Source organism: Chiloscyllium plagiosum, unplaced genomic scaffold (assembly GCF_037043375.1).
Source record: "Chiloscyllium plagiosum isolate Xiang-an unplaced genomic scaffold, Cpla_swu_hap1 HiC_scaffold_21, whole genome shotgun sequence".
Taxonomy (NCBI): domain Eukaryota; kingdom Metazoa; phylum Chordata; class Chondrichthyes; order Orectolobiformes; family Hemiscylliidae; genus Chiloscyllium; species Chiloscyllium plagiosum.
In genome coordinates, this window is record NW_028270159.1 from 25,450,669 (window position 1) to 25,594,847 (window position 144,179).

Consider the following 144,179-nt stretch of genomic DNA (forward strand, 5'->3'; position numbering starts at 1 on the left):
CGGGTCTCTGCTGCTGTGAGGCAGCAGTGCTAACCACTGTGCCACCGTGCCACCCATTCTCAGGAAAGATCCTGAAGGTAAGCACTGTGAAATAATTTTACAACAATAAAACCTTGCATGGTGTGGACCTTCTGCGTAACTAGCTTGGATTTCTACTTGTAAAATGCTTTTCATTGGCTGTAGAATTATTTCCTTAATGAGTGAAAGTCATAATATAATTGGATGTTCTTTATATTCATTTAGATACAGAAAGTGCTTACTTTTACTACTCTTGTGCACTTAAGTGACTGAAAGTGCTGTTGAAAAGAAACTACCAAATGATTAGTTTTGCAAGTCGAAAGAAAGAACAAATAGAGTCAATAAAAAAGAATACAATTCTAAAGGGATTCCAGGAACATTGGGACCTGAGGCTATAGTGCACAAATCATTGAAGTGGGAGGGTAGGGTTGAGAGTGCAGTTAAAACAAAAGTATAAATGTCCTGGAACTTATAAATAATGGCAATAGCATACAAAACAGGAATTTACGATGAGCCTGGTTTAACTCATCAGCAGTATTGTGTCAACGTATGGACATATACACATTAGGCATGTGAAAGGGTGCAGAAAAATTTCACAAGAGCAAGAAGTACCAGGGATGAGCAATATGGATAGATAGGAGAAGCTGGAGGTTGACTTCCTTGGGGGAAAAAAAGGTCAAGAGGAAATTTGATAGAGTTGCTCAAGATCAGCTTACGTAGGGAGAAAGTGCTCCCATTGGTGGAAAATTCAAGAAGCAGACAATACTGATTTATGATTTGGAGATGCCGGTGTTGGACTGGGGTGTACAAAGTTAAAAATCACACAACACCAGATTATAGTCCAACAGGTTTAATTGGAAGCACACTAGCTTTCGGAGCCCCTAGGTCACTATCATCTGATGAAGGAGCAGCGCTCCGAAAGCTAGTGTGCTTCCGATTAAACCTGTTGGACTATAACCTGGTATTGTGTGATTTATAACTTAATACTGATTTAAGTTAATTGTCAACAGAAGCAACAATGGCTTGAGGAAAATTTTTTTTTGCAATGGATGGTTAGGATCTGGAATGCTCTGCTTGAATGTGAGGTGGAGTGAGTCTTAATTGTAGCATTCAAAAGGGAATTACATTATAATCTGACAAGAAAATGTTTGTAAGGCTGTTGGGAAAAGAAAGGACCATTGCACTGTGCGTCCGCTCTTGTAGAGATCCACCATGGGCATGACAGGATAAATAATCTTCCTCTGTGCTGTAACCATCCTATCATTCTATTCAATGATTCCAAAACAGACATGTCTATAAGTTGGCCTCAAGGCTAGTAAGCAGCCCATTGAGGCAATGTAGAGAGAGAGTGTGGGAAGCAGAGAGAATGCACGTGGGAGGCAGCGAGAATGTATGTGGGAGGCAGAGAGAAAGTATGAGAAGCAGATGAAGAGAGAGAGAGACAAAGAGTGTGATATGTGGCAGGCTGAGACAGTGTGTCTGGGAAGGCAGAGAAAGAGATTTTGTCTGGCAGGCATATAGAATGTTCATGTGGGAAGCAGTAAATGAGTAAGGGTGCACATGTGGATGTCCGGGAAGAAGTGAGCCATGCATACACCCACCCTTTCTCTCCTCCACCTCATCCCAAGATCCTATCTACAAAACAGACTGGGAGAGGAGCTCTGGTGAAAGGCACTCTGTTTCTAACACACTTTCATATGAATTCCACCAAGACCAGCTTACAGTGTGGGCCACCTGCGATAAAAACAAGGTCAATGGTAGTTAAACTCAAATCTTGAGCTAGACAATGCTCCCCAACCCCTTTCCTTTAATGTGCACTTAGGACCTATTCTGTCTATCTCTTTCTAGAACTACTTCTTACCTGAATTTATTAGTTAGCTCTGCTGTTTGGAACATTTGAATGTCCCTTTTCCACATGCATTTAGTGTTATAGAGTCATAGAGACGTAGAGTCATATAGCGTGAAAATAGACCCTTCAGTCCATCCAGTCCATATCGAACATAATCCCAAACTAAACTAGCCCCATTTGCCTGTGCTTGGCCATATCCCTCCAAACATTTTTATTCATGTACTTACCTAAATTTCTTTTAAATGTTGTAACTGTACCTGAATCCACCACTTTCTCTGGAAGCTTATTTCACAACAAACCCTTCTCTGTGTAAAAAACAAAATCCCCCTTGTTTTTTTTAAAAATATTTTTCCTTTCACCTTAAAAATATGCTCTCTGCATGAACGTTTATCATGCTCTGCCACCATTTTCCATTGCCATTAAAAACATTTGCTGCATGTTCTGACCAGCTGGTGACTCTGATGGATTTTCGCAGATAATCAGCTTTGTTCAACTGGTATATAGAAGAAACTTATCAGCTCCTTGTTGATATCACCACAGGCAATATGCAGGAAGATTGCTTTAATTTGCAATGCAACCAATATGAATATTTTAGAAAGTAGTGTTTATGCCCATGTAAAAGTCAAGTTTTTTGGGACCAATATTTTGACAAAGAGTGAAGGAGCCAAATTTTACATGGGTAATGTATTCAAAATACTTACTTTAAACTTATCCATACCTAATGTAGCTCTGAATTCACAACTGTGGATAACAGGACACTGCTTACTTTCTCTCTATCTCTTTGCCTGGTTTTATTAAGCTGCATACCCCAACATCCCAGCTGGCTTCTATAAGCTGTGAAATCAGGGAGGACCTAGGGTATGTAGAACTAAGTCCAGCTATATTCATGAGATTTTAGCTTTAGTTTTGGAATAATGGCCTGTGATAGAGTAGAATGGGAACAGACTTCCTGGGCTTGCATAAAACAGCTTTGTCCCACTGCAGTTGGTGAAGTTCAGGTTAGTCATTCTGGGCAGTGACTTTAGCTATATCATCGGTGCAGCCGGACAATCCAACAGGGATGACAGCAGACTGGACTCCTGATGAATATGGTAGAAGATGACAAATTGCACAACGTTTTCAGTAACTTTACGAATGGACAAAACGGCTTTTTTATCATTCCTGTCCTTTATCATGAAGACCTTCGACAATAGTATGTGCGAGAGTTTGGACAAACCACAAACACTGGATGAGCTGACTAAGGTTCTCTAAACTTTTGAGAAGAATAAAATTTCCAGAAGTGACAGCTTACCAGAATGACAGAATTGTTACTGTGCAAAAGGGGGCTATTTGGATCAGCATGCCTGCACTAGCTCTTCAAACAAGCATCATTACCTAGTGCCATCCCATTTCATATTATGTTGGGAAATTTATGTAGAAAAACAACTTTGATCACAAGTCCTTCAAGCAGTGATCGATACCTGATGTCCTATAGGCCCTGTAGGAAAAGGAGAGAGTAAATCCTGTCAGATGGCTCCATGAACAAACTTTAAAGTCATTTGGCAGAATGTCTCATCATCAGAATTTATAAACAAGCACCAAGATGTAACATGGATGGTGATGAGAAAGGCCCTTCTCATCAGATTTTCCTACATGCCTTCACCCCCTTACTTATTGTCCTCAAAGTGGCTGTGGTGAGAAAGAGATCTTGTAAAATGTGCCCTTGCAGAGACGTGCCCTCAACTAGGTGTTGGAGACTAGCAAATTCCAGCACTGCATGCTGATGGAATCACAAAATGCATTGAAGCACGTCAGAGTGGAGCATGGTGTAAAGAGGAGAACTTTATCAACTTTGTACTTTGTGTAATTTCCAATTTGAATTATTTTTGCCCTTAAATTGTATTCCTAATATGGAATGTCTTTTATAAACATTATCACAATCATATTAAATGGAACACCCTATATGGGGACTTATTAAATATTATCGCAAATGATATAAACTTCAAGTTGACATGTTTTTATAAGTTTTAAGACAAATTTTATGATTAAGGTATTTTCAGCAAAGGTTGGGCAAGTGCTCTGATGTCACTACCCTTACTGATAACATTCCAGCTGATGTAGGTAGGCAATGGGCATTACTTTATGGACTCCTGATAAATATGGTAGAAGATGACAAATTTTATGTCTCATTTTATGTTATGTACTCCATCTGCCAGGTCATTTCAGTGGTTGAGGACCGGAAACTTGTGGTAAGTGTACATAAATTATTGTAACTGAATTTGTCAACATTATAATTTTCATTAATGCTTGGAATCTCATCTTTAGCTTCTAAAATAATATCCTATTTAATACACTAGTTCTTTGTTTCCTTATGTAAAATCAATTGGACAGTTGAATTCTTCAAAAGATTTTATTTACTTAATTATTATTTAATACCAGGATTATAATCAATATAATCATTTTATGGATAGAAGAATCAAAACTTAAGATTTTAAAAATGATTTCCAGCCTCCCCCTCTTGTCTCTCTGCAATGTGTCCAATTTATTCACATAGTGAATGTGACTTCCAACTACAGTAAATCTCTATGTTGTATTTTGTTTTGGGAATGGTTTGGATAGGTTACTCACACTGACTGTGTCTGAACAAGAAGAGGCTCTTATCTTAAAATATGATCTAGTTTATTATATGATAGCAGTTGGGTACAAGTTAAAGGCAGAAGATAAATATTTTTACCAAAACTGTGAGGGGACCTTAAGATATTGGTCTTCACTTAATGAAAATAAAAGATGTGCAATATCTGTTATGGACCAGTCCAGAACCCCTCCAAATATATTAAAAAGGTAGACTAGATCGTAACCTTTTCTCATTTTAGAGTTAAATGTGAGGTGCTGTGTTCTAGATGCAATTCGATTGATCAAACTGCTCAATGTTAAAACCACAATTTATTCAAACACAATTGTTAAGATACAACAAAAGACAGAAGGAATTGGAATAACTTAACTCTATTGGAAAACTTAACAGAATAATAGATAAGAGTAACTATTACTAATTAACTATTTGAATATAGTAAGATCCCATTAACACACCTTTGGCAAAAGGCAATTTACAGCACAGGTTGTCTCACGTGCAATCCTATTAGCAGGAAAGCGATATATGCAGCAGCTCCACAAAGAGAGAGAGAGAGAGAGAGAGAGAGAGAGGTCATTTCCTCCTACAATCTCAGTTTACACCTATTAACTAAATAAGGCATAACCTGCAAAATCCTAAGTCTTTGTGTGTCTCCACCCATTCATGCTTCTATCGTTCCAACATTTAAAAACACACTCAAGGCTTCAAAAGGTGTTTATCTTCTCATAGACTGCTTTTCACCTGTCCCCCAGTGTCTCTCTAAATGAAACCAGGACAAACACACCTCTTAAAGTCACAGTATTGTCACACATCACCAGATTGGGTGAGTCTTAATACAGTCTCCAATATAATCCTTTTAGAACCATTGTTTTATACAACTGTATCACCAGGCCTTTATCCTACAGTTAAGTTATACATTTATGTATATAATTACATTCAATATTACCCAATCCACTATCAAGTATCTGACTTCACAAATGTAGTCTGGAGGTTTCACCATTTTTCCAGATTGCTCTCTCTTTGGACTTGAAATATTCTAAGGTCTTTGGCTTTGGCTAGACCGTGGTTCTGTTCTTGACCCTATGTTGTCCATAATGTTTCTCTCTATTGGAGGTCTTTTTATCTTTGGTTGTCCTTTGCTGAGGATATTATTCTAGCTAACCCAAATGGTTCGTCAAATATCTTTACATTCTGAATTTCTGTCTCAGTGGAACTCTTCCCTGATAAATGAGATAGTTATTCAAAATATCATTTTAGCAACCTTTAATCTCTTAACTTTTCTTCATAGAAGAATGGATGCTGTGTTGAAACAGTTTTTTTTCAATATCCTGGATTCCTGAGCCAGTCAATTTCTTCAAGGTATTCAGGATCTCCATTGTTAAGTTCTCCAGGCAGATTCTTCCTGATTATCTCCTAAATATGTGGACAATGATCATCCCACTTCCATCTAGTCATATACAACCTATCTTCAATATGTTTAAGCAAATCTTTTTGCTCAATATACTTCAACATCCATATTGAAATATGTAAGCTCTTTCCTTCAACTTGTAGATTGGGTTGAACTTTGTTTTTCACTGTCTGTGGTTGTCTTACCGGTGAACACAAAATATTCACATCCTCAGTCATGCTATTTGAGGTTTGCTTCTCACTTAGCTTCATCATGGTAAGACAAAGAAATGAAATATTCTTCTGGAGCGATGTTGTTATTTTTATTTATATCCAGAAAGGGCTCTTACAAATGACTGAATGTCTTTCCCTCCCCCTCCAAATCATTTATGGGTACTTTGTTATCTACTAATTAAGCACCTGTTTTTTTGAAATGATTAATTTACACACAAAGCCCATTAAAAGCATTTTTTTTATCATCTGTCATCAAACTTGAATCTGCTGTTACAATTTGTTTGCCAAGCTGGGTTGGTACCCGAGCAATCTCAGTTAAAGATTTGTCCATCAGCTCAAGGACGTTACACTGCTCATTCTTTTTCTCCTTGTTTTGCATATTCTTCTGAATTTAGATTCTCTTTGCTGTCCATTGTAACTAATGGATTCAGGAGATTTACCTCAAACCTATCCCGGCCCTTCTCTCTGTTCCATTTACTCCTCACTTCTTTATAACTAGCACAAAACCTATAACATTTCCACCTCTCTCTTCAGTTCTAAACAAATAATATTAATTCTGTGTTTTTCTCTGCACAGATACTGCCAGACCTGAGTTTCTCCAACATTTTCTGATTTTGTATTGTAATTTTGCCTGGGCTGACACTGAGAGGGGAAACAGAGCCAGGTGGGCTGCAACGGTTCAAGAAGGCAACTCACCACCACCTTCTCAAGAGCAATTAAGGACGGGCAATAAATACTGGTCAGCCAGCAATGCCCATATCCAACAAATGATAAAAAAAAGTCTGTTTCTGTGTCAAAACTCAACAGAAGTTCAAATTGTTGCAGGTGTTGAGCATTGGATTTATCAGTGTTGAAAATGCAAACTCTTATCCAGATTTATTTATTTAATGAAGTATGCTAGAATATAATTGATGCTGTTTAGACGTTTGATAAAGATATCCTGGAACTGGTCAGAAACATATGGATCATGTTGATAGGACTGGCAATAAGTGGATGCAAGCTGAGGGGATTTTGCTGGCTTCCTTTTGATAATGCAACAGTTGCACATTTTCAAGGTTATCTGTTAGTCTGTTTCAGTTACTTGAGGTTGGGACTATGACAAAAAGTTCTTTTTATAGCCATATAACATTGTCTAAATGCAGCAAATTGTTCATCAGAAGCTTGTTTTCCTAGTACTCCAGAATTCAGCTCTTAGAACTTAAAATAATATCTAATTTCATAATTATTTGTTCTAAAGTCTCACCCATACAATTCTATTCCCTTATTGCTATTGAAGTTGTTGTGTTTGATTCAATAACAGTACAGGATAAACTGAGTAAATGCCACCTAGTCATGCTGCATATAGGTCATTACATACTGTGGGTTCTGTTCTGTGGTGGAAGTCTGTAAATTCTAGATCTCTTTGCAAACAACAGCAAGCGGAAGGTGGGACACTTGCCAAAGGAAGGGAGGAAGAATCAAGGGCCAAGTCAAGCTGCATTGTTCTTGTATCCTAGTATTCAACCTAACAGTGCTATTGGCAGAGATTGAATCTGCCCTCTCATTCAGGCAACAGAGTCTGTAAGTAAAGACTTTGAAAATTAGTCAATAGAAAATACTCACACACTTGATTTTGTAAATTCCAACAATCTAGCTGATTGAGATACTGTTATACTTAAAGAAAAGAATAAAAAGACTTTCATTTATAAAAGATAGTATTTTCATCTGAAATGAGTTAGCAAGGCTGGCAATGTTGAAATTTTTAAAAAAGATGTAATTACCCTCAGTTACACAAAATAATTATACATTAGTCGCAACATGAAGGAGGAGGGTGTGCAAAGGAAGCACTTTTCTACATGAGAACCAAATGTAATCCTGAACCTTATGAAGGAGCAGTGTTTCAGATACCACTTCTTGAGAAGAGAATCACCTGTCATAGCAGTAGCTGGAACCCAACACTGGTATATGAATAGATCAGACTTTCGGTGTCAAAATCACAGTGACCCTGAATTTCAAAACCAATTGGTTGTTCTAAACTTCAGTATAGAATACTAATGATTTAACCCAGTGCACTATTTTAGGGATATCAAAAGAATCTACATTGAATGGACTTGATTGCTTCACCATGGAACAAGCAAAGCAGGATAAAAATATGAGAGATACGTGAGGAATACAGGCAGACCAAAACTACAAGGAATAATTGTTTTTGATATCTTGCATCAAAACCTGAGCATGTACAAGAATAGGAAAGTATTCCATTCTCTCAATATGCAAATATTATTGTGACAGTTGATGCATTATGCAAGGTTGTTTCTGACTTCCCGGTAGTAGTCATCTGAATCCTGCACCAATCCTCAATACTATGCCTATTCCACACAGACTATTGGATGTTAGTTACTTATTTGGGAAGGTGTGGGGGGTAGGGGGTGCCCACTGACTACATGGCTTTTGATAATTATGAAGAGCCGGAGCACATAAACAGCCCAAACTGATCATTGACTTTCTGTAGCAGCTCCACTGTGTGTACCACTTTGTGCAGAAGTCCTCTAATACAGCTTTGAATTCTGACTTTGTCATCTTCTACTACACATACTAAAACTTTCCTCATTAAGCCAACCTTTGGAATGAACAGGAGATGGGAATGTACATGAGCCTGAAAATGATCAACAAAATAAGATTGATAAAAAAAAGTAGGCATAATCAATGATGTGTTGATGTGCTTTCAGAGCTGTGAGACTGTAAATAATTATGGAGAATTCAAGGTTCAGTGAAAGAAGCTCTTCCCTCCCAATTTTGCAGCTTCTCATTTCACCAAGCTTCTTACACCAATCGTATTCATGGTCTCAGAGTGCACACCTTGTTGGGTTTCAAAGTATCACTACCATACAATTTAAACCAATAACACAATTAAGAAAAGGCACCTAGGTGAGTCATTTTGAATTTCATTATTCTGCAAAATTAACTATGAAGAAGTTAAAATCATCCTAGTGCAAAGCCTTGCTGACTCGGCACATATTTACTTCAAAGACTCCTGCTAACGTCTCCTTTTTGCTCTCAGGGGCTAATTTTCCTTTTCTGTTAGGTAATATATAGATGCAGAATTACAAAGATTACAAGTATCCTCAACCTCACTAAACTTAATTCCACACCACCCAAGGAAAGTGGTAGTTTCATAGATACTACAATATTGAAATTGGCATCAGACAAGAAGCATATGTTAGCAAAAGTGGTTTTCAAAATAACTGTCACCATCGCCCGATATACACTTCCTCCATAGACTTTTTCAAAATTCATTCATGGGATTTGTGCAACAGTAGCTAGGCCAGCATTTATTACCCAACCCTAATTGTTCAGAGGGCAGTTAAGAATCAACCACAGTGATGTAGGTCTTGAATCACATGTCAGCCAAACCAGGTAAGAATGGCAATTTCCTTTTCTCGACGACATTAGTGAACTAAATGGGCTTTTTCTGACAATTGAAAACAGTTTCACATTCATCCTTTGAGTTTTAATTCCATAGTCTGGAACGAGAGGTTTAGGGTGAGAAGGGAAAAATATAAGAGGGACCTAAGGGGCAATTTTTTCATGCAAAGGGTGGTGTGTGTATGGAATGAGCTGTCAAAGGAAGTGGTGGAGGCTGATGCAATTACAACATTTAAAAAGGCATCTGGATGGGTCTATGAACAGGAAGGGTTTAGAGGGATATGGACCAAATGCTGGCAAATGGGACTCGATTAGGTTAGGATATCTGGTCAGCATGGACGAGTTGGACTGAAGGGTCTGTTTCTGTGCTGTACTTCTCTATGACTTCTATTGAATTCAAATTCCACCATCTGCCCTTGCAGCATTTGAACCTGGGTCTGCAGAACATAACCTTGGTTTCTAGATTAATAATCTAGTGATAATACCAATAGGCCATCACCTCGCCTGGATGAGGTCATTGTTAATGCAATTCCAACACATATTCACAAAGCTGGAATATTTTAAAACAGGTAGTTACATCATTTACTGCATCACAGATTTAAAATTTAACAGTTGATGCTGCAATCATTTGCAGGTAAATCACGACTTCAACGACTTCAATATTTCCTAGCCCGTAGTCAGCTAAGTGGTATTTTGTGAACAAATTTCAGTTGTTCTCTCTTCTTTGCAACCCCTTTCTCTTCTCCAATTGCAGCCTCCCTCTCTATCCCACTGACCCTTTTGGCTTCACTATTTCTCCCAGCCCCCTTGTGGCCTCCCTGTCTCCCCTAGCCTCCTTACAGCCTCCCATCTTTCCCCATCCTACAAGGAGAATTTTTCACTTATTAGTTGCCCCCATGAGTGAATTTTCCCATACAATTTTGGACTGAGAAGAAAGAATCTGCCTGCCACCTCTGCATATTTTGATCATCGTTGCTGTCTGGTGCCTTCATTTCTCAGCAATATTGCCTTTTAATGTAGTTCATTTGCAGTTGGAGCTTGGGAGATGATGACTGCTGAATTCCACTGAGATTACATTAATTGGTTATGGTAAGCAAACTCAAAATATTCTGGATGTGGAAGCCTCTGTTGCAAACTGGTTAATCCAGGTAGTAGTTGGAACAGTCTGGCCCAGCTGGTTGTCCAGCACCAACAAGGGTTCCAGATGATTTTTGAAAGAAACGCAGCAACTACTGGAGAAACTCAGCGGATCTGACAGTATCTGTAGACAAAGAAAGAGTTAATGTTTCAACAGATGTGACTCTTCTTCAGAACTGAAAGGGGTTGGAAAATTGTGGTTTTTATACTTTTGACAGAGGCAGAGGAGGAGCAAGGGGACAGATGGAATGGAGACCCATTGTGAAATTACTCCACAGATGCCGGTATCCCGTCACCAAATCACCCTTTATTGACATGTGGAGAGTCCTCGACACTGATCAAGCTATCTCAGTGCCAAGTCTCAGAGTGAAACAGAACCTCTGACACTCCTGTTTATTTTATAAATTTTTTTTTTCCTCCATTACCCTCACACTACCGCCTAACTGCACCCATGTTGTGTGTGTGCATGTGTAAGACACAGTGAAAGACACAAGGATACTTCTGTTTATTTTCTTTTTACTCCCCCTTACTGCAAAGAAACCACCACCAACAAAAAATCGGTCTCCTCTTCCCTTGAGAGGGCAGAGTCCTTCCCTTCACTCCACACTGATTCAGCTCCCTCAGAGCCAGCTCTCAGAGTGAACATAAACTCAGAAACTTCTGGTTTTTAAATTTTTTTTATTTTTTTTATTTTTTTCATTTTTTACTTTCTTTCATTATCTTACCCCCACACTACCGCCTCACTGCGGTAGTGCTTATTTTTTTCCCCAGCACCCATGTTGTGTGTGTGCAGGCATGAGACACAGTGAAAGACACAAGGACACTCCTGTTTATTTTTTTTTCCATTTTTTCTCAGAGGGTGAACAGAACCTCTGACCCTCTTGTTTATTTATTTTTTCTTTTTTTTCTTACCCACACGCTTACTTTTTCCCCAGCACCCATGTTGTGTGTGTGCAGATGTGAGACACAGTGAAAGACACAAGGACACTTCTGTTTATTTTTTTTTCCTTTTTTTCACAGAGGGTGAACAGAACCTCTGACCCTCTTGTTTTATTATTTTTTTCTTTTTTTTCTTACCCACGCGCTTACTTTTTCCCCAGCACCCATGTTGTGTGTGTGCACGTGTGAGATACAGTGAAAGACACAAGGACATTCCTCTTTATTTTTTTTATATGATATCTGACACTCCTGTTCTTTTTTTCTCTTTTGTTTCTTTTCTTTTTTTCTCTTATACCCCCACACTACCGCCTAACTGTGGTAGTGCATACTTTTCCCCAGCATCCATGTTGTGTGTGTGTAGGTGTGAGACACAGTGAAAGACCCAAGGACACTCCTGTTTATTTTTTTTTTGCCTTTTTTTCTTTGTTTTCATTTTTTACACTACCGCCTAACTGTGTGTTAATTTTTTTTTTTGCCTTTTTTCTTTGTTTTCATTTTTTACACTACTGCCTAACTGCGGTCGTGCTTATTTTTTACCCAGCCCCCATGTTGTGTGTGTGCAGGTGTGAGACACAGTGAAAGACACAAAGACACTCCTGTTCATTTTTTTTAACCCCCACACTACTGCCTAACTGCGGTCGTGCTTATTTTTTCCCCAGCACCCATGTTGTGTGTGTGCAGGTGTGAGACACAGTGAAAGACACAAAGACTCTCCTGTTTATTTTTTTTAACCCCCACACCACCACCTAACTGTGGTAGTGCTTAATATTTTCCCCAGCACCCATGTTGTGTGTGTGCAGGTGTGAGACACAGTGAAAGACACAAGGACACTCTGTTTATTTATTTTTTTAACACCCACACTACCGCCTAACTGCAGTAGCGCTTATTTTTTCCCCAGCACCCATGTTGTGTGTGTGCAGGTGTGAGACACAGTGAAAGACACAAGGACTCTCCTGTTTTTTTTTTTTAACCCCCACACCACCGCCTAACTGCGGTAATGCTTATTTTTTACCCAGCACCCATGTTGTGTGTGTCTGCAGGTGTGAGACACAGTGAAAGACACAAGGACAGTCCTGTTTTTTTTAACCCCCACACTACTGCCTAACTGTGGTAGTGCTTAATATTTTCCCCAGCACCCATGTTGTGTGTGTGCAGGTGTGAGACACAGTGAAAGACACAAGGACACTCTGTTTATTTATTTTTTTAACACCCACACTACCGCCTAACTGCAGTAGCGCTTATTTTTTCCCCAGCACCCATGTTGTGTGTGTGCAGGTGTGAGACACAGTGAAAGACACAAGGACTCTCCTGTTTATTTTTTTTAACCCCCACACCACCGCCTAACTGCGGTAGTGCTTATTTTTTCCCCAGCACCCATGTTGTGTGTGTCTGCAGGTGTGAGACACAGTGAAAGACACAAGGACACTCCTGTTTTTTTTACGATATCTGACTCTCCTGTTCTTTTTTTCTCTTTTGATTATTTTTCTTTCTTTACTTTCTCTTTTACCACCCACTACCGCCTAACTGCAGTAGTGCTTACTTTTCCCCAGCAGGAGAAAGTGAGGACTGCAGATGCTGGAGATCAGAGCTGAAAATGTGTTGCTGGAAAAGCGCAGCAGGTCAGGCAGCATCCAAGGAGCAGGAGAATCAACGTTTCAGGCATGAGCCCTTCTTCAGGAAGAAGGGCTCATGCCTGAAATGTCGATTCTCCTGCTCCTTGGATGCTGCCTCACCTGCTGCGCTTTTCCAGCAACACATTTTCAGCTTTTCCCCAGCATCCATGTTGTGTGTGTGCAGGTATGAGACACAGTGAAAGACACAAGGACACTCCTGTTTATTTATTTATTTTTTGCCTGTTTTTTCTTTGTTTTCATTTTTTACACTACCGCCTAACTGTGGTAGTGCTTAATATTTTCCCCAGCACCCATGTTGTGTGTACGCAGGTGTGAGACACAATGAAAGACACAAGGACACTCCTGTTTATATCTGCCAACCAGGCATCCCCGATTGCACTAAATTAACAGCTCCAATCAGGGAACTCATTCTATGAGGTTCACCTAGCAGACCTCATTACAATCACTATATCCATCTGCCTCTGAGGCCGAGAACATAAACCAGTTTGTTTTTTTTTGTAGCTCTGCCTGGTTCCTCCACTCTGCCTGTAGTATGGGCAATGTGTTACATACAGTGGCTCGCCTTTTGCACCCAGAGCATCTCAGAAGAAACTAATTCTCCTCTTCAGGTGGCAAAAGCACCGAGGCAGCAACATCCACCTTGTCCATCTCAGATTCTGAGATTTCTTCAACACTTGATAGGGAGGGACAACCCATGGGTTCCAAAACAGTCAGAAAGGCAGGCAAGGACCCGTACATGTTTTGCTCCTGCACCGTTTGTGATTTGCAGCTTTCATCTGGTCCAGGTACATGCTCAGGACTGTCACATCTACTTGAATTTATCAGTCACTGGACTTGATCTCACGTCGACCATATCTCTTACCCATGCAGGACCATTCCTACACAAAACGTCATCCCCTGAAGTAAATTGTCTCTCTCTTCTTAATGGAGTCTTGGGTCCAGCATTGGCATTCCTGCAGCCATTTCACCCTCCACCCTAGATCTGGAAAGATCAGATTTAATCTGGTACAGAGACAACTCCCCATTAGCAACTTTGCTGGAGCTATCCCTGTAGTTGCAAGACAGATGGTATTATAATCAAATAGGAACCGGGATAATTTCATATCGAGTGAAGCTGTAGGCTGTTTCTTTAAGCTTATCTTGAAAGTTTGGACTGCTCTTTCTGCCAGACTATTGGATGTTGGATAGTATGGAGCTGTCCTTATATGACAAATACCTTCAACTTTAGGAAGTACTCAAATTCCCTACTGGTAAACAAAGGTCTGTTATCTGTGACCAAACTTCAGTAGTCCATGTATTATAAACAATGTGCAGTTTTTCTGTCATCGTTCCGACGTATGACAAATGAACTCTGTGCATGTCTAGCGCTTTGAGTCCACTGAGCCCATGAAACCCTTGCATAGTCGATGTGTAATTCAGTCCAGGGTTTACACGCCATTCCTATGAATGTGGGGTCGCTGCTGGCAGTTGTTTTTATCCTTGTTGGCACTCTGGGCACTGCCCCACCAGTGCAGCTCAGTTTGCATCCAATCTCTACATTGCCAAAGCCAGGTGTCAACTCATGGACACCTCCTGCTACTATCCCACCGACCACGACCTCACCTCCATTCACCAAGCCATCATCTCCCAGACTATTCCCAATCTCATCACTTCAGGGGATCTCCCATCCACAGCCTCCAACCACATACTTCCTCAAGACGTAATTTCCAAGATTCCATGCAAAGATTGCACAAAACACAATATAAGACAAACAGGCAGACAACTAGCAATCTGCATCCACAAGCACCAATAGCTGCTAAATGCCATGACCATCTGTCCCTAGCAGCTATACACACAGATGGCTGGGGCCACGACTTCAACTGGGACAATACAATGATCAGATGACAAGCTAAACAGAGGACAGCCAGAGGATTTCTAGAAGCCTGGCACTCATCCACAGACTCCATCAACAGACACATGGGCTGAGACCCAATATAACGGCCTCTACAACCAGAAATGGCAACCGGAAGCAGTAGGAACAGAACAAAATAAATTCCAGTAGACACAGAACCGCAGTGCTTCACAGGAGGCTCCAAAGCACTGAAGATGTTACCTAGACAGGGGATGAAACATCTGCAAATTGACTTCCCAGTTTGGGGAACATACCTACAATCACGGCATTGTACAGGCTGATGATACCCCAAATGATAGTCTCATATGTTGGTACAAACCCTTATGGGTATTAATTTTCACCTATTTCTAGGAATCCTCACTTAACTGCAATTGCAGGTACACACAGCTCAAATCCTCTATGTGGGGGATTGGGTATTTATTCAACTGCAAAATGTGGTTTACTGTTTGTTTAAATTCCCCACAAAAGTGATCCAACCCATCAGGCTTCACAATCAGTACAACTGGTGCTGCCCATTTCGCAAAACTGGAGTAGTTTGATGATTTATTTCCTTTCCTGCCTTATGACTTCTGCCTCTACTTTTGCCTGTAAGGCAAATAACACTGAGTGGGACTTGCAGAATTGTGGAATTGCCACCTGGTCAACATGCAAGGTAGTCTTGGCTCATTTGATAGTCCCTTGATTTTCCAGAAAGACTTTCAGGTAAAGAGGAACTTCGATTATCCGAATGACATGGGCAGAGAGGATTTTGTTCGGATAATCGAATGTTCGGATAATAGAATACTGGATAACACAGTTTAGCCAAGCATTGGTATTTGCGATCTTGCCAGATAATCCGAAATTTGGATAATTGAATGCCGGATAATCAAGGTTCCTCTGTATTTAATTAGGATGTTCAATCTCATATTTTCCAATGAGAATCCAAGTTGTGTGGTAGATTCAGATATAGCTTTATTTTGGTACAATTTTGTTACAGTTAGATGTCTGTTAAGGGACCTCGAGACATATACCACTTGGAGAATTTTGAAATTACGTGGAGGATAGACCAAATTTAGACAAATGATTGAGAACTTTTAAAAGGAGGAGTTTTTACCCCCAGGGCTGGTGTAGGTCTGTTGTCCGAGATTTAGTCCTTTATTCCTCCAGCGACCCTGCTTACAGCGCCAAATTGTTATCTGTAATATTTTCCCATAAGAGTCCGAGTCCGGTGGTAGATTCAGAAACAACTTTATTTTGGTGCAACTTTGTTACAGCTTCAGATTTTCTTCACAGTAAGGCACACAAAAACTTCAAGTTGTATATAGTTAAAAACTTACAGCACACATGCCCTCTTTGATACTATTGGTCAGTGGCGCCAGGTTATCCCTCTGGGATTGGCTGTCTGGTACAATATTATAAGAGATGGATAGGCCAGTCATGACCTTTTCACAGACTTTTTATTTTCTCCTTGAAGCTTTTCACAATGGATAACATTTCTCAGCTGCCCATACTATCTCATTTAAGACAGACCTACTATTGTTCTACTTGTGGAGACTGTATTAAGCAAGAATTTTCCCGCATGCTCTAACTACTGTAACCATGGGCAGCAGAACTTGTCGAGGCCATTTTGTGCCACCCAGTCATGGGCAGCCCTAACATAGGACTTCACACAGGCAGCTATTTTCTAATGGAAAAATGTTGAGCAAATCTAAGTGAATCTTTCTCAACCAATTTCACCTCATCAAGCTTGGGCCTGAGCCTTTTACTATAATCAGTGGGAACCCTTAATCTGTACAGATTCCTTGGTACAGGTTCACAGTCTAGCTGAGGTCTTGCACAAATTTAAGGATTGGAGTCCAGAATGAATTTTGGCAAAGATTGGTTCTGTGATCACTGAAACAGCTGCACTGGTATTGCCCTCCATTATAACTAAGCAATCATTTAACCAGACTTTTATTTTGATTGGTTCTGATTTGCATGTTGCTAAGCTACTTAATTGTTCCAAACCAGATGTAGGTGGACTTTCCAGAGTATGCACTCTCCTGGATACCAGACTATGAGTTCTCTTACTCCAAATTGGTCGAGTGGTACTCATTTGCTGTCTTGAGTCTGCATACTGGCAGCAACAACTATAATTTGCTGCCTTGATCCTGAAGAAAATTTTAACCATTTGGCTGAGACTTGGCTTTATTTTGGAATTTTGCTGTCGCTGACCTAGAGTCCCTCTGTTCAGGATATGTCCTGAATCAGGCTATGCAATTTCCTTCACTCAGTTGGTATTCCTCTAAAGCTCGGTCAAACTGGCGAGAGTGTCCATTTCTATCGGAATACCTTGCAACTCATATGGTCCACTTGGCACATTTTCCAATGATAAAGCCAGATTAGTGCCTGTTTGAAGACCAGTTGGACTTCAGCTAGTAACCACTTTTGCATGGTTATATCATTAATCCCACACACCAAACAGTCTCTCAATATCTCAGTAAGGGTTAAACCAAAGTCACATACCCTTGTCAGTCATCTTAACTTCAAAAGTCCCGATACGGATTCCCCGGTTCTCGAATTGCTGAGTAAACCTGATACTGTCTCAGAATTAGGGGAGGCTTAGCTTTGTAGTATCTGGAGCCTCAGGGAAAGTTTGGCTCTTAATCACCAAAAAGGTTGCGGGTCCAAGGCACAGTCCGAAGAATTAGTCTGCTTTTCATCTTTTCCAATGTTATTTGCCTGAAAAAATAATACATTCTTTCCACATACTTGGTCCAGTCTTCGTCAGCATGATCAAGCAAGTTAAGCTTCCCAAATAACGACTACAGCAAGAAAATTTCTTTAGGAGCATGCTTTTCTCTCGTTGCCACTGAAGTAACTGCGCAGAGGTTATGGCATCCTGTAACCAAGTCACCCTTGACATTGGTGCATCTTCCTCAGAGCAAGCTGTCAGAGGGAACAGTTATCAGCCCAGGGATCCCTAATTGGATCAGATTAACAGGTCCCATCGGGGAACTCATATTCTAAAGGGTCCCCCTGGCTGACCTCGTTACAAGCACCACACAATACAAAAGACAATGAGATTGTTAATAGGGATGAATGACAAATAGAGATGTAAATTGGATGTAATTTAAGGTGTGGAAAAGTGAAAATGGATGAGAGCAAAGTAAATAAGACACAACCAAGGCAATCCTGTAGTCGGGAGAAGGTGGGGGCTGTAGATGCTGGAGATCAGAGCTGAAAATGTGTTGCTGGAAAAGCGCAGCAGGTCATGCAGCATCCAAGGAACAGGAGAATCGACGTTTTGGGCATAAGCCATTCCTGAAGAAGGGCTTATGCCCGAAACATTGATTCTCCTGTTCCTTGGATGCTGCCTGACCTGCTGCGCTTTTCCAGCAACACATTTTCAATCCTGTAGTGGGGAAAGGGTGAAGAATGTAAGCCTCTAGGATTCAATAATGAGTTGTACAGCGTCAGCACCTAACCTCATGATATCAGTTCTCCATTTTCATTACATTCTCCTCCCACCCCCATCTCCCCACATCCTTGTTTTGTTTGTGACTTGTTTATATTGCTCTCAGCTGAGGATACACAATTTCACCCTTCCACATCTTAATTTACACCCATTTGAGATCTCTATTTCTCTTTCACCCTTTTCTTTTGCACTGGGCCTCCACTCTGTCTGTCCCCCCTACCCCCGCTTCTCTTTTGCCTCTGTCAAATATATAAACATCATCATTTTCCAACTCCATTCAGTTCTGAGGAAGAGTATATCGGTGTTGAAATGTTAACTGTTTCTCTCTCTTTCTCTCTACAAATGCTGCCAGACTTGTTGAACTGATGCAGCATTTCCAGTTTTTCAGCATCTGCAATAATTTGTTTTTATCAATACTTGACTTCTATCATCCCAGTTAATATCTGGGATCTTTCATAGACTAAAATGGATTCAGAAAAACACCGACTTGAGCCACATTCATGAAAACACCAGTAAACAAAAATCAGTTTAATTTTAAATTGATTTATTATTGTCACATGTACCGAGATACAGTGAAAAGTATTTGTGTTGTGTGCTATCCAGACAAATCATACCTTACTTAATAACATCAGGGTAATAGAACAGAGTGCAGAATACAGTGTTACAGTGATAGAGAAGGTGCAGAGAAAGATCAACACTAATATGAGAGATCCATTCATAAGTTTGATAACAGCGGGGAAGAACTGTTCTTGAAGCTGTTGGCACACGTTTTTAAACTTACCATATATATGCGAGTAATAGTCAAATTTTTTTGACTACTTTTTATGGTTAAATTTATGGGGTTGACTATTACATGGACACTATTTTTGATGGGCTTTTGAATTCATGCCATTCAAAATTCCTACTGTATCATTAGCAGAAGTCCAATTGATCTCTAAATGAATAAAGAATAAAAAAAGAATTATGGTAATTCTGAAAGCTTGGAGCAGAACACAACAACGAGTAGACTGGAAGACTGGGAGCAGATTGGAACAACCAGCAGACTGGAATGGTGGAGTGGAATGTGATGGCTGGCACACTGACTTATAAACATTGATCTGTTATCTGTGAAGAACTAGAATTGACTTTTACATGAGATATATAGAAAATCCCAGATTATTTGGCCAAAAATAGGGTCTTGACTTTTACATGAAAGCAACTATTACTCGAATATGTACGGTAAGTATCTTCTGCCCAATGGAAGAGAGTATAACCTGGGTTGGAGGTGCCTTTGATTATGTTGGCTGCTTTCTCGAGACAGTGGGAAGTATGAATGGAATCACTGAAAGGAAGGCTGTTTTTCATGATAAACTGGGCTACATTCACAACTCTCGGTAATTTCTTGCAGTCTTGGGTTGAACAGTTTCCTTATCAAGATGTGACGCATCTGGATAGGAAGCTTTCTATTATGTATTAATAAAACTTGGAAACAGTTAACATGGATATATTGAATTTCCTTAGCCTTCTGAAGAACTGAGGTGTTGGTATGCATGTAGCATCAACGTGGATGGATCAGGACAGATTGTTGATGATATTTATTCCTAGCAACTTGAAGCTTTTGACCATCTTCACCTCAGCACCATTGATACAGACAGGGGCATGTCCTCCACTCTGTTTCCTGAAGTCGATGACCAATTCCTTCATTTTGCTGACACCAAAAGAGAGATTGTTGCCTTCACATGATGCCACTAAGCTCCCTATCTCTTTCCTATACACTGTCTTGTTGTTGTTTGAAATCCAACTCACCACAGTGGTGTCATCAACAAGTTTATAAATGAGTTAGAGCTGAATTTGGCCACACAGTTGTAGGTGCATAAGGAATACAGTAATGGACTGAGTACCAGCCTTGTAGGGCATCGTTATTGAGAATTATCATGGATGAGATGCTGTCACCTGTTTGATTGTGGTCTGCAAGTCAGGAAGTCAAGGATCCAGTTGCAGAGGTGGGAGTAGAGTCCTAGGTCTTTGAAAATTATTATAAGAAGGCATTGAATATCAGATTTGTTTCTCTTGGTTGATTTACATCTTTATGGAAATTTCACATGTCTGATTGAAAGTTAAACTCATGTTGCCCTGCTTGGAAAAACAATGAAGCCAAGCATGGACATACACAGGTGAATTGTATTTCAAGCAAACAGGTTTGGGCAAAGAGAAGTGGATTGGTGATTATGGAAGACACACAGTCTCCATTTCTTTCCGTCTTCCCAAAAGCAGTGCTTGGTGATAAAGAAAATTGGAGAAACAGCCATTTACCAAGCTATCTATAGGCTTCACTACTGCTGAGGACATAAGTCACCGAATAAACAACTGTAATCTTGGATTAAACCTAACATCTTAAGAGTTGTAAGGACTTTTTGTATTGACTATTCTTTATCTTACTTTTTGGACTAAACACTTACTGTTTTTCATTTTATAGTCATGTGTGTGTGTGGGTATGTGTATGTGCGATCTTGCAACTTATTATTTTCCAAGGATTAGCAAGTAATAAATTTCCTCATTCTTCTTCTCAAAAAAACCTTGTAATTGTCACTCATTTTGATTTAGTGAACTTTGCTTTAACTGAGTTAAAAATCACACAACACTAGCTTTTAGAGTGCTGCGACTGGGACATAGACAGACCTCACACCTATTGTTGAAAAAAGCTGAGCTATTTGGAATGTAATTTAAAAGAAGTTCTGGGATTTACATATCAAAGAACAGAGACCAGCATATTCTATTCAAAAGATGAAAGTTTTAATTGAAAATTGTTTACTGTATCACATCTCCACGACCCCACTGGACTAATTTGGCTACAAATTCTGTGAGCATGATCTTAACCTCCACAATTACCTGATGAAGAAGCGGCGCTCCAAAAGCTAGTGCTACCAAATAAACCTGTTGGACTATAACCTGGTGTCGTGTGATTTTTAACTTTAGAGTGGTGCTGGAAAAGCACAGCAAGTCAGGTAGCATCTGAGGAGCAGGAAAATCGATGTTTCGGGCAAAAGCCCTACATCAGGAATAAGGCTGGGAGCCTCCGGGGTGGAGAGATAAATGGGAAGGGAGTGGGGCTGGGAAGAAGATGGATGAGAGTGCAATAGGTGGATGGTGGTGGGGGTGAAGGTGATAGGTCAGAGAGGAGGGTGGAGCGGATTGGTGGGAAGAATGTTTGACAGGTGGGACGGTGTCAGCAACAAGGTCATGAGGACGGTGCTGAGCTGAAAGGTTGGAACTGGGGTAAGGTGGAGGGAGGGAAAATGAGGAAACTGGTGAAGTCCACATTGATGCCATGGGGTTGAAGGATCCTGAGGCAGAAGATGAGGAGTTCTTCTTCCAGGCATCGGGTGATGAGGGAGTGGTGGTGGAGGAAAGCCCAGGATCTGACTGTCCTCAGCAGAGTGTGAGGGGGAGTTGGAATGTTCAGCCACGGGGCGGTGGGATTGGTTGGTGTGGGTGTCCCGGAGATGTTCTCTGAAGCACTCTGCGAGCATGTGTCCGGTCTCCCCAATGTAGAGGAGACCACATCAGCAGCAACGGATACAATAAATTACTGTGTGGAGGTGCAGGGGAAACTTTGATGGATGTGGAAGGCTCCTTAGGGGCCTTGGACGGAGGTGAGGGGGAGGTGCTGGTTTTGCAATTCCTGCGGTGGCAGGGGAAGGTGCCAGGAGGGGAGGGTGGGGCTGTTGGGGGACGTGGACTTGACCAGGTAGTTGCAGAGGGAATGGTCTTTGTGGATAGGGGTGGGGAGGGAAATATATCTCTGGTGGTGGGGTCCATTTGGAGGTAGCAGAAATGTCGGCGGATGATGCGTTTCATGCGAAGGTTAGTGTGATGGAAGGTGAGAACCAGGGGGCTCTGTCCTTGTTGCGATTGGCAGGGTGAGGTTCGAGGGCAGAGGTACGGGTCATGGATGAGATGCGTTGGAGGGCATCTTCAACCATATGGGAGGGGAAATTGCGATCTTTAAAGAAGGATGCCATCTGGTGTGTTCTGTGGTGGAACTGGTCCTCCTGACAGCAGATGCAGCGGTGGTGGAGGAATTAGGAATACAGGATAGCAGTTTTGCAGGAGGTAGGGTGGGAGGAGGTGTAATCCAAGTAGCTGGGGGAGTTGGTGGGTTTATAAAAAATGTCAGTGTTGAGTCGGTCCTCGTGGATGGAGAAGGGAAGGGAGGTGTCAGAGGTGGTCCAGGTGAATTTAAGGTCAGGGTGGAATGTGTTGGTGAAGTTGATGAATTGCTAAACCTCCTCGTGGGAGCACCCTGCCTCCCCCACTCCAACCTCTCACCTTCACAATGCGCAGTCCTCCAGTCCCTCTGCTCCAAACCCAACCTCACCATCAAACCAGCGGACAAGGGGTGTGCAGTGGTAGTTTGACGCACTGACTTCTACACTGCCGAAGCCAGATGCCAACTTGAAGACACCTACCGCCCCCTCGACCATGATCTCACCCCCCCCATTCACCAAATCATCATCTCCCAGACCATACACATCCTCATCACCTGAGGGGACTTCCCACCCACAGCTTCCAGCCTCATAGTTAGGGAACCTCACACCGCCTGATTCTACCTCCTACCCAAGATCCACAAGCCTGACTGCCCTGGCCGACCCATCGTCTCAGCCTGCTCCTGCCCCACCGAATTCATCTCCACCTACCTCTACACTGTCCTATCCCCTCTGGTTCAGGAACACCCCACATACGTTCGGGACACCACCCACGCCCTCCACCACCTCCAAAACTTCAGTTTCCCTGGCCCCCAATGCCTTATCTTCACCATGGACAACAAGTCCCTCTACACCTCCATCCGCCATGACCAGGGCCTTCAAGCCCTCTGTTTCTTCCTCTACCGAAGTCCCCACCAGTATCCTTCCATTGATACTCTTATTCATTTGGCTGAACTGGTCCTCACCCTCAACATCTTCTCCTTCGAATCCTCCCACTTCCTTCAGACGAAAGGCGTAGCCATGGGCACCCGCATGGGCCCCAGCTATGTCTGTCTCTTCGTTGGCTACATAGAACAATCCATTTTCAGGGGCTATACTGGCACCACTCCCCACCTTATCTCTGCTACATTGATGACAGCATCGGTGCCACTTCGTGCTCCCACAAGGAAGTTGAACAGTTCATCAACTTCACCAACACATTCCACCCCGACCTTAAATTCACCTGGACCATCTTTGACACCTCCCTCCCCTTCCTGGACGTATCCATCTCCATCAACGATGATCGACTCAACACTGATATTTTTTACAAACCCACCGACTCCCACAACTACCTGGATTACACCTCCTCCCACCCAACCTCCTGCAAAAATACGTTCCCGATTCCCAATTTCTCCACTTCCACTGCATCTGCTGTCCAGAGGACCCGTCCCACCACAGAACACACCAGATGGCCTCCTTCTTTAAAGATCGCAATTTCCCCTCCCACGTGGTTGAAGATGCCCCCCAACGCATCTCATCCACATCTCGCAATTCTGCCTTTGAACCCCACCCCTCCAATCGCAACAAGGACAGAACCTCCCGGTCCTCATCTTCCACCTCAACCTCCGTATAAATTGCATCTTCTGCCATCATTTCTGCCACCTCCAAATGGACCCCACCACCAGAGATATATTTCCCTCCCCAACCCTATCCGCTTTCTGAAAAGACCATTCCCTCCGCGACTACCTGGTCAAGTTCACGCCCCTCAACAACCTCCCCTCCCGGCACCTTCCCCTGCCACCGCAGGAATTACAAAACCTGTGCCCACACTTCCCTCTCACATTCGTCCAAGGACCCAAAGGACCCTTCTACATCTATCAAAGTTTTACCTGCATTTCCACACATGTAATTTATTATATCCGTTACTCATGATGCTGTCTCCTCTATATTGGGGAAATGGGATGCATTCTCGCAGAGCATTTCAGAGAACATCTCTGGGTCATCCTCACCAACCAACCCCACCACCCCGTGGCCGTACATTTCAACTCCCCCTCCCACTCTGCCGAGGTCATGCAGGTCCTGGGCCTCCAATACTACCACTCCCTCACCACCTGACACCTGGAAGAAGAACGCCTCATTTTCCGCCTTGGGACCCTTCAACCTCATGGCATCAATGTGGACTTCACCAGTTTCCTCATTTCCCCTCCCCTACCACCTTATCCTAGTTCCAACCTTCCAGTTCGGCTCTGTCCTCATGACCTATCCCACCTGTCAATCTTCCTTCCCACCAATCCACTCCACTCTCCTCCTTGACCTATCACCTTCACCCCCACCTCCATCTACCTATTGCACTCTCATCTGCCTTCTCCCCAGCCTCACCCCCTCCTATTTATCTCTTCACTCCCAAGGCTCCCAGCCTCATTCCTGATGAGTGGCTTTTGCCCGAAATATCAACTTTCCTACTCTTCAGATGCTGCCTGACCTGCTGTGCCTTTCCAGCACCACTCTAATCTTGATTCTAATCTCCAGCATCTGCAGTACCCATTTCTGCCAAGTTGATTTTTAACTTTATCCAACCCAGTCCAACACCGGCACCTCCAAGTCAAAGCTGCCAATGAATAGCATGAGCAACATTCCCTGAATATTTAATATTAATTAAAATTTGAACCAATTTTGAAGCTTAAAAGTAGATTATTTTGCCCTCAAAAAATTCTGAACCTATAGAAGTTATAAATTCATGACAATATTACATTATTTTGTTTCAAACAGTTGTAAGCTTCCAAAATCCCCAATTATTGGCAATGATTGGATAAATCTTCAAATGAGCAATAACAGCATTAGTAATATTCGATACTTTTCCGGTGTTTTCAGTTTAATATTTAATTTTTTATAACCAAGAAAACAGTTAATTCATAAGTTCCACTCCAGATTCAATAGATAAATTAGACAGAAATTATCATTGTGGGAGAAAATCCGCTTCCCTGCCCATCCACAGCATGGCCACAAAGAACATAAGGAACCATGTCTGCCTAAACCACAACAGAAACTATCCAGAGTGCCTCAGTCTTGACCATCAGGCTAACTAAGACACTAGGCAGCAAACAGGGGATGACTCAAGCCACTTCCAGACTAGGGAATACATTTCCCGAGATAGCCTGACTATAGACCTACTAGCCCTCAGTAAGCACAATTGCTCCCAAAGCCTTAAGGGCAGCCTCACTCCTCACACATACTGGAACTCCACAAAGGATGCTCAGACTGAAAGGCACCATGGTACCTTACTTGTGGACTAGCCACAATGGAAACCCATTGATGCCAGGATGAGAAACATTAGCACCTACTCTCACCGAGGATTGGGATCTCCAAACTCAATCACGGACTGATTGCTGCTACCGGATGTCTGATTGTCCTCCTATTGATTAGGTTTTACTCTTGATTGTAATGTAATTCACACCACATTACTGTACCCTGAAAAAACTGCCTGAGCCCACTGAGTTTGTTGCAGAGGCTTCTGTGATGTGGTCCACTTTGAAAAAAGCAATTACCAAATTATCTTGCAAATCATGAACAGACCATTATTCTACTGTTTAAGAAAGGTGGTAAGGACAAGCCAGGGAACTTTAGACCAGTGAGCCTGACTTTGGTGGTGGGCAAGTTGTTGGAGGGAATCCTGAGGGACAGGATGTACATGTATTTGGAAAGGCAAGGACTGATCAGGGATAGTCAACATGCCTTCTTGCATGGGAAATTATGTCTCACAAACTTAATTACGTTTTTTGAAGAAGTAACAAAGAGGATTGATGAGGGCTGAGTGGTAGATGTGATCTATATGGACTTCAGTAAGGCATTCGACAAGATTACCCATGGGAGACTGGTTAGCAAGGTTAGATCTCATGGAATACAGGGAGAACTAGCCATTTGGATACAGAACTGGATCAAAGGTAGAAGACAGAGGGTTGTTTTTCAGAATGGAGGCCTGTGACCAGGGGAGTGCCACACAGATCGGTGGTGGGTCTACTACTTTTTGTCATTTACATAAATGATTTGGATGTGAGGATAAGAGGTTTGGTTAGTAAGTTTGCAGATGTCACCAAAATTGGAGGTGTGGTGGACAGCGAAGAAGGTACCTCAGATTACAAGGGGATCTTGATTAGATGGGGCAATGGGTTGAGAAGTGGCAGTTGGAGTTTAATTCAGATAAATGTGAGGTGCTGCATTTTGGGAAAGCAAATCTTAGCAGGACTTGTACACTTAATGGTAAGGTCCCAGTGAGTGTTGCTGAACTAAGAGATCTTGGAGTGCAGGTTCATAGCACCTTGAAAGTAGAGTCGCAGGTAGATAAGATAACAAAGAAGGCATTTGGTATGCTTTTCTTTATCAGTCAGAGTATTGAGTTCAGGAGTTGGGAGGTCATGTTGCAGCTGTACAGGACACTGTTGGAATATTGCGTGCAATTCTGATCTCCTTCCTATCAGAAGGATATTGCAAAACTTAAAAGGGTTCAGAAAGGATTTACAAGGATGTTGCCTGGGTTGGAGGATTTGAGCTATAGGGAGAGGTTGAATAGGCTGGGACTGTTTTCCCTGGATCTGAGGGGTGACCTTACAGAGGTTTATAAAATCATGAGGGGCATTGATGGGGTAAATAGACAATGTCTCTTTCCTGGGGTGGGCGAGTCCAGAACTAGAGGGCATGGGTTTAGGGTGAGGGGAGAAAGATATAAAAGAGACCTAAGGGACAATGTTTTCACACAGAGGGTGGTACGTGTGTGGAATGAGCAGCCAAAGGAAGTGGTGGAGGCTGGTACAATTGCAACATTTAAAAGGAATCTGGATGGGTATATGAACAGGAAGGGTTTGGAGGGATATGGGCCAGCTGCTGACAAGTGGGACTAGATCGGTTGGGATATCTGGTTGGCATGGACAGGTTTGACTGAAGGGTCTGCTTCCATGCTTTACATCTCTATGACTTTAGGACTATAAGACTATTTTACTGTCATTGACCACTCATTTGATTTGGTGAGACCTATTCACAAGTATTTATGAAATCTACATATTAAAAACAATTTGATCATTCAATACTCATTTAAGGAAATGTATATGAGAATTAAAAGACATACAAAGGATAGAGGATAACTTTGAGATGAGATTTGTATAATAAAGATGACCTGTACATCAGAAGCAAAGTTATAAATATGGTCATCATCACAAGTGGAATAAAATTATATTTCATAATTCATCATGAATTGTATTTATGCCGTGTATGAAGATAAAAAAATGCTGGAAATCTAACAGAAACGTTTCTTTTGTGGGAAGCTAGGGAAGAAGTTGTGGGGCCCCTAGCAGATATTTTTGTGTCATTGTCGGCCAGGGGTGAGGTACCAGAAGGCTTGAGGCTGATTAATGTTGTGCCATTATTTAAGAAAGACTGCAAGGAAAAGTCAAGAACCTACAGATTGGTGAACCTAACATCAGTGGTGGGTAAGGTGTTGGAGGGGATTCTGAGAGATAGGATCCACAAGCATTTCAAAAGGTAAGGACTGATTAGAGATAGTCAGCATGGCATTGTGTGTGGGAAATTGTAACTCACAGATTTGATTCAAATTTTTGAGAAGTCACCAAGAAGATAGATGAAGGCAGAGTGGTAGACTTTGTCTACTTGGACTTTAGCAAGGCCTTCAACAAGGTTCCACACAGTATACTCATTAGTAAGGTTAGATCACATGGGATGCAGGGAGAGCTAGCCAATTGGATACAAAATTTGCTGGACAGTAGGAGACAGTGGGTGTTGGAAGAGGGTTGTTGTTCAGATTGGAGGCCTGTGACCAGCGGTGTGCTCCAAGGATCAGTGCTGGGTCCACTGTTTATATAAGTGATTTGGATAAGAATATAGGAGACATGGTTAGGATGTTTGCAGATAACACCACAATTGGTGATACAACCAACAGCGCAGAACGTTATCTAAGAATACAACAGGGTCTTGATCGACTGAGCCAATGGATCAAGGAATGGCAGGTGGAGTTTAATTCAGATAAATGTGAGGTGTTGCATTTTGTTTTGACAAATCAGGGCAAGATTCACACAGTTAATGGTCGGGCTCTGGGGAGTGTTGTTGAACACAGAGACCAAGGGGTGCAAGTACATAATTCCTAGAAAGTGGTAGATAGAGTGGTGAAGAAGACATTTGGCACACTTGCTTTCATTGGTCAGAGCATTGAGTATAGGAGTTGTGACATTGTGTTACAGCTATACAAGATATCGGTGAGGCCACATTTTGAGTAGTGTGTATAATTCTGGTCATCCTGATATAGAAGGAATGTTATTAATCTGGAAAGGGTGCAAAATAGATTTACAAGGATGTTACCGAGATTGGAAGGTTTGAGTTATAAGGAGAAGCTGGATAGACTGGAACTTTTTTCCCTGGAGCATAGGAGGGTGAGAAATGACCTTATAGAGGTTTATAAAATCAGAGGGGCACAGACAAGGTCTTTTCTGCAGGTTGGGGAGTCCAAAACTGGAGGACATAGGTTTAAGATGAGATGGGAAAGATTTAAAAGGAACTTGAGGGATAACTTATTCAAACAGAGGGATGCAAATATGGAATGAGCTGCCAGAGGAAGTGGTAGAGTATGTACTGTTAAAATATTTAGAAGACATTTAGGCATGTACATGGTTAGCAACAGTTTCAAGGGATATGGGCCAAACGCAGGCAAATGGGACTCATTCAGTTTAGGAAATATGGTTGGCTTGGGTAGTTAGGCTGAAGGGCCTGTTTCTGCGCTGTATGACTCTATGACTCCAGGTATGACAGCATCTGTGGAGAGATAGACGAGTTAACATTTCGGTTACAGTGACCCTTCTTCAGAACTGATGGTAGTTGTGAGTGATATATAAATATATATATGCTGAAAACAGGAGTTTGGTTGGGGGGTGAGAGATGTGTGGGGTGTGAGAGGGGAGTAAACAATAGATGGAGATGGAGCCCAGACAGAAAGAACAGCAGAGACAAGGACAAAGGGATGGTAATAGTGAACTGGGGAGAAAGGAAAGGTGAAAATTGGTTGGCTATGATGAAAGAACCCATGTCATGACAGAGTCAGGCGTGTGCAATGGTTAACAGACATGGAAGAAGGTGTTCAGATCCTAGAATTATTGAATTAGGTATTGAGCCTGAAGGCTGCAAAGTCCCCAAATAGAAAATTAGATTCTTATGTTAAGCCTCATTGGAGAACTGCAGCATACCCAAGACTTAAAGTTGATAGACATTATGGCCACGAACACTGTGGTTTGTTGAAATGGCAGGCACTGGAGGCTTGGAGCCAATTTCTTCAGACAGAACGTGTGCGTCCTGCAAAGCAGTTACTCAGTCCATATTTTATCTCCCCAGTGGAGAGGAGCCCACTCTGTAAGCACGTAAGTGGAGGTTGAACTCTGGTTCCAGAGGCATTATTGATGAAATACTTTGGGTTGTCAGTACCATCTGTTTTCAAATGTATATGATCTCCATACAATAAAAAGATAAGCTCTGGGTTAAACAAAAAGCAAATTACTAGATCAGTATACAAAATTTCAAACTACAACATAAGATCTTCAACTAAATTGATTAGATTAGATTACTTACAGTGTGGAAACAGGCCCTTCGGCCCAACAAGTCCACACCGACCCGCCGAAGCGCAACCCACCCATACACCTACATCTACCCCTTACCTAACACTACGGGCAATTTAGCATGGCCAATTCACCTGACCTGCACATCTTTGGACTGTGGGAGGAAACCGGAGCACCCGGAGGAAACCCACGCAGACACGGGGAGAATGTGCAAACTCCACACAGTCAGTCACCTGAGGCGGGAATTGAACCCGGGTCTCTGGCGCTGTGAGGCAGCAGTGCTAACCACTGTGCCACCATGCCGCCCAAATTGCAGTTCTGAATCAAAGTAGCTGGTATAAATTAATGAATTGGGAGTAAAATGGTGTAAGTGGTGGTTAAGGCAAAACAACAGATTTTGGTTATTCATATCAATTTATTACCACAAAGTCTGGACTAAGCAATACTGCTTTGATCTACAAAATGTCCTGCTTGTACTTAATTTCTTTCCAGATTAGTTGGTGCAATGCTCAGGCTCAACGGTGTTGTAAAAATCATATTCTAAAGGTATTCTGACATAGCTTTTATAAAGTTATATTGATATATTTATTGCACTACCTGAAAATCTATTCTTTGTACTGAAACAGATTATTACCTGTATGAATCCTTTACTTAATGTCCACTTGCACAATTTACTCAGGCAGTTTACATTGATACAAGATTTTTGCATGTTTTTGAATCAAAGGAACTGGCCTCTAGATTTATACTTTATCCAGAAAATTGCTTAACAGGATTATACAACAATGCACGTTATCACACAATATAATATTAGTGTAGTCTCATTTGGGGGGGGAGGTGTAATTACAACTAATTCCTAAACTATTGTAAACATTTTTAGTGTTTTCAGGGAAGATACAACACCATGGTGTTGTATCTTCATATACCACATCTACAAATATAATCAAGCTGTTGATACTTAACATGAATGTTACTGAGAGAATTTTATGAAGTGAACCCCATGTTGGTGAGGTTTCAAGGATGCATTAATCCACTGTGCTAGTTCTGAAGAAATTTACATGAGAATTTGAAATGCAGTTCCTCCTTATTGACATCTGAGATCGTCATGTGGAGAAAGAAGCTTTGCTGTTTTATCGTTTGTCAGTAAATATTAGATGATGTTGGAATGACATAAAATGAAGGGAAAATGCTTATATCTTACATAGCACTTGTCTACAATGATCAGCAATATTTTTAATACATTTTACACAAGTATTCTTATTCATAAAGCTATAAGACAAGAGTTGCCATAGATATTTCTCTACTAGCCGAAGTGCAAATTCCCATTCTTTGTAAATAATCAAAATTAGGCAAAGTGCTTTGTGATAGGTTGAGCTTCTGTATCAACTCAAAATGCAAAAATAATCTTATAAGTGACTTGATTACCATTATCCCAAGCATACAGAACTTTCTCTTTAGGATTATAGTCAATCTGTGTCGTGTAGGTGTAATCATTGATGAAAGGCAACTTTGGATTTATTTCAGTGTTTGTGTGAGTATCATATGCATAGGACACTTGGCCTTCCTTTTCATTATAAGTGTCTACTGCATACAAAACACCACAAATAATGAAACAGTTGCCATAAGAATTACGTTTGAGGTCTGTTTTCCAAGTTGTTTCCTTTTTCATTGAAAGATCAATAGGATCTAATTTACTGATGACTATGATTTCGTTCTGGGTGTATTCATAATAGAAGGCAGGGTAAATAACCCACAGGCCACTTTCATCAACAGCAAAGTCAATGTCCGAATGTCCTCGCCATTTCCATGGTGTTGTATCTTCATATACCACATCATGAAGAAGAGTCCAGGCTGCTACATACCGCTGCTTAATGTCATATTTAATGATATTTCTGGTAAAAGCCCTATTGTAATAGAATGACCCATTATAAACAACATGTCCTGTTCCAATCCAGTTATAAGGAAGCTTGTACAGATTACTCCAACGGCCTAGAGGAAAAGAAGATGCAAATGTTAAACCTACTGATTAGTGAAGTCATTTAAAATCAAATTACATCTAGATTTAAAAAGCAAATCCTTTCCATTATATGGAGTTGGATAAAGCCAAATTGGGATGTTCATTGTTACATCAATATTTAAGATTGGATCCCCTAGAGTGTGGAAACAGGCCATTTGGCCCAACAAGTCCACACCAACCTTTCAAGGAGTAATCCACCCAGACCCATTCCCCTTTCCTATATTTACAGCCGACTAATGCACCTAACACCATGGGCAATTTAGCATGACCAATTCACCTGGCCTCCACATCTTTGGATTGTGGGAGGAAACCAGAGCATCTGGAGGAAATCCATGCAGACATGGGGAGAATGTGCAAATGCTACACAGACAGTTGCTCAAGGCAGGAACTGAACCCAGGTCCCTGCTGCTGTGAGGCAGCTGTGCTAACCACTGAGCCACCGTACCACCCCTAAAAGTAATTCAGACTCCTTCTAACCAGAATTGAATCAGCCCTTTGATATATAGGGGATGCTGCTCCTTGAAGAATGCATGTCTAATAATTTGAATTTAGAAACATTAGCATATATAAATAAGCTGAATTCAAATGTGGGAAAATGTTGAAAAGAGTTAGGTGCAATATTGAATATAATTTGATTGGTGATCTATTGGGTAAAGTATCAATTTTTAACAAATGTAATATATCTTAAAGTAACATGCAGAAAATTTGAGGATCATCACTATATATAATGTTCCAATTTCACTTCTCTGCTGATTTGTAAAGCATGTTATATCTCACCTTGTTTAAAATTGTCAAGGTTCCTGAATTCTACCAGGTTGTTTCCATAGTAATAGTTTGTCACGTAGATCCTGTCATCTTTTGCTATAGGATCTTTCATCCAGGCACCCTCATTGCGGCCATAACTGTGATGTTTCTCAGGAGGTTCAATCATTGATAAAGTTCCATAACACTCACCTTTGACTTTAAATAAAAACAAGAGCACTATGTGTGAGTACCATATACTGCTTGAACTAAAGAAAGTGTGACGTTCTGCAGTGGCTTGGTGCACTCTATACATTTATATGATACTGCTTACAAATTTTTTTAATTTGATAAATGTGAAAGAGCATAAATCCTTAAATCTGAAAATTTTGACAACATATTTGTTTATACTTCAGCAGTACACTTCAACAAAATTCAGCAGTATAGAGCAATGCAACACTAATTTTGCCCTTATTATTCTCCATATTGAATTCTCAACAATCCGTGGGGTGGGATAGAAAGAAGTGGGGTGGGATAGAAAGAAGTGCACACCATGTTTGTTGTTTTAAATGGATGGAGGGAAAGCTGAGGCAAGGCCATCAATATTAACCTCATCATCTCTTACTGTTGAGTTCAGAGGAACATTTACTTTGTCTTCTTGACATCTCAACTTGGCATGTTGTATTGTACAGGATGACCAAGAAAGAAAGAAAACCGATGAATGAAACCTAACTACAGATAATTATTTTGTTAATTAAAAAGCTAGCAGTTTCTGCTAATAAATAAATACAAAAACAGTAAACAATATCTAATGGTTAAATTTTGATGTGTGATTAAAAATATGGTTAATATTTGAATAAGTGTTATTATTGTCTGATTATACTTCTGTGAAGCTCCTTGGGGCATTTTACTATGTTAAAGGAGCTGCATGAATTCAAATTATTGAATTATACTATTTTCTTGAGAGGGTGGTTTGGCTGGTGCCTTGGAAATCTTGCATAAGATTGCATTCAAATCAATAAAAGGTAAAAGGCAAAAATTCCTTTGCACAACATAAATATACCTTTATTTGGACCAGGAGATCGAGTGCTTGCCTCCTTGTTGGTGAGCATGATAGCATCTATGGAGCCAGAGCTTGTGGTTGCAGTAGCAGTAGCCGTGGCACGACTGGTGACAGAGAATGGAGTAGCTGTTATATTGCTTGTGCTCTTGTCAACTACTTCAAAATCATGAGAAATCTGAGTTTTTTCTGCTGTTCTTGATTTCTGATCCTCAGAACGTGAAGTTCCTTTCAATGAATTATCTGGACGTTGTTTAAAATATAAGAATGTGACTTAATTTCAAAATGTAATAAACAAAGTATCACTTTGAATTATACAAACTTAAGAGCACTTATTTCTTTCTATTGTTACTATTCAGAGATGCTTTGTTTAACATAGTAAATTATTTTCATTTTAATTCTAAAGATACTTGAGGTTTTCTATTTTAATATTTAACACTGATTTTCTGTCTCTTAGAGTAAATGTGTGAAAACACAGTAAACTTTTGGTATAGCTGGTGTCACTGATTTACATTGGCTTCAACCAAATTCCATTTATATTATCTGTAATACTGAATTTTTAAATTTTGTTTTATAGAGGACTGCCTTTCATAATTCGGTCTATTTTCCCCTGAAAAGCAAAGCCTTGATTTTTTTTCTGTACTATAAATTTGAATTATTCTCTTTGCATATTTCTGATCTATACTTAGATCTTGAGAAAGAAAAACAAGTTTTGAAAATATGAAGGATTATGCACACTGTCCCTCTGCCTTAATGAATTTGATACTACCTTATAGCAATGGTTGAACACATCTCTTTGGAGAGGAGTTTTATGTACCTGAGATGGCAGGCTTCAGTAAAATTATTAATTGGATCCCACTGCGAGCAATCTTATTTTGTCCCAACTTTGGGGTTCAAAAGTCTACAGTAGAATCCTGTCCTTTCTCTCAGTTAAAATTCCTATCTGAAAGTTGCTTCAGCAGTTTCAGTGTAATCTGTCCTGGGCATATTCCAGCATACGATGTCTGAGCTATAGAAATCCATGAACAAAAATTGTCGATCATGGTCTAGAATTCGCTGTGATTTTATTCTCTGAACCTTTAAAAGTAAGATGCAAGTCTGTCCTCTTCCAAAGTTACTGACATGGCCTTCTGAGCAAGTGGCAAAGCCACTCACCTGAAACCAGCAGAGTATATACCATATGGATGCTGATAGCATCATTATCAATTTTAAATGAAAAACACTGTGAAAAATTATAAATTGAGGAGTTAGATTAAAAAAAATGATAATGTGCAATATAGTGATTGTAATGAGTTCAGTCAGGTGGACTTCATAGAGTATCAGTTCCCCGATTGAGGCTGTTTATCTGATCCAATCAGGGAGCCCTGGCTGACAGATAGAAACATGAGTGTTGGCCAAACTGGCCATCAACAGGTCGAGGCAGCGGTCCGTGGAGGGGGTCATTAGGGCTGACTGCCTGCCCCTCTTCCGTGGTTACGTTAGGGCCCGGGTGTCCTTGGAGAAGGAGCACGCGATGTCCACCAACACCCTGGAGTTGTTCAGGGAGAGGTGGGCACCGCAGGGAGTGGAGTGCATTATTTCTCCCTCCAACTCTATTTTGATTTAGTTCCCTACCCTCCCCTTCACTGTTTTGATCACACAGCACTGCCCTTTGATGTGAAGGGCAGTGTTTGTCACTGGCCACCCGGGTGTTTTCCTATCTTCCTGGTGGTGGAAATTGAATAAAGATTCGTGCACTTTGTCTTCCACTGTGTCTCACACCTGCACACACACACCATGGGTGCTGGGGATAAAATAAGCACTACCGCACTTAGGTGGTAGTGTGGGGGTTAATAAAAATAAATAAATAAATAAACAGGAGAAAGAAAAAAGAAAGAAGAAAAAAAGATAAACAGGGGTTTTCACTGTAAGAAGTAAAAAAAAAATAAACATGAGTGTTGGCCAAACTGGCCATCAACAGGTCGAGGCAGCGGGCCGTGGAGGGGGTCATTAGGGCTGACTGCCTGCCCCTCTTCCGTGGTTATGTTAGGGCCCGGGTGTCCTTGGAGAAGGAGCACGCGATGTCCACCAACACCCTGGGGTTGTTCAGGGAGAGGTGGGCACCGCAGGGAGTGGAGTGCATTATTTCTCCCTCCAACTCTATTTGGATTTAGTCCTTACCCTCCCCTTCACTGTTTTGATCACACAGCACTGCCCTTTGATGTGAAGGGCAGTGTTTGTCACTGGCCACCCGGGTGTTTTCCTATCTTCCTGGTGGTGGAAATTGAATAATGATTCGTGCACATTGTGTCTTTCACTGTGTCTCACACCTACACACACAGACCATGGGTGCTGGGGAAAAAATAAGCACTACCGCACTTATGTGGTAGTGTGGGGGTTAATATAAAAAAAAAGAAAAAAAGTATAACCAGGAGAGTGAAGGGCACTGCTTGTCACTGGCCACTTTGCCTATCAAAAAAAAAGGAAAAAAAAAGAAAAAAAGAAAGAAAAAAAAATAAACATGAGTGTCAGACATCCTGTTCATTTTGAGAGCTGACTCTGAGGAAGCCAGACTTGAGTCAAGTACTATGCATGTGTAAATAAAGGATGACTTTGTGATGGGATACTGGCCTTTGTGAATTATTTCAGTAGCAACAAGAGAAACAAATATGCTCCTGCAGAAATTCACTTGCCACAGTTGTCTTTGAGTTAGGATAAGCATTTCTGGCATCATGTTGTTATTTGAGAAGCTAGACTCTGTCCATCCTGCTGTCGCAGATTGTGTCCAGTATATGGAAAGAATGCATTATTTTTTCCAGGCACATGACATTGAAGCAGATGAAAAGCAACAAGTAATTCACCTGACAACTTGTGGACCCACAGGTTTTTGGTTATTAGGAGTCTAATAATCTGAGGCACCAGATACTAAAAACTTTCAAGCGTTGACAGATTTAGTAAAGGAATATTACAACCCAAGCCTCCTCTAATTCTGAGAAACTATCAGTTTTACAGAACCAGGGGAATCCATATTGGGATTTTTGAGAGGGTTAAGATGACAGGCAGACGCATGTGACTTTGATTTAACCATTTTGAGATGCTAAGAGACTGTTTGGTATGTGGGATTAATGTTGTGACCATGCAAGAGTGCTTACTACCTGAAGCCCAACTGGACTTCAAACAGGTACTACAACAGGCTTGTCATTAGAAAATGAGACAAGTGGAGCATATGAGTAACAAAGTATGCCAATGGAAATAGATAACCTCAACAGGCCAAATGAGTTTGGGGAATAATACTTGAGTGAAAGAAATTGCATAGCCTCATTCAAATCAAATCATAACCAGAAGACCTCTAGTTAAGCCCACAGCAAAACCCCAAAACAAAGCCAAATACAGCTCCATACTATCCATCATCCAATGGTCTGGCAGAAAGAACTGTCTAAGCTTTAAAGGCAGGCTTAAAGAAATAGCCTAGGAGAAAGTGAGGACTGCAAATGCTGGAGATCAGAACTGAAAAATGTGTTGCTGGAAAAACGCAGCAGGTCAGGCAGCATCCAAGGAGCAGGAGAATCAACGTTTCGGGCATAAGCCCTTCTTCAGGAATGAGGAAAGTGTGTCCAACAGGCTAAGATAAAAGGTAGGGAGGAGGGACTTGGGGGAGGGACGTTTGGAATGCGATAGGTGGAAGGAGGTTAAGGTGAGGGTGATAGGCCGGAGAGGGGGTGGGGGCGGAGAGGTCAGGAAGAAGATTGCAGGTCAAGAAGGCGGTGCTGAGTCCGAGGGCTGGGACTGAGATAAGGTGGGGGGAGGGGAAATGAGGAAGCTGGAGAAATCTGCATTCATTCCTTGTCGTTGGAGGGTTCCTAGGTGGAAGATGAGGCGCTCTTCCTCCAGGTGTCGTGTTGCCATGGTCTGGCGATGGAGGAGGCCAAGGACCTGCATGTCCTTGGCGGAGTGGGAGGGGGAGTTAAAATGTTCAGCCACAGGGCGGTTGGGTTGGTTGGTGCGGGTGTCCCAGAGGTGTTCTCTAAAACGTTCCGCAAGTAGGCGGCCTGTATCTCCAATGCAGAGGAGGCTACATTGGGTGCAGTGGATGCAGTAAATGATGTGTGTGGAGGTGCAGGTGAATTTGTGATGGATATGGAAGGATCCCTTGGGGCCTTGGAGGGAAATGAGGGGGAGGTGTGGGCGCAAGTTTTGCATTTCTTGCGGCTGCAGGGACTGGAAGTTGGGTTTGTGGGGGGTGTGGACCTGACGAGGGAGTCGCAGAGGGAGTGGTCTTTCCGGAACGTTGATAGGGGAGGGGAGGGAAATATATCCTTGGTGGTTGGGTCTGTTTTGGAGGTGGCGGAAATGATGAAGGAGGTTGGTGGGGTGGTAGGTGAGGACCAGTGGGGTTCTGTCCTGGTGGCGATTGGAGGGGCAGGGTTCAAGGGCAGAGGAGTGGGATGTGGAAGAGATGTGATGTTCAGCATCATCAACCACGTCAGAGGGGAAATTGCGGTCTTTGAAGAAGGAGGCCATCTGGGTTGTTCAGTATTGGAATTGGTCCTCCTGGGAGCAGATGCGGCGGAGGCGAAGGAATTGGGAATATGGGATGGCATTTTTACAGGGGGCAGGGTGGGAGGAGTTGTAATTTAGGTAGCTGTGGGAGTTGGTCGGTTTATAGTAAATGTCTGTGTTGAGTCGGTCGCCCGAGATAGAAATGGAGAGGTCTAGGAAGGGGAGGGAGGAGTCTGAGACGGTCCAGGTGAATTTGAGGTCGGGGTGGAAGGTGTTAGTAAAGTGGATGAATTGTTCAACCTCCTCGTGGGAGCACAAGGTAGCGCCGATACAGTCATCGATGTAGCGGAGGAAAAGGTTGGGGGTGGTGCCAGTGTAGCTGCAGAAGATGGACTGTTCCATATATCTGACGAAGCCTACAGTCTGACGAAGAAATAGCCTACAGCTTCACTTAAAACAAACTGTCCTGGATCTTATTTGATTATCGGACCACCCAGCATGTAACTACAGGGACAGCTCCAGTAGAGTTGCTAATGGGGAGAAGATACCGCATCAGGTTAAATCTAATCTTCCCAGATCTGGTGGGGCGAGGGTGAAATGGCATCAGGAATGCCAATGCTGTATACAAACTCCCCTATGTGAGAGAGTGTTTAGGGGGTGAGGTTTGGTGCCGAAACCAGGGAAATGGCCCTGCATGGGTAAGAGGCGTGGTTGAAGCAAGGTCAGGTCCTGTGATATACAAAGTTTGGGTAGGTGAAGTTAGCTTGAACAAGCAAGTGGACCATTTGAAAGCTGCAAACTTGCAAATAGCATGATAGCAAAATATACCCAGCTCCTCTGCACAGCCAGAAAGGCTGTTGGAATCTGTGCTCTTCCCTTCCATCTAGTGAAGAAACCTCAGAGTCTGAGATGGACATGGCAGATGTCACAGTCTTAATGCCTTTAGAACTTGAAGAAAAGCATGACTTTCTCCCAACACACCCTGGGCGCACGAGGTGCGGACATTGTGCCTGTATCTGAGGCTAAGTCATAGGAACCAGATCATGTGTGAAACAGTCCAGGAGAGGCTACAAGAGAAAGAAAAGGCCTACATTCCCGAGTTTAGAGGATGTGGTGACTCTAAAATTGTCAGCTAGGCAGACCTCACAGAATATGAGTTCCCCAATTGGGGCTGTTAATCTGATCCAATCAGGGAGCCCTGGCTGACAGATATAAACAAGAGTGCCAGAGGTTCTGTTCATTCTGAGTAACATAGATCACAGTCAAGGAGTTTTCACATGTAAATAAAAGTGCCTTGATGATGAGATATGGGTCTCAGTGGAGTTACTTCATGTAAGGCCAGTGAAAGCAAGAATATTCTCTAGGTGCCACAGGGAATAGTTGGAGCTCATCCACATAAGAATATTAATATACAGGTGCACAATCCTTTATCTGAAATGCTCGGGACCAGCTAGTTTTCGGAATTCTGAATTTTTTGAATTTCAGAATAAGTGAAAGTTTGATGCTGAAATTTTTAAAAAAATCTTACCAAACAGCAGACTCACTGTGAGTAAAATGGGCCCTCAGACAGAATTGAGGCCTGCCAGTGCTGGGCCACACCACCCCTCCACGTTGCATCTGAGTAACACACATCGATTGGGTGTGGAGTTGGGTTAACTGTTTGCACGCCAAAGAATCTTGTTAATGAGAAAAAAACTTCATGAGAAATCCTTCGGATTTCAGAGCTTTTCGGATTTCGGGATTTCAGATAAAGGGTTATCTACCTGTATAACAAATAAGACTAGACGAAAGCTACTTGTCTTGTCAGATCCATTTTACCATTCAATAAGATTATAGATGATTTTCCACCTCAACTCCATTCCACATTATCTCTTCGGATGATCTCCACTTCATTCTATCAATACCCACTCCCTGATCTATTTAATTTCAACTGACTAGTTTCTACAAGCAAGCAAGAGGTAGACCATCAGCACAGTAATGAGGGCTGTGGTTATAACTGTTGTGGCCTTGTGATGCTCCTGGGCAGATCGGAAATTAACTCAGCATTGCAATTTCCTGCTGGAAACTCACTAGGAGTTAAATCAACCTCTGATGTATTTGGGGGATTATAAACATTGTCCCTGTCACTCCCAATTAATTGTAACTTTATTAAAAAATAACATTAAAACTTTGAGCTGCGTCACTGCTTGATCTATCAATGATTTCTTGTTAATGTATTCTCATTTTACTGTTGTTTGCTTTGTATTTGGTTATATTAGTACATAAATCATTTAATATTTCATAAACATTAAATGCCAATAGAAAAAAACATGTTTATCAAATGTCAGTGCAGACTTGTTGGGCCAAGCCAAAGGGCCTCTCCTGCACTATATGATTCTATGATTCCATGAACAAATTATCATGAAAGTATGCTGAAAATATTAAAAGTAGCAACAAAAAAAAGCATGAATATTAAAAATTTGAATGTCATAATGAAAATTTACAAGGGCTAAAAATCCTTTAAAGTCTCACTCATTTAACGTCTCACTGGCATAAGTACGATTCCACACAAAATGGACAGCAGAATATGTTTCATTTATCATTGGTCTTTCTTTAATATATTTTAATATTTGAATAAATACAGCACTCAGCTTTGGTAACATTATTGTAGCTCACTGGTGGTTCAAAGTAACAATAAACTGCTGTATGATGATCTCTGAATCTGAGACAGAGGAGCTGATCTATTCTGCTGCCGTGCCCCTTGCCACTGATTCTACTTCTTCCTGTTCTTCTAAATTTGCTGATTTTTTTTAATGGATCAAGAAAATTAAATTTAAAGTGATGATGGTACAGAAATATTTCTGCTTTCCTCAATGGATTAACTTTAAGTAAGCAAACATTGAATTAATATTTGTGATCTAATGCTTTTGTAATGAGATTTGTCTCTTGGACAGAAGTAGCAGCAGGGACCTGACCTGGATTTAATCTTAAATCAGTTTTTGCAAAGAACTAAGGAAAATTGACATTCTTTAAAAGACTGTGGTTGCAATTCTTCCTCAATAGAAGTGGTAGCAACAGTGGCAAGAGGAGCAAATAATTGGGCAGGTTGTCACTGAGGAGATACACATGTCCTTCCTGCTACCCCAGAAATTATGTTCTGGTAAGGTAGGCCCATGGTTTCATGCCTGATCTTCCTGAACAGATACCAGTTAAGGCCTTTCACAACAAAAACAGAGATTTCTGGAGCAAATCAATTAATGATCACTTAAGGGTCTCATCCCACCTGGGCTACAATTATGTCAGTTCCAGATAGGATGAGAAAGTGCCACCCAATATTTAGCAGGATAAGCAACCAATGGCTTTGTTCTCGTAGACAATAAACCAGGAAGTACACATTACTGAATCACGAAACTCTTAATTTTAAGTTTTACAGTTAGTAAAATAAATGATTGGAATATACATATGGGATTCAGGGAGAATCTATGACATCATAAATCAAACATTAAAAATAATTATTTTAAAGTGATATAAAAACAGAGATTTCTGGAGAAACTCAGCAGTTCAGGCAGTGCTTGTGGACAGAGTTAATGTTTTGGGTCCAATGACCCTTTTTTAGAAATCTGTTTTATTTTCAAAGCTGTTGAAAGTCCAATGATAATAGTGAAACTGGATTTTCAATAATTACTATTATTCACTATTAAAAACCCAGTTGCACCTCATTCAACAAGAAATAACTTCCTCGGGCTTTTGTTATTAGGACTAACAAGAGCTTAAGTTCTGGATAGCTCAATGTTTGTATTCTGGAGTCATGATTTGGAGGTGCCAGTGTTGGTCTGGGGGGGAGGGGTGTACAAAGTTAAAAATCACACAACACCAGGTTATAGTCCAACAAGTTTAACTAGAAGCACTAGCTTTTGGAGCGCTGCTCCTTCATCAGGTGGTGTTGTGTGATTTTTAACTTTGTATTCTGGAGGAACTTCAACTGGGCATCTTCTGGGGAAGTGTAGAATTACTGACATCAATTTCTTAATTACCTCATATACCTCTGATGTGCAAAAAGTTCCAAAGGTTGCTGACAGTTTCAAAGTAGTAATAAAGCTAGCAGGTTTGCTGTCATTACTGCCTTATAACATGGGCTATTTAGTTTTAGTCTGTTTTTCTCCTTGTGGATTTTGATGGAAAGATATAAAGTTTATATCACACCCAGTATATTCCAAGTTCTTGAAATGCAATGGAGATTGTATTATTATAACCTATAATTGAGTAACATTAGAATTAGAATGAGGTTTTATTGTGACACGTTTTCAAGTACAGGGATATAAGAGTATAGTGGAAATGTACAAAGTTGACATTTCCTATGCCATCTTAGGTACAAAGGTGCTTAGGTATATAATCTTAGGTATAAATTAGAAAAATAAAGAAATAAAATTAGAAGCTTAGCATTACAGGCCTCTTAAAGCAGAGAAAGAGAGAAAAAAATAAACAGACCGAGTAGATGAGTCCAGGCTGGGCTTCAACTTAGGTCTAAGCTCGGCTTTATCTCCCGGCTGTTGTTGAAGATGGTGATTGTCTAGCATTTATGTCTGCAAATATTCCTTGCCACTTTTCATCCTAAGCCTGGATATTGTCCAGGTCTTGCTGTATTTGGACTTAGGTTTATTGTCAGTAGGCCTCTGAGTGATTTATACAGGTTATATGTTAAGCTCATTCATGAGTAGGAACATAGCTAGTGAAAGAAAACCTTAGTGATCATAGCAACAAAATTAATGTGGTTATGCTTGGAAAATTAACCTTACTACAAAATCATTCAGGTTGTTCAATTTGGAGAAATTTAAGCCCCAGATTCATTTAGTGAAAACATGTGGTGCAAGTCATTCTGAATTTACATTCCTTATTTTGGTACTCAGAATTATTCTCACTTCAGAAGTAGTTCAACCTCAATGCTGCAATGCATGACATTATTTTGTAGACTGCATACCCTTTCCTGTAGAATAACTTCAAACATTATTATTTACTGAGTTCAGCAATGGCATATATCAAAATTCTCAATAAGCAATTTTTTTAAACTTTATGACATCTTTTCTAATATCAAAGGTATTATTTTCTATTCCCTGTTCTTGCACTATCTGTATTTTGTTCACACTGGAATGAAGATTCAAACAAGAAATATATATATATATATATTTGTAAATAAAGGGTGAGTTAGTGACAGGATACCGGTCTCTATAGACATGACTTGGAGGTGTCAGTGTTGGACTGGGGTTGACAAAGTTAAAAATCACACAACACCAGGTTATAATCCAGCTCTCTGGAGAGTTATTTCAAGAGGATAAATAGCATGTTTGAGTGAAACAAATATACGGAGTCAAAATCACAAAAGTATATTTACAATTCTGATGAATGGTCAACATTCTGAAAGTTAATTTTGTTTCTCACTCCACATAGGCTGTTTTCAGCATTTTCTGTTTTCATTTTTTATGATATGTAATAAATGGGTAGCATGGTGACTCGGTGATTAAAATGGCTGCCTCACAGCACTAGGGACCCAGGTTTGATCTGAAACTCGGGTGACTGTTTGTGTAGAGTATGCACATTCTCCCCATGTCTGTGTGCATTTCATTTGGGTGCTCTGGTTTCCTCCCACAGTCCAAAAATGTGCCAGTTATGTTGATTGGCCATGTTGAATTACCAATTGGGTCCAGACTTGTGCAGGCTAAGTAGATTAGCCATGCAAAATTAAAGGTTACAGGGATAAGGTAAGTGGGTGGGTCTAGCTGTGATGCTCTTCAGAGGATCAGTGTGGACTCCACACTGCTTCTACACTGTAGAGATTCCATGATTCTATGAATTTCCCTGAAATTAGTAAAGTCACTGTCTTATTAAGTCAGAAAGCGATGTTTATCAGTTTTTTTGGAACAAAACGTTTAATCAAATACTTGAATTGTATTTGTAAAAAAAATTTTTTTTGGTTGTCTTTTAGTCCCATTCTGATGTCATTTCAAATAATCAGTCAGGTTTACTATGGAGTTTTGTAACAATGCAAAACCATGCAATTTCAAAATAGATTGATTGGCATCAATGCAAAGATGGTTATCAAAACAGTCACCTGCTTATCCACAAGTGATGTCAGTTACTAGTGACAGATGTTCCTAAGCCTGAACGAATCTGCGCGTGGGCACCTGACACCATTATGTTCCCTGCATGCTCCTTGTTCCACCTACAAATCACAACTTTTTCGAAATAGTCATTGACATTTTTGCACATGTGCTAACCACTTTGTTTTGAAAACCCTTAACTGAATTTTACTGCATTTTGTTTTACATTTTAAGTCTAAATAATCAGTCCTCTCTCCTGAATAGCACACCTTTTTACTTAAGGTACAAGTTTGCATAATTTAAATAATTTTATGCTTTGAAAAAATCTCACACTTTAAACAAGTTAACTCCAGTGGACATTGTCATTTATGCCAAATTAAAACCAAACAAAAAATCGGTATGATCGGAATTCTATTTGTTTGCATATGTTGCCAAATCTACATATACTAGACTATTGCTAAATCCAAGGATATACCATTATAATTTCTTGAAAGGACTTCTCTGTTACCATCAATAGTAAATTTTTTGTTCCCTGTCATCTGGACATTTAATGTTGAATAATGCATATAAGCAAAATCTAAGGAATAAACTGCTTCAAGGATTTACTAACAAATATTTTACACATTAGAAAAATAGTTTGTCAATTTTCTTTGGGTTCTTTGCAAGGGTATGGCTTCAAGTGTGGAGTACATGAGTTTAAATGGAATATGCAGAAACCTAGTTCATTTGTTGCTTTGTACCTTCTCACCAGATCCTCAAACTATTATTAATGCAATTCTGCGAAGTTGATTGTTACCCTCCTAATTTGCTAATTTTAAAGTGACTAGCCCACATTACCCTTCACTATTGGGTAGCCTTGTTTGTCTCTCCTCAGTGCATAAAGGACTTGTTCTGAAGCCACCTGAGAGATGTTGGCTATGCAGGGACCCAGGCCTGACCTGAATCTATTTAGCAAGGACCACTCTTTTAATGATACTTAAAAGTTTGCCATTTGATGTGATTTGCCTTGTTAGTGACTTCCTATGTTTCTCATTCCTTGATCCAAAGCATGCATGCAGGTAGATCTTGCTCAGGGAGTTTGCTCCAAATGGAAGATGGAAGGCAGGAGGTGAGGTGCAGCTTGGATGATTTATATCAATTAGTGGATGTGTGGAAATGTGGTATTTGCAAGAACAGAAGATGAGGGGTGTTGATTAAGGAGTTCCAGTTATGATGTGCTTCAATTACATTCAATTGAGCAACTATAATTTTCAAAAATATCTTTAATCACTCTCTCAAAACAAAATTAGGAATGGTCACTGAATATGGTGGTCACTAAATATCACTTACAACTTGATGGTGGAAGTTTATTCTATATATCTAATTCCAAATAGTCTTTCTCTGCACACTTTCACAATGATTATTCCAGAGTTGATGCTTACCTTTTTGAGCTGCTTTATTGTGGTCCTGACACCATACTAACAACCCCATGCTGTTCTGTCCTTATGGATTCTGTGTATTGGGGTTCATTCCGGCATTCTAGAGGTTGCTGTCTGAGACTAGGCTGTTTCTACTCTGATCCTATTGCATCCCTGTCATTGCCTTGGGGAAGAGTGACGATTGTCTGCCTCGCAGGAATTCTAATGAGTTCCTTCATTTACATGCTATTACACAGAATATTTAACTTTGTATTATAGTGTAACTGTTATATGGCAGAGGTGATGGCACAATGGACATGTCAGTAGACTGGTAAGCCAGAAACCCAGACTAATGGTCTGAAGAACATGGGTTTGAATCTCATTATAGCAGAGGTGAATTTCAAATTGAACCTGGATGTTGGTTTGCTCGCTGAGCTGGAAGGTTCATTTTCAGATGTTTCATCACCATACTAGGTAACATCTTCAGTGAGCCTCTGAATGAAGCACTGGTGGTGTAGTCTGCTTTCTATTTATATGTTTGAGTTTCCTAGGGTTGGTGATGCCATTTCCTGTTGTGACGTCATTTCCTATGGTGACGTCATTTCCTGTTCTTTTTCTCAGGGGTTGGTAAATGGGATCTAAGTCAGTGTTTGTTGATAGAGTTCTGGTTGGAATGCCATGCTTATGAATTCTCGTATATGAATTCTCGTACGTGTCTCTGTTGGCTTGTCCTAGGATGGATGTGTTGTCCCAGTCGAATAGTGTTCTTCCTCATCCGTATGTAAAAATACTAGTGAGAGTGGGTCATGTTGTTTTGTGGCTAGTTGATGTTAATGTATCCTGATGACTAGTTTTCTGCCTGTTTGTCCAATGTGCGTGGAGGACTGGGCTCCGTGTCAGCATCACGTGATCAGTCGGCTCATGTGCTTTCTCATGAAGAATTTTGGGTTAAAGGTATTGTGAAATATTTTTGCTAATGGAGTTGGAAAAGCATCGTGAAAATGCCTCTACAGCCTGAGGACAAGAAGCTGGGAGAAATGTGTTAACTTAAAAATGTAAACAGTTGAGATAAGAATGAAATTTCACTGGAATTGACTAACAGTAAAGGACAATGTTGAACAGCAGTTTGAAATTTGCCTTTGCTGTTTGTATTTTTTTCTCCTTTTTTGTTTAGAAAAAATGTTAAATGTTAAAGAATATCTGCAGACTCCTATTAATCTGTTTCAGTGAGTAATCACTATGGTAACCAACTGCAAAAAAAACTAGTACATGGGTTTGGACTTGGTCAGTCAGCTGCTCAGGGTGGTCAAAGAGAAGAAACTCTGCACATAGTGGGTGAGGGAGAGAAAGATCGGTGGTACATTGTTACTTTTGCTGCATGTGTGGAGATGTCCAGAGGGGGTTAGTAAGCTGTGCAGAGGAGACTCAGAGCTAGTCAGGATCAGAGGTTAGTGAGATTGAGAATGAATGAGGCAGATGTTGCAGGAAATGGTGGGTACAGTAGCAGAGATAGTGAGTGTGAGGTATCAACGAGAAGATAGTGGCACTTACATTTGCAGAGTGGAGAAGGTCATTGATCTTCTTTCTACATTCTGTGCATTCCTTCAGATGGTTGATACTACACTGGCCAGGTTGGTAACCTTGGTCCAGGTTGGTGTGGTTGCAGTAGAATGCGACCTCTGTTGGCCTGAGAGAAAAGGAATCCTGCCTCTGTATCACCTCCTCCCCATCATCATGTCCGTGCCCAGAAAGAGAGGCACCAACTTTCCATTGTCTGCCACGTTCAGGGCCAATGTCAGGAACCTTGCAGGGCAGCTTCAGACTGACAGCTCTTGTCTGGATGCACAACATTTTTTAAAAGATGATGCTGCACCATGAATGTTGGTCAAATCTGGGATATCCAGGAAATGGTGAGTTGTTTTGCAAATGGCACATGATATAATGATGCTAGAATTTGTGAGAGGGGCATCAAAGAGTTGGGTAGGTAATAAATCAGATGAGTTTAGGTGATAAACGTCTCCAAACATCATGACGTGAAGCCCTCCAAAACACTTGACAAAACTGACGCATAGCAAAAGAAATTAAGATTCAGCCCTTGATCTATCAAGCGTGTTTCATTCTAGGATCTGACGTGCAGTGTTACCATTGGACGGGATCAGAAGACTGGGTAGAATGTAGATGCCAATCGAGAGTAATCTGTTGAAGATTGTGTTAGAGTCATAGAGATGTAAAGCATGAAAACAGACCCTTCGGTCCAACCTGTCCATGCCGACCAGATATCCCAACCCAACCTAGTCCCACCTGCCAGCACCCGGCCCATATCCCTCCAAACCCTTCCTATTCATATACCCATCCAAATGCCTCTTAAATGTTGCAATTGTACCAGCCTCCACCACATCCTCTGGCAGCTCATTCCATACATGTACCACCCTCTGCGTGGAAAAGTTGTCCCTTAGGTCTCCTTTATATCTTTCCCCTCTCACCCTAAACCTATGCCCGCTAGTTCTGGACTCCCCAACCCCAGGGAAGAGACTTTGTCTATTTATCCTATCCATGCCCCTCATAATTTTGTAAACCTCTATAAGGTCACCCCTCAGCCTCTGACGCTCCAGGGAAAACAGCCCCAGCCAGTTCAGCCTCTCCCTACAGCTCAAATTCTCCAACCCTGGCAACATCCTTGTAAGTCTTTTCTGAACCCTTTCAAGTTTCACAACATCTTTCCGACAGGAAGGAGACCAAAATTGCATGCAATATTCCAACAGTGGCCTAACCAATGTCCTGTACAGCCACAACATGACCTCTCAATTCCTGTACTCAATACTCTGACCAATAAAGGAAAGCATACCAAAACGCCTTCTTCACTATCCTATCTACCTGCGACTCCTCTTTCAAGGAGCTATGAACCTGCACTCCAAGATCTCTTTGTTCAGCAACACTCCCTAGGACCTTACCATTAAGGTGTATAAGTCCTGCTAAGATTTGCTTTCCCAAAATGCAGCACCTCGCATTTATCTGAATTAAACTCCATCTGCCACTTCTCAGCCCATTGGCCCATCTGGTCCAGATCCTGTTGTAATCTGAGGTAACCCTCTTCGTTGTCCACTACACCTCCAATTTTGGTGTCATCTGCAAACTTACTAACTGTACCTCTTATGCTCGCATCCAAATCATTTATGTAAATGACAAAAAGTAGAGGACCCAGCACCGATCCTTGTGGCACTCTACTGGTCACAGGCCTCCAGTCTGAAAAACAACCCTCCACCACCACCCTCTGTCTTCTACCTTTGAGTCAGTTCTGTATCCAAATGGCTAGTTCTCCCTGTATTCCATGAGATCTAACCTTGCTAATCAGTCTCCCATGGGGAACCTTGTCGAATGCCTTACTAAAGTCCATATAGATCACATCTACTGCTCTGCTCTCATCAATCTTCTTTGTTACTTCTTCAAAAAACTCAATCAAGTTTGTGAGACATGATTTCCCACACACAAAGCCTTGTTGACTATCCCTAATCAGTCCTTGCCTTTCCAAATACATGTACATCCTGTCCCTCAGGATTCCCTCCAACAACTTGCCCACCACTGTGGTCAGACTCACCAGTCTATAGTTCCCTGGCTTGTCCTTACCACCCTTCCTAAACAGTGGCCCCACGTTTGCCAACCTCCAGTCTTCCGGCACCTCACCTGTGACTATTGATGATACAAATATCTCAGCAAGAGGCCCAACAATCACTTCTCTAGCTTCCCACAGAGTTCTCGGGTACACCTGATCAGGTCCTGGGGATTTATCCACCTTTAACTGTTTCAAGACATCCAGCACTTCGTCCTCTGTAATGTGGACATTTTGCAAGATGTCACCATCTATTTCCCTACATTCTATATCTTCCATATCCTTTTCCACAGTAAATACTGATGCAAAATATTCATTTAGTATCTTCCCCATTTTCTGTGGCTCCACACAATGGCCGCCTTGCTGATCTTTGAGGGGCCCTAATCTCTCCCAATTACCCTTTTGTCCTTAATATATTTGTAAAAACCCTTTGGATTCTCCTTAATTCTATTTGCCAAAGCTATCTCATGTCCCCGTTTTGCCCGCCTGATTTCCCTCTTAAGTATACTCCTACTTTCTTTCTACTCTTCTAATGATTCACTCGATCTATCCTGGCAGAGGTTCGCAGGTAAAGGGACGGCTGGAAAATGGGAAGCCTTCAGAAATGAGATAACAAGAATCCAGAGAAAGTATATTCCTGTCAGGGTGAAAGGGAAGGCTGGTAGGTATAGGGAATGCTGGATGACTAAAGAAATTGAGGGTTTGGTTAAGAAAAAGAAGGAAGCATATGTCAGGTTAGGCTAACTACTATTTTGTTTTGATTTTTAGTGGTATTTTTGGTAGTTCACCTCAACCCTGTTTTTCCTATAAGCCCCATTATTCCTATTGCACAATTTTCTGTGACACAGCATCGCATGGAACACAATTACGGCATAATAGGAGAACTATCTGTAAAACCATTGTTAATTACAACATTCATCATTATTAAATGTAGACAAAAGCAGCAACAACATAACAGAGATGCTTTACAGGTAGTATTTAAGTGATTTTTAAAAGTTGAATTTTAAATTGAGTGTAATATTCAGGAATGAAATTTCAAAAATTGACTGGTATTCTCTGAGTAATTATTTCTAATCAAATCTGCAATGAACTGTGTAACAGTTAAACCTTCCACAATAATTCTTTTTATGATATCAAAGTCCAAACTACTGTTGTAATATGGTTACACAATGCTATCTGGGTACGGTGCAATAATTTTATAGCAATTTTATTTGTGATGTTGGTGACTATTATTTGACAAATTCTACATTTGGAGGGTGCAAGATATGATTATGGAAATAAGATGCCAGTGCATTGCCACATGATAGTAGATGACAATAAGAGTATTTTGTGTATGAACCTGTATTTCTTTAAGCTGGCAACTTAAACTTGACAAAAATAAGTTACCATCCAACAATTCCACAGGAATATTGTATATTGTCATATCTGAAGAGAACAGTTTAATCCACAATTGCAAATCGAATTACAGTTATAGCTTCCTCCCTGCAATTTGGTATAATTCCATAGTTTATACACTGATGACCTGGTGGCTTCTAGTTTTACTTTAGATATTACAGTCCTGGACCAGATTGCCAAATTTGTTATAAGACCAGGGACCAGCAATCCTTTATTTAACTAGACAAATTGAGAAATCCACACTTATTAAGAGAATAAAGCTGCAATATTTTAACAACAATATATTTTCCTACACAAAGTTAATATAATCTGCAATAATTACACAACTTATATTCTAGCAACCAGAATTAACCTGTTGTAAATATGGGTAACAGACACACTGTGGTCAAGAATCCAACAGAGCACATCAAATAATAAAACATATGTAACCCAATCTCAACAGTTTCCTGATGGATAGGTTAAGTAAATATTCCCCAGTTAATTTGTTATCTGTCCAAAGTATGATTTACTTTTTATCCTCATAAAATGCAATTCTTTTGTCTCAGTTAGTAGAGGTGACAAATGTAATTTAATTAATATTTAGTAAATTCTGCATTACTTGGAATACAGATAACTTACCTGTAGATCTTACTAAATCAATTTAATGATTTAATTGAAGTTTTATTAATTTCATTTGGAAAATTACATAATTTCTAAAATAAAATGGAGTTTGAAAATATGAAGAACTTTGTTTAAACTTACTTTTGCCACTATTTCCCATTTCTTCAAGACTTCCTGCTTTGTAGTAGGTAACACTTTTCACAATACCTGGCTGATGGATACCAGGCTTGGTCTTGATAGTAGGTTGTGGTACTTTTGGTAATGCAACTAATTTTGCTTTTGTAACTGACTTCTTTATTTTAATTCCTTTGTCTTTTGGCACTTTGTGAGGAGGTTTTTGAGCTGGTACTTTTTTTTTGTTTTCTGCTTTATTTGAATATTTTTTTACAACTTTGACCATTGATCCAGGTGTGTTCTGAAAATAAATGTCATACATTTGGTTATCATGAAAAACTTTCCAATCTGGCAGAGCCTTTGATTTAAGCTTTTTCCAGCAGGTTTTTGTTTCTTTCAGTCCTTCCCTGTGTGACTAGCATATTCAGATATCAATATTCCTGACAATATTTCTCAACCCTACATCTTGCAAGATATTCTTTCCTGCTGTATCTTTGTCCCAGTTCTGAACAACTTCTTATTCGTCTCTAACATACTCACTCATCCTTGAACCCCAAGTTCCTAAACTCAGATTGTTGGTTCTCCTTTATTTAGAGAAAGGCCATTACAAGCCAGTAACACCTGGAAATGAATATATATGTCAAACTGGGCCTCCATTTTGAAGTGTACAAAGCAAATCATTTATTTTGGTTCCATGTTAAATGTTAATTGGGACTTGCCCTACTGTGCCTGGTGATTGTTACACCTTGGACAAATCAGACTGATGTACTGTATAGAGCTGGTTTCTCTGAGAATTCCAGAATTTAAAAGTAATCTGGTTATTGATCCAACACATGTTTGCCAGTGTTAATCCTTCAATTATCACTCACTTATGTCATCAAACATTTGCCTTTAGTTTGTTTGAGAGGCTTGGTGTGCATCAGCAGGTTCTATGTTCAGAGCTGCAAAGCAGCTTTTCAAATTTTCCACAATTCAGGGAAGTCTCAAACTATTTGTCGTGGTTCCCTGAAATTTGGGAACTTTGAATCTAAACTTTAACTGCAAGTGTATACAGGAGTATACAAATGTGCAAGTTCTGTTAGCAAGTCCACCCTGAAAGATATATAAGCAATCTGCTTGTACTGCAATATTACTAAGATTGACCCGTGACTACTCAATGCTGAAACTGGGACACATATTGGTAAGTAATCCATTATTTAGCATTGAGAACATATGTCATGCAATTGCATAGCACACCAACTTGTTATTGTTTCATATTCATGCTGGTTGTCTTAGAATGCAATATTAGATATTTTACTGTCACTTTTTCACAAATGATTTATATAATTCAAGTGATGGAATGATGGAATAAAAAAATGCATCATTGGTTACATAATATAGAAAGCTTTGTGCGTTAAACATAAATGGTAACAATGGTCTTTTAGAAGACTCCTTGTAAAATATTGACTCAATTGTTACCTTTTGCTTATCTTCCACAGCTGCATCCTTCTGTAGCAGCTGCAGGCCTAAGTTAGAAATTTCCTTCTTTACACTTAGCATGATATCAGAGTAGTTTTCATATTTCTTCATTTGATCTGAGAGGGTCTTTACACTTTCTTTCATGAAGTCGTTTTCTCTGGTCAGATTTGATTTGATCGTCTGAAATACATAGCAACATTTAAGTATTATTTCATCTGTCTGTCAAACCCAGTTTGCAAAATTAAGTTTATCCATCTTCAGAATTACAATATCATCAACTGCTGCAGTTTTCATTTCTTGTCCCATGTTTGCTGAGTAAGAATTATCTAAGATTAAACCATCGCAGATATAGGGAGGTGATTGTGCAATAATAATCTCATTAGATTAGTGATCCCGCAATATTGTTTCGATACTATGACAGATAGTGAAATTTGAATTCCACAAATTTTAATAGTACCATCACTACTGATTGTAAAACTCCATCTGGTTTATTCCTTTCCTTTCAGGAACAGAATTTGTCCTTCTTGCCTGATCTGGCTTACACATGAGTTCAAACCCACCAGCAAGGTGATTGAGTCTTAACTGTCTTAACTATGGGCAATAAGTATTGGCCTAGCCAAGAACACACTAATTTTACAAACAAAAAAAAAGGAATCACATTATTTGCATTTTTCATAAGTTCCCACTTTCTTGATTAGCAAATTGAGAATGTCAACATTAAACATTACAATATTTTGAATGTGCACTTAAATAATAATTTCTACATATAGAAATACGAGACAATATTTTTGCAGTATCCCACAAATGTGAAATTTAATGAAAATAATGTATTTCTCATTGACTATGTTAATTAATGCAAAAATGACGTACTTTGCTATCTTACTATCACGGTGTCTACATTAACAAAATTTTGAGATATTGTACAGATATTCTACAGACTAACAGTTCAAAGATTTTTGGATTGAGATGTCAAGTGCAATAGTGACAACTTTGAAAATATAATATCAAAACCTTATTAAAAATTCTTAAAAATGTACAATTGATTCAATTGTTCATTCATTTTACCTAGTCATCAATAAATAGCAGATAATCAAAATAGCAATTAGTAAAATTACTCATAGTTAGTCATGATAACCAAGCAAAATGGATTAAAATTGTGACTCGGAGAGATCCATATGAATCCATGAAAAAAACGGAAGCAAATATGGAAGTACTAAATGCTCAGATTCATTAAATACTTACTTTCTTACACACCTTGCAAATCTGAAAATGTTACTGAACAACTGATATGAATGTTTATGGTATTTATGTTTACTGTTTTCAAAGAAAAGGTGGCTTTTGGTGGTAGAGCTGGCAGACAAAGCACATTTAGTGCAATGTGTCCTAGATTGAAACTAATACTATTTAATTTCAACTTAGCTCAATATATTGGGAAACTGTCTTAGTCCAACTTTAGGGACTGTTGTTCAGTAATGGAATGTGAGCAAAACATATGGTCACAGTATCTCATCAGAAACCGCACTTTGAGTCACAGAGTCATACAGCTTGGAATCAGACGCTTCCACCCAACCAGTCCACACCAACCATGTTCCCAAACTAAACTAGTCCCACCTGCCTGCGCCTGGCTCAAATCCCTCCAAACCTTTTCTTGACATGGACTTATCCAAATGTCTTTTAAACATTGTAACTGTACCTGCATCACCACTTTCTCGAGCAGTTCATTCCACAAAGAAACGACTCTCTGTGTAAAAAATGAAATAGCCCTTCACGTGCTTTTTAAAATATTTCTCCTCTCACCTTAGAAATTTGCTCCTGTGTTTTGAATTCACTCACCTTATGGAAAAGACCCTTGCTATTTACCTTATCTATGCCCCCTCATAATTTTACAAAACTGAGTAAACATCACCCCTCCACTTCCTATGCTCCTGTGAAAAAAGTCCCAGCCTTTCTAGTCTATTTTTATAACTCAAGCGTTCCACTCCGGGCAACATCCTGATACATTTTTTTTCTGAACCCTCGTCAATTCAATAATATTCTCCCTATAGCAGGGTGACCAGAACTACACACAGTACTCCAGAAGAGGCCTTTCTGTAAAACCTCAACACGACGTCCCAACTCGTATATTCAATAGTCTGAGCAATGACAATAAGCGTGTTAAACGCTTTCTTAACCATGCTGTCTACCTGTGAAGCAAATTTCAAAGAATTATATACCTGAGCCTTTAGGTCTCTCTGTTATACAACACTTAATTTTATATGTCCGGTCCTTGTTTGTTTCACCAAAATACAATACCTCGCATTTATCCAAATTAAACTCCACCTGCCACTCCTCAGCCCATCAACCCAATTGATCAAGATCTCTTTGTAATCTGAGATAACCTTCTTCACTGTCCAATAAACCACCAAATTTGGTGTCACCTACAAACTTATTAACCACGCTGCCTATATTCTCATCCAAATCATTTATATAAATGACAAACAGAAATGGACCCAGTATAGACCATTTTAGAGTAGCAGTGATGTTGCAGCTACTCCTGAGTTGCTGTTGCAGGTACTTGATTCTAATCCCCCCATTACTGTAGTAAGGAATAATCTACTTTTGTTTAATACCATCATAATTACTCTTAGATGTTATCTCAACATCCCACACTCATTGAAAAAAGGGATTACTGCCATAATACAATAAAAAGAGATGTTCACTTTCTGGTCCAGACCTTAAGTAATCATGTGGAGGTAGCCCCTGTTGGACTGCGGTGGACAAAGTCAGAAGGTACACGACACCAGGTTATAGTCCAATAGGTTCTATAGCGCTGCTCCTTCAACAAGTGAAGTGGAGAGAAGCACACAGGCACAGAATTCATAGGCAGAAAGATAATGTCAAGATAATTCTGGGTCACTGACACTTTACTCACACTGTTTGACACTTTAGATCGCCTGCAAAGTCTTGTTTTTTGACTTGCCAACGCTCCACTCACACACTAGTTTTACTTATCCTTTGACACTCTTAATTACTTGGAATTATCATGCCATTGGAGAGGATTCTGAGAGACAGGATTTATGATTACTTGGAAAACCATGAGTTGATTAGAAATAGTCAGCTTGGCTGTGAATTTTTTGAGGATGTAACAAAACGCATTGATGAAGTAGAGCAGTGGATGTGGTATGCATGGATTTTAGCAAGGTGTTTGATAAGGTTTCCCGTGGTTGGCTCATTCAGAAAGTGAGGAGGCATGGGATACAGGGTAATCTGGCTGTCTGGATACAGAATTGGTTGGCCCGTAGAAGACAGAGGGTGGTGGTAGATGGAAAGTATTCAGCTTAGAGCTCAGTGACCAGTGATGTTCTGCACGATTAGTTCTGGGACCTCTGCTCTTCGCGATTTTTATAAATGGCTTGCATGAGGAAGTAGAAGGATGGGTTAGTAAGTAAGTTTTCTGATGACATGAAAGTTGGTGGAGTCATGGATAGTGTGGAGGGCTGTTGTAGGTTGCAACGGGACATTGACAGGATGCAGAGCTGGACTGATAAGTGGCAGATGGAATTCAACCTGGAAAAGTGTGAAGGTTGAATTTGAACATAGAGTACAGGGTTAAAGGCAGGATTCTTAGCAGTGTGGAGGAATAGAGGGATCTTGGGGTCCATGTCCATAGATCCATCAAAGTTGCCAGCCAAGTTGATAGGGTTGTTAAGAAGGTGTATGGTGTGTTAGTTTTCATTAACAGGAGCATTGAGTTTAAGAGCCGCGAGGTTATGCTGCAGCTCTGTCGAACTCTGGTTAGATCACACTTGGAGTATTGTGTTCAGTTCTGGTCACCTCATTATAGGAAGGATGTGGAAGCTTTAGCCAGGGTGCATAGAAGATTTACCAGGATGCTGCCTGGACTGGAGGGCAGGTCTTATGAAGAAAGGTTGAGGGAGCTAGAGCTTTTCTCATCGGAGTGAAGAAGGATGAGAGCTGACTTGATAGAGGTGTACAAGATGATGAGAGGCACAGATAGAGTGCATGGCTAGAGATTTTTTCCCAGGGCAGAAATGGCTATCACAAGGGGGTATAATTTTAAGCTGATTGGTGAAAGGTTTAGGGGAGATAGGTTCTTTACACAACCTTGTAGGTGCATGGAATGCACTGCCAATAGTGGTCGTAGAGTCAGATACATTAGGGACATTTAAGTGACTCTTGGATAAGCACATGGAAGTCAGTCCAATGAAAGGTATGTAGATTAGTCTGATCTTTGAGTAGGATAAAAGGTCAGCACAACATCGAGGGCCAAAAGACCTGTACTGTGCTGTACTGTTCTATGTTCATTATACCTCTGCTTATAAATTCTGTGCCTGTATGCTTTTCGCCACTTCAGCTGATGAAGGAGCAGTACTCTGAAAGCTTGTGAGTTCAAATAAACCTGTTGGACTATAGCTCGGTGTTATGTGACTTCTGATGAAGTGATAACTAGATTAATTGAAGGCACATCCAAATTTGAGACACAAATAACAAATATGTACTATCCACATTACCCTCTTACATTCTCAAACTGTGTCAAACTCCACGATTAGACTGGTGACCATTTCTTAATCATTTATGATGATGTACTACTTTTGATTAATTTTAGTTTGGAAACTGCTTGCAACCGATTGACTTTACCTTGATCGTGAATGTGCAATAATATAAACTCAAAATTTGCAATGCTAATATATAAGTAACTCATAAACATTGAAAATTGGACAATTTAATTCTTAATCTGTACTAGAGATTTTTACATATTTGAAACAATTTTGATTCTCCCAATATGTTATCATATGTTCCGTAGTACATTGAAATTTCAAACAATGGCAAACATGATAGTGAACTTATGTTACATTACCTCTTCAAGGTTATTCATCCGTGTTGTTACTTTTCGTATATATGTGTGAACTTTCATCATATCCATGCTATACAGGGTACCTTCCAGGAGATCAACCAGTGACTGCAACTAGATCAAGACCAGAAAAAAATTACTTAGATAATGCAGAGCATTTAGTTTCATTTTAGACAATTAACTTTCATAATGTTTCAGAACATGCAGAATTTAAAATCCATAGTAATCTTGAGAGGATTTCCACTCAAGCTTTTTTAATCATCACTCTTTTTTTTGAAAGCAGTATTCTGTAAGGGAATGTGGTCAACAGGGAAAATCAGTTGCCCTATTCTGTGATTTAAATGTCTAGCATCACAGACAGCCACTTTGACAGCTCATCTAAAAGGGTAAGTATGAAAAGTAAATAGGAGGTTGAAGTGCCAGTTGAGTAGGGTGCCAGACAGATTGAGTACCAGGTAAGTAGAGGGCCAGGATTCCAGGACAGATATTAATGGGGAGGGGAAAGGTCATGTTAATCATTACTTTGGAGTTAAACTAGGTTTCTAATTGTCTAACTTTTCCTGAGTAACTATTTAATTCACTGCAGTAGAACGTTCCAAGTTCTCTGATTTAAATGGATACTCTCAGAAAGTTTCAGGCATAGCAGAAATGCTCAGTGGAATCTTCAATTTCCCAAGCAATTTTCTTGGAGTCTGCATGCTGAGGTTTCCGGTTTTGATGCACAACTGCCATTAGGCTGCCAGTGAAATCCAAGTCAGGGCATCAGTGAATCAGAAAGATTTTTACAATATCTGATGATAGCCGTTATTACTGAGAGCAGATGGATATTGCAAACTAATTAGTTGAAATAAAATTTCACTAGGTGGCCTGCTGGGATTTAAACCCATGTCCTCAAAACATTATCTTGGGTCTCGAGATTACTAGTCCAGTGACATTAACACTATGTCACCATCTCCCCAAATCATTAACTCTTTGCAGAGATACAGGTTAACTGGACTGAGTACCTTCTAGTATGTTACCAAACTGCTTATTCTTAAGACTATGACTTGATAGCAGGCTGTTCTATCATTGTTTCTTATCCCAGCCAAATCCCATCTTCACCTAACGTTCAAATGTATATACCTTCAAACATAACTAGGTAATGATCAAAGATGGAAACGAGATCTAATTTACCTTCCTGAAATCAGGCAACTAATTAAGCCTGTTCCCTGATGGTACTGAGTGGCTCAATAGAGTTAAGTCAAGACCTTCATTTAAACAATGTATCTCTCCTGCTTTTGCTCATGTCACATCAGATTTTATTCTACATTTTTTTTCACTGAAATGTGTGATATGTTACTCTGATGTTAAAACAGAACTGACACTTCGGCTGAAATTTTATTTACTTCAGGCATTTGGAATGGATAACTCTGAAAGTCACAGAGTATCAGAATGCTAGATTCCACAGCGTGCCGTGGAGCTTCAAGAGTTTACACCTGACATCACCAATTAGATCTCCTGATTGACTTACTCAGTTTCCAGTTAAACAGGGAAGCTAGTTGATGTACATGCAGGAGTAGGTAAACCCATGGTGCAGATTGGCGCTGACAAAAAACAGTTGGATGGTTGTTGATCTCAAGCTCTCATTTGAAGGGTGGGTGGAGTGAGAATATTTTCTATTTATTTATGGAATGTGGATATCGCTGGTTGGGAGACCATTTAATGTCCATCCCTAGTTGCCCTTGAGAAGATGATAAGTTGCTTGAATTGCTGCAGTCCATTTGTTGTAGGCACACCCACAATCTTATTAGGAAGGGAGTTCCAGGATTTTGGAGGTCTTGTGAAGGAATCAACCAGAGGCCTAGTTGGACAGTTTGGAGGGAAGTTTAGGAAAGATTGGGGATGGGGTGATTGGAGGCTGGAATTGAAGGAAAATTAAGAAAAAGTATCTGATTGCAGGGGTCTTTTTGAGTAAACATGCTGGATGTAGGAGGTGAGTGTAAAGGCACCCTCTTCTTAAATCTGCCAAGCTTTCCCTGGATATATTTGTTGGATTCCCCATGGCTCAAAAAACATGGCTGACTGGAATTTATTGTTGAAAAGCTGAATGATGATGATGCTCCCAGTCTCATTATTATGTTTAGAACTAATGTCTGTCTCTATAGAGCTGGGTTTTTACAGGCAGAGTGAGAGGAGATGTATTCCAGGTAGCTGTGGGACTGGGGGGGGGGGGGGGGGGGTTGGAAGTAGATATCCGTGTTGAGTCAGTGTCCAGAGATGGAGAGGTCCAGGAAGGGGAGGGCAATGTCCAAGAAGGTCCAGATGGACTTGAGGTCAGGGTGGAAGGTGTTCCTGAAGTTGATGTACTGTTCAACCACCTCGTGGGAGCATGAGGTGGTGCTGATATAGTATGTGGAACCGATGGGTATGTGGAACAGTCCATCTTCTGCAGCTACACTGGCACCATTCCCCACCTTTTCCTCTGTTACATCGACGACTGTATCAACGCCACCTCATGCTCCCACGGGGAGGTTGAACAGTTAGTCGACTTCAGGAACACCTTCCATCCTGACCTCAGGTTCACCTCTACCATTTCAGACACCTCCTTCCCCTTTCTGGACCTCTCCATGGGGGGTTGATGTGGATTGGTTGGGCCGAAGGGCCTGTTTCCACACTGTAGGTATTCTAATCTAATCTCCACTTCTGGCAACTGACTCAACATGGACATCTACTTCAAATCCACCAACTCCCACCCTACCTCCTGTTAAAACATTATCCCTTACTCCCAATTCCTTCGCCTCCACTGCATCTGCTCCCAAGAGGACCAATTCCACCACAGAAGATCCCAGATGGCCTCCTCCTTCAAGGACTGCAATTTTCCCTCCCATGTGGTCAATTATGCTCTCCAGCATATCTCCTCCACTTCCCGCACCTCCACCCTTGAACCACACCCCTCTAATCGCAACAAGGACAGAATATCTGGTCGGCATGGACGGGTTGGACCGAAGGGTCTGTTTCCATGCTGTACATCTCTATGACTCTATGACTCTATAACTCCCTCTGATCCTCACCTTCCACCCCATCAACCTCCATATGCAATGCATCATTCCCTGCCATTTCTGCCACCTACAAACAGATCCCACAACCAGAGATATATCCCCCCCACCCCTATCTGTGTTCCACAGAGACCATTCTCTCCATGACTCCCTTGTTAATTCCATGCCCCCCAACAACCTATCCTTCACTGCCAGCACCTCCCTTGCCACTGCAGGAATTGTAAAACCTGTGCCCACACCTCCCCCCTCACCTCTATCCAAAGCCCCAACGGATCCTTCCACATCCAGCAGAGATTTTCCTGCACCTCCACTCATGTTATCCACTGTGCCCGTTGCTCTCGATGTGATCTCCTCCACACTGGGGTGACAGGACCCAACTTGCGGAATGTTTCAGGGAACATCTCTGGGACACATGCACTAAAAACTAAAAAGTGGCCAAACACTTCAACTCCCCCTCCCACTCCGCCAAGGACATGCAAGTCCTGAGCGTCCTCCACTGCCAGATTCTAGCCATCCAACGCCTGGAGGAAGAGTGCCTCATCTTCTGTCTTGGGACCCTCCTTTCACATGGGATCAATATTGATGTCACCAGTTTCCTCATCTCCCCTCCCCCTATCTATCCCAGATCCAACCCTCCAACACAGCACTACTGTCTTGATCTGTCCTACCTGTCCATCTTCCTTCCCACAATCATTCCCACCCCCATCTACCTATCGCATTCCCAGCTACCTTCCCCCCAGCCCCACCCCTCCTCCCATTTATCTCTAAGCCCCTTTGGGCCTACCCTACATTCCTGATGAACAGCTTATTCCCAAAATGTCGATTCTCCTGCTCTCAGATGCTGCCTGACCTTTCCAGCACCACATTTTTTGACTCTGATCTCCAGCATCTACAGTCCTCACCATCTTCTAGTTTGTAGGAAAATTGCAGTGTTTCTTTTATACAAATTCTAAGATAATATAATTGCATCACCATCTTTCTTGACTGCTCTCCAAGTGATCTTTACTGCTTATCTGACATCCAGCACTGTATGAGCAAATATTTCTCCAATTAAATATTAGGAAGAATGAAACCATGATTTTTGATCCATACACTAAATTCTGTTCTCTGGTGATCAATTTCATCCCTCTTACAGGCACCGGTTTAAGTCTAATTCTTGCCTTTTGAACATCCTGAATTAGTTGCTGGGACTGCAACTATTTACAATATATATAAATGACTTGGAGGAAGGATGTGAATGTACTGCAGCTAAATTTGCAAATGACACAAAAATATGTGGAAAGGCAAATTATGAAGGGGATACAAACAGTTTACAGAGAGATATCAATAGATTAAGTAAGTGGGCAAAAATGTACATGGAATATAACGTGGGAAAATATGAAGTTATTCATTTTGCAAGAAAAACAAAAGAAACAATATTATTAACATGGTGAAAAGCTGCAGAAGTCAGCATCCCAATGACTTGGAGGTATGTGTGCACAAAACACAGAACGCTAGTATATAGGTGCAGCAGGTAGTCAGGAAGGCTACTGGAACGTTCACTCTTATTTCAAAGAGGTTAAAGAATAGGAGTAGGGAAGTCTTACTGCAATTGTATAAGGTGTTGGTGAGACGACATCTGGAGTACTGTGAGCAGTTTTGGTCATCTTTTTTCAAAGAAAGATTTCATTTCATTTCATTGGAGAAAGTTCAGAGAAGGTTCAGGGAAGGATGATCTGTGCTATGAGGGGATTGCCTTATGAACAAAAGTTAAACAGTTTGGGAATCCTCTCCCTGGAATCTAATAGAATGAGAGGTGATCTCATTAACAGGTATAGGTTTCTTAAGGAGCTTCACAGGGTAAATGCTGAGAGATGAAGCTGAGGGTGACCTTATCGAGGTTTATAAAATTATAAGGGGCATGGAAAGGTCTTTCTCTCAGGATAGAAGAGTCCAAATGTAGAGGTCATGGGATTAAGATGAGAGGGGTAAGATTTAACAGGGACCTGAGGGGCAACATTTTTCATGCAGAGGGTGGTGTAAGTATGGAATGAGCTGCCAGAGAAAGCGTTGGGAGCAGGTACGTTTACAACATTTAAAAGCAACAGCATGGGTACATCAATAGGAAAGATTTAGAGGAATGAGCCACATGGGACTACATCAGTTTAGGATATCTGGTCAGCATGCACAAGTTGGACTGTTTTTGTGCTGTATGACTCTATGGCTCCATGTTTGCCCACACATGCAAGAATCTAGGACCAGAGGGCATTGTCTCAGAATAAAGGAGCACAAATGTAAGACTGAAATAAGGAGGAATTTCTACTCTTGGAGAGTTGTGAGTCTTTTGAACTCCTTGCCATAGACAGCTGTGGAAGCAGAGTCTTGTGTATACTTAAGGCTGAGATGAATAGATTTGTGATCAGTAGGGGAATCATGGTTAAAGGAAAAAAGCAGGAAAGTGGACATGAGTAATCTCATATTAGCCAAGCCCTTCAGGGTGGCAGATCAGTTTGAGGGCCTGAACAGCCTACTCCTGTTCTTATTTCTTGTAGTCTTATGATCACCTGTAACATCTTGTCTCTGAAGGTTACAATCTCATAGAATGTTGGAAATGGATTTCATTATAGCTTTCATTTAACAGACATAATAAAAATTAACATCTAACATAAAATAATAGGCATCAACTGAACCTGGTTTTAGCAGTTTCATTGATTTCAGATGTTAAACTGTTGTTTTGTGTACCTTAAAGAATTCTGGAGCTTGTTTCCTGAGTTTTTCCATTCGCCACTCATTTTCACAAGGGTTGAGAGATGATGGGGGAGCTGTACAGGAACACTTACAGTCTGTCCCAGAACTGACAGTTTCAACTGTGTAGAAGTCTTCAAAACGTAAACTCCCGGTTCTGATGCGACTGCATGCATCCTTTGTCAGTGGTCTCATGATGCACTTGCAACGACAGTCTGAGCCCTCAGAAATCATTTTAACTTGGTCATTTTCCCCAAATAACTGTTAAAATAAAAATTATTAAGTTAGCAAGAATAGACAGTCCTGAATCAAGGTTCACTGCTTTCTTAAAAGCCTGTCTTCATGGCATTGTCAGGACAGTTTTGTGTACAAAAGAAAGCATTTATTTAGCATCTTTCACATGCTTAGTATGTGCTAAACAATTTTGCAGCCAATTAAATGCTTTGTGAAATATTGCTTTTATAATGCACAAATGTAACATCTAATTTGCATATAGACAGATCCCACAAGCTACAATGAAATAAATAATAAGATAATCCTTTTTGAAGGCATTGGCTGAAGGCTTATAAAAGTGAATAGAACACCTGTTGAACACCCCTGCTCTTCTTTAAAACAGTGAGATATAATCTTTGATATCTGAGAGGACTCCAATTTGAGAGGACTCAAAGACTTCAGTTTAATTTCCCATCTGAGAAACAGGACCGCCAATAATGCAGCTCTTGTCATTATTGTAGGATCTCCAGCATTTTTTGTTCTTGTCATTATGGCCTGGATTATATGCTTTAATTTTTGAAATGAGGTTTACACACACAATCTGAGTTAGAAACAAGTGCGCCACCACTGGGCCGTGACAGCCACAGTAAAATAATCCCTCAATATAACAAAAAAAAAGCAAATATAAAGAATACACATAGGTTTTCATGAACAGCCTTATTATATTAGTCAACATTTCAAGAAGCTAATTGGAAGATCTGTAATTAAGTGATAAAATTGGCATGATTTTCACTCCTGGTGAGCAGGCAGACCAGCAAGACCAGCAAGCTTCATTTAAGAGATAATTAGACTGGCAGTTTTACAATGGAGAAGGTGAGGACTGTAGATGCTGGGGATTAGAGTCAAAAAGTGTGGTGCTAGAAAAGCACAGCAGTTTTACAATGGCTCAAATAGTTTGGGATTCACATAACACAAAAACAACTGAGAAAGTACTGCTAAAATGTGAGTATCTTTCAGCAGCCTGTCTTACACTAATTTAAGTTCAGAAAGAGTGCAATATGTTGAGTGAAATAAGTACCATATTGAAGTTAACTCAGAGCAGAAGTCATGCAGAAGAGAGCCAAAACATGGAATCATAGAATTTAACAATGTAGAATGAAGCCATTTGACCCATTGTATCTGTACTGGTTCTCAAAAGAGCTACTCAGCTAGTTCCCTCTAATTTCATCACTTCCAAATATATATGCAGCTCTCTTTTGAAACCTCCTACGGAATCTGCCTCCACCACTCTCCCAGGCAACGGATTCAAAATCCTAGCATCTCCCTGATTAAATAAGTTTTGTCCTCGTCTTAATGGTAAGGTCCTGGGGAGTGTTGCCAAACAGTCTGGAAATCAGAAACAAAAACAAATACAGAAATTGCTGGAAAAATTCAAATCTGACAGCATCTGTGTAAAGAAATCAGATTTAATGTTTCAGAATTGATAGTAGCTTGGAAAAGCTTGGTAACTTTTGCAGAAGATGGGGCAAGGCAGAGGGGTTGGGGAATAGACAGTAGGTGGAGATTGACTGTCAAGAGAGAGAAAACTGGTTGAACAGATAAAGGAGTGGTTAAAGGTAAGCCCAATCTCTCTAATGTCTCCTTGCATCTAAAATCCTTCATTCCTGGTATCATTCGAGTAAAATCCTCTTTACACTTTCTCCAGGACTTTAACATCCTTCCCTAAATAAGGTGGTCAGGACTGAGCACAATGCTCTAAATGTGGTATAACTTATAATTTGTAGAGATACAGCATCACTTCCTTGCTTTCATAATATATGCCTCTATTTATAAATTCAAGGATTCTACAAGCCTTCTTAACAATTGTTTCAACTTGCCTGGCCACGTTCAGAGAATCATGCACATGAACCCCTAGGTCTCTCTGCTCCCGTACTCCCCTCAAAATTGTACTACTGAGCCAGCTTTGTCTCTCCATGTTTCTTCTACCAAAATGCATTACCCCCCATTTCTCTGCATTGAAATTCATTTGACAGGCATCTGCCCATTCGACCAACTTGTCAACGTCCCTCTGAAGTCACTAAGTATCATCCTCACGATTTGCTATTCTCCCTAGCTTAGGTCTTCGCTCTGCAAATTCAGAGATTTTACCCTCAACACCCATCTCCAAATTTATTTATATAAATCATAAAAAGCAAGGATCCCAACACCAATCCCTGGGGATCATGTCTTTCAACTTGTCTCCAATCTGAGAAATGCCCATCTATACCTATCATCTCTTTCCTATCGTTTAGCCAATTTCAAAACCATGCTGTCAAGGACCCATCAATCCCAAATATTTCTGACTTGCTAATGAACCTGTCATGTGGCACTGTATCAAGTGTTTTCTCAAAGTCCAAACATACAACATCCACAGCATTAGGGTGGCACGGTGGCTCAGTGGTTAGCACTGCTGCCTCACAGCACTAGGGTCCCAGGTTCAATTCCAGCCTCGGGCAACTGTCTGTGTGGAGTTTGCACATTCTCCCTGTGTCTGTGTGGATTTTCTCCAAGTGCTCCGGTTTCCTCCCACAGTCCAAAGATGTGCAGTTCAGGTGAACTGGCTATGCTAAATTGCCCATAGTGTTAGGTGCATTAGTCAGAGGGAAATGTGCCTGGGTGGGTTACTCTTTGGAGGGTCAGTGTGGACTTGTTGGGCTGAAGGGCCTGTTTCCACACTGTAGGGAATCTAGAAAAAAATTACCCTCATTCATTGTCTGTGTCAAATTTATCAGATGTGACCTGCCCTTGACGAAGCCATGTCTAGTATTAACTTATTTTTTTTAACAATATATTTATCTTTTCCCATATTATGATCTCCATCAGATTTCCCAAAAGGCATTTGAAAAGGTGCCGCACAAAAGGTTAATACACAAGGTAAGATCACATGGGGTTGGGGCTAATTTATTCGTTTGGATAGAGGATTGGCTAAGCAACAGAAAGCAGAGAGTTAGGATAAATTGGTCTTTTTCTGGTTAACAAGATATAACTAGTGGAGTGCCACAGGGTTCAGTCCATAAAACCATAAGATATAGGAGCAGAAATTAGGCCATTCAGCCCATTGAGTCTTCTCTGCTATTCACTCATGGCTGATAGGTTTTTCAACCACATTTTCCCGCTTTCTCCATGTAGCTTCTGATTCCCTTGGCAATCAAGAACTTGTCTATTTCTGTTTTAAATATACTCAATCACCTGGCCTCCACAGCCTTCTGTGGCAATGAATTCCACTGATTCACCACTCTCTGGCTAAAGAAGTTTTTCCTTATCTCCGTCCTAAAGGTCTTCCCTTTACTCTATATGTGGTATGACCAGAGCTTTATAAAGCCTCAAAAGTACATCCCTGCTTTTATATTCTTGTCCTTTTGAGATGAATGACAACATTGTATTTGCCTTTCTACCTGCAAGATTATCTTAAGAGAAACCTGGACTAGGACTCCCAAGTCCCTTTGCACTTCAAATTTCTGCTGTTTGGTCTATTCTTTGTGCTGAATAATCACATGTATGTTTAAGGTTTTTAAAGCTTATGAACTGAATAGGTTCTGTTGCTCTTCTCTCAGGAGATTTTTCTGTGATTCTTCATGCTTTCAGCTTCCAGCACAATCTGAACAGATTGCCCCACAGTTACATTTTCTTTAAACTTGAATAATCTGACAAAAAATCATCAGTAATTGCAACAATTCTGGTTAACAATTCTGACTTCAACTTCCATATTCACAGTTTTCTACTCATCCATGGAAATGATTTGTGATGTTATCTATAAATTCGTTTGGATGCTAAGCCCTACTGTTAATTCTTGTTCAATAATTGTATCTGTTCTCAGATTAAATTAATTGTCAAAAGCCCTTTGTTATAAATCCTATTGAATATAATTATAAATTGTATATTTACTTATTCAGCTTGTGTCTATTGTGTCATTTGGAAGCTTTCTATACTTTAATAACTGTTTTGTCCAAGATATCCAATATTGTGTTCCATTTGGCCATCTGTGAAATAATACTGTCAGACAGTATTATTTTTCATGCTTTTTTGTTCTGTGATTATTTATTTGTATTACTTTAAAGCTATTATTCTCAGCACCTCAAAGCTGCTTTTTTACAAAATATTTTCTCATTATAGCAATGCTGTTTCACTTTCCTGATCTTAAAGGCTTTTAAACTGTATATCAATGCTAGTTCATTTTCCATTTCTTGAGGCCTTTAAATTCTGCGTGACAGCATCTCAACACCATTTATTAAGTGTTTTCCAATTTATTTTAGGTCAAAATGACTTGACCACCTTCTGTGGTCAAAATCATGATTTCCAGCCTCTGTTAACAAAATGGAAGTTGTCTAGGATTTTTACACAAGCAAAATTTCTATTTATGTACAAGAATTTTAAAGTTTATCTTGAATTGTGATAGAAATATTAAATTCAACCTTATTTTTGATGCTGTGTTTAATCGTATAATTTTCAAAGCAAATCCAGAACTCCTGTTGTTATGTTGGCTCAGGTGCTTAGGAAAAAATGGAAGCAGGAAAGGCCTGTTAAATCTTTAAGTAAATCTGTTATGGTAAATAAGAACACAGCCCTATAAGGCTAAGGCCCTGTCCTATGAATTAATCAAAAATTCTGCTACTTTTGGTAGTATGTCTTACTGCTAAAGGAGCGCATGTAAATAATAAAAATAGTTTAAAATGTGAAGGGTATTTAACTGATTGCCTGATCTTAACGTTTCCATTAACCTCTTAAAATTGTGAAGTTAATGGGGTTTCATGTTGAAAAATCACCTGGGTTTGATTGGCGATTTAGAAGAGGTAGCTATAGAAAGAGTGGATGTATTCATTTTCAGAATTCCCTAAATTCTAAAATAGTCCATAGATTGTAAGGTAGCAAACATTATCCCATTATTCAGGAAAAAGGGAGAAAGAAACATTCAGCCCTTCAAGCCAGCTCTGCCATTCATTGAGATCATAGCTGATCTTCTATTTCAAAACCACTTTCCTCACTATTCTTACATCTAAAAACAGTGAAACCAGGCAATTAAGTCAGTATCAAGAAGTTCTTATCACTTGTTCAATTGCATAAAAAGTTCACATATTGGGAGACACAAAGCTGCCGATGGAATATGCAACTTGGAAAGTCAATGGAACTAGACCTAGACTATACAAATGAACCCTATTTCAATAACGTGCATGGCAGAGTTGAGAGAGATTAGAATATGAATCCATTGCAACAGAATCTGGAAGATCTGCATTGTTTCTTTAACTCCATGTTTCTCTCAACCTCTGAAATCAGTGACTGGTGAAAAAGCAACATTCTCCAAGAGCTCCTGAACTCTACAAATTTCACTATGGCTGAAGAAACATGACAACAGTTAACAGTTGTGGACCCATTTTTCACTCTCACAATTCAAGAGTTCCAAGAACTTTAAAATGCAACAGCTTTTAACTTCCTGTTTGTATGAAATTCCACTCACCCCAGCAAAACCTGTTAACTGTGTGCGTATATTTGTTTGATGTTCTGTTGTATTAATTTGTCTTGGAGTTAGTAGGCAATAAAATTCTCTCTCCTTCACTCCAGAAAATCTTGGTAATTTGCTGCTTCATTTTCTAGTGAACTATGTTTTATTTGATGTGTGGTAGCTGCGTGCTAATTAAAAATTATTTGCTGCCACAGAAGTGTTTTTTTATTTGTTCATGAGATATAGGCATTCCTGGCTAGGCCAAAATTTATTCTTCATCCAAAACCCCCACAGAGAAGGTGCAAATGGGCTGCTTTCTAAATTGAAGCAACCTTACCTATAGGGACATCTACAGTGCTGTTAGGAAGGAATTTCCGGAAAGTTGACCCAGTGACATTGAAATACAGTGACATGATCACAGGTCAGGAAAGTATGTAGCTTGGAGGAATACATGGAGGTTACTGTACATCTGCTGCACTTGTTGTTTTACTTGGGAGAAGTTACGGGTTGGGAATCGAAGCTTGGTGAGTTACTATTAAAAACTGGGGAGTCAAGTCACCTTCCTCACCTGGATATAACCAGTTACATATCAGACTCTAATACAATCCCACACAAATTTGTGTATTTGGGATTTATTCATGACAAGCCTTATTTGGACCATTGGATATATGCTTATCCCCTTCTTTAAAAAGAGTAATTCTACAGTGACTCCCCAGTGGGTAGAGAAACTAATCATGTTACAATGTCTGGATGTCTACATTAATTTTCCAGAATCAAAGTAGAGAATGTTCAGCAATGCCGACTGTAGCTCCAAAGATAAATAGCTAGTAATTTACTTTTGTTATACTTTTGCTAAACTGTTGGTGTGTCAATTTCTAATATTTTGATGGGTTAATGTGTCTAACTCCTAAAGATCTTGTTGGAGAGAATTTCTCAATATTTCCTCAGTCTGGTAACAAATTCTTCACCTTCAATCGTTATAAATTTCAATTGTGTGTCTTTGCTAAATAAAGAGCAACTGATGTTAAAAGAGCAACCATTATATGTTTATTTTTGCATAACCTCAAGTCTTCTTACATCTTAGGAAGCTACACTTTGAAGTCTAATTTATCAAACATATTTGAGTCAAACATTTTTAAATCACTGTTAATATGAAGCACTATAAACACTATATTAGTTGCAGCACTTGCACATAAACAGTTTTATTTACACTTTTTGCAACGAAATTTACCAGTTTGAGATGGCACAATGAATGTTAGTATTTGGAAACTCCATTAATTTAAGGCACCAGCTGGGCTATAGATGCTCCTCACAACAGTAAGAAGAAATACAGCAGAATGAATCTATTAATGCGCACCTCATAAAGTTAGATTTATCACCCTTATCTAAAATGATAAGCAGCATTGAGACATCTGAGAAAACAATATGGATATCAAAAAGGAAAAGGTAGATGTCTAAACAAATGGGAATCTTGTAACGCCATGGATGGCATCCATACTTCTGAGCCAGAAGCTCCAAGTTTGAGTCCCAATTCAGAGCTTGATAGTCAAGCAAGATGCATTCATATCATGACCAAACATGTTGTATATGTTATGTTCACAATAATTTACTAGTGGCTCAGCTTGTTGAAAGTAAGTGCAAGAAAATCAGCCAAGATTTCTTACTTCCTAATTCCTTCTTCAAAATCATGTGTTGCATTTTAATTTAAGTACAGCAAATTGTATTTTATTTTATATTTACAAGTTCTAGTTGCTCTTCTGAATAAGGACAAGTAATTTTTGAACAAATGCTTTGTTGAATAGTTTTCCTTTTAAACTCCATGTTAAAATCAGGACTTCTGAACCAGATCCAAAAGGCAGGACCAGAAGCAGTTTTATTTGCTTCAATAATGAAAGAAGAACAGCAGCATGGATTTTGTTTATGTAATTTAAATTCGGAAAGAAATGAATTTTGAAATTAATGTACGAGGTGGATGGGATGCACAACCGTTCAGTTGAGTTGAAACTTCATTGAGGACAACTGAACAAGCTGCAGCACTTTCCAAGTGAAATGTCATAAATAGAGATAGGTACCTTTAAATTCTGGAAGTTATCTCAGACATTGCACCAGAGCTTTTAATTAATTACATTTTATTACAACAATATTATTACAGAAATGTCAACTCAATTAATTTGGACATCTGCCACACGTAAAACTCTTATGAATTTCATATTACTTAAATTTTATTTTGTCAGTTAGTGAAATATGATAGTGTTTAACTTTAATTTCAGAATAAACTTCCCTAATTTTCCAGTCCTATATTTCCCTACAATATCAGTGGACCTCTCAATGAAATTATAGTGTGAAAACACTATGGCTTTAAGAGGTGTATTTTGTCCTTTTTTAAAAAGAGGTTTGAGCCATAGATGCTGAGCTATCTAATCAAAGCCAATAAAGTAAACAGCTTATGAGGCCTTGGGGGTTTTATAAAGTTGAAACAATAGAAGCAGCATAAATGGGTGAAGTCAGGCTCCCACAGAATCAGGGTTTCTGTTTAGCTTTCAGTAGCTGCAGGGGGTTTGGTCTGATCTATAACAAATTGAGGGCTCTTGCCTGGATCAAAATCTTTCATTTCAGGTTGGATTGAGGATTGTTGGACTCAACGATAATGAGTGGTGAGTGTTGGCTTTTCTTCAGGTGTTGTATTGGTTGATTTAAACAGGGTGCGCCTTGAGTAATTATAGTTCTTTCAGTCACTATGAGTTTCCTGAGAATGGAAAAAGTCACTTTGGGTGTTCTACAGAAAGGGAGAAAGGTCAAACTTGCAGAACTGGTGAGCAAGCCAAAGCTGGAGTTGCCTGTGTCTTTGAGGAAAGGGGAAGTAATTACAGCAATCGGTCTGTATTTACAATTGCCAGGCATGCAATCAGAATAATTAGAGATGGCTAAAATTCAATTGCAAATGAAGCAGCTTGAATTAGAGGCATTGACAAGGTGGAATGAAATTAAAAATTGCTCTGGCAGAACAAAAAGAAAAAGAGGCAAAAGCAAATGAGAGAGAGATAATTGCAGCAGAACAAAGAATCATAGAGTCATAGAGTTATGTAGCATGGAAGAACTGAAACAGCTTGAATATGAAAAGAAAATGAAACAGTTTGAGTTATGATTAAAAGCAGAACAAAGGGAGAGAGATTTTGATCTTCAGAATTTGGAAATGAAAGAGGAAAGTTGACTTAAAATGATGAAGGTGAAAAAGAGGAGTAGTGATGAGGATTGTGTGAACAGCAAGCCCATCATAGACAAAGGCCTGATGGGTATCTGTTTAAATACATCCAGGCACTGCTGAAGTTTAACAAGATAGACATGAAAGCCTTTTTCATTTCATTTGAGAAAGTGGCTAAACAAATGAAATAGCCAGTAACCATTTGGGTATTGTTGATAAACAAAATTGGTAGGTATATCTAGTGAGATATTTGCATCATTATCAGAAGTAGTATCTGGGGAGTATGATGAGATTTTAAAAAGCCATCTTAAATGCTAGAAGCCCACAGACAACATTATAGGAATCTAAGGAGGGAACCTGGTCAAACATGCATACAGTAACTTTGATAGGTTGACATGGGCATTGAATATAGATCAGACATATGATGCTCTTAAAGTGACTGTTATTTTGAAGGATTTCAAAATTCACTTCCCGAAGTAGTGAAAACTCATGTGGAAGAGCAGAGATTTAAAACTGCAAAACTATGAGTTAGTTTATAAATCAAAGTTTGGCTTATAGCTTCAATTGTAATCTGAAATGGATAGAAATTGGGGAAAAGTGAAATCCTTTGGTAGTAAAGGAAAACAGAACTAAATGAGGTTAATAAATATAGTTTACCATAGGTTTAAAAAAAAGAAATCTTTGAGGGGGAAGAGAAGTAAAATAACTCAGGTGTTTTCACTGCAATATGATAGGACACATGAAGTTGTGGTGTTGGTGGTTTCAGAAAAGCATGGAGAAGACAGATGTGGTAAAATGGGATAAGACTGTGTGGGTTATTAAAGTGGTAAAGGAGTTCCCAGTGAAAGCTAAAGACTTGCAAAAGAATGTACAGCCTGGTCAGGGGTTGGTTAAAAACAAATTACCAATTCTCTTTAAAGAATATACCTATGTGGTTAAGATTTATTTGTGTACCAGGAGGGGTATGTAAAGAAATTAAAATGTTAAGCGATACAGTAGCAAGTCAATCGTTTATGGTGAGAGATGAGGAGCTATGTACTTTGAAAGTAGCATTGCCAGAAAAGGTGGTAATGTGTGGAATTTGGGTGAGAAGAAGTGCTCCATTGCATAAGGTGAGGTTGGAGAGTCTGATGAAAAGTGATGAAGCGGTGGTGAGAGTAATAGAGAAATTCTCTATTCTGGAGATACAGTTTATCCTCAGGAATAACATAGCTGGATCGCAGTCAGGATTACTATAGTGGAAAAGCCAGGGGAAAATCAGGCAACTGAGATGTTACAGGAAGTATATCATTGGATTTTTCTTGATGGTATGGTAACAAAGTCACAAAGCCACAGGTTCAAACAGGAGGCAAAATCAAAGAATAAATATAAGAAAGTTGAAGTTCAATTATCTAAAAGTATGTTCGATCAAATGATTGGGAATGAAACAAACAAGTAGAGGACAAAGAGAATATTTTTAGTTCAAAGAGATTAGTTGAATTACAACAAAAAGATAGAGTCATAAGAGTCATAGATTTATAGCACAAAAACAGACCCCTAAGTTCAATTCATCCAAGGCAATCAGATATCCCAAATTAGTCAAGTCCCATTTGCCAGCATTTGGCCCATTTTCCTCTAAACCTTCCTAGTTGTAGAAGAATTTGAATATATTCCAGGATGTTACTATCTTAAAAATCTTAAAAACAAAGTCTTGATAAGGAGATGGAGACCATTATATATTCAGGCAGATGAAAAACGTGCAGGTGTTCGTCAAGTTGTATTATCTGTGGGTTATACAGAAGAGGTCATTTGGGAGTAAGGGAAGCTCACACCAAAATACAAAAACAATTTTATTGCCCTGGACTGCATAGAGATGTGGTTGAATTTTTCTAGTCTTGTCATACATGTCAGATAATAGGAAAACCTCATGCCATGATAAAACCATCCCTGTTAATACTAATGCCAGCATTTGAGGAATCTTTTACAAGAGTCTTAATTGATTGCATAGTATCCCTCTCTAAAATAAAGTGGGAATCAATATTTGTTGACCACAATGGATGTGTCTGCAAGTTTCCTAAAGCCCATTCTATTATGCAACATCATGGCTAAACAAAGAGTTAGGAGAAAGTGAGGACTGCAGATGCTGGAGATCAGAGCTGAAAATGTGTTGCTGGAAAACACATGCCCGAAACGTCAATTCTCCTGCTCCTTGGATGCTGCCTGACCTGCTGCGCTTTTCCAGCAACACATTTTAAACGAAGAGTTACTCAATTATTTAACTAGAAGTGGACTACCCATAGAAATACAATCAGATCAAGGGCCAATTTTTACAGCAACATTATTCAAGGAACTTATAGATAGCTCATGAATAAAACATTTTAAATCAACCGCATACAATCCAGAATCACAAGGAGTATTAAAATGGTGGCATCAAACTTAAAGACTATGTTGAGGGCTTATATTCAAAACTATCCAGAGGTTTAGGATAAAGGAACTCCATTTGTACTTTTTTTTCAATTAGGGATTCACAGAGTCATAGAGATGTATAGCACGGAAATAGGCCCTTCAGTCCAACTTGTCCATGCCAACCAGATATCCCAACCCAATCTAGTCCCACCTGCCAGCACCAGCCCATATCCCTCCAAACCCTTCCTATTCATATACCCATCCAGATGCCTTTTAAATGTTGCAATTGTACTAGTCTTCACCACATCCTCTGGCAGCTATTCCATACACGTACCACCCTCTGTGTGAAAAGGTTGCCACTTGGGTCTCTTTTATATCTTTCCCCTCTCACCCTAAACCTATGCCCTCTAGTTCTAGATTCCCACACCCCAGGGAAAGAAAACATTGTCTATTTATCTTATCCATGCCCTTCATGATTTTATAAACGTCTTTAAGGTCACCCCTCAGCCTCCGAAGCTCCAGGGAAAACAGCCCTAGGCTATTCAACCTCTCCCTCTAGCTCAACTCCTCCAACCCTGGCAAAATCCTTGTAAATATTTTCTAAACCCTTTCAAGTTTCACAACATCTTTCCAATAGGAAGGAGACCAGAATTGCATGCAATATTCCAATAGTGGCCTAACTAATGTCCTGTACAGCCACAACATGACCTCCCAACTCCTGTACTCAATACTAAGGAAAGTGTACCAAATGCTGCTTTCACTATCCTATCTATCTGCAACTCCACTTTCAAGGAGCTATGAACCTGCACTCCAAGGTCTCTTTGTTCAGCAAGTAGGATCTTACCATTAGGTGTATAAGTCCTACTAAGAATTGCTTTCTAAAATGCAGCACCTCACATATATCTAAATTAAGCTCCATCTGCCACTTCTCAGCCCTTTGGCCCATCTGATCAAGATTCCGTTGTAATCTGAGGTAACCTACTTCGCTGTCCACTACACTTCCAATTTTGGTGTCATCTGCAAACTTACTAACCAAACCTCTTATGCTCACATCCAAATCATTTATATAAATGATGAAAAGCTATTTGCCAAAGCTATCTCATGTCCCCTTTTTGTTTTCCTGATTTCTCTCTTCCAATGAATCAGCTAAATTCAGTCCATTGGAATTAGTTTTTGGATATGAGGTAAGAGGATCAATGAAATTAATGAAGAAAAAATTGATAAGTCAGAGTTTAGAGACCACTTATTTGGACTATGTGTCAAATTTTACGGCAAGATTATAATGGGTGAGTTGGCTAGATAGCATTTGAAAGTAGCACAGCAGGTGATGAAACAGGAAGTAGATAAATCAAATATTTGTACTTTCATTAGAAGAGATAAAGTGTTAGTGTTACTACCAGTGGTTGGTGAATCTTTAAAAACAAGGTTTAGTGGGATTTATCTAGTCAAAAGGAAATTGAGTGAAGTGAATTATTTGATAAGAATGCCAGACAGAAGGAAAACTCAAAGTGTGACATTTGAATATGCTCATATGGTATTTTGATAGGGAAGAAAAGCAAAAGGAGCATGTGGTAATTGTTGCAACTCAGAGTGAAGAACCAAACCCAGATAAATGTGAATTTGATATTCCTCAAATGAGAATTGCATAATGAAGATATTCTTGAAATTGAGATAAATTATTGAGTTACCTTCCAGAGGAAAATCAAAATGACCTGAAAGACTTATTACAATCACATGGAGACAAGTGTGCAAATAAACTGGGAAGTACTAACATGATTACGCATGATGTAGATACAGGAAATGCAGTTCCAATTAAGCAACATCCTTAGAGACTTAACCCTTTAAAATTGGCAAAGGTTCAAAAAGAGATTGAAAACATGCTCAAAGACAATATAAGCAAGTGAGTTGCAGTGAATGGAGCTCACCTGTTGTGATGGTGCCAAAACCAGATGATACCCAACATTTATGTGTTGATTACCACAAAGTCATTGCAGTTACGAGATCTGATTCAAATCCTATTCCACAGGGCTGGAAGACTGTATTTGGAAGGTGGAACATGCAACTTATATTTTGAAGCTGGACTTACTCAAAGGATACTGGCAGGTACCTTTATCCAAGAGAGCAAAGGAAATTTTAGCTTTCATAACACCAAATAGTCTTTACTTGTTTAAAATTATGCCATTTGATATGAAGGATTCTCCAACTAAATTTCAAAGACTAACCAATAAAGTAATTTGGGGATTACCGAATTGTGTGGTATACATAGACAATCTTGTGATTTTTAGTCTCACATGGAAGGGACATTTGGAGTATCTATTGGAGTTGTTCAGTCAACTTCAGAAGGCAGGCTTAGTGATAAACTTGGCTAAGAGGGAGTTTGCAAAAACCTAAGTCACATACTTAGGCCATATAATTGGACATAGACAGATGGCCCCACAGGATGAGAAAACAAAGATTATTAGGGAATTTTCCAGACCATGAATGAAAAGAGAAGTACTAGGATTCCTGGGAATGAGTGATTTTTATTGAAAATTCATACTAACTTTTAGCAGTATCGTTGCTCCACTGACTGACTTATTAAAGGAGTGCAGAAATTTTCAGTGAACATACGCATGTCAAGGCATCTGGCAGCCTGAAAGCTGTGTTAACCACTGCCCCAGTGTTAGTGCACCTAATTATGTAAAGCCATTCAAAGTAGCTATCAATGCGAGTGATGTGGATGTCAGTGCTGTATTCTTGCAAGATGATGATGAGAAGGTGGAAAGACCTATTCTGTACTTTTCTAGAGAACTGAATATTCATCAATAGAAAAATTCTATAATTGAGAAGGAGACCTTGAGTTTGGTGTTAGCGATGCAATGTTTCAACATTACATTGCCAGTAATGTGTCTGAGACAATTGTATATGCTGATCATAACCCCTTAATGATTTTGGAGAATTTTAAAGATAAAATACCATACTGTTTAGATGGAGTTTATTGTTACAGCCATTTAATTTGAAAATTATACACATTACAGGACGAGACAATATAATGGCTGATGCATTGTCACGATGTTGTCACAATGGGAAGACAAAGATGGATTGAATCGGACTGTTTAGAGTAAAATGTAATGTGTATTTATTATAATGTAGTAACAGCATAAAATTAAAGGTTTTTAAAAATAAAGCAATTTTTTTGTGTGTTGTGTGAGAGACAATGATGAGACTATGGCTTTAAGAGGTGTATTTTGTCTTTTTTTTAATAGAGATTTTAAGCCATAGGGATCAAAGTATTTGAAGTCCATAAAGTAAACAGCTTGTAAGGCCTTGGGATTTTTTCAAAGTTGGAACAATAGAAGCAACATAAATGGGTGGAGTCAGGATGTCACAGAACCAGGGCTTTAGTTTAGCTTTCAGTAGTTGCTGGGGGTTTGGTCTGGTCATACAACAGGTTTAGTGGTGAATTGTGCAAGACCTTTTGCTCTGAATTTTCACTCACTGATAAGTTAATTGAAATTCAGTGGTAAACTTACATCTTAATTATTTTTCATATGGTATTTGCTATCCTGATTTGCTCCCTTCAGCTCTTTTCCCTCTTGTACTGTATATCACTGTACTGTATTGTTAATAGGCAGAAATCCCAACAATGAGTCTAACCAAAATGAATACCAATACTGATAGGGCTGAACAGGATCAGATGTAAAATCATACAAACTTGTCCGGTCTTTGAAGCCATCTAACTGAACTGTAAATAGTGCTAGAATCGCATCTAGTTCTGTCAATGTAAAAAGCATGCATAACACCTGCAAGCAGCTTTTCAAGAGCCTCTTGTGGTCCCTTTAAAAACCACTGGTTATTCTGTTTTAGACTCAGCAATTCTGACAGAGTAGGATTCCAGTTTTTGGTCAAATTTGGTCTATTAGATGCTTTATGTGAATAACCCACACATCCAGATGTCTATTTGGTTGCTTTAATTTATCCAGGGAATATATCAGCACACAAGAATGCACAAAGAAATTTGTTCCTACGTGTGATTTTTATGCGAAAAACAGGCACAGATTAATTGTCTACATTTTTAAAGAAAATCTCTGGTTATGTTTCCTTTATCTTTTTAAATCACTGATAAAGTTGCAGAACTACCAGTTGAGCATGGCAATGACACAGGCTTTAAATTCTAAACTGCAAAATGTATTGCTTCTAGGTTTCACAGATATGAGCAGTGTACATGTAAAGTCTTCCTGTAGGAAATGTGGAAATACTACCCTCCATTCATCATCGCTGGGATCTGCAGTTCCTAATAGCACAGAGATGCAATACACTAGTATTCTAGCTCTAAGTATACGTTAATGAATAGCTGAAAATACTCAGTGCTACGGTTAACTTCTTTTGTGCCCAGGAGGTTATAAACAGTGATAATGTACGAATTGGACAAAAGAATTGAATGCAGTATCCCCAAATTTGCAGACGACACTGGGTGGCAGTGTGTATTGTGAAGAGGACACTAAGAGGCTGCAGAGTAACTTGGACAGACTGGCTGAGTGGGCAAAAACTTGGCAAATGCAATATAATGCAGATGAATGTGAGGTTATCAACTTTGGTCACAAAAACAGGAAGGCAGACTATTATCTGAATGGTGGCAGTTAAGGAAAGGTCAGGTGCAACGATACCTGGGTATTACGGTGGAGCAGTCACTGAAGGTTAGAATGCAGGTGCAGCAGGGCAGTGAGGAAAGCTAATGACATGCTCTCCTTCATAGTGAGAGGATTTAAGTATTGGAGTTTAGATGTCTTGCGGCAGTCATACAGGGCCTTGGTGAGGTCACGCCTTGAGTATTGTGTACAGTTTTGGTCTCCGAGTCTAAGGAAGGACAGTCTTGCTGTTGAGGGAGTGCAGTGAAGGTTCACCAGACTGATTCCCACATGGCAGGCCTGACATATGAGGAAAGACTGGTTGACTGGGCTTGTATTCATTGGAATTTAGAAGAATAGGGGGGATCTCATAGAAACATATGATGGGACTGGACAGGCTAGGTACGGAAAGAATGTTCCCAAATGTTGGGGAAGTCCAGAACAAGGGATCACAGTCTAAGAATAAGGGGTAAGCCATTCAGGACTGAGATGAGGAAGAATTCCTTCACTGAGAGAGTTGTGAACCTGTGGAATTCTCTCCCACAGGAAGCTGTTAGGGCCAGTTCATTAGATATATTTGAGGGAGATGGACGTGGCCCTTATGGCTAAAGAGTATGGAGAGAGGGCGGGAATGGGATACTGTGCTTTCATGATCAGCCATGATCATATTGAATAGCAATACAGGCTGGAAGGGCTGAATAGCCTACTTCTGCACCTATTTTCTATGTTTCTGTGTTTCTATGAATTAAGGCGCTTGAAGACAAGACAGTGGCATTCATCAAAAGAAAGCTCTTTCCCTCCATTTAACCTCTAGCTGGTCTATGATCAATGCCAAAGGGTCATACAAGTCTATGCCAGTTTCACAGGAGCTGTTATAACACCTTGATTTTTTGAGAACCTACCCAAGCCTCCATGATTCGATCTTTTAAGTAAGATTCAGGGATGGCTGGATTGAGACAAAGACTACATTTGGTTGCTGAAAGTTCTACACAATTCACAATGTCAGGACAGCCATAAAACCACAAGAAAACCTCTGAGCACATGATACAGCTCTTGAAGTGGCATAGCACGGTGGCTTAGTGGTTAGCGCCAGGGACCCATGTTCGATTCCAGCCTCAGGTGACTGTGTGGAGTTTGCGCATTCTTCCCGTGTCAATGTGTGTTTCTTCTGGTTGCTCCAGTTTCCTCCCACAATCTGAAGAAGTGCAAGTTAGGTGAATTGGCAATGTTAAATTGCCCATAATGTTCAGGGATGTGTAGGTTAGGGGCATTAGTCAGGGGTAAATATAGAGTAATGGATTTGGAGGGTTGTTGTGGACTTGTTGGACTGAAGGGCCTATTTTCACACTGTAGGAGTTCTTAAATAAAAGAAGCAAAGGCCTGTATATATTTGGGGGCTAAGTGTAATAATCCCCATTCAGTTTCCATACTATTGTACTGTTCTGCATAATCTTGCATTTTAAGTAGGCTAAAGGACAGCAACTACCATCATGTGACAAGAAAGTAGAATAAAAACCGACAGAACTTCGGATGCTGGAAATTAGAAACAAAAATAGAAATTGCTAGAAAAGCTCAGCAGGTCTGGTAGCATCTGTGGAGAGAAACCAGAGCTAACCTTCCAGGTCCAGTGACCCTTCCTCAGAAGATGCTACCAGACTTGCTGAGCTTTTCCAGAGTTTCTACTTTTGTAACAAGGAAGACTTGGGAAAGTCAAATTAGCTAAAAGAGTAAGGGGAGCATTGTCACATGGCTTGTAATTAGAGATGTCAGGGGTCAATCACAGCATTTCTGGTGACATGCTCACTTCCCTCCTTGCAATGTTACACAAAGCTTCTATATATTAATAATTCTTGTTGCACTCACCCCTTTGATTCCTGGACCTCACATTTGGTGCTTATTCTGTTGACCCAAAATTTATTCCATTCAGCAATCACAGATTGAAATGTGAGGACAATTTCCGCTTGATGAATGAGAATAGTGCACCAAATCAGAGATTGAAAAATGTAATGTAGCTGATATATTTGCTATTGTGAACTTGATAGGTGCAGTAAGTTGCTGGAATGAGTTTGTGGAAAAGAGAGGTTGATTCCATCATATTGGAAAGCTTCCTATAATTGATATAGTGTGCAGTATAACCTCGATTATCTAAATAAGACAGAGGAGGAGTCTTTTGTTTGGATAACTGATTGTTTGGATAACTGATCTGATCGTAAACGAGCAGTAATTTATGAGTGCTGGTTATCAAACATGCCTCAGTTATCCGGCAATGCACGCCACAATGCCTTTTAACTGAAAACTGGATGCTGAGTTGCCAAATTTTTTTATGGGACCTTGAGATTTTGTTCAGGTAATCTGAAATTCGGATAATTAATGTTTGGATAACCGAAGTTGTACTGTATTTATATCTCACTGCAATGGTACATTATTTTTAAATGTTGCTGATACGAACTATGTTCTATGTAATTTTATTTTCGAAACAAGGGCCCTATTCTCTCCCTAATTACCCTTTTATCCTTAAGGTATTTATAAAAACCCTTTGGATTCTCCTTAACCCCTATTTGCCAAAGCTATCGCATGTCCCCTTTTTGCCCTCCTGATTTCCCTCTTAAGTATACCCCTACTGCTATGATACTCTTCTAAGGATTCTCTCGATCTCTTCTGTCTATACCTGACATTTGCTTCCTTCTTCATCTTAACCAAATCCTCAATTTCTCGAGGGTGAGCGGGGAAAGATATAAAAGGGACCTAAGGGACAACTTTTTTATGCAGAGGGTGGTGCGTTAAGGAATGAGCTGCCAGAGGATGTGGTGGAGGATAGTACAATTACAGTCTTTAAAAAGGCATCTGGAATGGTCTCTGAACAGGAAGGGCCTAGAGGGATATGGGCCAAGTGCTGGCAAATGAGATTAGATTAGGTTGGGATATCTGGTCAGCATGGACGAGTTGAACTGAAGGGTCTGTTTCCGTGCTGTACTTCTCCATGACTCTATAACTCTATAAATGAATATTCTGAACGATGACAATATAGTTGGTTTTGCTAGTTTTTCATGCTGGCATACTCGCTTGGAATAATTAAACGGTGCAGGAAAATAATCTTCTGTTAAAAGGAAAAAACAGGTGAGATAACAATGGGATTCCATTTGTATTTAAAGATTAAAAAATGACATAGAATTAGGAAAAAGGAATATATTAAAACCAGGGACAGCAGAAAAATGCATAGTAAGAGATATTATGAAGAGCTTAGAAGAGATGTTCAAAACCACAATTAAGAAGGCAGTGAGAAGCCATGAAATTAAATTATCAAAGAGCATCAAGTGAAATAGCAAAACATTTTACAGTCACATCAATTAAAAAATAGTTCTGACGGAAATGTTTCATTAAAGGGCTAGACAGGATAACAGTATAGCTAATGACACAGAGAAGGCAGAAGTCTCAAATAATTAATTTTCTTTGCAATTTACCAGGAAGATAAAGCAAGTAGAAATGGTAGTGGATGATGAATAGAGCAATAGGTGTGCTAAGAATTTTGTGCATTGAATCAACTGAACAAACTCAAGAAGGATAAAGCCCCTGATCTTTATAGATTGAATCCACAAGTAGAATCTTTTGATACCACATTGCACATGAAACTATGTGGTCAAGAGCACTTACTTGTGTGATAGCTTCCCAAAACTGAATTAAAACTATGAAATTAAGTTGGTACTGGATTGCCAATCGATCAAGCATACATTTTTAATACATTTGCATATTGCAATTGCTCATTAAAAGGCAAACTTGCCAGAATAGACAATAGGTGCAGGAGTAGGCCATTCTGCCCTTCGAGCTTGCACCACCATTCAATATGATCATGGCTGATCATCCTTAATCAGTATCCTGTTCCTGCCTTATCTCCTTATCTCCTGCCTTATGAAGAGAGGGTTAAGGGTGATGGAGGAAAGATCAACTTCCGTAATAATGATACCATTTAGTTCCAGGGATCCAGATGGCCAATGCAGAAGGCATGGCAGCTGTTCTCGTTCCCAGAAGCTACTCAGATTGTGAGAATCATATGTAGAGAATAAATGTCTGTCTTGGTGCCCTTTAAATACAGTATCTGGACCTTCATTCCCATGAGGTAATGATTAGGGTGTTGAATTCATGTCTGCCGCAGATAGAAGATTTGTCTTGTTCCACAACCAAGAATAACTAATTGGCTTTTTGCCAGGAGCGTGGTCAGCCATTCCCCTTGACTACCTGACCACCAGTGCTGCATAGTACCAGTCCCCCTGCCAGCAACTTTGCCAATATCCAGAAGATTCCAGCCACATATTTTAAAAGAACTTAAGAACATGATAGCAGAGGCATTGCTATTTGTATTTATTAATATCATTAGAAAAATATGATACAGTGCTAGAGGACCAACAGATAGTTAATATAATTCCTATATTTAAGAAAGGACGCAGAACAGTCCAGAGTATTATAGACTAGTCAGTTCAACATTGATCATAGGAAAAAAAATGGAATCCCCTAAAGGACAGAATATAAGAACATCTAGAAACTGGCAAATAGAATACTGAATAATCAGGATCGATCTCAAAAGGAAAAATCTTGTGTGTTGAAGTTATTTATTTGTCTAAGGAGTTAAGAGAGAGATAATGGTAATTCAGTAGATGTAATCAATCTGAATTTACCAAAGGCCTTCAGTAACTTGCCCCATAATAAATTAATGAATAAAGTCAGTCAGTGTGATTGTGGTAAGAAAGGGTCTAGGCCTTTTTGGTCTGCTCGTGATCTGGATTAAAGACAAGAATTCTTTTGATGTTAATCCTGTTTCCTTACAGAGCTACAATGATAATTCTGCCAAGTCCTTTAAATTGGGATGAAGGTCATTTGGTCTGTTGTATCTGTGCTTGCTCTCTATAGCAGTAATTCACATTGTGCTATTTGGTTAGCTCCATTAACTGGTTCGCTGGTTTACAATGCAGAGTGATGCTAACAGTGTAGGTTCAGTTCCTACTCTGGCTGAGATTACCATGAAGGAGTCTCCTTCTCAACCTCACCCCCACCTTTGCTTGAGGAGTAGTGACTCTCAGCTTAAATCACCACCATTTGTTTCTTTCTAATGAAAGAACAGTGCAATGGTCTGGTAGGACAATGGGAAAAAGAGGACTGGAGATCAGAGTTGGAAAAACACAGCCGATCAGGCAGTATCCAAGGAGCAGGAGGAGGGTAGGGCTGGCTGCATTCCTAGCTGCCTTCCCCTCCAGCCCCACCCCCCCCTTCCATTTATCTCTCAGCCCTCCTGGCCCACAAGTCTCATTCCTGATGAAGGGCTTATGCCCGAAACATTGTTTCTCCTCCTCCTCGGATACTGCCTGACTGGCTTTTCCAGTACCACACTGTTCGAGTCTGGTAGGAATATGGCCACTTTATCTTCTCCCTATACTTCTGCAGTTTCTACCTTTTCAGAAATCAGTCATTTTCCTTTTTAATGTTTTAATTGAAAGTAACTCCACCAAACTCAGATCCTTGTGGCTCCGCAAAGTGTACTTTTCTTCATGTCACCATTGCTTATTCTGTCAATTATCTAAAATCTGAGCCCTCTGTTTCTTTATTCTTCCACCAATAGGATCTTTACCTCACTATCTATTCTATTCAGACCACTCATTATTTAGAACATCTCTGCCAAATCTCCTCTCAACCCACTCTTTTCCAATGAGGACAGTTCTAACTTCTTCAATCTAACTATGTAACTGAAGTTCATCACCCAGCATCTTTTCTGCACCCTCTCTAATGCCAGTAAATCCTTATTAAAGCCTGGGGAAAAGAATTGGACATAATGCTCCAGTTTTTTAAATTCACTTATATGACATGGGCATTGCTGGTTGGCCAGCATTTATTGGCTATCCCCTGTTTGCCCTTGAGAAGGTGGTGGTGAGCTGCCTACTTAAATCGATGCAGTCCACATTCTGCAAGTAGACCACAATGCCGTTAGAGAGAGAATTCCAGAATTTTGACTCAGTGACAATAAAAGAATGGCGACATATTTCCAAGTCAGGATGCTGAGTAGCTTGAGGATAACTTGTAGGTGGTATTCCTATGCATCTACTGCCATTGTCCTTCTCATTGAAAGTGGTCATGGGTTTGGAAGGTGCTCTCGAATGATCATTAGTGAATTTCTATAGTGCATTGCACATAGTAACAGTACTGCTGCTATTGAGCACCAGTGGTGGAGAAAGTGGATGCTTGTGGATGTGGTGTCAATCAAGTGGGCTGCTTTGTCCTGGATGGTGTCAAGCTTCTCCATTGTTGTGGTTCTGTTCACCGAGCTGGAAGTTTTCGTTGCAAACGTTTCGTCCCCTGGCTAGGCGACATCATCAGTGCTTGGGAACCTCCTGCGAAGCGCTTCTTTGATGTTTCCTCCGGTGTTTATAGTGGTCTGTCCCTGCCGCTACCGGTTGTCAGTTTCAGCTGTCCGCTGTAGTGGTTGGTATATTCGGTCCAGGTCGATGTGTTTGTTGATGGAGTTTGTGGATGAATGCCATGCCTCTAGGAATTCCCTGGCTGTTCTCTGTCTGGCTTGCCCTATGATAGTAGTGTTATCCCAGTCGAATTCATGTTGCTTGTTGTCTGCGTGTGTGGCTACTAAGGATAGCTGGTCGTGTCGTTTCGTGGCTAGTTGATGTTCATGTATGCGGATTGTTAGCTGTCTTCCTGTTTGTCCTATATAGTGTTTTGTGCAGTCCTTGCATGGTATTTTGTACACTACATTAGTTTTGCTCATGTTGGGTATCGGGTCATTAAACGTCAAAGGACTCCTATTGAAGATGGAGAAAGTGAGGACTGCAGATGCAGGAGATCAGAGTTGAAAAGTGTGGCGCTGGAAAAGCTCAGCAGGTCAGGCAGCATCCGAGGGGATCCTTTGGGGAATCCTTCCACATCCGGCAGAAATTTTCCTGCATATGCAAAATCTCTGTGTCTGTTGCTCTCGATGTGGTGCCCTCTAAACTGGGGAGACAGAACGCCAACTCGTGGAATGTTTCATGGAACATCTCTCAGACACATGCACTAAACTATCCCACTGCCCCGTGGCCAATCACTTCAACTCCTCCTCCAACTCCGCCAAGGACATGCAAGTCCTGGGCCTCCTCCACCGCCAAATCCAACCCACCTGACATCTGGAGGAAGGACGCCTCATCTTCCACCTTGGGACCGTCCAACCACATGGCATCAATTTGATTACAAGTTTCCTTATCTCCCCCTTCCTCCACCTCATTTTGATCCATCCCTCCAACTTGGCACTGCCCTCTTGAACTGTTCAACCCGTCCATCTTCCTTTCCACCTATCCGTTCCACTTCCCCACCCCCCCGACCTATCATCATCACTCCTCACCCCTGTCTCTACCCATCACCTTCCCTGCTACCTTCTCCACAGTCCCACCTTTCTATTTATCTCTCAGCTCCCTTTCCCTCATCATGTGCGCACAACACACACACACACACACACACACATTCCTGATGAACAGCTTATGCCTGAAACATCGATTCTCCTGTTCCTCGGATGCTGCCTGACCTGTTGTGCTTTTCCAGCATCACAATTTCCGACTCTTATTGGAGATGGTCATTGTCTAGCATTTGTGTGTGCAAATGGTGGTTGCTACTAATCCCAAGCCTGGATATTGCCCAGGTTTTGTTACATTTGAACACAGACTGCTTCAGTATCTGATGAATCACAAAGGTGCAGAACATTGTGCATTTACTGGTGAATATCCACACTCTGACCTTATGAGGGAGGAAAGGTCATTGATGAAACAGCTAAAGATGATTGGGTCTAGCACACTAGTTTGAGGAATGTCTGAAGAGGTGTTCTGGAGCTGAGATGACTGACCTTCAATAACCAGAACCATTTTCCTATGTGGCAAGCATGACTACAGCCAGCAGAGAGTTTGCCCCCTGCAACCCATTGATTCCAGTTTTGCCTGGGCTCCTTAATGCCACACTCAATTAAAAGCAGCCTTAATGTCAAGGTCTGTCACTCTCACCTCATCTCTGGAATTCAGCTCTCATGTTCATGTTTGAACCAAGAATATAATGAAGTCAAGAGCTGAGTCACTCTGGCAGAACCCAAACTGTGCGTCACTGAGCAGGTTATTGCTGCGCAGGTGCTGCTTGACAGCACTGTTGATGATCCCTTCCATCACTTTACTGATGATGGAGAGTAGATTGATGGGGCTGTAACTGAATGGGTTGGATTTGTCCTGCTTTTTATGTACAAGACATCCCTGGGTATTTTCAATATTGTTGGCTAGATGCCAGTGTTGTAACTGTACTGGAACAGCTTGGCAAGGGGAGTGCCTAAATTCTGCAGCACAAGTCCGCAATGCTTTTGCTGGAATGTTGTCAGGGCCCATGGCCTTTGCAGTATCTGGTGACTCCAACTATTTCTTGATATCAGATGGAGTGAATCAAATTGGCTGAAGACTGGTATCTCTGATGCTGGGGACCACTGGAGGAGGCTGAGTTGGATCATCTACTTGGCACTTCTGATTGAAGATTTCTATGAATGGTTCAGCCTTATTTTTTGCAGTAATGTGTTGGGTTCTTCCATCATTGAGGATGGGGATATTTGTGCAGCGTCCTCCAGCAGTGAGTTGTTTAATTGTCCACCACCATTCACGACTGGATGTGGCAGGACTGCAGAGTTTAGATCTGATCCAGTGGCTCCAGGCTCAATTAGCTCTGTCTATCACTTTGCTGTTTATGCTATTTGGCATGTAAATAGTTCTGTTTGGTAGCTTCACTAGGTTGACACTTCATTTTTAGATATGCCCAGGGCTGCTCCTGGCATGCCTTCCTGCACACTTCATTGAACCAGCGTTGATCCCCTAGTATTGATGACAATGGTTGAGTAGCAGATATAATGGGGCTGCAGATTGGGCAGGAGTACTATTGTTCTGTTGTTGATAGCCTAGAGAACATCATGGAAGTCTAGTTTTGAATTGCTAGATCTGTTCGAACTCAATCCTATTTAATATGTAGATCAGGCCAATCAACCAGTATAGTGTATTCTCAATGTGATGGCAGGACTTCAACTGCACAAAGAGTGTGTGGTGGTCACTCTTACCAATACTGTCATGGATAGATGTTTCTGCAGCTGGCTGATTGGTCTAAGTGAGGTCAAGTGTGTTTTTCCCTCTTGTTGCTTCCCTCACAACCTGCTGCAGACCCAGTCAACAGCTATGTCCTCTGAGACTAAACCAGCTAGGAGAGCACCCAACCTCTAGAGCACAAGTCTTCAGTACCAATGCCAGTATGTTGTCACGGTCCATGGCCTTTGCACTATCTTGGTGGTAGACATTGAAATCTCCCACCTAGAGTACATTTTATGCCCTTGTCACCCTCAGTGCTTCCTCCAAATGTTGTTCAACATGGAAACGTACTGATTCATCAGCTGAGGGCGTACAGTACATGATAATCAGCAGGAATTGAGATCAAATCAGTGTTATTTTCCACACAGGTTTAATATGAACTTCCTTGCTTTTGTATTACATGACCCTGTTGAGAAAATCCAGAATGCTGTGTATTAAGTAATCACTGACCAGAAATTCAACTGGACTTACCACATAAACACAGTGGCTACAAGATCAGGTCAGATTTTAAGAATACTGAGATGAGTCACTTCTCCTGACTCCCCACAGCCTGTCCACTACCTACAAGGCACAAGTCAGGAGTGTGATGAAATGCTCCCCACCTGCCTGGATGAATGTAGCCCCAACAACACTCAAGAAGCTTGACACCATCCAGGACAAAGTAGCCTGCTTGTTTGGCACTACATCCACAAGCATCCACTCCCTCCACTGCCGGTGCTCAGTAGCAACAGTGTGTATTCTCTGCAGGAAGCACTGCAGAAATTCACCAAAAATCCTCAGACAGCATCTTCCAAACCCATGACCAGTTCTATCTAGAAGGACACTTACAGCAGATATATGGAAACACCATCACCTTCAAGTTCCCCTCCAAGCCACTCACTATCCTGACTTGGAAATACATCACCATTCCTTCACTATCGCTTGGTCCAAATTCTGGAGTTCCTTCCCTAATGGCATTGTGGATCAACCCACAGTAGGTGGACTGCATTGTTTCAAGAAGGCAGCTCATCATAACCTTCTTGAGGGCAACTAGGGATGGGCAGTAAATGCTGGCCATCCAATGACCCCATATCCCACAAAATTAATAAATAAATTAAACATTTAAATTAAAAAAGATTTACACACACATACACTTAGGTCCCTCAGTTCCTGTATCCCCAGTGGAATTGTTCCCTGTATTTTATACTGTTTTTCCATGCTCTTCACACCAAACTAAATCGCTTCACTCCTCTCTGCACTATCTTGTCGTCCTGTCTATCCATTTTACTTATTTGTCTGTGTCCCTTTGAAGTTATTGAGTGCTAAAGCTTTATTTAAAGAGTCTTGATGGCAATATTCTGGATGACATTTCCCAAGATCCTGCAGCACCAAAAAGATTCTGTATAAAATCAACAAATTTTCAGAAACTAGTTGTGGGCCATCAGTAATTTTACAATTACATTGCTAAATAAAATAATCATATCCAGTAGTCAGGATTTTTAATCCACTGCATGGAATACCATTCTTGTGATACAGGATTTCATACTGCATTTTTGCTGTGTAATGATATAAATACAGAAATACAGCAATGACATTAACCCCATTATAATACTGATGATAAGTCACACTTAAAACATATGATTTCACCAATCTGCTGTGCTTTTCCAGCAATATTTGTATCTAGATTTCTATATATTGCCAGGAGGATATTGTTAAAAGTGCAAGTCAAGTGAGATACTGTGAACGTCAAGCAATGCATGGCAGCACTGTTATTTTATTTTTATCAGTCCCCAACATTTTTGTACACAGAAAGTCAAATAAAATCCTCCTGTGGTGCTGATGGTTTTGAAATGTAATCATTTGGTTTTGCTACTGAATAATTATCTATTTGTACTGCTGCCAATCTCTAGAACATATTTATTTAGAAAGCCTTACCAGATGATAACAATCTGAAGCAGGTTAACTATTCCAGCCAACAGTTAAACTTTCTAAGGAACATGCTGGGTTTTTATGAATGTTGCCTTAATGTGTTATGTAATATCTTGTGAAAGTTGTGAAATACTAAAAGTGCAAATAATTCAAGACTTTGAAGATTAACTTGCTTTGTTGATGTTATACTTGTGACAGAAGAACAAAGATTGTTTTTATCTTGCATTTAGAATTAATCCATCAACCTCCAATACTTCAAACAATGTTGCTGATTTAAAAGTGACATTATTAAAACACAATCTATCTTTCACATCTGTACTGATCTTCACATTTTGTACAGCTGAAATAATATCAGACCCGGTTATTTTTTTAATCATCTTTCCTCTTTATGATTTTTATAGCTAAATGGGTGAGCAGGTAACCTGCTCCAAATGAGCGTCAATCCAGCTGTGTAACTAATGTGATGAAGCTGCTCCTTTAACAAGGTTACATCGTCCTTGGGTTTTTTTTCAGAGAGGTCATAAACAAAACATGCTCTGAAAAGTCTGGAGGTGAGGGGTTTTAGGGCCAATTTGATAATAGCTAACAGGTACTGTCTCAGATAGAAGGCTTTCAAGTATTAAAAAAACACTTGCCCGATGAAAGAGGAGTGGCCAGATCTCCCAGCTCGGCTTTTCTCTAGTTTGATTGCGTTTCTAGTGGTAGTGTGAAAAATACTGCTTGACCCAAAGAAGCAGGTCCAGGCTGGTACACTCTCTCTGACTTCTATCCAGTAAGACCCTGTGTTTGATTTTACCTTTTGGGCCAACGGGTGTTTATGGGGATTGTTGCAAGTATTTGGAGCAGCATCATTAAGTTGGGATGATCTGTTGGGTTTTCAGAGATATTAAGTTATTTGGTATTCTGTTTTCTGTGTTTCACTCAGTAATCTTGTAAATAAATTTTGTTCTGTTTAAAACTAAGTGGTTTGACTAGCTGATTCACTCCTAGAATATCCGCTGTGTACCTGCTGAAAACAATGGCAAAGTTAAGGTCCGGGCTACTTCCTTGAAATGTTCTGAGGGAATCTGGCTTGGTCCATAATACTAGTCACTGGGAGATCAGCAAGAGCAACCTAAGTAATTCACTCTCAAGTATTCCTGACGGTCAATATCTGGCATCTGCTTTGCATTTCATCCTTCAGGAACTCACTGTGCAAGGAATCAAAGGCAGTAGTGCTTTCTTAGTGCTCCATTTACTTGAAGAATAGACCATTGAGATATTTGTTCCATCATTGAAGTAGATGATGGCTGCTCTGTATCTTAACTCTATATAATTTTCTCAGCTCCATAATTCTTGTCTAATAAAAATCAATCAGTTTCAGTTTTGAACATGATGAAAATTAACTTTTATAAATTATCAGTTGGGCCTCCTCTGGAGAATTGTGTCCAGTTCTGGACACTGCACTTTAGTAAGGATATGAAGTCTTCATGGAGTAGGCAGAAATGTTTACAAGATTTGTTCCAGGAATGAGAGGTTTCAGTTACAAGGATAAACTAGAGAATCTGAAGTTCATCTCCTCAGAGAAGAAAATAAAAGAGGAGATTTAATGTGTTCAAAGTCAGAAGTGATCTAGACCGAATAGATGGGAGAAATTATTCTCATTGGCAGAGAGTCAAGAACTAGTGGGCATTGATTTAAGAGCATTAGCTAAAGAAGCAACAGGATATGAGGCATGTTTTTTTAATAGCAAGTGGTTAAGATCTGGAGTGCACTGTCTGGAGTGTGATGGAGGTAGATTTAACTGCAGCTTTCAGAGTAATTGGATAAGCAGCTGAAGAGAAAAATAAATTATTGGGCTACAAGGAAAGGATAAGTATCTAATTCCTTGTATTTGTTTTTCTGATACTGCACAGACATCCAAGGTCTGTGCACGTCTGTAACCGTAAGTCAACACATCAGCATGCTGATCGGTATATACAGAACATTGGTGCAGATATGGGACTTGCCCTTGAGTTGCTCTTTCAGAGGAAAAACATGGCAATGAGGAAGTGAACAGCCTCCTTCTGTGCAGTATCCATTCTGTAATGATAAATTTCTGATTGATATGGCTTCAGCAGCTTTTTGGCGCACAGTTTCAGATTTCTATTGCCTTTGCATGAAAAGTGCTCCCTGAAGTCACCTCCGGATAATCTGTCTCAAATTTTAATATTATGCATCGTTCTTCCAGACTTGCTCACCAGAGGAGATGGCCTGACTCAATCTACCCTTTCAAATCCTTTAATCACTTTTAAATGTAGCAAATAGATTGTCCTCATTCTACTAACCCTGGGGAATAAATCTAAGCATTATATATTATTGTAAGATGAATGCTTTGCATCACCAGATTGTTTTAAATGATTCCAAATCAATACATTTTCTATTTATACTTTCCAACTACCTGGCATTCAACATTTGAAGAACTGAGCAAGGCTAAGATCAATTGATTTTTTTTAATTCTAAGAGAATCAATGGATATAGGAATTAGGCAACAAAGCAGACTTGATTGGAAATCAATTACTATCTTGAGGGGTAGGGAGGGTTATTCTTTACAGTCTAATTTGTATCCTCATATTTTAATTAGGTATCACTGTATCAACATGGAAAATATATGACATCTCTAACATTTATATGAAACTTTGGAAACCATCATATTTATTCAATTATTGCAGTATTTAGAGTATTTACAAAAAACAATTTCTACCTCTTTTAGATTAAAACCCATGCAGAAATCAGATTTATAAAACATTTATTATCCAAAGTAATGTAACAAAGTAATTAAATGTTATATTATGAATCATTGTGAGGATAGCATTTTGTTTCATCCCTTTTCATTTTTATCTCTTGTTCACTACACTGTTATCAGCTATCTTGTAACTCTAAAGACTATCATTGACCTTGGTTTAAGAAAATGAGAAAGAACTATATTGATGAAAACCCCGAATAAAGTATTTTCTTCACTTGGGAAAAACAGTTTTATCTGTAAAGTTTTATCTTCATATCCAAGAAAGATATATTTCCTTAAAGGCAGCACAACAAAGATTCACTAGATGGATTCCTGGCATGAATGGGGAGGGAAATATATCCTTGGTGTTGGGGTCTGTTTGGAGGTGGCGGAAATGACGAAGGATGATCCGATGTATCTGAAGGTTAGTGGGGTGGTAGGTGAGGACTAGTGGGGTTCTGTCCTGGTGGCGGTTGGAGGGGTGGGGTTCAAGGGCGGAGGAGCGGGATGTGGAGGAGATGCGGTGGAGAGCATCGTCGACCACGTCTGAGGGGAAATTGCGGTCTTTGAAGAAGGAGGCCATCTGGGTTGTTCGGTATTGGAATTTGTCCTCCTGGAAGCAGATACAGTGAAGGCGAAGGAATTGGGAATTTCCCTCCCCACCCCTATCAGCATTCCAGAAAGACCACTCCCTCCGCGACTCCCTTGTCAGATCCACACCCCCACCAACCCAACCTCCACTCCCGGCACCTTCCCCTGCAACAACAAAAATTGCAAAACTTGTGCCCACACCTCCCCCCTCACTTCCCTCCAACGCCCCAAGGCATCCTTCAATATCCATCAGAAATTCACCTGCACCTCCACACACATCATTTACTGCATCCGCTGCACCCGATGTGGCCTCCTATACATTGGGGAGACAGGCCGCCTACTTGCGGAACATTTCAGAGAACACCTCTGGGACACCCGCACCAACCAATTCAACCACCCCGTGGCTGAACACTTTAACTCCCCCTCCCACTCCGCCAAGGACATGCAGGTCCTTGGCCTCCTCCATCGCCAGACCATGGCAACATGACGCCTGGAGGAAGAGCGACTCATCTTCTGCCTAGGAACCCTCCAACCACAAGGGATGAACTCAGATTTCTCCAGCTTCCTCATTTCTCTTCCCCCCACCTTTTCTCAGTCCCATCCCTCAGACTCAGCACCGCCTTCTTGACCTGCAATCTTCTTCCCGACCTCTCCGCCCCCACCCCCTCTCCGGCCTATCACCCTCACCTTAACCTCCTTTCACCTATCGCATTCCCAATGCCCCTCCCCCAAGTCCCTCCTCCCTACCTTTTATCTTAGCCTGCTTGGCACACCCTCCTCATTCCTGAAGAAGGGCTCATGCCCAAAACGTCGATTCTCCTTCTCCTTTGTTGCTGCCTGACCTGCTGCGCTTTTCCAGCAACACATTTTTAAGCTCTGATCCCCAGCATCTGCAGTCCTCACTTTCTCCTAGTACATTTTTACTGAGAGCCTTGTGAACCTTTAGAATGCTTTAACCTGGAAGGCTGTGAATTTTATTTTCTGCTATTGAGTATTTTCAAGGCTAAGATCAATTGATTTTTTTAATTCTAAGAGAATCAATGGATATAGGAATTAGGCAACAAAGCAGACTTGGTTGGAAATCAATTACTATCTTGAGGGGTGGGGAGGGTTATTCTTTACAGTCTAATTTGTATCCTCATATTTTAATTGGGTATCACTGTATCAACATGGAAAATATATGACATCTCTAACATTTATATGAAACTTTGGAAACCATCATATTTATTCAATTATTGCAGTATTTAGAGTTTATGATCAAAAGACTCTGGAAATATGATATATTACATGATATATATTTTGAGTGTGTGGAAATACATAGGTATGACTGAATACTCCAAATCATTGCTGAAGGATCTTATAAAAAAAACAATAATTTGAACTGTCCCGACTTACAATCTTCCATTAGATTTATTTGAATAAGATCTTGTCTAAGTTAAAAAAGTGAATACTGAAAATCTGAAAATAATAGAAATGCTGAAAAGAAAAAGAACTAATCAGTATTTGAAAAAAAAACTTTGCACTCAAAGTAACATGCGTTTTCAGGTGTTGATGGCGCATTAATCTACGCTGTTAAAAATTACAAATAGTGATAAATAGCAATAGTGATAAATAGCAGTTGCCCCTTCTCAAATACAACAGTGTTTTTTGGAACAGTAAGTTCCACTTTTAAGTTTCAAGAAATTATATTATATGCCCATGTTTTGTTCGCATTGAAGAAAAGTGTAGCTACTTCGATTATCAAAGCAAATCCACTTGGAGCACTTAGCATATTAATTGGAAACAAAAATTCTGAAAAATCCATGCGTTGTGAAACAACATTGCACGATTAACCTGAACCGTCCACTGTGACTTCACCGATCTGATTCCAACCCAGATGTTCAGAGGGAACTCTCAGAACTTCGTATACTAACTTAAATGTTGAGTTCTGTATTTGACCAAGTTCTAATAAACAATAGGAAAAGGCCACTACCTAAAAGTCTTCGACGACAGTGATCGGAAGGGCTCGAAGCTGTGAAAAAAAATCCGCGAGTGATATGTTTGGCATGCAATGAACACTGTGAATACTGACTGCAACTTTAAATATGACAAATAACATGCAGAATTGATAGAAACATAGCTGCTTTGCGCTGTATATAATGCCAACGTTGGACATTCAGGTAATTTACTTTTGTAAATTAGTAGTTTTATAAACTACTTGCATGAACCATATGTTAGGGAATGTTTGCAGTGTGAGCCTGATAATCAAATGGCCCAGTCTTATCCTGGATCCTTGTGACACTGCAGAAACACTTCAAAAAGACCTGTTCCAAAATAGAAGTTTGGTCAACAATGGAATTATTTTGAAGTAAAGAGAACTTACTATAGAAATGTAATTTAAAAGCATTTAAATGATCAACAATTATTCAAAACATAAAAACTTACCTTACTGGTTGCATTAACTGCTCGTGTTAGGATAAAAAGAGAAAGAATATATTTGGGAAGTCTCCACATTTTAAATGCCTCTTATGTTTTCGTTATTTGGAGAGAGCAATCTGAGCAGAAATACTGTACCATCAGCAAGAATTCGGTGACAGTGCTTTTAAAGTCACTAAAATCTTTGAAGAAGAAAGATCTTTGGTTTCCTACACAGGGATTGCTCTTCTCAGGATCTCCAAAGTCTCGCCTTCAACCCTTCCCTGAAACTGGGTAACTGCGGCTGTGCAATGCAGCTTTCGGCTAACTCGTAGTCAGGATTTTTTTTAAATTTCCAGTGTGTTTTGAATGCGAGGGAGGGACAATAATGACTACCAACTGCAGATCGTACCAACCCAATGTCCACGCAGAATGAACACTGAAGTTGTTGAAGTCTCCAAAACAAACATTTACTGGCAAATAAATGTCACATAAAAAGTTTCATTTGAATATAAAATTAACATACTATTATTGTATCCGCTCACTTCACATTGTGTTCAGTTGAGCCAAAGGAATTTAAAACGAAAGGTAATACGTGCATGTGTCCATTCCTAATTTACCAACAGCGTTTAAACGAATCGCAGTTCTTCTATGTATTTTCTGATGTGACTGCGCCATCTATTGGCGAGACAGCCCCTTTCCCGAGGTGCCGAAGCAGAAATATATTTTACATTCAATTAAAGTTTTGATCTAAACCATGACTACATCCTTTATTTCAATTGACCGTGTTGGTCATGACGGCATGCTGTTCGAAGGTCGGTTCAGACTCGATGGGCTGTATGGACAATCAAACCGGGCAAATTTACATTCCGTGAACGCGAATTTAAAATGCTGACATTATCAATGGGGAATAAGATTATACTGTCACCGCTGAAATTGGAAGGGTGAGGGACGCATTGAAAAATAATGACCTCGTTGTTACAATAAATGATTTGCATTTATGTAACATTGCAATATGCTTTACGTAAAGCGAATGGTCACTTTTGTGACTTGGCAAATCCATATCCGATTCTTCGCAGAGAGTTAAAGATTGTTTTTATTCATTCACGAGATGAGGGCATCAATGGCTAGGCCAGCATTTATTGCCCATCATTAAGTCAACCACACTGCTGTGGGTCTGGAGCCACATGTAGGGAAGACCAGATAAGGATGGCAGTTTCCTTCCCTTAAGGACATGAGTGAATCAGATGGGTTTTATGATGCGATTAAAAGCATGGACAAAAAGATTGATTTACACAAGATATCTGAAGGCACAAGGGAAGAAATACTGTAGAATGGATGAGTCACTTGTTCCAAATGACTTACATTCAGGATTATTGAAGGAAGTGAAAGTTGGACATAGAAGAGCTTGCCATCTTCTGTCAATTTCCCCAGATGGGGAGAGATGCCAGAGCATTGGAAAGTACCCACACACCCATTCCCATCACATCCAATCATCTTCCTTCATTTGTGTTCGGAAGAAGGGTCACTGGACCTGAAATATTAAATCTGCTTTCTCTTCACATATGCTGCCAGACTTACAAAGTTTTTCCAGCCATTCTGATTTTGTATATTTCATTGCAGGAGAAGCTGACAATTACAAGGAAGAGGGACCCCAGACTAACAGAGGAGTATCAGATATCTGCATCCCTTACCCCTCAAGAGAAGCAGGCAGACAGCTGGTAGGTAACAACCACAAATTGTCCACACCACTTGTTAGACTTGTGCAACACACTACATCTCATGATGTTTTACTATTAGTTTTGTGCCACAAAACACACGAGAATTCCTAGAAGCATGGCATTCCAACCGGAACTCTATCAACAAACACATTGACTTAGACCCCATTTACTGCCCCCTGAGCAATTGGAATAGGAAGAAAGTCCAGCAAGGAACACTGCAGCCTACTCTTCTCAGATATGCAGGCAGTTTCACACATTCATCGACATAAGGACCGTGCATCTTCACCAAGTAATTTTTTCTCTTCCAAAGGCACCAATGACAAACAGACAACCAAATTAATATGGGCAGAGCTTCTGCTAAGTACCACCAAATTGAAATTGAGGTGAATGGAGTTAGAAGGTAAAGAAAGGGAGAGAAGAGCCATGTTAGAAGAAAAACAAAAAGGGAGAGAAGAAAGAGAGTGAGAGCGAAAGAGAAAGAGAGAGGGAGAGAAGAAAGAGAGAGAGAGGAAAAAGAAAGGAAGAGAAGGTTATTAGGTGAGCAAAAAGAGAAAGGAAGAATTTGAATTTCAGAAGTTACCAATTAGTCAAGAAAGTCAAGTTAACAGGATGGAGATGAAGAGAGATGGTAGTGATGTATACAGACATATTAAAACATTGCCACATTTTGATGAGAAAGATGTTCAAACCTTTATTCCATTTGAAAAATTGGCTAGGCAGATGCAGTGGCCAGAGCTTGTTGGTAATGCTAGTAGAGACTAAGCTGGTAGGCAGAGCTAGTGAGGTATTTGCAGTGCTGTCAGATGAGGGTTCAAGAGTTTATATAGATGTCAAAAGGTATTTTCAGTGCTTATGAATTGGCACCAGAGTGTATAGACAGCTGTTCAGAAATAAAAAGAAGGAATCAGGTCAGACTTATGTTGAGTTTGAAAGACTTAAACATAGTAATTTTGATAGCTGGGTGCGGGCCTTAAAAGTACATAAGACAAATGAAGCTCTAAGAGAGATTATTCTGCTGGAGGAGTTTAAAAACTCATTTCCAGAGATGATATGAATCAGAAAGTTCAAGAAGTCAGAAGAGCGGCAGAAATGGCAGCTGACTATACATTGGTGTATAAGGCAAAATTTAGCTTTTGGCAGGAACTTAAGCCTGTGAGGGATAGAAATTATGAGAAGGGGAGATCCTGCACTACAAAACACCTGAGGTGAAAGACTAGATTCCCTACAGTGTGGAAACAGGCCCTTCAGCCCAACATGACCCTCCAAAGAGTAACCCACCCAGACCCATTCCCCTACCCTATATTTACTCCTGACTAATGCATCTAACATTATGGGCAATTTAGTATAGCCAATTCACCTAACCTGCACATTTTGGACTGTGGAAGGAAACCAGAGCACCCGGAGAAACCAACACAGACACGGGGAGAATGTGCAAACTCCAAACAGACAGGAATTGAATCCAGGTCCCTGTGAGGCAGCAGTGCTAACCACTGAGCCACTTGCCACCTCTCAGGTGTTTCCCTGTGGTAAGGTGGGGCATGTAAAGTCACAGTGCTAGTCATTTGAGAAAGGCACTGTGGGAAAAGATATGATAAAAGAGGCTAAGCCAGTGGGATTAGTGAAAGTAGTAAAGGAAAGCCCAAAGAAAAGTTGAGCTGCAGGAGACTGCACAGCCTAGGCAAGGGCTGGGTATTGAGTTAGTGCCTGATCTCTATAAAGACTTCATTTCTGTGGGTAAACTTTACTCAGGAAGAAAAAGGGGAGAAGGGAAAGAAGTTACAAGTTTAAGACATACGGGATCTAATCAATCTGTAATAGCAAGAGATAAATGTATTTTTACTCTTTTTGACATATTACCCAAGAGAGTGGTTATTTGTGGAATAGATGGACAGAAATTTAGCGTTCCCCTGTGTAAGATCAGGTTGGAGACCCAAATCAGGACGAGGGACGTACAGCAGAGAATGAAGCAAGTGGCAGATAAAAACTCTAAAATTAGGGCATTTTCTTGTAGGAATGATGTATTAGTATTGTTACCAGTGGTAGGAGATCCCTTCAAAGCCAGATTTCGTGGTCCCTACCAAATTGAGAAAAAATTGAGTCAGGTGAACTATCTGGTAAAGATGCCAGATAGAAAAAAACTGTATCGAGTATGTCATGTAAACATGTTGAAATCTTATTATAATAGAGACAGGGAACTGGAGAAACAGGTGTTAGTTACTGTCCCACAGAGTGAGAAATCAATCCAAACTATGTTAAATAATGAGGAAGTCTTTGAGGAGTGGGCTAAGTTAATGTACTGTCTCAGGAGCAAAGAACACAGTTGGAAGATATTTGCAGCAATATGAGGACATATGCAGGAGTAAGGTGGGGAGGACTTTTGACTGATGTTTCTGGGTTTCAGAGAATAAAGTGCTATCTGTGTGTTTTTAAATATAGCTCTAGGAACCCAGCAGTGAATGCCTCTATTAATAAAACCAAACACCCAGAAAACCTCACCTCGCCTCATAATTTGTTAAAATACGAGTGACAGAGAACTCCCAAATTCCATTATATAAGGAAAATAACATCTAAGGATGGCACGGTGGCTCAGTGGTTAGCACTGCTGCCTCACAGCACCAGGGTCCCATGTTCAATTCCACCCTCGGGTGACTGTCTGCATGGAGTTTGCACATTCTCCCAGTGTCTGTGTGGGTTTGCTCCGGTTTCCTCCCACAGTCCAAAGATGTGCAGGTCAGGTGAATTGTCCATTCTAAATTGCCCATAGTGATAGGTGCATTAGTCAGAGGAGGGAGTGGGTTGCTCTTCAGAGGGTCGATGTGGACTTGTGGGGCTCAAGGGCCTGTTTCCACACTGTAAGTAATCTAATCTAATCAGAGTTTAAAAATGAATTAGATTAGATTCCCACACCCCTACACCTAACACTACAGGCAATTTAAGATGGCCAATTCACTTAACCTGCACATTTTTGGACTGTGGGAGGAAACCCACACAGACACGGGGAGAATGTGCAAACTCCACACAGATAGTTTCCTGAGGTGGGAATTGAACCCGGGTCTCTGGCTCTGTGAGGCAGCAGTGCTAACCACTGTTCCTCCCAAATGAATTTTAAACATGAATTTTAAACAGCAACTATTCACAATTCTAAGCCCTCCTTTCCTTTAACTGCTTATTACCTGCCTCCAACTCTATAGCATGATACTGTTCCAATAAGGCACTTATTAAAATTACATCAACTTAATTTCAAAACCACACAGTCGCTGTCATCTTCTATGACTTCATTCTTCCGGCTGCTGAATTCCCTGGGTAGTCGTCTTTCTTTTCATTGCAAGTGTGTTTCATATGAAAAGGTACCTTTGATACAGAGTGTTTCCTAATTTTTTTGGATCTGTCTCAATGGCTGTTGTCCTCTCCTTCAAAATACTTTATAGCCAATGAAGTACTGTAAAAAACATGGCAGCCAATTTCCACAAAGCAATTTCTCACAAAGAGATAATAACTAGTTATAATGGTTGTAGCGATTGATTTGAGAATAAATATTCACCAAATATAATGTGGGAACAGGTGAAGTTGTTCAGTTTGACAGGAAGAATATATAAGACTTTTGAAAGTTTTGAATGCTGATGTTTAATCATGAATATCAATAATAAAGAATTCGAAGTTATAACTCTCTTAATAAATAATTAGAACACTGTTGTTTCAATTAAGCAATGTTTTTATATGGTATATTTAATTTGTTATGTTGGGCCACTTACAAAAGTAACTAAATCTTAGAATCAAATGGATATTCACATGCAAATCCCGAAAGAGCTTGAAATGATCTTGTCTCTATGGTTCATTGTTTTTCATGGAAAGTATGAAATGTAAATTTGTCATAATAGAGAGATGACTGGTGGTGGTTTTAAAGGAAGGGGAGTGGTTAAGAAGAACAACCTTCTATGTTATTGCAGCTGGTACAGGGTTTGAACCCACACTTTTAGTATCAGCTCTATATTGCAAACCAGCTGTCTGGCTAACTGAGCTAACAAATGAGGCAATTTGTTTTCTCTTTGAATGCTATAAACATGAGAATAATTTTCAAAATTTTGATGGTGATATCATTTTTAACATATTTAACAAAATTGAAATACATAGAGTCACAGCCATAATACGGCATATGTTCCTGATCTTGGTTTTGTCACAAGGGGGAGTAACCAAGCAGGAACAAAATTTGATCATAAGGGTTTGATAAATGCTCAAAGTTCTCCGGTATATCATCTGGTGATTAGGTGAAGTACAATTAATTTGTTTATTCATGTCACCTGTGATTGTGTATGCCTTGGGAACATGTAAGAGAGATTAATAACATATTTGCAAAAAGAATACCCAAATTGCAATGATTTTGTTTTAATTAAAAAGAAAATGGTTAGGGAGCACCTGTGAAGAGAAAGAAAGAGTTAAAGTTTCAGGTCATCAGTATGTTGAGCTAGTGTTGTTTGAAATGATTTGGTTGCATTAATTTTGATTGTGAAAGAAACTGCAAGGAGCTACTTAAAAATGATCTCTTGATGGACCAAATAATGTTCTCTTGATCTAAACTTTCTCATGTTCCAACTTGTTCTTCATTGTCTTAAGGTGCAATAATAGCTTGCTCCTTTTTAATTCTGATATGCCATTTCCCTCTCTCAGCTATCAGTCTGTTTCTTCACTCTTCTTAACTTCCACCCTACCGCAGCCCTAATTCACACTTTTAATCTGACACTCCCTTCCCTCAGTTTTCTGTTCCCCACTATCCTCCCTGCAGTTATCAGTCTGCCATTCCCTTCTTTCAGACTTAGTTGTAATTATGCTCAGTGATAATAGTGCTTGGAACCAATCCCACAAACTTAAATCACATTTTCTATTCTCCAGGAAATCAATCACCATTGTAATAAAGTGCAGGAAATGAACAGACATATCTTCAGTTTCAGCCCCTAAAAATTAAATTCACTATAATTTTCATTTTTGTGAAGATCTTGTGCATTTGTGAATGAGACAAAAAGAATATGTGATGCCACATCTGCTGTTTTCATCTTGTCTATGTGTTTTCTTCGTTCTTTATCCTATGTTTGCTTTTATTTCTCTGCAGCTGTAACATTGTGCTCCTCACTCTGTTCTATTACCCTTATGCACTTTGTATTGTATAATCTGCCTGTACTGCTTGCGAAATAAAACGTCTCACTGTACCTAGGTGCATGTGACAATAACAAAAATGAAATCTAATCTAATCTCACATCTTTTACTATCCCCATCCATATTACTTCCTTTCCTACATTTGTATCTCCTTCAAATTCTTTTCTTGTCATTTCAATCTTACAATAACCTTCATTGAATTCCACTTCCTTAGAGCACTGTGTCTAATATTATCCTCTCACTGTCTTGCCTCTAATTGTTTGTTCTAGACTTATGCTCTGGATCCAGTCTTTCCTAGGTCAATGATCCAATATATATCTTTGGTATCATTCCCATAGCTCTGATATAAAACAATAGATAGGCTAGAGAATCTAATAGGTCAGGCAGCATCTGTGGAGAGAAACAGAGCCAATGGGTGGATTCCTGTTTTTTTTTAGGTTAAGTGTGGAGGTGGGCCTAAAAGAGGGAGGTACTTCTGCTGAGGGGCAAGTTGGGTTTTCTTGTACAATAATGTACTTCTCTGCTCGTTACATATGTATGCACAATAAAATGGCAAATTTTATGGCCAGAAGGTCTTCCTGTCCCCTTAACTCTTCCCCAAACTGTCTGGACCTTCTGGGTTCCAGCGTCCTAAAGCTATATTTAAAAGGCACGCAGACAGCATGTGAAACCCAGAAACATCACTCAAACTCTATTCATCGCCCCCCCCCCTCCCCACACATATAAAAGTGTCAAAGAGCAGACAAAAAGTGGTATTACATTTTAGCAATGCTTCCCTAGAAGATCTCCCGAAGGCTGTTCATGCCAAGTCTAGGGATTATCATGGTATAGGGATAGGAAGCCAGACCAAATCAGACTCGCAACATAGTGAAACTTAAATATGTGTTGACCCTCAAAATTGCCCAATAGCTCTTAACTGGACTTTACAAGTAACTGATCTTGGACACCACGTTTCTAATTTAAACAAAAATTCACAATTTACGATTAATAATGTATCTTTAGCTGAACACAGATGAACTACAATGTTATATAATCAATGTCTGTAATCTAAACCCAATCTCCTTTGATTACCAAGCCCTACTCACAAATTGATAAATAGACACAGTTAAGGGACTTTTTTTTAAATAAAAAAAATCACAAGTTGTCACTTTGATAATCGTTTCAACAATGAATATCAAGCCTTCATGAAATCTGATGAGTTGTATTATCAGATGTAGGATTGTAACTTGCTTGAATTCTGATGTCACTGCTCACTGCAAATAGCTTTCACAGACCTCCTAAGACTTTTCCTTATTTCTTACAGACTGGGTTTTTTTTCAGGACTTTCAACATGTTGATAACTGGGAAACATGTAAAGAACAAAAACTAAATTAAAAAACCCAGTCCTGCAGTGTCCGAAGCAGCACTCTGCTCCTACTCAAAAACCCAATCGCCTTTGTTTGCCCTTTGTTATCTCTTTCTTTTTCAATATTCTCTGGTATTGGTTGGCCAGACCCAGTTCTCCCTTGATTTACCAATTCAGTACCCAACCAGTTGCCTGTCCCTGAGCATAATGACATCTCAGTGCCAGTTTGTTGATAGTGTTCTTAGAGAAATACTTAATCCTTATAGGCCTGTTCCCAAAATCAACATCGGTCTTTTGTTTTCTCTTTTATTTAAGACAAGCTGCTGTTCCAAGTTCAATTCTCAATTGTAAGTCACAATTCCAAACCAAAAGTGAGAAAAATAAGAAGAAAATAATGATGGTTTCAACAGGAGGCAATCTGACTGATGAAGACACCTGGGAAAGGTGGCTATGGAGGTCAGTGTCCATGGATTCCTCGAGAGAACCTGATTACAGTGATGCAAGGGGATGAATTACCTGCTGCACTTCGCCAGGGTGTGTACCACTGTCTATGGATTACTTCATGGCCCTAGGACTGTAAGTTATCTTTGTAAGCTTGCAACCACACAAGTCTGTCACACACAGGACCTGGTGCTAGGAACATTCTTCAAATGACTCACATGCATCAATGTCTGTCACTTCACTGTGGCTATCAAAGTAGCATGACTGACATTACAGTGGTATTGCCTCTTTCACATCTGCTATGGATCATATATAAAATGTACAAGGAGCAATGATACTCCGAAGCTCATATATCATCAACTCACTGCCCTCTCTCAACAGTTGGAGAATGTACATATATAATGCTTATCAACCAAAGGCTTCCAGGGATAAGAGCACGACCAAAAAAAATGACTTCCAGATGAACACCTCACAGGTATCTCTGACACATACATTGTCCGATGAAGTAATGATTTTCATAAATTTCAGCTCTTTGATGACGTTACATTCTTAAATAACTGAGTTCTGTGTGTGTGTGCACACGCATGCGCGCACACGTGCATGTCCTGAGGGAAGTTTGAATATTTACAGCCATCTAATAAGATAATTTCCAAATGGCCACTCCCAGCTGCACATGAAACATCAACATCTTAATAAAACATAGGGTGTAGTGGCTCATGAAACAAAAAAATGTTTGTGTTTTTCTATGCAGCTTTCAGATCACATTCCCAAGCCAGGCCAAACAAATAAGATACCTCACCCCCCAGACCCATATCTCCCAGTCTCTTAAACAACATTTCTGAGAAGCAAGCCACAGAGGATGCATCATCAAGGTCTTCTTCCTCGTACTCCATCAACATGGTGACATTCATCTTGGTGGGTAATTTATGGCGAGTGTGGTGAGGGTCACATTCTGATGACCACAGTACTGAGACATGGGCACAGCTAAACAAAGAAGTAAAAGCAATTTGAGGGCTCTCGTCCATATAACACAGAAGCTCGCATTCAGCAGGTAATAGGCAAAACAAATGGGATGCTGGCTTTTATTTCAAAGGAAATGGAAAATAAAAGAAGGGAGATTTTGTTAAAACTATACAAACAATTATTTGCGTTGCTTTCCATGTAGTCTCCAGATCATACTCCCAAGCCAGGCCAAAGAAAAGCATCCCCTTCCACTCCCATCTAAAGGACACTTAAGTAGGGTCTAATTAGGGGGAGGTAATCTAACAAAGGGAAATGATGGCTTAATAGTATTTTCATTGTACTATTAATCATAAACCCTGCTAGCTAATGATCTGGGGACCTGAGTTCAAATCCTACCATGGCAAATGGTGGAATTTGAATTCAACAAAAATCTGGAATTAAAAATTTAAAGATGACAATGAATCCATTGTTGATTGGCAGGGGAAAACCCCATCTGGTTCACTGATACCCTTTAGGAGAGGGAATGTGCCATCCTTGCCTGGACTACATGTGTCTTCAGATCCACAGCAATGTGGTTGACTCTTAACTGCCCTCTAGGATGGGCAATAGTGACACCCCATCCGATTAATTACTTTTTTAAAAAAACAAGGCACTGTTAAACTATGACTGGAATATTAGGAATAGTTTTGGGTCTCTTAACAAAAGATATACTGTTTTGATGGCATTCTAGAAAAGATTCACTAGGTTAATACCAGGTATTGAGGGTCTGTCTCATGAGGAGATGTGAATAGGCTGGGCCTGAACTCATTGTAATTTAGAAGAATGAAAAATATCTTATTGACACATACAGCATTCTTAGGGGACTTGACAGGGGAGATGCCAAAAGGTTGTTTACTGTTGTGGAAGAGTTTAGGACCAGAAGACATAATCTCAGAATAAAGGGACACAAATTTAAAAACTAAAAGAGGAGGAATTTCTTCTCTCACAGGGTAATGAATCTTTAGATTAGATTAGATTATTAAAGGCAGTAAGTACCAAAAACTTTCATGCACTTACCCCCAAACTCCGGATTCCTCAACCGTTCCAGAAACTTCCATCGGCCTCCGAAACCAGTCCGGCGCCATTACACACGCGGCCGCTACAGCGCCCGCGGCAATAGCCGCAGACGCCGCCGACGATGACGTCACTTCCGCCCCCACCGACCTCGCAACCTTCATGATCGCGGCCCAAACAACCGCCTCCGGAATCGCCGCACAGACAACCTGCTCTGCGATCGTCATGAAGACAATCACCAACAGATTGGCGACCTCCGCGGCTACGGGGAAGAACTCTGTCTGCGTGGTCGCCGCAGCTACTTCCGCCCCCAGTGACGTCAGCAATCTACGTTTGGACCACATCGCCGCATGTGTCTCCGCCCCCCCGCCGCGTTCCGTCACCACGCCTGACCCCGCCCCCCCGCCGCGTTCCGCCACCACGCCTAACTCCGCCCCCCGGCCGAGTTCCGTCACCGCGCCTAACCCCGCCCCCAAGCCGCGTTCCGCCACCATGCCTAACTCCGCCCCCCGGCCGAGTTCCGTCACCGCGCCTAACCCCGCCCCCACGCCGCGTTCCGTCACCGCGCCTAACTCTGCCCCCCGGCCGAGTTCCGTCACCGCGACTAACCCCGCCCCCCCGCCGGTCTCTATCACCATGTCCAACTCCGCCCCCAAGCCGACCTCTGTCCCCGCCCCCAGGCCTAACCCCGCCCCCACATCCAGCTCCAGCCCCACACCAGGTCCTAGCTCCCAGCCCTGCCGTGTGTTCACCATCCCTCCAGACTTGCCCCTCTCTGAGGATGAAAGATCAGTCCTCAGCAGAGGTCTCACCTTCGTTCCCACACGTTCTCGGGTCAATGAATTCAATACACGGAGTGACACCGAACAATTCTTCCGCCGCCTTCGCCTCCGTGCCTTCTTCTTCAATCAAGACTCTCGCCCACCCTCTGACGACCCCTTCTCCCACCTCCAACACACCCCGTCCACCTGGACACCCCGTGCTGGCCTCCTACCTGCCCTCGACCTCTTCATAGCAAACTGCCGCCGCGATATTAACCGCTACCTGAACTCCCACACTCCCCCCACCCACTCCAACCTCTCACCCTCGGAACGCGCAGCCCTCCACTCCCTCCGTTCCAACCCCAACCTCACCATCAAACCAGCTGACAAGGGAGGCGCAGTAGTAGTTTGGCGCACTGACCTTTACACCTCTGAGGCCAAACGCCAGCTCGCAGATACCTCCTCCTACCGTCCCCTTGACCATGACCCCACCCCCCACCACCAAACCATCATCTCCCAGACCGTCCATAACCTCATCACCTCAGGGGACCTCCCATCCACCGCCTCCAACCTCATAGTCCCACAACCCCGAACCGCCCGTTTCTACCTCCTGCCCAAAATCCACAAACCTGACTGCCCCGGACGACCCATCGTCTCAGCCTGCTCCTGCCCAACCGAACTCATCTCGGCATACCTCGACACGGTCCTGTCCCCATTAGTCCAAGAACTCCCCACCTACGTTCGTGACACCACCCACGCCCTCCACCTCCTCCAGGATTTCCGCTTCCCCGGTCCCCAACGCCTCATCTTCACCATGGACATCCAGTCCCTGTACACCTCCATCCCCCATCACGAAGGACTCAAAGCACTCCGCTTCTTCCTTTCCCGCCGTACCACCCAGTACCCTTCCACCGACACCCTCCTTCGACTGACCGAACTGGTCCTCACCCTGAACAACTTTTCTTTCCAATCCTCCCACTTTCTCCAAACAAAAGGAGTAGCCATGGGCACCCGCATGGGCCCCAGCTATGCCTGCCTCTTCGTAGGGTATGTGGAACAATCCATCTTCCGCAACTACACTGGCCCCACCCCCCATCTTTTTCTTCGCTACATTGATGACTGTATCGGCGCTACCTCGTGCTCCCACGAGGAGGTTGAACAGTTCATCCACTACACCAACACCTTCCACCCCGACCTCAAATTCACCTGGACAGTCTCGGACTCCTCCCTCCCCTTCCTAGACCTTTCTGTTTCTATCTCAGGCGACCGAATCAACACGGACATCTACTACAAACCTACCGACTCCCACAGCTACCTGGACTACACCTCCTCCCATCCTGCCCCCTGTAAAAACGCCATCCCATTCTCCCAATTCCTTCGTCTCCGCCGCATCTGCTCCCAGGAGGACCAGTTCAAAATACGTACAACACAGATGGCCTCCTTCTTCAAGGACCGCAATTTCCCCCCCGACGTGGTCGACGGTGCCCTCCATCGCATCTCCTCCACTTCCCGCTCCTCCGCCCTTGAGCCCCGCCCCTCCAACCGCCACCAGGACAGAACCCCACTGGTCCTCACCTACCACCCCACCAATCTCCATGTACAGCGCATCATCCGCCGTCACTTCCGCCACCTCCAAACAGACCCCAGCACCAAGGATATATTTCCCTCCCCTCCCCTATCAGCTTTCCGTAGAGACCACTCCCTCCGCGACTCCCTTGTCAGATCCACACCCCCCACCGACCCAACCACCACTCCCGGCACCTTCCCTTGCAACCGCAGGAGGTGCAACACTTGCGCCCACACCTCCCCCCTCACTTCTCTCCAAGGCCCCAAGGGAAACTTCCATATCCGCCACAGATTCACCTGCACCTCCACCCACATCATCTACTGCATCCGCTGCAGCCGGTGTGGCCTCCTCTATATTGGGGAGACAGGCCGCCTACTTGCGGAGCGATTCAGGGAGCACCTCTGGGCCACCCGGACGAACCAACCCAACCAACCTGTGGCACAGCATTTCAACTCCCCCTCCCACGCCACCGAGGATATGCAGGTCATTGGACTCATCCACCGCCAAACCACAACAACCCGACGGTCGGAGGAGGAGCGTCTTATCTTCCGACTGGGAACCCTCCAACCGCAGGGGATGAACTTGGACTTCACCAGTTTCTTCATCCCCCCTCCCCCCACCTTGTCTCAGCCGGATCCTTCCAGCCCGGCACCGCCTTCCTGACCTGCAGTCTTCTTCTTGACCTCTCCGCCTCCACCCTACTCCGACCTATCACCCTCACCTTGACCTCTTTCCACCTATCACATTTCCAACTCCCCTCCTCCAAGTCCCTCCTCCCTACCTTTTATCTTCTCCTGCTGAACACTCTCTGCTCATTCCTGAAGAAGGGCCTGTGCCCGAAACGTCGAATCTCCTGTTCCCTGGATGCTGCCTGACCTGCTGTGCTGTTCCAGCAATAAAGTTTCAACTTTGATCTCCAGCATCTGCAGACCTCACTTTCTCCTCTTAGATTACTTACAGTGTGGAAACAGGCCCTTCGGCCCAACAAGTCCACACCGACCCGCCGAAGCGCAACCCACCCATACCCCTACATTTACCCCTTTAACCTAACACTATGGGCAATTTAGCATGGCCAATTCACCTGACCCGCACATCTTTTGGACTGTGGGAGGAAACCGGAGCACCCGGAGGAAACCCACGCAGACACGGGGAGAATGTGCAAACTCCACACAGTCAGTCGCCTGAGTCGGGAATTGAACCCGGGTCTCTGGCGCTGTGAGGCAGCAGTGCTAACCACTGTGCCACCGTGCCGCCCACTAATCTGTGGAATCTGTGGAATTCTTTATCATAGAATGCTTTCAAGGTTCTGTTGTTAAGTATATTCAAGGCTGAGATAGAGTTGAATCAGTAAAGGTTCCAAGGGTTATAGGGAAAGGTATGAAAGTGGAATTGACGATTATTGGGTAACCATGATCTCATTGAATGGTGGAGCAGATTATACGGGCTGAATGGCCTACTTCTGCTCATGTGTCTTCTGGTCCATTGGACTTGAGGATCTAACAATGGGAGGATTGCTGGAGAATAGGTTTCTGTTGAGTCCAGTATAGATGAGGAGTCTCTGCAATCAGTTTAGCTCCCTTCAGGTGTCTCCTCCCTAAAAGAGTGAGGAAGTATTGTTGTGTACTGACAGGAAGGAGAAGCAACAGACAGGCACCCAAGCACTGTTTCCTCAAGATGCTCCAGAGAATCTCTGTCACACCAGCTTCCCTCTGCCAGAGACCCAAATGCCTTCATCTGCTCAGAAGACCCCCAACAGACCACAGCCCTCTAAGCTCCAGACACCAGAGAATGCCCACCAAAGTTATCTAAATCAATCAGCAAAATAGTCAGTAAGCTATTCCTAATATTCAATATTCTGAGAACGTTGCATAATCTTCCTTTTCTTACTGACAGGTAGTCTTGGTCCCTTATTGGCAGCTGAAGCCAAGCTGGGCAATTAGGGATGGGCAATAAATGCTGGCCTAGCCACCACAACCTAAGAGCATAACATAATGAGCAAAATTAGGCCATCGGCCCTGTGAGTCTGCTCCACTATTCAATCATGGTTAGAGACAAAAAAACTGCAGGTGCTGGAATTCAAAGCAGACAGGCAGGAGGCTGGGAGAATGCAATAAACCGGGCAGCATCAGGAGGTGGAGAAGTCGACGTTTCGGGTATAACCCTTCTTCAGGACTTGGGGTGGTCCTACACCTACTGCTATTCAATCATGGCTGATAGGTTTCTTAATCCCATTCTCCTGTCTTCTCCCCTGCAGGAATTGCTGCCTGGGGTCACAAACAAGTTGGACATTGAGAGAGAAAATGTCCTTCCTGACCAAGGATTTGGCTGGATGATGCCATGGAGCTCTGAGTGCAACATATATGCAGTCAATGATCCACTGCATGTGAGCGAACCCAGAGACAGCTGCAAATTGGACGGCTATCTGGGCCATGGTGAACTGGAAAAACTGTAAAGAGCACTGGTGAATTCATAAATTAGCTTGTGGGGCTATTGACTGGAGATGCCACACATGTCCCCAGTTTAGGTTTGAAAGGAGCTTATGGCGAGGGAGCTCAGTGCCATTATGATCTTCAGGGCCTGAGATTTGCACTGCGTCCCAACTACAGAATAACCTGTAGAAGGTGGCACGTGGAGTTCTTAGCATCCCTTGTCATGTGAAGTCATTGTAGGTGCTGCCTTTCACCTATTTACAGGGACCTGCAATGCCTTCTGCACACCCATTATGAGTACATTGCTTGAAGACCCTCTGGTTCCCTTCTTCAGACATTGCATGTTCATCCACAGCTCCAACCCTCTGATCCTCGTGTCTCTGGTTCTGCTGGCGCTGGCCATTTCTTCTTCTTTTCCTCTTCCTCCATCTCAACCTCAGCAGAGCTAATGCAGCTGGTGGATGAAGTGTTAGTCACAGATAGTCATGGAGATGTACAGTATGGAAACAAACCCTTTGGTCCAACTCGTCCATGCCAACCAGATATCTCAACATAATCTAGTCCCATTTGCTAGCACTTGGCTCATATCCCTCCAAATCCTTCCTCTGCATATACCCATCCAGATATCTTTTAAATGTTGCAGTTGCCTGGCTTGTCCTTTTGTTTATGTTAATTTGAGATCTTGACATACTCAAGCTAGTTTTTGGGCTCTTAATTAGGCTATTCATGTACTTGGTCAAAGACTGCCTTCCAGCCATTTGTGTGGTGAACTGCAACCTGCATGATCTGTGAATGTTTTTCCTTCTCCTCATTATGCCATGTGCAAGGTCTTTGTAGCCTCTATCTTTTCTGTGCTTTTTGCGTATGTAACAATTAAGTCAATCTGACTTTGCAATCCGACTCTTGGTGACCTACATTAGCCCAGCCTCCACCACTTCCTCTGGCAGCTCATTCCATACACATACCACCCTCTGCATGAAAAAGTTGCCCCTTAGATTCCTTTTATATCTTTCCTTTCTCACCCTAAACCAATGTCCCCTAGTTCAGGACTCCCCACCCCACGGAAAAGACTTTGTCTATTTACCCCATCCATGCCCCTCATGATTTTGTAAACCTCTGTAACGTCATTGCTCAGTCTTCGACGTTCCAGGGCAACATCCTTGTAAATCTTCTCTGAACCCTTTCAAGTTTCACTACATTCTATTAGGAAGGAGACCAGAACTTCATGCAATATTCCAAAAGTGGCCTAACCAATGTCCTGTACAGCCATAACATGACTTTCCAACTCCTGTACTCAATACTCTGACCAATAAAGGAAAGCATACCAAACATCTTCTTCACTATCCTATCTACCTGCGACTCCACTTTCAAGGAACTATGAAACTGCACTCCAAGGTCTATTTGTTCAGCAGCACTCCCTAGGACCTTATCATTAAGTGTATAACTCTTGCTCTGATTTGCTTTTCCAAAATGCAGCACCTCCCATTTATCTAAATTAAACTCCATCTGCCACTCCTCAGCCATTGGCCCATCTGATCAAGATCCCATTGTAATCTTCTTTGCTGTCCACTACACCTTTAATTTTGGTGTCATCTGCAAACTTACTAACCATACCTCCTATGCTCACATCCGAATCAGTTATATAAATGACAAAAAGTAGTGAACCCAGCACCAAACCTTGTGGCACTACACTGGTCACAGGCCTCCAGTCTGTAAAGCAACCTCCATCACCACCCTCTGTCTTCTACCTTCAAGCAAGTTTTGAATCCAAATGGCTAGTTCACCTTTTATTCCATGAGATCTAACCTTGCTAGATCTTCCAGTCTCCCATGGGGAACCTTGTTGAATGCCTTAATGAAGTCCATATAGATCACATCCACCACTATGCCCTCATCAATCTTCTTTGTTACGTTTTCAAAAAAATCAATCAAGTTCATGAGACATGGTTTCCTACACACAAAGCAATGTTGACTATCCCCAATCAGTCCTTGCCTTTTCAAATATGTGTAAATCCTGTCCCTCAGGATTCCCTCCAACAACTTGCTCACCACCGATGTCAGAATCACTGGTCTATAGTTCCCTGGCTTGTCCTTTTGTTTATGTTAATTTGAGATCTTGACATACTCAAGCTAGTCTTTGGGCTCTTAATTAGGCTGTTCATGTACTTGGTCAAAGACTGCCTTACAGCCATTTGTGTGGTGAACTGCAACCTGCATGATCTGTGAATGTTTTTCCTTCTCCTCATTATGCCATGTGCAAGGTCTTTGTAGCCTCTATCTTTACTGTGCTTTTCGCGTATGTAGCAATTAGGTCAATCTGACTTTGTAATCCGACTCTTGGTGACCTACATTATTCCCTGTGAAACAGACATGAAACAGACTACAATCTTGGAATCTACAGCCTGCAGAATGGCTTAAATCCATGTCCCTCACTTTCAGATACATAAGCCTGCAATGCTCCTGCTCAGCTGCATGTAATATAAGACTCCACCCCACTCCCCTTCCACCATTATCACAGTTGGTGAGCCTCCGGTCCCTTCTTCCCAAAGTTAAATGGGACATGATTGGGGTGTTGATGTTCAGAGTTAATAGAGCCCAGTCCCATTAACGTAAGGGCTTAGTTTCAGTGTTAAGCCCTGAACTGAATGTTTGGACAATGTTTTCAGATTCTGTTTCTGTTAGTTGGATGTGTCTGCCCTTTGCAAGAACATGTGTGAACAGATCTCAGACACTTCTCATTTGTTCTGCAATTTCTCTGAGAGACCTTTCGTGAAATGATCATGGAGAAAGATGGTAGTTGTTAGTCATTCATTTGGTTCATTCACCTTCTACACTTCCCCTCTACAGTGCGTGTCCCTTCAGCACTGTAGATGGCTTTCTGCTTTCCTCTTTTTTTTTGTCCTTCTTTAACTTTCACCTCCCCCTCCCCATGTAATATCAGTCCTTTTGCTATGTTCCTTGATTTTTCTGCTTCTTCTTTTGGTCCTACTTCCATCCAGATCCCCTTGCCAGCCATAGCTTTACACCACCTGATAATGGTGATTGTTTTAAGTTCCTTTCTCATATTCACTTCTTGATTTTTAAGTATCTTTGGGAAAAATTTTAAGTCTTCTACAGTGAAGTGACACAAAATATCTATTCAATACTCCTGTCATTTCCTTGTTTGAGATAATTGAAAAGATAGCATACCATAACCAGCAAAATGTTGTAGATGAGCACAGAGACCTTGGAATCCTACTTGATTAAGTAATTTAAAAGCATATGAGTTATTTAGACTTTTAAATACAGAAGTAGAATATAAAACCAAAGAGTCATTGCTATAACTTTTTTAGGCCTCTGCATGAGTAATGAATGCAATTCTTGCCGCACATTTTAGAAATTCTTTAGAATTAATATACAGTAGGTTTACAAGTATGTTATCAGGGATAAGGACTTCAGTCAAAAAGACAGGTTAGAAAAGTTATGATGGTTCTCCTTTGAACAGCAGAGATGACTAATATTTCCTATTAAAATTTATGAGAGGTTTGATAGAAGAGATAGAGAAAACAACCCCATTGTCAAGTGGGTTAATAATCAGATGTTACAGATTTAAAATTATTAGCAAAAAAATCTAGAGAACCTAGGGCTAGAATTGAAGAGTAGTTGAAGAAGTGGAACTTACAAGATCATGAACCAAATAGGTATGTGAACTAAAGCATTTTCAAAAATACATCACAAGTACAACAGGTTGAATGATCTCCTTCTGGCATTTAATTTTCTATGATTCTATGACATTTAAATGTAATATTTTATAATCCATTTCTGAAATATTTTGCTTATCCCATATGCCTAATGCCAGTTTAATAAATGTCACTCCATGGAAGTGGAATTGATGAGGCAATGACTAAATGTCATCTTTCTGGCATTTGGTCTGGCATTCTTTGTTTTAAGTTGCAAATCCTTTTTTAAAAGAAATACCGAATACTCTATTATATAAATATCAAAAATACTGAAACTCATTACTCACAAGTTCATGAACAGAATTTGCACTTTTTAAAAGTCTGTTGAAATCAAATTGTTAAGTAGTTTGTTAAACATTTCATTTTTCATATAGGATTATTTGAAAAAAGTGTTCCTTTCTTTATGGAGACGTAATGCTTTCTATTCATATCAATACTTGTACCAACAACAGACCACACCACATAGCATGTGTAATAACAGGGTGCTGATTAATGGAGGTGAATAATACTTAACTTGTTACTATCACACATTTGAAGTACGATGCAAAAGGTTCAAACACTAAGAATGCAAAATAAATGTTTGGTCTAGCAAATCAAAACTTAGCAAAACTCAATGGAACCTTGATTGTCTGTTTTTCTGATATTCCAACAGTCTTTTCAAAGGGCTGAACCCACATATTCTTTTGGACTTCGTATCTCATCTTTGCTCGGTCTGTAATTTTTTTTATTTGTGTTGTACTTATCATCATGTTTGTGCCTTATTGATATATTAAACATAATACTAATAATTAGGGACTTTTGATTTTACATTAGTTTTAATTATACATTCTTTTGAGGTGCAAATTGAGATTCCATTCCATTATTGCACTCTGTAACAACAGCCAACACACAGTACACAAATATACTTGGTAACCTTCACAGGAGATTTATTCTAAGAGATAGGGTTTGTTATAAAAAAAATCAATGACCATTGCAATATATTGAAACCTTGGGCCTATCATTGTCATAAAAGTTTGCAATTCATTAACTAAAGTGTGAGATGATGATTGGTTTCATTGGGATTACAGTGTCATTCATTGTTTGTCAAATATTTATTTAACTACCATCCTCCACCCTTTTGAATGAAGCAAGGGTTTAACCATTATTTAAACTCATGGATAAGGTCTTTTCTGATTGTGCAGGTAATGAATTTTGTTACTTGGAATGTGCTTTAGCAAAATGCTGGTGTTACTCCATCTCCATTAAATTTTATCAGCAACTATTTTGTTATGTTTCTTCAAGTTAATGAAAGATAAGTCATGATGCTATGACATGTCTGGTTCTATTTCCTTACCTATTTTTGAAGTCAATTTATTTTCACTTTTGCCAAATGTCATTCCTTGGTTAAAAGTCCAAGAAGTATGCTCACTGACAGGGTTTTGTAATAGCTGATTTTGATGTTGGTCATTAATTCTGTGCAAAATGACTCAATGTGCCTTGAACAGGCATTATATCTGAAACAAGATATTATTCGAGTTCTTGCAACTTCTAGAATTGCTACTTTTTTGTGACATTTCACGATTTTTGTTGTTAGATATGGTAGAAAAGAGTAGAAAAACATTTTGCTTTAGTCTTGATTCTGCTGCCAATGACCAATGATTGTTGAATACTCATATGAGTAGGCTTATATTTTTAACAATTAAATGGCTTTCTACCTGTGTTGGCTTTCTGGAAATAGAGTGCCAAATTAGTGAAGCTGTGGTACTGAACAGCATGGATGGTCAATTTCAGAAGCAGCTGATGTAGACAGAACTAAACAGTTACAAAACTAACAGACCAGATCAAATCTTTGCTACATCCATTTATGAATCTGGTGAACAATTGGATAACTAAAGGGAGAAGGAAGCACCACAAACTTTCTCTTTCTCAATAATGGGGAACCCAGCATATGTGTGAAATAATGTTAAAGTGCTTGCAATATTCTTCACCTAGACATATAGAGTATCTCAGCCTCTTCCTGAGGCCCTCAGCATCACAGAAGCCAGTTTTCAGTTAATTTGATTCACTCCAGGTGATTTCAAGAGATTGCTGAATGCAGGAAATGTTATAGAACCAGACAATATTCTGAAAGTTTTGCTGAAGTCTTGTGCTTGAGAACTACCCATTCCTCTGGACAATATATTCTAATACAACCACAACTTTGGCATTTACCTAATATGTGACAGGTATATTCTGCTTACAAAAGATAGAGGAAATCCAATCCTATAAAATAATACCTCATCAGTCCACTCTCAAATTCCACAAGTGAGATAACAGTGACTGCCCTTGACATAAAGGCATTGTTGACCAAATGTGGCATGAATGATATCTGACAAAATTGGAGTCACTTGTTATCTGCTGTTGTTTTGTTAGCATTTTATATTGAATTCAAGTCCCATTTCAGGGCCTGAGCACATAAAAACCAAAACTGACACTCCAGTGCAGCACTGATGGGGACTGTATTGTTGGAGGTCAAACTCAGGTCAATCTGCCTGTTCATGCAGATGTGAAGATCCAAAGGCATTATTTTGAAGATGAGCAGGAGGGATATCCCTGATCCCTTGGCCAATATCTATTTCAATAAATTTCACACTAAAAAATTCAGATTATCTATTTAACCACATTCATAACTGAAATAAAATGTTGGTGGAATATGGATGTTAATCTGTGACGCTGACACAACTGAAACAGAATTAGGAGAAAACACACTATTGGTTGGAGTTATATCTATCACAAAGGAGGTTTTGTGCTTGCTGGAAGTCAATCAAATCGGTGTCAAGATAATGTAGCAGGCATTCTTTATATTGCCAGGAAGATCACCTTGGAGTCATATTGACTTCTAGGATATGTTGCTTACCTGCCTTCCAATGCAGATTGTCATTAATTAGTCATTTTTAATTGATAACCACAGGCTTATGCATGTGCTTAATTAGCAAATGGCATTATGAGTCCCTAATAAGTTAATTTGGCAGTCTCTTATAATTAAGGATGACTTGATTCTACTCCAGTTTGATGGTTTTGAGATAGATGCTAAGTCAAATGCATGATCTGCAGATGCTGCCTTATATGGGAAGGATAGCCGGTGGTGCTTGAAAAGTTTGACAGTTGATTTGATTGCAGGTTTATGCACTCTTTCTGACACCTACACCTCTGCATATTTCCAGCCTTCCAGGATCAGTGCCTTCCAGCATCAGGCAGAAACTAGTCACACTAATGAATTGGCGAAATTGTTTGACCGCTTCAAGGATGCTTTCAAGACATCACTAAAGTGTTTCCATCATCCTCCTGACACAATAAATAGCAACCTGCTATATAATGCGTGCAAGCATTAACTTCAACCTATAGTCACAGCAAGGACAGAGAGCATACTCCACAGAATAGTGACTTCAATCATTGGAATTATGAACTCCTTACTTCCCAGAGCAGCATTTGCTTTCTAGTGGCCCACCCCAAGGTTTGGTTTGGACCTACTACATATTAACAGACAATTATGCTCATCAACATATATTTAATCTGATTGCAAAATTGAAAAAAAAGCTTGTTTGCAATAGATTATAATAATATTTGAAAAATATGTTTGGAATCAGTTGTTATTGCATAAATGTGCTTTCACTGAATCTGCATGGACAGAATGGTCTGAAACTGTACCCCGGCTTATTTATCTACAACAACAACTTGCAGTTATATGTCACTTTTAATAGAGTAAAACATGTTAAAATGCTTCACAGGACTATAATGAAGCAACTGAGCCACATAAGCAGGTATTGGGATTTGTGATCCAAATGACTTGTCAAAGTACTAGATTCTAAGAGTCTTAAAGAGAAAAAGAGAAATATTGTGATGGAGATGATTAGGGAGGAAAGAAAGAGGCTTTAGTTTTTTACAAATGGACAACCAACAGGCAACCAGTCTGCATTTTTGAAGTGTAGTCACTTTTGTATGTAGGAAAAACAATTGCTAATTTGTACATGGCAAACATTCACCAACAGCAATGTGAAAATAAAAACACAGATCAGTTTTTGTAATGTTGATTGAGGATAAATATTGGAGGAGAAAGTGAGGACTGCAGATGCTGGAGATCAGAGCTGAAAATGTGTTGCTGGAAAAGCGCAGCAGGTCAGGCAGCATCCAAGGAGCAGGAGAATCGATGTTTCGGGCATGAGCCCTTCTTCAGGAATGAGGAAAGTGTGTCCAGCAGGCTAAGATAAAAGGTAGAGAGGAGGGACTTGGGGGGAGGGCGTTGGAAATGCGATAGGTGGAAGGAGGTCAAGGTGAGGGTGATAGGCCAGAGTGGGGGTGGGGGCGGAGAGGTCAGGAAGAAGATTGCAGATTAGGAAGGCGGTGCTGAGTTTGAGGGATTTGGCTGAGACAAGGTGGGGGGAGGGGAATGAGGAAACTGGAGAAATCTGAGTTCATCCCTTGTGGTTGGAGGGTTCCTAGGCAGAAGATGAGGCGCTCTTCCTCCAACCGTCGTGTTGCTATGGTATGGCGATGGAGGAGTCCAAGGATCTGCATGTCCTTGGTGGAGTGGGAGGGGGAGTTGAAGTGTTGAGCCACGGGGTGGTTGAGTTGGAGGGCATCGTTGACCACGTCTGGGGGGAAAATTGCGGTCTTTGAAGAAGGAGGCCATCTGGATTGTACGGTATTGGAACTGGTCCTCCTGGGAGCAGATGCGAACTGCTCCCAGGAGGACCATGCCCTCCACCGCATCTCCTCCACTTCCCGCTCCTCTGCCCTTGAGCCCCGCCCCTCCAACCACCACCAGGACAGAACCCCACTGATCCTCACCTACCACCCCACCAACCTCCATATACAGTGTATCATCCGCCGTCATTTCTGCCACCTCCAAACGGACCCCATCACCAGGGATATATTTCCCTCCTCTCCCCTATCAGCGTTCTGAAAAGACCACTCCCTCCGTGAGTCCCTCGCCAGGTCCACACCCCCCACAAACCCAACCTCCACTCCCAGCACCTTCCCCTGCAACCGCAAGAAATGCAAAACTTGCGCCCACACCTCCCCTCTTACCTCCCTCCAAGGCCTCAAGGGATCCTTCCATATCTGCCACAAATTCACCTGCACCTCCACACACATCATTTATTGCATCCGCTGCACCCGATGTGGCCTCCTCTATATTGGGGAGACAGGCCGCCTATTTGCGGAACGTTTCAGAGATCACCTATGGGACACCCGGACCAACCAACCCAACCACCCCGTGGCTCAACACTTCAACTCCCCCTCCCACTCCACCAAGGACATGCAGGTCCTTGGACTCCTCCATCGCCAGACCATAGCAACACGATGGTTGGAGGAAGAGCGCCTCATCTTCCGCCTAGGAACCCTCCAACCACAAAGGATGAACTCAGATTTCTCCAGTTTCCTCATTTCCCCCCCCCCCCCCCCCTTGTCTCAGTCAAATCCCTCGAACTCAGCACCGCCTTCCTAACCTGCAATCTTCTTCCTGACCTCTCCGCCCCCACCCCCACTCCGGCCTAACACCCTCACCTTGACCTCCCTCCACCTATCGCATTTCCAACGCCCCTCCCCCAAGTCCCTCCTCCCTACCTTTTATCTTAGCCTGCTGGACACACTTTCCTCATTCCTGAAGAAGGGCTCATGCCCGAAACGTCGATTCTCCTGCTCCTTGGATGCTGCCTGACCTGCTGCGCTTTTCCAGCAACACATTTTCAGCTGAGGATAAATATTGGCCAAGGTACATCTCCTGCTTTTCATCACTGTAGTGCCAGACATTCTTTTATGTTCATCTGAGAGAGCAAACAGTGACAAGGCTTAACATGTCATTTGAAAGACAGCATCTGAGTGCAATACTCTCTCAGTACCTAACTGGACTAACAGTTACCACAGTTTTTGTGCTTAAGTCCTGTAGTGGGAACATTCTGACTCAGAGGTGGGAGTGTCATCAATTGAAGCATGGTGAAGGGCATTCCATATCTTAGGGCCAAGACAGCTGATAGTGTGCCATTAAAGGTGGAGCAATAAAGTTTAAAACTCAGATCAACAAGTCCTGGATGTAAATGTATTTTCTCGCTGTCCACTTCTGAGTTTGTGCAGAATTTTATTATTGTTCTTTACAAATAGAAGTAACATCCAAGTACAGTTTGCATTTTTTGCAGAACTAGTGATAGTTGTCCAAACATGGAAACTTTTCACATTTAATCTCGATAGATTTTGATTTACTCGGAGATAATTGATTATTTTTACTGCAACATATTTCCTAACTTCTGTACACAAACTCCAAGACCCACTTATTTAATATGCATTTAAGTTTCAAAACAGCAGAGACTACTTCAAACCGTTGAGACTTCATTTAAACAGAGGGATTGGCTTTGTTGGTCCAATTATTCGAGGATAGGTGGGAGATCAGCAGACATTTCACAATATTTTATCAACAGAATAAAGAGGGTAAAGTTCATGCTAGGGTCAAAAGCAGCTACACTCCTTCATTTCCATTTCACACGAAAATATCAACGCACAGTTTACAGTTGTTTCCTTCCAAATCGCCCGTAGCAATACATTCTGACACCTCTGTCGTGTTTGAAAGGACACCGGCTGCATGCAGCCCATTGTTCCAGATCGGGCTATGAAGGCAACAATCACTATGCTCTGACAATGCGTTGGAATGCTGGGACCAGAGGTTCGGGCTTTGCCTGATTCGCGCAGCCTCTGTCCTACGCCCGGGACGGGGGGGAGAGGCGGGGGTGGAGCCGAATGTGTTTCTGTCGGGAGGGGGGGGAAAACAACAAATCTCAGGGTGCGATGCGCTTGCGTGAGGTGCTGGGCTGTTACCAGCGCGAGCAGCTTGTAGTCTAACCGAGCGTCATCAATGTGCACGAGAGTCGGGCTAACCGCCTGACAGGTAAACATCATGGGCGACGTGTGCTGAGATTACTGTGAGGGCAAAACATCAAGAGCATGGAGATTGAAAAAAGAACGAATGGCTACAAATACGAAGAAAAAAACGGCATAAAACCCATTGGCAGTAAGTTATTTGTTTTCTATTCTCAGATTTTGAAGTTGTGATAAATGATTGCTGTAGTAAGAAATGTACCGATAATGGTGGTCAGTTGCACGCTCAGGCTTGTCAATTTCGTTTGTATTCAACTGTTTACCATTGTTTTCAAAGTCCGAACGATAACTATTTGCTTAAAAGGTATGTTTATCTATTCTCCGTGCTGATTATAACAGTGGGGTCCCGTCGTTTCTAAAATGCACGTATGTTTTTTTTCAAGAGGTTTCTTTAAGTGCCATTTTAAGTTTAATTTTGAGGTCGAATGCAGATGGGGACATTTAATAGAAATGTGTTTCTCTGCAGTGATGAGTCTTTGTAAGGTCGTAAAACGTGAACTTTTGAACTTGAAAGCGCCCTGAAGCAATTAAGAGAAGGCATAATAAGGACACCGCCGAATTACAAAGGATGTATAAAAAGAATAGGAAAAGGCATCCATCAAAATAACATCATATAATACAAATACATTCATCTAAGTCGGAGTTGGGTTACATAAATGCGATGTTTTAACGGGTATTGAGATTCAAATTAATTTTAGAGTCGATCACATTGAAGTTAATAACATTTTGAAAAGTAAAACTTGAGAATTTTAAGTTGAAATCACGTTTTTGAATTTAATTTTTTTTCGATAGAAGTGTGATATAATTTGATTGAGGCTTAAAATTTGGATTTTAACAAGTGTGAAGTATATCTTATTGTTATGAAATGTCAACTTTTTTGTTTCAGTTTTTGAAGCAGTTTCTTCTGGAGTGATGCTACTTTTAGATGCCTCTTAATTTACAATTGGTCATTCTGTTTTTTAGATGGTTTGTCCATACTTGCAATCACATTACCTTTTTTTCTAATGGCTGAAATGTTTTCTTAATTTTAGAAATGCTTCCATTTGAAGTTCTTTTAACAATGGAAGAAAATGCTTATTTTGAAAATGTTAGAATTTCCAAGTTTAGAAACTGATGGGAATTGAATTTGCAAGTTTGTCATTACCCTATTTTTGCTATTTTAGGCCTGATAAAGTTTTACTTTGTCCTTGAAACAACATCGTTTTCCAGTTTGTATGTGGACATAATTTACTTTTTGTTAAATTTAATTCTTATAAAATGAGTAGTAATAAAAGACATGGATGGTTTAGCTGATTGTATCCTCTGAAGATAATATGTAAAGTTAATGAATTGTATCTTATTTACTTGAATATGCATTGTGGACATGTGCACCAGATGGACTGCAGAGAAGGTGACTCATGACCACCTTCTCAAGAGCAACTGGGATGATCAATAAATTCTGGTGCTGTAATGCCCACATCCTGTGAACAAACAAATATAAAAAAAATAAGACTTAAAAGTACTTCATAGCTAATTGAAGAAAACTAAGCAATAGGAACACAACTGATTAGTACTTCAGGAAAGAACATGCCTCACTGTGAAGGTAGCCATCTGCATTTTAGGCTCCGAGTAACATAATTGAACAAGATATGACTGAAAGTTTTCTTGAAAGGGAGAAAAATATTGAATCCTAACATATTTTGCCAACTTCTTTTTTAAAAGTTTACCAAATCTGTCTTTTGTGCATTGTGAATTAATTCTGCAGGTAACAACTGTCTTCAAGGCCATGCAAACTTGAAAGTAGGATCCTGTTTTTAAGGTGGGATTGCTACTCACTCTCAATCCTTTGTGTTATGTGAATTACTGATTTTGTTGCTGTTCTTTTGTGGGGGAGAAAGCAGTTAGGTTTTATTCTGGGACTTAAGGGGAAGGAATTAAATGTGTATTTTGTCTAAATCTAGTGAGTTTCATCTTCATGATGTCTGTGTTTAAGAATCATAAAATTTTACAGTATAGAAGGTAACTAGTTGTCCCATCGTGTCTGTATTGGCTCCCAAAAGAGCTAAAAGCTAGTCCATTTCTCCAACCCTATTGCTACAGCCTTCTAAATTCATCACTCTCAAATATATATTTGACTGTCTTTTGAAATATTGTAAAGAATTTATCTCCACCACTGCCACAGGTAGTGCATTCCAAATCCTAATAATTCTCTGAATAAAAACATTTATCCTCAACTCACTTGTAGGTTTCTTGCTGATATCTTGAAATTCTGACCCCTAGCTGGTGACATACCAATGAGTGAAAACAGAATATCTTTTACCCTGACAAAATTATTCATCACTTTGAACACCTCAATAAAGTCACCTCTTAATCTTCTCTATTCCAAGGATAATAAACCCAATTTCTCTCATCTTTCCTTCCATCTAAAATCCCTTATTTCTGGTATAATTCAAGTAAATTTGTTTCCAGAGCTTTGCATCAGCCTTTCTTAAATAAGGTAGCCAGAACTGAACACAATACTCCAAATGTAGTCTGACCAATGATTTCCAGAGGTATAGCATCACTTCATTGCTTTAAACTCTCTCTCTGTTGTTTTAAACTGAAGGACCTTATAAGCTTTCTTAACAGCCGTTTCAACTTGCAAAGCTACCTTCAGGGAAATGTGCATGTGTCCCGTGGTTCCTGTGCTCCTGCATTCCCTCAAAGTTGCACTATTGAGGCTGTATTGTTTCTGTGTTTCTTCTACAAAAATGCATTACCTCAGTTCTCCGCATTGAAATTCATCTGCCAGGTGTCTGCCCATTTGGCCAACTTGTCAATGTTAAGTTTGCACATCCCCCATTTGAAAGAGGAAATTCCATTGCGGAATTAATCTTATAGCACTTTGTATGTAAGCACTGTTCAGGAGCATGTATGGATAAAACATTAATTTTAAAAACCATGAAAATGTTCAGTGTTCCAAAATATTGAGAAAACCAGTTGTGATGTTGTCATTTTGAACCTGAAATTTATTTTATGTAATGATTTATTAACTGCTGGTTCTTAGTAACACACTGGCTATTTTGTTATTTGACCTTTAACCTTTCTACATCTTGATCAAAAGAATGTGTGTTAGAGAGGGGGAGGCCTGGCTTATCTGTTAATCTAATGTTAACAAAACACTAATGCAAAAATGGAGGTAGTTGTGATTCTCGCAAATTAATTGCCAATACTTTGCCTTTTTCTGTACTTTACAATGATGGAAGTAATATACAATATCTTTATAACCTACTGCATATTGTGTTTTGTTCAAGTGGCTTTTGCATGATATCCAAAGCAATAAGATTGGTGTTCTGTGAAAAAATAAATATCCTTTTATCAATACGTAAAGGGCTGAGAAATACATAGGGCTTTCAGTCCATAGCTAAATGCTTAAGATTCTGGAACTAGGTGTGTGTTTTCAATTTGGTGTGTTACATTTTTAGGAGATGCTTTAGGCTTGTTGGAATGTTTGTCTCTACATAATATCAAAGAAAACCATTTTGCAGATAAATAGCTGGAAATGAGATGTGGTGCAGATTCTTTAACTCGTGTGGTCATTTTACAATTTGGCTTATTAATTGTAATTGTGTTACATGTGGATCTGGGGGAAATAATGTAACCATTTGGAAAAATTAAAGTTTGAAGAAATGAGTAAAGTGTGGTATCTGTAAATACACGGGGGAACTAAGTTAGGATACAATGCCATGTTTCATTGGAATAACCTTTTTTAAAATTTAGTTATCTATAATTTTAAAATTATATATGATTTTCAGCATAATCTAAGAAGTAGTGATATTTAATGGGCAGACTTTATTGGTGGAGAAAGTGAGGTCTGCAGATGCTGGAGATCAGAGCTGAAAATGTGTTGCTGGAAAAGCGCAGCAGGTCAGGCAGCATCCAGGGAACAGGAGAATCGACGTTTCGGGCATAAGCCCTTCTTCAGGAATCATTTTCCTGCAGACTTTATTGGTGGTCTGTTTCCACATTTCAAATATAACTTGTTTGTAAGTAATACTTGGAGTTAAGTATAAATTCCTTTTTTGCTAGAGTAAACGTTCTAATTCATTAATATAGATGTAATATGAACTACAACAGGGTGGCACGGTGGCTCAGTGGTTACCATTGCTAGCTTACAGCGACAGGAACCTGGATTCAATTCCTGTCTTTGTGGAGTTTGCACATTCTTCCCGTGTCTGCGTGGGTTTCCTCCAGGTGCTCTGGTTTACTCCCGCAATCCAAAAGATGTGCAAGTCAGGTGAATTGGCTAAGCTGAATTGTCCATAGTGTTAGGTGCATTAGTCAGGGGTAAATGTAGGGGAATGAGTCTGGGTGGGTTACTCTTCGGAGGGTCGGTTTGGGCTGAAGGGCCTATTTCCATACTGTAGGGAATCTAATCTAATCTTTTATAATAATCAGAAATTAAAATCTGCTAACTTCTATTGTGCCACAGAGCATTTTCTTAACATTTCTTGACATCCAGTGGTGATCATCTATCTCTATGTAGTAACCTTGAGACAAATTTAATTCTTGGTTTTGGGGACAAACAAACAAGTATCCTTTTTTTTAGTCAATTATAGTTTGGATTGTCGGGATGGTTGAAAGTGGAAAAATTTACATTCAGATAATCAACTTGTTTTGAAGGTAGGCTAGAAGCAACTTTTAACCATCAAGTCACAATGTGTTTGATCTGGAACTGGACTTCTTCATGCTCTTTAACATTGAGGTTATATAGGCACCAAGCATCTTTGTGTGTGCCCATGCATCTCTTTTTTTTGTGCTACTCCATCAGTTAAGAAAGCTTCTAAGATCCTTCAGTTTAAAACAACAGGGAGAGAGTTCAAAGCCACAAAGTGATGCTACACCTCTGGAAATGATTGGCCAGATTACATTTGGAGTATTGTTCAGTTCTGGCTACCTTATTTAAAGAAGGCTGATGCAAAGCTCTGGAAAAGCAGATTTGCTTGAATTATACCAGGAATAAGTGATTTTAGATGGAAGGAAAGATGAGAGAAATTATGTTTATTATCCTTCAAGTAGAGAAGATTAAGAGGTGACTTTATCTGTGTGTGATACTTTATCTGAGTCCTCTGCAACACAACTAACTCATTTGCATCCTTCCCCCTCAAAACTGATACACCTGTTCCCCTTTTCCCTTGGCCTCGCTGTAGCTCACTTGAGCTGAGATACTCGTCACCTGATGATATTTGCCACTGCTGTCTCGAATATATGTGGTGCTAGTACCTGAGTTGGTGGATGCATGATTCTGGTCAATTGATGATGTTTCTTTATCAAACATTTGATGTTGTGCACCCTTCAACATAAGGCTGCACTGGCTGACTGTGGTACTTCTGTGATATCCAAAGGCATAAGTGTACAAAGGAGGTCACAGTGAAGGACAAAGGGATTAGGTGAAAAACAAACTTGGTAAGAGACATTTGTCGATACATTCACTGACCTTGACCACTTGAATCATTTTTGTGGCACTGAAGCCATGTCTTCAGGGACTAACTTTTGTGCTTACCTGCTTCTACTCCCTTCATGATGTTTGCTAAAGACCTCTGAATCACCTGCAGAAATAAGATATCTGTCCTTTCCACCACCTCCCTTGAGGCTTCCAGTGCTGCATCTAAACCATTGGAACTGTTAGTGTTCCAATAGACTGCATCAAGCGTTTTCATCAATTGCTGTAGCCAGATTTTACCTTGCCTTTAAAAGGTACCAGTTACATTTTTGATAACTGAATTCCAACAAAGTATAAGTTGAAGAGAATTAAGTATGATACTGTTGTAAAATTATGAATGTGTCGTAAGGGATACATAATGGTTCTTTCTCGCACATTTGAAATTGAACAATTTGTATATTTTGTGCTACACTGCACTGTCATTGAGCAGGCAGAATGATGTTTCAGTGATACCTTGATCATCTTGACAGGGAGATTTCCTTATGCGCAGTAAATGGCACCTGAGTTTTTAGACCATAACATTTTATTTTTGCTTTTCCTCCTTTAAAAGCCAATGGATTATTCTAAGGCAGTCAAGAACTAGAGGGCAAAGGTTTAGGGTGAGAGGGGAAAATTTAAAAGGGACCTAAGGGGTAACTTGCTTCACACAGAGGGTGTTGCGTGTATGGAATGAGCTGCTAGAGGAAGTGGTGGAGGCTTGTACAATTACAACATTTAAAAGGCATTTGGATGGATATATGAGTAGAAGGGGGTTAGAAGGATATGGGCCAAGTGCTAGCAAATGGGACTAAATTAGGTTGGGATAACTGGTCGGCATTGACGAGTTGGACCGAAAGGTCTGTTTCTGTGCTGTATATCTCTATGATTCTAAGACATGGTCCTGCCACTGTTGCCAGACCTCCTAGTATTACTGAGATAGGTAGTGTATATCCAGTTACTCAATCGTGGGAGTGGGTGTGAAAGCTAGTAATCCTGTTCTTGCTCACTTCCAGCATGGTCATTCAAAACAACTGTGAGCGGATAGCCTTGTATTACCTTCTTTCGTTCAGGGGGTTAATTATGAAGCTCTCACCACTGCCTCTAGCAGAGATCAGCTAAATCAGCATAGATAAGGAAACCATCTGAGGGTTACTCTTTGTGACTCAAACTTCCAGTTCATTGTTGTATGAACTTTGTGTTTGAAAATGGGTTATTACTTAATACCTAAATCTTTAACAGCAGAAATATCTTGTGTAACTAAATTCCATCAAAAGGTAAATTGAAAAGCAAGTCAAATATGATTGTTGTAAAGTTACGTATGTGTTGTAAGGGATATGGAAAGGCTCTTTCTGGCATATTTAAAGTTATTGCAAGTGTTTTATTTCAGTAAATAAGAGAACTTACTTCCTAGTCTGTACTTCTTGAATGCGAAGCAAAATGTTTATCCAGCTGATAGTAGCTGCTCAAAGAGAGAGGCTTTAGTTGTGCAGTCTAGTTTCAGTCACAGTAATTTGCATAAGAACAGGATTAAAATCTTGGCTGCTGTAGTTTAGAGAACTCTAGTCTTCTTTCGGGTGTGTGGTATTGCTTTGATCCCTCTGTAGACCTCAGGTCATTTCATTGAATATTTGCAATAGCAAAAAAAAACTACATGAGTTCTGTGTCCAAAGGCAGGTCTGACCCATAGCTTCACAATCTTCACCACCCTTCAGGTAAGGAGCGAGTTCCTAATTCCAGGAATGAGAATCAAACCCATGCAGTCTGGCATAAATCTGATCCATACTGGCCACCCATCTAACTGAATCAAACAACATCATCCTGTTTCCCCACACAGATGCGCACACACCATGTTTTAAAAAAAGTTTGAGTTGCTGTGGCAACACTACTTTCCACATGTAGCTTAGATAATGAAAGTAGAGGCTATGATTTTGTTCTTCACATAGATGGTCATAGATCTCTCCCTTTCTTACTATCTGGCATTAGCAAATGTTTGAAGAATGTACATGTAACACTGGACCTGTTTATGTTGGGACAGCCTGGAATGGAACTTGAACCTGGAGGTTCTGGCTCAGAAGCAGATATGTTACCCTTTGTACCTCAAGATCTCCAAAAAAGAATACTATCTTTGCTAATCATTTTAAAGTCTTAATCTTCAACTATTTAATCAAAACAGGTGAAGCATTGGCTGTTTTGCTCTCTCTCCAGAGACTGCTTGACCTGCTGTGGGCCTTCAGCATTTTTTGTTTGTTTCAGATTGTTAGCTGCTGTAATATCCCACTTTGAGTAGCCCGGTATGTTATTGGTACTGATATTTGGCAACATAATTATGATTGTAGGGTTTACTGTGGAGCAGATCCAGCAGTACAAAAGTGTTGTAGCTGGACCCTCCTGAGGATTGTGTCTGTCATCCATCGCGATGTGAATTTAATGATGCAATGAAGTTCTCCTGTACTCAGTATATGGAGTAGCTTAATCATTCAGGTGGTATGTGAGGTAATAATACTAGGGTATAGCTGTTGGTTTTAGGCTGTTAAAGAATCATTAGTTTAACAAAAGTGCCTCAATTTTAATGTAATAATGGCATCTGTCTTTTTCACTAACTGCAAAGAAGTTCTCCCTCATAGATTTTCTATATTTTATAATTTATTTCTATATTCCAGGACTGATCCTTTCCCAAAATTTGACGTCTTTGTAACTCAGTATCTTTGTTTTCATTCAGAACTACCCAGCTTGATTTTCTTCTGACCCACAGTCTCTGTATACTTTTATCTTGCTCTGTCCCTAACACCATTAACTTCAAGATCTGTCTTCAAATCCCCCATAGTCTTTCAAAACCCAACCAAACCAATCTCTTCTAACCAAGCTTATTTTTTCTGAATATAGAGCACTGTTTGTTCTTCAGCCTACTACCAGTGCCCACTTCTTCAATCATTAAACCCTTTTCTATTGGCACTCACGCCGTAAACTACTTTGTCATGCTACCCTTTGCAAAGTCGCTTAAAAATCCTATCTCTTCAACTGTGCTTTTGGTCTACCCAGCCCCCATTCTTTTTGTCTCCTGTATCTGTCATGTTGTAAAATGTTTTAACATGTAATCTTTGCAATTAGCCCTTTGGATTGAGGTGGTTGTTTCTTTTCTCAAAGTCCTGTGCCTTTAACAAGGCTGGGATACACAGGAGGTGTCTGTTTAGCAATGCATGTTTTCTGGAGCTTACTTTACTACATTAGGAAGTTGAACAGGAACTATCCAGAGTTTCTCACGAAATTAAGTGGTCGTTTTTTGCAAGCTTTTTAGGATTTGGTGCATGAGGTTCTGCAGTATGATGGAGAGGGTAAACAATTAGTGTGATATAATGATATTTTCCCTTCTCTTGTATGCTTGTAAACCACTCTGAGATGTTTATAAGGTGCAATTACAAACAAGGGAAACAATTGTAATAATTTAAATGATTTGGAGATGTTGGACTGGGGTGTACAAAGTTAAATCAGGTGATTGATGAAGGAGCGTCGCTCGGAAAGCTAGTGTGCTTCCAATTAAACCTGTTGGACTATAACCTGGTGTTGTGTGATTTTTAATGTGATAATTTAATTTATCTTTTCATAGAGGGAAGTGTAACTAAGAATCTTCCAAGAATGAACTTATGGAGCAAAAGTTACATTTTTCTTCTTTAAAAAAGGTTTCGTCAGCAATACTTATAAGAATTCCACTTTGCATCTTGAAATGTTTGGATATTATGACCTTCAGATTGTTACTTTTGTAAATACCAATGTGGGTTAATAGAATAGGTAGTTATTCATAGTTATTTGAGTCATCAGATTAGGATAACTTTGATGTGTTCCTACTATATCTGCCATTTTGCATCCATTTACCTTGAACAGTAAGTGTACAAAATGGTTTGATGCATAATTAGGTTTCCACTGTGGTAGAACACCAAACGAATAAACCAAAAGAATTGTAGATGCTTGAAATCAGAAACCGGTCTGACCTTTTTCTAGCAATTTCTGTTTTTTGTTTTTGTTACACTGTAGTGAACATTTTTTTTGGCAGGCTTGTGGATAAGCCTCGAGACTAAATGTGTTGTTCAGTTCCATATCTCATTACTGTATTCAGCCGACTTTTCAAGGTGATGAGCATTTGACTGAAGGCAGTATCACCTTTTTAAATGAGTAATATGATGTAAAATGCCTTTACAGTTATTGTCCTGAAATGTCCTTCATACTAAATATTACATGAACATTATATTCATATTTTTTAGAGTTGTAAAAGTGGTAATGTACCTCTTTATGTGCCACCTAATTTCTTCACAATAGTGTTCCTAATTATCTTTGCTTTCATCTGCACTTTCTTTGGAAACTTTGCATGCATAATTGAATACAGGACCAAAATTGGGCAAATCATTCCAACTGCAATATTTGCATGAGGCATTTCAAGAAAAAAAAATACAGGTTCCTGGTAAGAATCTAAAGAAAGAGAACAGGCAAGATGGGTGGGGTGGGAAGCCTTGGAGGAGAGTTGAGTGTGAGGAAGATTGATGAAAAGATTTAAAATTTTATCTTGAAATGAGGTTCTGAACACACATTCCTGCCATCGCTAAGACTAATTTATTTTCATGGAGTGATAGAGATGTATAGCATGGACACAGACCCTTCAGTCCAACCCATCCATGCTGACCAGATATCCCAACCCAATCTAGTCCCACCTGCCAGCACCCAGTCCATATCCCTCCAAACCCTTCCTATTCATATACCCATCTAAATGCCTCTTGAATGTTGCAATTGTACCAGCCTCCACCACTTCCTCTGGCAGCTCATTCCATACATGTACCACCCTCTGTGTGGAAAATGTTGCCCCTTAGGTCTCTTTTATATATTTTCCCCTCTCACCCTATGCCCTCTAGTTCTGGACTCCCCGACCCCAGGGAGAAGACTTTGTCTATTTATCCTATCATGCCCCTCATAATTTTGTAAACCTCTACAAAGTCGCCCCTCAGCCTCCGATGCTCCAGGGAAAACAGCCCGAGCCTGTTCAGCCTCTCCCTATAGCTTAAATCCTCCAACCCTGGCAACATCCTTGTAAATCTTTTCTGAACCCTTTAAAGTTTCACAACATCTTTCCGATAGGAAGGAGACCAGAATTGCACGCAATATTTCAACAATGGCCTAACCAATGTCCTGTACAGCCGCACCATGACCTCCCAGCTCCTGTACTCAGTACTCTGACCAATAAAGGAAAGCATACCAAATGCCGCCTTCAATATCCTATCTACCTGCGACTCCACTTTCAAGGAGCTATGAACCCGCACTCCAAGGTCTCTTTGTTCGGCAACACTCCCTAGGACCTTACCATTAAGTGTATACGTCCTGCTAAGATTTGCTTTCCCAAAATGCAGCACCTCGTATTTATCTGAATTAAACTCCATCTGCCACTTCTCAGCCCGTTGGCCCATCTGGTCCAGATCCTGTTGTAATCTGAGGTAACCCTCTCATCATCCTTCTTCACCTTGTCTCAGCTTTTCTGTTGCTGGAACTCACATTCATGCATTTGTTACCATTAAATATTACGTTTATGGTGTATTCCTACCATGATGTCCTCCCACATACTACCCTCTGTAAACCTTTAAGTCATCCAAAGTTCAGGAGTCTGCGTATTAACTTGCACAATATCCTGTTCACCTGTCACCCCTGATTGAACAACATTTTAATTTTAAAATTCCCATTGTTTTCAAATCTGTTAGGAGTCTCTTTCTCCTTCCTTTCTGTGTAATCTCCTCCAACCCCACAGTCTGTATCACTCCAAGAGAGTGTTTAACAAACTTTTTCCCAATATAACTTCATTTTGGTTGAAAATAGGCATAGAGGTAGGCAGGGAGTACTCTGGTGAAAGACCTAGGATGGTGCATTGCTTAAGTAAAAGGCACTGGGGTTTTTAAGTCATGATTCATGACCAACATCAGTTGATCCGTCCACACCCACCACTATTTTTTAAAGACAAATTATACTTGTGGCTAACATCATTACTTGGTGGAACACTGCCAGTCATGCACAAAATCAGCGTTCACTTTTAACTCTCATCTAGCAGAAAGTGCCATTTATCAAACTAATCACTTCATCTTGATGTTCAATTAACTACAATGCTTTATAGGTAATTTAACTAAATTAATAACTGCTCATTCATGATGAGATCTGTAAAGAGTACATCACAATTAAAGTTGCTTTGCTCCAATAATTTATGAACAGACCAAGTGATAAACATTTTAGATTTCATGCCAATTTAATGATCTCAGTGATTGCTTATGGTGTTTAATTTCTGTTTCCTTTGAGGTCTCTTAATAATATACAATGCTAGTCTTGAACTGCCTTTGGCCCATCTCACTGGTACTACACAATAGCCTTAAGATACAATACTTTCAACTCTTTGTAAAGCTCTTGATGCACTTTCATTAATGGTGTGTCATTTAATTGCATGTGTGTATGTGCAGATAGATCATGATGGTTATCTTTTGTGGAGGCACCATATATCCACCTCTGGGAACACAGTAATTAAAAATAACTGCAAGAATTTAAAGGATTACACAGCTGTTGGCACATAGTTAAAAATCCACAGTAGCCATTGTTACCCTGGAACTCATGACTGCAAAACTTTGTCACTCAGGCCATTATTTGGGATGCAGTTCTCCAAGACCGGTACGTGCCTGTAATTTTGAATTCATGACCAACCTGATTTTAATTGTTCCATTATTGGCAGCATTCAGCTTCCTGGTCCCAAAGGCCTGGAATTCCCTCCGAGCACCGTGAGGTGGCACGGTGGCTCAGTGGTTAGCACTGCTGTCTTACAGTGCCAGGGACCCAGGTTCGATTCCAGCCTTGGGTGACTGTCTGTCTGTGTGCATGGGTTTCCTCTGGGTATTCCGGTTTCCTCCCTTAATCACAAAGATGTACAGGCTAGGTGAATTGGCCATGCTAAATTGCCCATAGTGGGCAGGGATGTGTAGGCTAGGTGCATTAGTCAGGGGTAAATATAGGGTAGGGATTCTAATTTTCAGTTCTCTACCCTGCCTTGTTCCTTTTAAGATGATCCTCAGAACATGTGTCTGATCATGTTTTTGATGAACTTGCATGGCTCAATGTCATACTTGTTTCTCTTAATTTTTTATTTCACAGGATTTGGGTGTCATTAGCTAGGCCAGTACTTGAAGGGTATTGATGAAAGAACCTTGATGAGTTGCATCTGTAAAGTACGTTGGGAGGTTTTATTACATCTGGCTACTGTCCCTTCCTCTGTTTTTCTCTCTCTCACCTGTACCTGAGTACAGATTGATGGTTTATTCCAGTTGATGGTGCTCTTCCTTTTTCAGTGCCTCGCTCTCTCGCTCTCTCGCTCCTGTATGCATGCATACAGGATGTGAAAATAAACCAGGAGGCTTTTATGTGGCCGTACATTATGCATGCTCCAGAACTGTCCCCTGAAACATTGCTTCAAGAATTCTAAAATGTACTTAATGACGTTTCTGGTGACTGTTGCTGTTCATGAGCTGCTCAAGGCTAGTGAGGTTGTTTGTTTTATGTGAAAGGGTAGGCCTTATCCCTGAGCTGCTATTCTCGAAGTTCCTTGAAGGATAGAATAGTTTTGGAGAAGGTTGATTTGCTGCAGGACAAAGGTATCATGACAACTGCCTGTAAAACTACTAAGACTTGTGTGATCTTCTTGTATCAATCACAAACTATTGTTCCTTAACAGAGGGCAATAGGCAACTCTGATTAAATGACAAGTACTAAGCTGATATTAACCACAAGCTCACTAAATTTTTTGATATCTCTCTCTCGCGCGCGCTGTCTCTCTCTCGCGCGCGCTGTCTCTCTCTCGCGCGCGCTGTCTCTCTCTCGCGCGCGCTGTCTCTCTCTCGCGCGCGCTGTCTCTCTCTCGCGCGCGCTGTCTCTCTCTCGCGCGCGCTGTCTCTCTCTCGCGCGCGCTGTCTCTCTCTCGCGCGCGCTGTCTCTCTCTCGCGCGCGCTGTCTCTCTCTCGCGCGCGCTGTCTCTCTCTCGCGCGCGCTGTCTCTCTCTCGCGCGCGCTGTCTCTCTCTCGCGCGCGCTGTCTCTCTCTCGCGCGCGCTGTCTCTCTCTCGCGCGCGCTGTCTCTCTCTCGCGCGCGCTGTCTCTCTCTCGCGCGCGCTGTCTCTCTCTCGCGCGCGCTGTCTCTCTCTCTCGCGCGCTGTCTCTCTCTCTCGCGCGCTGTCTCTCTCTCTCGCGCGCTGTCTCTCTCTCTCGCGCGCTGTCTCTCTCTCTCGCGCGCTGTCTCTCTCTCTCGCGCGCTGTCTCTCTCTCGCGCGCTGTCTCTCTCTCGCGCGCGCTGTCTCTCTCTCGCGCGCGCTGTCTCTCTCTCTCGCGCGCGCTGTCTCTCTCTCGCGCGCGCTGTCTCTCTCTCGCGCGCGCTGTCTCTCTCTCGCGCGCGCTGTCTCTCTCTCGCGCGCGCTGTCTCTCTCTCGCGCGCGCTGTCTCTCTCTCGCGCGCGCTGTCTCTCTCTCGCGCGCGCTGTCTCTCTCTCGCGCGCGCTGTCTCTCTCTCGCGCGCGCTGTCTCTCTCTCGCGCGCGCTGTCTCTCTCTCGCGCGCGCTGTCTCTCTCTCGCGCGCGCTGTCTCTCTCTCGCGCGCGCTGTCTCTCTCTCGCGCGCGCTGTCTCTCTCTCGCGCGCGCTGTCTCTCTCTCGCGCGCGCTGTCTCTCTCTCGCGCGCGCTGTCTCTCACTCTCGCGCGCTGTCTCTCACTCTCGCGCGCTGTCTCTCACTCTCGCGCGCTGTCTCTCACTCTCGCGCGCTGTCTCTCACTCTCGCGCGCTGTCTCTCACTCTCGCGCGCTGTCTCTCACTCTCGCGCGCTGTCTCTCACTCTCGCGCGCTGTCTCTCACTCTCGCGCGCTGTCTCTCACTCTCGCGCGCTGTCTCTCACTCTCGCGCGCTGTCTCTCACTCTCGCGCGCTGTCTCTCACTCTCGCGCGCTGTCTCTCACTCTCGCGCGCTGTCTCTCACTCTCGCGCGCTGTCTCTCACTCTCGCGCGCTGTCTCTCACTCTCGCGCGCTGTCTCTCACTCTCGCGCGCTGTCTCTCACTCTCGCGCGCTGTCTCTCACTCTCGCGCGCTGTCTCTCACTCTCGCGCGCTGTCTCTCACTCTCGCGCGCTGTCTCTCACTCTCGCGCGCTGTCTCTCACTCTCGCGCGCTGTCTCTCACTCTCGCGCGCTGTCTCTCACTCTCGCGCGCTGTCTCTCACTCTCGCGCGCTGTCTCTCACTCTCGCGCGCTGTCTCTCACTCTCGCGCGCTGTCTCTCACTCTCGCGCGCTGTCTCTCACTCTCGCGCGCTGTCTCTCACTCTCGCGCGCTGTCTCTCACTCGCGCGCGCTGTCTCTCACTCGCGCGCGCTGTCTCTCACTCGCGCGCGCTGTCTCTCACTCGCGCGCGCTGTCTCTCACTCGCGCGCGCTGTCTCTCACTCGCGCGCGCTGTCTCTCACTCGCGCGCGCTGTCTCTCTCTCTCGCGCGCTGTCTCTCACTCTCGCGCGCTGTCTCTCACTCTCGCGCGCTGTCTCTCACTCTCGCGCGCTGTCTCTCACTCTCGCGCGCTGTCTCTCACTCTCGCGCGCTGTCTCTCACTCTCGCGCGCTGTCTCTCACTCTCGCGCGCTGTCTCTCTCTCGCGCGCGCTGTCTCTCTCTCGCGCGCGCTGTCTCTCTCTCGCGCGCGCTGTCTCTCTCTCGCGCGCGCTGTCTCTCTCTCGCGCGCGCTGTCTCTCTCTCGCGCGCGCTGTCTCTCTCTCGCGCGCGCTGTCTCTCTCTCGCGCGCGCTGCTGTCTCGCGCGCGCTGCTGTCGCGCGCGCTGCTGTCGCGCGCGCTGCTGTCTCTCGCGCGCGCTGCTGTCTCTCTCGCGCGCGCTGTCTCTCTCGCGCGCGCTGTCTCTCTCTCGCGCGCGCTGTCTCTCTCTCGCGCGCTGCTGTCTCTCGCGCGCGCTGCTGTCTCTCGCGCGCGCTGCTGTCTCTCGCGCGCGCGCTGTCTCTCTCGCGCGCGCTGTCTCTGTCTCTCGCGCGCTGTCTCTCTCTCTCGCGCGCTGTCTCTCTCTCGCGCGCGCTGTCTCTCTCTCGCGCGCGCTGTCTCTCTCTCGCCCGCGCTGTCTCTCTCTCGCCCGCGCTGTCTCTCACTCGCCCGCGCTGTCTCTCTCTCGCCCGCGCTGTCTCTCACTCGCCCGCGCTGTCTCTCACTCGCCCGCGCTGTCTCTCACTCGCCCGCGCTGTCTCTCACTCGCGCGCGCTGTCTCTCACTCTCGCGCGCTGTCTCTCACTCGCGCGCGCTGTCTCTCTCTCGCGCGCGCTGTCTCTCACTCGCGCGCGCTGTCTCTCTCTCGCGCGCGCTGTCTCTCTCTCGCGCGCGCTGTCTCTCTCTCGCGCGCGCTGTCTCTCTCTCGCGCGCGCTGTCTCTCTCTCGCGCGCGCTGTCTCTCTCTCGCGCGCGCTGTCTCTCTCTCGCGCGCGCTGTCTCTCTCTCGCGCGCGCTGTCTCTCTCTCGCGCGCGCTGTCTCTCTCTCGCGCGCGCTGTCTCTCTCTCGCGCGCGCTGTCTCTCTCTCGCGCGCGCTGTCTCTCTCTCGCGCGCGCTGCTGTCTCTCTCGCGCGCGCTGTCTCTCTCTCGCGCGCGCTGTCTCTCTCTCGCGCGCGCTGCTGTCTCTCTCGCGCGCGCTGTCTCTCTCTCGCGCGCGCTGTCTCTCTCTCGCGCGCGCTGTCTCTCTCTCGCGCGCGCTGTCTCTCTCTCGCGCGCGCTGTCTCTCTCTCGCGCGCTGCTGTCTCGCGCGCTGCTGTCTCTCTCGCGCGCGCTGCTGTCTCTCGCGCGCGCTGCTGTCTCTCTCGCGCGCGCTGTCTCTCTCTCGCGCGCGCTGTCTCTCTCTCGCGCGCGCTGCTGTCTCTCTCGCGCGCGCTGTCTCTCTCTCGCGCGCGCTGTCTCTCTCTCGCGCGCGCTGTCTCTCTCTCGCGCGCGCTGTCTCTCTCTCGCGCGCGCTGTCTCTCTCTCGCGCGCTGCTGTCTCGCGCGCTGCTGTCTCTCTCGCGCGCGCTGCTGTCTCTCGCGCGCGCTGCTGTCTCTCGCGCGCGCGCTGTCTCTCTCGCGCGCGCTGTCTCTGTCTCTCGCGCGCTGTCTCTCTCTCTCGCGCGCTGTCTCTCTCTCGCGCGCGCGCTGTCTCTCTCTCGCGCGCGCTGTCTCTCTCTCGCGCGCGCGCTGTCTCTCTCTCGCGCGCTGCTGTCTCTCTCTCGCGCGCTGCTGTCTCTCTCTCGCGCGCGCTGTCTCTCACTCGCCCGCGCTGTCTCTCACTCGCCCGCGCTGTCTCTCACTCGCCCGCGCTGTCTCTCACTCGCGCGCGCTGTCTCTCACTCTCGCGCGCTGTCTCTCACTCGCGCGCGCTGTCTCTCTCTCGCGCGCGCTGTCTCTCTCTCGCGCGCGCTGTCTCTCTCTCGCGCGCGCTGTCTCTCTCTCGCGCGCGCTGTCTCTCTCTCGCCGCGCGGCTGTCTCTCTCTCGCGCGCGCTGTCTCTCTCTGCGCGCGCTGTCTCTCTCTCGCGCGCGCTGTCTCTCTCTCGCGCGCGCTGTCTCTCTCTCGCGCGCGCTGTCTCTCTCTCGCGCGCGCTGTCTCTCTCTCGCGCGCGCTGTCTCTCTCTCGCGCGCGCTGTCTCTCACCTCGCGCGCGCTGTCTCTCACTCGCGCGCGCTGTCTCTCACTCGCGCGCGCTGTCTCTCACTCGCGCGCGCTGTCTCTCACTCGCGCGCGCTGTCTCTCACTCGCGCGCGCTGTCTCTCACTCGCGCGCGCTGTCTCTCACTCGCGCGCGCTGTCTCTCACTCGCGCGCGCTGTCTCTCACTCGCGCGCGCTGTCTCTCACTCGCGCGCGCTGTCTCTCACTCGCGCGCGCTGTCTCTCACTCGCGCGCGCTGTCTCTCACTCGCGCGCGCTGTCTCTCTCTCTCTCGTGCGCGCGCTGTCTCTCTCTCTCGCTCGTCCTCTCTCGCGCGCTCTCACGCTCTCTGTCTCTCTCTCGCGCGCGCTCTCTCTCTCGCGGTCTCTCGCGCGCGCTCTCTCGCTGTCTCTCTTGCGCGCAGTCTCTCTCTCTTGCGCGCAGTCTCTCTCTCGCGCGCTGCTGTCTCTCGCGCGCTGCTGTCTCTCGCGCGCTGCTGTCTCTCTTGCGCGCTGCTGTCTCTCTCGCGCGCGCTGTCTCTCTCGCGCGCGCTGTCTCTCTCTCGCGCACGCTGTCTCTCTCTCGCGCGCGCTGTCTCTCTCTCTCGCGCGCTGTCTCTCTCTCTCGCGCGCTGTCTCTCTCGCGCGCTGTCTCTCTCGCGCGCTGTCTCTCTCGCGCGCTGTCTCTCTCGCGCGCTGTCTCTCTCGCGCGCTGTCTCTCTCGCGCGCTGTCTCTCTCGCGCGCTGTCTCTCTCGGCGCGCTGTCTCTCTCGCGCGTTGTCTCTCTCGCGCGCTGTCTCTCTCGCGCGCTGTCTCTCTCGCGCGTTGTCTCTCTCGCGCGCTGTCTCTCTCTTGCGCGCTCTCTCTCTCGCGCGCTGTCTCTCTCTCTCGCGCGCTGTCTCTCTCTCTCGCGCGCTGTCTCTCTCTCGCGCGCTGTCTCTCTCTCGCGCGCTCTCTCTCGCGCGCTGTCTCTCTCGCGCGCTGTCTCTCTCGCGCGCTGTCTCTCTCGCGCGCTGTCTCTCTCGCGCGCTGTCTCTCTCTCTCGCGCGCTGTCTCTCTCTCGCGCGCGCTGTCTCTCTCTCGCGCGCGCTGTCTCTCTCTCGCGCGCGCTGTCTCTCTCTCGCGCGCGCTGTCTCTCACTCGCGCGCGCTGTCTCTCTCTCGCGCGCGCTGTCTCTCTCGCGCGCTGTCTCTCTCTCTCGCGCGCTGTCTCTCTCTCTCGCGCGCTGTCTCTCTCTCGCGCGCGCTGTCTCTCTCTCGCGCGCGCTGTCTCTCTCTCGCGCGCGCTGTCTCTCTCTCGCGCGCGCTGTCTCTCTCTCGCGCGCGCTGTCTCTCTCTCGCGCGCGCTGTCTCTCACTCGCGCGCGCTGTCTCTCACTCGCGCGCGCTGTCTCTCACTCGCGCGCGCTGTCTCTCACTCGCGCGCGCTGTCTCTCACTCGCGCGCGCTGTCTCTCACTCGCGCGCGCTGTCTCTCACTCGCGCGCGCTGTCTCTCACTCGCGCGCGCTGTCTCTCACTCGCGCGCGCTGTCTCTCACTCGCGCGCGCTGTCTCTCGCGCGCGCTTTCTCTCGCGCGCGCTGTCTCTCGCGCGCGCTGTCTCTCACTCGCGCGCGCTGTCTCTCACTCGCGCGCGCTGTCTCTCACTCGCGCGCGCTGTCTCTCACTCGCGCGCGCTGTCTCTCACTCGCGCGCGCTGTCTCTCACTCGCGCGCGCTGTCTCTCACTCGCGCGCGCTGTCTCTCACTCGCGCGCGCTGTCTCTCACTCGCGCGCGCTGTCTCTCACTCGCGCGCGCTGTCTCTCACTCGCGCGCGCTGTCTCTCACTCGCGCGCGCTGTCTCTCACTCGCGCGCGCTGTCTCTCACTCGCGCGCGCTGTCTCTCACTCGCGCTGTCTCTCTCTCTCTCGTGCGCGCGCTGTCTCTCTCTCGCGCTCGTCCTCTCTCGCGCGCTCTCACGCTCTCTGTCTCTCTCTCGCGCGCGCTCTCTCTCTCGCGGTCTCTCGCCGCGCGCTCTCTCGCTGTCTCTCTCTTGCGCGCAGTCTCTCTCTCTTGCGCGCTGCTGTCTCTCTCGCGCGCGCTGTCTCTCTCTCGCGCGCGCTGTCTCTCTCTCGCGCACGCTGTCTCTCTCGCGCGCGCTGTCTCTCTCTCTCGCGCGCTGTCTCTCTCGCGCGCTGTCTCTCTCGCGCGCTGTCTCTCTCGCGCGCTGTCTCTCTCGCGCGCTGTCTCTCTCGCGCGCTGTCTCTCACTCTCGCGCGCTGTCTCTCACTCTCGCGCGCTGTCTCTCACTCTCGCGCGCTGTCTCTCACTCTCGCGCGCTGTCTCTCTCTCGGGCGCGCTGTCTCTCTCTCGGGCGCGCTGTCTCTCTCTCGGGCGCGCTGTCTCTCTCTCGGGCGCGCTGTCTCTCTCTCGGGCGCGCTGTCTCTCTCTCGGGCGCGCTGTCTCTCTCTCGGGCGCGCTGTCTCTCTCTCGGGCGCGCTGTCTCTCTCTCGGGCGCGCTGTCTCTCTCTCGGGCGCGCTGTCTCTCTCTCGGGCGCGCTGTCTCTCTCTCGGGCGCGCTGTCTCTCTCTCGGGCGCGCTGTCTCTCTCTCGGGCGCGCTGTCTCTCTCTCGGGCGCGCTCTCTCTTGCGCGCACTCTCTCTTGCGCGCTCTCTCTCTTGCGCGCTCTCTCTCTCGCGCGCTGTCTCTCTCTCTCGCGCGCTGTCTCTCTCGCGCGCTGTCTCTCTCTCGGCGCGCTGTCTCTCTCTCGGGGCGCTGTCTCTCTCTCGGGCGCGCTCTCTCCCTCTGGCGCGCTGTCTCTCTCTCGGGCGCGCTGTCTCTCTCTCGGGCGCGCTGTCTCTCTCTCGGGCGCGCTGTCTCTCTCTCGGGCGCGCTGTCTCTCTCTCGGGCGCGCTGTCTCTTGCGCGCTCCTCTCTCTTGCGCGCTTCTCTCTCTCGCGCGCTGTCTCTCTCTCTCGCGCGCTGTCTCTCTCTCCGCGCGCTGTCTCTCTCGCGCGCTGTCTCTCTCGCGCGCTGTCTCTCTCGCGCGCTGTCTCTCTCGCGCGCTGTCTCTCTCGCGCGTTGTCTCTCTCGCGCGCTGTCTCTCTCTTGCGCGCTCTCTCTCTCGCGCGCTGTCTCTCTCTCTCGCGCGCTGTCTCTCTCTCTCGCGCGCTGTCTCTCTCTCGCGCGCTGTCTCTCTCTCGCGCGCTCTCTCTCGCGCGCTGTCTCTCTCGCGCGCTGTCTCTCTCGCGCGCTGTCTCTCTCTCGCGCGCTGTCTCTCTCTCTCGCGCGCTGTCTCTCTCTCTCGCGCGCTGTCTCTCTCTCTCGCGCGCTGTCTCTCTCTCTCGCGCGCTGTCTCTCTCCTCGCGCGCTGTCTCTCTCTCTCGCGCGCTGTCTCTCTCGCGCGCTGTCTCTCTCTCTCGCGCGCTGTCTCTCTCTCTCGCGCTGTCTCTCACTCTCGCGCGCTGTCTCTCACTCTCGCGCGCTGTCTCTCACTCTCGCGCGCTGTCTCTCTCTCGGGCGCGCTGTCTCTCTCTCGGGCGCGCTGTCTCTCTTCTCGGCGCGCTGTCTCTCTCTCGGGCGCGCTGTCTCTCTCTCGGGCGCGCTGTCTCTCTCTCGGGCGCGCTGTCTCTCTCTCGGGCGCGCTGTCTCTCTCTCGGGCGCGCTGTCTCTCTCTCGGGCGCGCTGTCTCTCTCTCTCGGGCGCGCTGTCTCTCTCTCGGGCGCGCTGTCTCTCTCTCGGGCGCGCTGTCTCTCTCTCGGGCGCGCTGTCTCTCTCTCGGGCGCGCTGTCTCTCTCTCGGGCGCGCTGTCTCTCTCTCGGGCGCGCTGTCTCTCTCTCGGGCGCGCTGTCTCTCTCTCGGGCGCGCTGTCTCTCTCTCGGGCGCGCTGTCTCTTCTCTCTCGCGCGCTCTCTCTCTTGCGCGCTCTCTCTCTCTCGCGCGCTCTCTCTCTCGCGCGCTGTCTCTCTCTCGCGCGCTGTCTCTCTCTCTCGCGCGCTGTCTCTCTCTCTCGCGCGCTGTCTCTCTCTCTCGCGCGCTGTCTCTCTCTCTCGCGCGCTGTCTCTCTCTCGCGCGCTGTCTCTCTCGCGCGCTGTCTCTCTCTCTCGCGCGCTGTCTCTCTCTCGCGCGCTGTCTCTCTCTCTTCTCTCTTCCTGTCTCTCTCGCGCGCTGCTCTCTCTCCGCGCTGTCTCTCTCTCGCGCGCGCTGTCTCTCTCTCGCGGCGCGCTGTCTCTCTCTCGGGGCGCGCTGTCTCTCTCGCGCGCTGTCTCTCTTGCGCGCTGCTCTCTCTCGCGCGCTGTCTCTCTCTCTCGCGCGCTGTCTCTCTCTCTCGCGCGCTGTCTCTCTCTCTCGCGCGCTGTCTCTCTCTCGCGCGCTGTCTCTCTCTCTCGCGCGCTGTCTCTCTCTCCGCGCGCTGTCTCTCTCTCGCGCGCTGTCTCTCTCTCGCGCTGTCTCTTCTCTCTCTCGCGCGCTGTCTCTCTCGCGCGCTGTCTCTCTCTGCGCGCTGTCTCTCTCTCTCGCGCGCTGTCTCTCTCGCGCGCTGTCTCTCTCGCGCGCTGTCTCTCTCTCGCGCGCTGTCCTCTCTCGCGCGTTGTCTCTCTCTCGCGCGCTGTCTCTCTCGCGCGCTGTCTCTCTCGCGCGCTGTCTCTCTCGCGCGCTGTCTCTCTCTTCGCGCGCTGTCTCTCTCGCGCGCTGTCTCTCTCGCGCGCTGTCTCTCTCTCCGCGCGCTGTCTCTCTCGCGCGCTGTCTCTCTCGCGCGCTGTCTC

At 42.2% G+C, this 144,179-nt stretch overlaps 2 protein-coding genes across 6 annotated transcripts in view; one reads left to right on the forward strand and one right to left on the reverse strand.

The window, feature by feature from the left end:
* Positions 1–30,480: 30,480 nt before the first annotated feature.
* Positions 30,481–96,602, reverse strand: olfml2a (olfactomedin-like 2A). Of its 2 annotated transcripts, XM_087998429.1 has the most exons (9): positions 96,313–96,602; positions 76,837–77,018; positions 63,633–63,896; positions 57,883–57,990; positions 53,025–53,204; positions 51,594–51,867; positions 33,904–34,143; positions 32,877–33,059; positions 30,481–32,071 (listed from the first exon to the last, which is right to left on the reverse strand). In XM_087998429.1, exons 3-9 carry the CDS (start codon positions 63,867–63,869, stop codon positions 31,470–31,472), a joined length of 1,824 nt encoding a protein of 607 aa, XP_087854555.1. In that variant the 5' UTR covers positions 63,870–63,896; positions 76,837–77,018; positions 96,313–96,602; the 3' UTR covers positions 30,481–31,469. The 2 variants fall into 2 exon arrangements, with proteins under 2 accessions (XP_087854555.1, XP_043576109.1); XM_043720174.2 differs by lacking the exon at positions 76,837–77,018 and having other exon boundaries at positions 96,313–96,601.
* Positions 96,603–122,283: 25,681 nt separating this feature from the next.
* Positions 122,284–144,179, forward strand: part of LOC122564841 (nuclear receptor subfamily 6 group A member 1) — a 426,486-nt gene continuing 404,590 nt past the window's right edge. For 2 of the 4 annotated variants that reach the window (XM_087998432.1, XM_043720172.2), the window contains exons 1-2: positions 122,320–122,446; positions 124,058–124,111. Coding sequence is in view for 1 of the 4 variants with exons in the window: in XM_043720165.2 (XP_043576100.1) it covers positions 122,380–122,446 (67 nt within the window). In the remaining 3 variants the exon portion in view is untranslated. Of the gene's footprint in view, positions 122,447–124,057; positions 124,112–144,179 lie in introns of all 4 variants that reach the window. The other 2 variants (XM_043720165.2, XM_087998431.1) reach the window with 2 other exon arrangements.

Coding starts and splice junctions, on each gene's coding strand:
- olfml2a (XM_043720174.2), bottom strand. CDS start 96,381: ATGTGGAGACTTCCCAAATATATTCTTTCTCTTTTTATCCTAACACGA. Junction 57,991..63,632: donor AAGCTCCAGAATTCTTTAAG/GTACACAAAACA, acceptor GTCTTGATCTAG/TTGCAGTCACTGGTTGATCT. Junction 32,072..32,876: donor CCTTGACAATTTTAAACAAG/GTGAGATATAAC, acceptor CTTTTCCTCTAG/GCCGTTGGAGTAATCTGTAC.